The sequence below is a fragment of the Mauremys reevesii genome, linkage group 1, assembly GCF_016161935.1.
Source record: "Mauremys reevesii isolate NIE-2019 linkage group 1, ASM1616193v1, whole genome shotgun sequence".
In the NCBI taxonomy this organism is placed as follows: Eukaryota; Metazoa; Chordata; order Testudines; family Geoemydidae; genus Mauremys; species Mauremys reevesii.
Window position 1 is genome coordinate 218,900,595 of NC_052623.1, and position 143,406 is coordinate 219,044,000.

The 143,406-nt window shown below is 49.0% G+C and overlaps 2 protein-coding genes, 1 long non-coding RNA gene and 1 other non-coding gene across 4 annotated transcripts; 2 read left to right on the plus strand and 2 right to left on the minus strand.

Moving 5' to 3' along the window:
* Window positions 1-48,872: 48,872 nt before the first annotated feature.
* LOC120370495 (zinc finger protein 383-like) lies at window positions 48,873-78,317 on the minus strand. Its single transcript, XM_039485343.1, has 4 exons — window positions 78,264-78,317; window positions 74,817-74,930; window positions 73,773-74,448; window positions 48,873-48,882 (listed from the first exon to the last, which is right to left on the minus strand). Exons 1-4 carry the CDS (start codon window positions 78,295-78,297, stop codon window positions 48,873-48,875), a joined length of 834 nt encoding a protein of 277 aa, XP_039341277.1. The 5' UTR covers window positions 78,298-78,317.
* Window positions 64,306-64,377, plus strand: TRNAG-UCC. The gene has a single exon. It is a non-coding gene; the product is annotated as a tRNA-Gly (tRNA).
* A 2,682-nt stretch (window positions 78,318-80,999) lies between the features above and the next one.
* Window positions 81,000-87,604, minus strand: LOC120403049. Its single transcript, XR_005597444.1, has 3 exons — window positions 87,423-87,604; window positions 85,885-86,064; window positions 81,000-81,056 (listed from the first exon to the last, which is right to left on the minus strand). It is a non-coding gene; the product is annotated as an uncharacterized LOC120403049 (long non-coding RNA).
* A 137-nt stretch (window positions 87,605-87,741) lies between these two features.
* On the plus strand, window positions 87,742-96,934 carry LOC120403023 (zinc finger protein 891-like). The gene is made up of 4 exons (XM_039533678.1): window positions 87,742-87,890; window positions 90,581-90,669; window positions 91,324-91,450; window positions 96,679-96,934. The coding sequence occupies exons 2-4, from the start codon at window positions 90,589-90,591 to the stop codon at window positions 96,717-96,719; spliced, it is 249 nt and encodes an 82-aa protein (XP_039389612.1). The 5' UTR covers window positions 87,742-87,890; window positions 90,581-90,588; the 3' UTR covers window positions 96,720-96,934.
* Window positions 96,935-143,406: the final 46,472 nt, after the last annotated feature.

The following is a 143,406-nucleotide window of genomic DNA, read 5'->3' on the forward strand; positions in this document are numbered from 1 at the left end:
TTATATCTTCGTGCGGGTACTGTAGTTTTGAGAATGCTTGGTGGACATATTGTAGGTGTTGGTCTCTGTCTGAGGGGTTAGAGCAGATGCAGTTGTACCTCAGTGCTTGGCAGTAGACAATGGATCGTGTGGTGTGCCCGGGATGGAAGCTAGAGGCATGAAGGTAGGCATAGTGGTCGGTAGGTTTTCAGTATAGGGTGGTGGTAACGTGACCATCACTTATTTGCACCATGGTGTCTAGGAAGTGGACCTCCCGTGTAGATTGGTCCAGGCTGAGGTTGATGGTGGGGTGGAAGCTGTTGAAATCGTGGTGGAATTTTTCCAGAGTCTCCTTCCCATGGGTCCAGATGATGAAGATGTCATCAATGTAGCGTAGGTAGAGAAGGGGCGTGAGTGGACGAGAGCTGAGGAAGCGTTGTTCCAGGACAGCCATAAAAATATTGGCATATTGTGGGGCCATGCGGGTGCCCCTAGCGGTGCCACTGATCTGGAGATATATATTGTCATCAAATTTGAAATAGTTGTGTGTGAGGATAAAGGCACAGAGCTCAGCAACCAGTTGTGCTGTGGCATCATCAGGGATACTGTTCCTGACAGCTTGTATTCCATCAGTGTTTGGGATGTTTGTGTAGAGAGCCTCTACATCCTTGGTGGCTAGGATGGTGTTTTCTGGAAGGTCACCAATGCATTGTAGTTTTCTCAGGAAATCAGTGGTGTCACGTAGATAGCTGGGAGTGCTGGTGGCATAGGGTCTGAGTAGAGAGTCCACATATCCAGACAGTCCTTCAGTGAGAGTTCCAATGCCCGAGATGATGGGGCGTCCAGGATTTCCGGGTTTGTGGATCTTGGGTAGTAGATAGAATAACCCTGGTCGGGGCTCTAAGGGTATGTTGATATGATCTGGTGTTAGTGTAGGGAGTGTCCTGAGTAGATGGTGCAGTTTCTTAGTGTATTCCTCAGTGGGATCTGAGGGAAGTGGCCTGTAGAATTTGGTATTGGAGAGTTGTCTGGCGGCCTCCTTTTGGTAGTCAGACCTGTTCATGATGACAACAGCACCTCCTTTATCAGCCTCTTTGTTTATAATGTCAGGATGGTTTCTGAGGCTGTGGATGGCATTGCGTTCTGCGCGACTTAGGTCGTTCAGAACGGTTCATTCACCTGCACGTCCACCAATGTAATATACGCCATCATATGCCAGCAATGCCCCTCTGCTATGTACATCGGCCAAACTGGACAGTCTCTAAGGAAAAGGATAAATGGACACAAATCAGATATTAGGAATGGCAATATACAAAAACCTGTAGGAGAACACTTCAACCTCCCTGGCCACACAATAGCAGATCTTAAGGTGGCCATCCTGCAGCAAAAAAACTTCAGGACCAGACTTCAGAGATAAACTGCTGAGCTTCAGTTCATCTGCAAATTTGACACCATCAGCTCAGGATTAAACAAAGACTGTGATTAAACCTGACCTGGATGCACAAAGCAGCTGGCGTTGCTGCTCGCTCCTCCACTGGAGTGCTGCTCCTCCGGCCCACGCAGTCCTGGGGGGCTGGGAGAGGGGAGCAAGGAGCGACATCAGCAGGCTGCATAAGGGGAGGGCAGGAGAGCAGCAGCTCCTGATGCCTCAGCACAGCCCACGTGGGGAAGTGACCTGGATGCAGGGAGCCCTGGTGTGTGTTGGGAGGACTGTGTGTGTGTGTGTGTGTTGTGGGGGGGAGGATATGAAGGAGTGTGTGTGTTGGTGGGAGGATGTGAAGGACTGTGTGTGTGTGCCTGAGTGAGTGAGTGCACTGTCTCTTTAAGAAAGCTCTCAGGGTCAGGAGCCTGAACTAGGCTTGTTCAGACACAAGCAGCTGCCAGCAGCTCCGGCCCCAGAGAGGCAGCAGCACACGGAGATCTTAAGGTGGCCATCCTGCAGCAAAAAAACTTCAGGACCAGACTTCAGAGAGAAACTGCTGAGCTTCAGTTCATCTGCAAATTTGACACCATCAGCTCAGGATTAAACAAAGACTGTGACTGGCTTGCCAACTACAAAACCAGTTTCTCCTCCCTTGGTTTTCACTCCTCAACTGCTAGAACAGGGCCTCATCCTCCCTGATTGAACTAACCTTGTTATCTCTAGCTTGCTTCTTGCTTGCATATATATACCTGCCCCTGGAAATTTCCACTACTTGCATCCGAAGAACTGGGTATTCACCCACGAAAGCTCATGCTCTAAAATGTCTGTTAGTCTATAAGGTGCCACAGGATTTTTTGCTGCTTTTACTAATCTATTAGAGTTCTTTGAAGGGGCCAACAAACATGTGGACCGGTGGATCCAGTGGACATACTGTACTTAGATTTCCAGAAAGCCTTTGACAAGGTCCCTCACCAAAGGCTCTTACATAAATTAAGCTGTCATGGGATAAAAGGGAAGGTCCTTTCATCAGGGCCGCCCAGAGGGCGGGGCAAAGGGGGCAATTTGCCCCGGGCCCCGGGCTCCGCAGGGGCCCCCAAGCAGGGCCGGCTCCAGACCCCAGCGCGCCAAGCGCATGCGTGGGGCAGCATTTTGCCAGCAGGGCAGCAGGCGGCTCCGGCGGACCTTCCGCAGTCATGCCTGCGGGAGGTTCACCGGAGCCGCGGGACCAGTGGACCTCCCGCAGGCATGACTGCGGAGGGTGTGCCAGAGCAGCGGGACCAGCGCACTCTCCGCAGGCACGTCTGCAAGAGGTCCCCCAGAGCCGCGGGACCGGTGACCGGCAGCACGCTCCCTGCGGCGTGCTGCCCTGCTTGGGGCGGCGGAATTGCTAGAGCCGCCCCTGCCCCCAAGAGAACAGCTGAGGATCCCGCCTCCGCCCCTCTCCTGGAGCCTTAGCACATCAAGCGGTATGTCTCCGGCGGGGCCCCTGAGCCCCGCCCTGCTCAGAGCCGCGTGGTGAGGGGGCGGGGCTGCGAGCTCCAGGCAGAGCTCAGCTCCCTCCGCTCGGCGTGAGCTCACAGCCCTGTCCCTCACCATGCGGCTCTGAGCGGGGCGGAGCTCAGGCCCGGCCAGAGACACGCTGCAGCTGTTCAGCGAGGTGCTGAGGCTCCGGGTGAGGAGGGAGCCGGGAGTAAGAGGCTGGGGCCGGGGGGGTTGGCTAAGGGGCAGGGCGTCCTTGGGACAGTCAGGACACAGGGAGGGGCAGACAGGGAGCAGGGGTGGGGTCCCAGGGTAGTGGTTGGGGGGTGGGGTCTCTGGGGGACGGTGAGGGGACAAGGAGCAGGATGGGTCAGGGATTCTGAGAGGGGCAGTTGGGGGCAGGAAGTCTGTGGGGGTCGGATAGGGGGCAGGGCCAGGCTGTTTGGGAGGCACAGCCTTCCCTACCCTGAAGCTCATTCAGCAGTTTGAGGCTTGCAGAAGAGCCAAGCTGTTAGCTTTTCCACTAGGGCTCCCATCCCTTTCACTTCTCAAATGCCAAGTTATAGTCTATATGTAATTTCAGTGCCATAGGGAGATTCATGTCAGGGGAGGGTAGCTTCATTTAAAATTAGCCACTAGGGGGAAGGATCACATGAGAAGAGCAATATCCTTCCCAAACCTACCAAGGGAGACTCCCCCTCCCCTGCATTCCCTGAGGCTTCAGAGGGGTTAATTCAGTGGTTCTCAAACTTTTGTCCTGGTGACCCTTTCACATAGTAAACCTCTGATGCGACCCCCCCTTTATAAATTGAAAACACTTTTTTATATATTTAACACTATTATAAATGCTGGAGGCAAAGCGGGGGTTGAGGTGGAGGCTGACAGCTCACAAACCCCAGTAATAACCTCGTGACCCCCTGAGGGGTCCTGACCTCCAGTTTGAGAACCCCTGGGTTAATTTAATTTTAGCACCCTGTGTCCATTCACATGCATGTGCTATTTTGAGCATTTCAGTTTTGACAACATAGGCTCATCCCAGATTCTGGAACAAGCTCAAATGCTCAGTTTGTGGAGTATGTACATAAGCTATAGTAAAGAAAAACCCACAGTAACCGTCTCCAGTTTGTGAGGGACCACATGGAGCCAGTCTCTAGGAAACAGATAAATGCATGGAGATTAAGTCCATTAATGGCTATTAGCCAGGATGGGTAAGGAATGGTGTCCCTAGCCTCTGTTTCTCAGAGAGTCGAGATGGATGGCAGGAGCGAGATCACTTGATCATTACCTGATAGGTTCACTCCCTCTGGGGCACTTGGCATTGGCAATTGTCAGTAGACAGGATACAGGGCAGGATGGCCTTGGTTTGACCCAGTATGGCTGTTCTTATGTTCTAACCTAAATGAACCCAAAGTTATGGAGACAGATATGAGTCAAGGAAGCCAGCAGAGTATCAGAAACCTGGAAAAATCTCTGCCTGGATGGGCTCAGGTGTTCGGTTACAAGCTGAGGTGGTTCAAAAGTTTTGGATTTTTTTTTAAACAGAATTTTTTTATTGTTTCTTTAAACAATCAAATACAGCAAGCAGCAAATATTTGGCCACACACTTCTGAAACCTCAAACCATATTCAGGTTTTGGCAGACTAATTTCAGCTTTTCAATTAAAAAAACCACAACAAATTTTGAAGGAAAGCAGACATTGTCCGTGATTTTTTTCTGCTTTTTAAAAAGCCCTAGTTTTCGATCCAGAAAAAGTTTTGATGGAAAATATTTGTCTAACCCTTTTAATGAGCTTTATGCCTTTTAGCAGTAGCTGATGCTGAGAACCAGTGAAACCTTGTAAAGAAGTTTTCTCAAAACTGGGTTTGTGCCGAAATGCGGAAGGTTTATTTTTCCCGGGGGCGCCTGTGGAGGGGAGCAAGTGGGGCAATTTGCCATGGGCCCCACAAGGGCCCCCAGGAGAATATAGTATTGCAATTTTTTTATAGACGGGGCCCCCAAAATTTCTTTGCCCCAGCCCCCCTGAATTCTCTAGACGGCCCTGCCTTTCATGGACAGAGAACTGGTTAAAAGACAGGGAACAAAGGGTAGGAATTAATGGTAAATTCTCAGAATGGAGAGGGGTAACTAGTGGTGTTCCCCAAGGGTCAGTCCTAGGACCAATCCTATTCAAATTTATTCATAAATGATCTGGAGAAAGGGGTAAACAGTGAGGTGGCAAAGTTTGCAGATGATACTAAACTGCTCAAGATAGTTAAGACCAAAGCAGATTGTGAAGAACTTCAAAAAGATCTCACAAAACTAAGTGATTGGGCAAAAAAAGGGCAAATGAAATTTAATGTGGATAAATGTAAAGTAATGCACATTGGAAAAAATAACCCTAACTATACATACAATATGATGGGGGCTAATTTAGCTACAACGAGTCAGGAAAAGATCTTGGAGTCATCGTGGATAGTTCTCTGAAAATGTCCATGCAGTGTGCAGAGGCGGTCAAAAAAGCAAACAGGACGTTAGGAATCATTAAAAAGAGGATAGAGAATAAGACTGAGCATGTATTATTGCCCTTATATAAATCCATGGTACGCCCACATCTCGAATACTGTGTACAGATGTGGTCTCCTCACCTCAAAAAAGATATTCCAGCACTAGAATAGGTTCAGAAAAGGGCAACTAAAATGATTAGGGGTTTGGAGAGGGTCCCATAGGAGGAAAGATTAAAGAGGCTAGGACTCTACAGCTTGGAAAAGAGGAGACTAAGGGGGGATATGATAGAGGTATATAAAATCATGAGTGATGTTGAGAAAGTGGATAAGGAAAAGTTATTTATTTATTCCCATAATACAAGAACTAGGGGTCACCAAATGAAATTAATAGGCAGCAGGTTTAAAACAAATAAAAGGAAGTTCTTCTTCACGCAGCACACAGTCAACTTGTGGAACTCCTTACCTGAGGAGGTTGTGAAGGCTAAGACTATAACAGTGTTTAAAAGGGAAATGGATAAATTCATGGTGGTTAAGTCCATAAATGGCTATTAGCCAGGATGGGTAAGAATGGTGTCCCTAGCCTCTGTTCATCAGAGGATGGAGATGGATGGCAGGAGAGAGATCACTTGATCCCTCTGGGGCACCTGGCATTGGCTACTGTCGGTAGACAGATACTGGGCTAGATGGACCTTTGGTCTGACTCAGTACGGCCGTTCTTATGTTCTTATGGGTGCAGGAGGATGCAAGTGTTAGAGGCAAAGGGGGCATAGTGCAGGGGTTAGCGGTTCAGGAAGGTGCAGGTGTTGAGGTGTGAGGGGGCAGAGGTTGGTGTGAAAGGGGTATGCACCATGCAGGGGCCAGGGTGCAGGAGGAGGTGCAGGGGGTATGAGTGAAGGGGGCACAGTGCAGGGATTGGGAGCTCAGGAGGGGGGAGGTGTTGAGGTGCAGGGGTTGGGGTGAAGGGGGTATGCACCATGCAGGGGTTCAGGGTGCAGGAGGGAGGTGCAGGGGGTACGAGTGAAGAGGGCACAGTGCAAGGATTGGGGCACAGGAGGAGGCAGGTGTTGGGAAGGGCAGAAGAGGAGGGGCAGGAGGGAGCAGAAGTTAGGAGTGAAGGGTTGCAGGAGGGGGAGCAGGTATTTGGAGCGAATGAGGCACAGTGCAGGGGCTGGGGGGAAGGGAGGGTGAGGAGCGTGGGGAGCCCATTGGGGACAGAGGGAATGGGGGGAGGTGCCATGCCCAAGGTGGCATTTTCCCAAGGCCAGCCCTGCCCACATCCCATCCAAACACTCAGTAGGGAGGGAGCTCCTACCAAAGTGTCAGTCAAAATCTGTAGGAAGCCAGGAGTGAGATCTGCTGGGAACTATCCTGAGCTCACAAAGTCTTTGTGGGAAATCCCAGGTGGTTCTCTCAGGCGCTTGCAGTTTCTAGGTTGATTTGATGTTTCCTCACCTGTGTAGGAACATCTCAGGATCTCACTTTCCTCTGAACCAGGGAGATCCAGGACCCACAGCTCTTCCCCTCCTTCCAGCTGGGAGATCACAGAGGGTTTGGAAACTAGAAACCCTGCTCAAGGGAAAGAAAACAAGGGAGCTCAGGGGAATTCATAGGTCATAAAATAAAACATTCTATTAGTTTAAACCCAGTCCATTTAAAACCAATAAAATTGCAGGGTGCAGAACACTCTGTTTATGAAGGATTTAACTATCCCCATCTTTGCTGGGAACACACATAGCCAGACACTCATTATCAAAGAGGCTCCTAAAACACAGAGAATGCAACTGAATGTCCCAGAAAGTGAAGACTCCAGACAGAGGGCAAGTCTCCCTGGCACTGCTTCTTGCTGACAGAGAGGTCCAGAGACAATGAAAGTCCTGGGGCAGCTGGGAACAGTAAGCATGGGCTGGTGGGATTCAGTGCAATAAGGAACAGGAAGGGCAGGGGTATCACTGAAGGCAGTGGCAGATTAACAAATTTGCCGCCTCTAGGCCCTCAAAAAATTACAACACCCCCTGCCCCCAAGCTCACCTCTGCTCCCCCATGGCAAGCCTGGGAAGGAGGGGGGAAAAAGGGGAGTTGTGGCACGCTCGGAGGATGGCGGAGGTGGAGTGGAGGTGAGCTGGGGTGAGGAGTAGTTCCCGCCCCCCCCGGGTTACTCCCCGCACCTGCAGCTCACCTCTGCTCTGCCTCCTCCGAGCGCACCGCTACTCGCTTCTCCCTTCCTCCCAGCGCTTTCGCACGGCAAACCTGGGAGGGAGGTGGAAGGAGGGAAGTGCGGTGTGCCTGGGAGAGGAGGCAGGCTGAGGATTTGGGGAAGGGGAGGAGTTGGGGAGGGGGCGTGAGCAAATTTGCCGCCCCTGCAAATTTGTTGGCCTAGGCGATAATACGCCGCTGACTGAATGCAGGATCCCAGCAGCATTAGATGTCAGGAAAGCACATCCTGCGGCATTCGGGAATCTAGGGAGTCAGGTGTAAAGGGAGGGAGTATAAAAAACACTGTGTGTGGAGAAAGCTGGCAAATTAGATGGTGTAGTTCAGGAGCCACAGACTAATTCTTCTGCCAAAGGAGAATGTGAAGAATAAGAATCAGGCCGTGTGACTTCAAGGGGGACAAATTCAAAGATCCAAAGAACATGCAGGGAAGAGACGGCAGCTCTTGGAGGTGGGGATGGAAAAGGAAGAGTGTCCATGGTTCATGGAGCCAATTAGTTCATTTTATCATTCACTGATCATAGTTATGGTCATCCCGTATGTTATTTCAAATGTAATCAATGTGTATTAAATACATTTAAGTTGTAGGTATAGATAGAAGTAAGACAGGTGGAGCCCTGCATGGATACAAAATTTATATCCACATCCAAGCTGCGATCTGCAAAAATGGTCCATGGATATCTGCAGATTTGCAGGGCTCTAGGTACAAAATTTATACCCGCAGCTGATCCGCAAACATGATCCACATTCTCCACCGGAGATGTGATCAAAGCGAAGGGCTAAGGCAATGAATCATAAAATCTTCAAATATAAGGCTGGAAGGGACCTCAAGAGGTCATCTACTCCATTCCCATAGCCGTGCGGCAGGATCAGTATAAATATGCCAGAAGTTTGTCTGACCTGTTCTTAAAACCCTCCCGGGACAAGGATTCCACAACCTCTCTTTGTAATCCATTCCAGCACTTCCCTATCCTTATCGCTGGAAAGTTTTTTGTATTACTCACCCTCAACCTCCCTTGCAGCAGATGAAGCCAATTACTTCTCCTACCTTCAGTGAACGTGACGAACAATTAATCACCATCCTCTTATAACAACCCTTGACATATCTGAAGACTGTTCTCAGGTCCCCCCTCACTCTTTTCTCAAAACTAAACATGCCCAGTTCTTTCAACCTTCCCTCCTAGGTCATGTTCGGGGACCAGGAGGTAGCTTTTTCCTTCCGAATGGAGATGTGCAAGGTGAGGTCAGAGAAAAGGATGTTGGCGTAACTGAGACAGGAGAGGATGACAAGAGCTCTAGCTGCACGGATGGATAGGAAAGGCCAGATGTTAGGGAAGTTACGCAAAAAGAAAATGCAAGGTGTAGGCACAGCCTGGATAGGAGGCCCCAGAGGGAGCTCCGTGACAAAGGTATTGCCCGGTTATGGGCCTGAGTGACAGGCAGGACAATGGTGCTGTCTGCGGTGGTAGAAAAAGAAGGTGGGGGAAGGTTTGGGGGAAATATTAAGAGCTTTGCTTCAGCTGTTGATCTTTAGCTGATGGCTGGATATCAGCGAAGAGATGAAAGAGAGGCTGAGATTTCAGTTGGGATAGAAGGAGACAGGTAAGGAGCAGAGAGGTAGAACTGTGAGTTAGGAGCACAGAGATGATAGTTGAATGTGTGTGTGCAGATGAGATTACCCAGAAATAAGGTGCAGAGGAAGAAAAGAAGGGGACCAAGGACAGAGTCCCGTGGAACCCAAACAGAAGGCTGGAATGGGGGTGAGCCGGATCATTATAAGGACACTCTAGTGCAGCGACTGGAGAAGGAGGAGAATGTGACTCATCATGGACCTCTTGATGCCACCTGGCAGAGGGCACAGGGTGCCTAATGTTTTACTGGGATCCCACAGACCAGGTACACACGTATTAGTTCACCTAAAGGTGGCAAGTCAGGTGTCTGTCTAGGAACTAGTTAGGTAGGTCTTAGGTGGCTCTTAAAAGCTTTGCCAGTCCAGCTCTGTTGTTTAAGGCTGTGAAAAAGCGCACACACACATGCGCACACACGCACACCATCCAACATAGCTCTGCTGGCAAAAGCTCAATTACAGACACAGCTATAGTGGCAAAAACGTCCATTTTGTAAAACAGGAAACTAAATGCTCATAAGCTACATTAATGCAGAGTTACGGTTGTCCAGTACTGTCTCCTCCTTGCACCGTATAGATCAGGGGCGGGCAAACTTTTTGGCCTGAGGGCCACATCGGGTTTTGGAAATTGTATGGAGGGCCGGTTAGGGGAGGCTGTGCCTCCCCAAACAGCCAGCCATGGCGTGGCCCGGCCCCTGACCCCTGCTTCTTGCCCCCTGACAGACTCCCCAGGACTCCTGCCCCGTCCAACCTCCCCTGTTTCCTGATGGCCCCCCATGACCCCTGCCCCATGCACACACACCCCTGTCCCCTGAACGCCCCTGGAACACCCACTCCTGACTGCCCCCCACCACCGCATCCAACCCTTCCTTTCATTCCTGAATGCCCACCCTTGGGACCCCATCCAACCACCCCTTCTCCTTGACCGGTCCCAGAACCCCTGCCCCTGACTGCCCCCCACTGACTCATCCAACCCCCTCCTCCTTCTTGACTGCCCTCCAGGACCCCTGCCCCATCCAACCACCCCTCCTTCCTGACTGCCCCCGGGACCCCTGCACAATTTAAGAACATAAGAACATAAGAAAGGCCTTACTGGGTCAGACCAAAGGTCCATCTAGCCCAGTATCTGTCTACCGACAGTGGCCAATGCCAGGTGCCCCTGAGGGAGTGAACCTATCAGGCAATGATCAAGTGATCTCTCTCCTGCCATCCATCTCCATCCTCTGACGAACAGAGGCTAGGGACACCATTCTTACCCATCCTGGCTAATAGCCATTTATGGACTTAGCCACCATGAATGTATCCAGTCCCCTTTTAAACATTGTTATAGTCCTAGCCTTCACAACCTCCTCAGGTAAGGAGTTCCACAAGTTGACTGTGCGCTGCGTGAAGAAGAACTTCCTTTTATTTGTTTTAAACCTGCTGCCTATTAATTTCATTTGGTGACCCCTAGTTCTTGTATTATGGGAATAAGTAAATAACTTTTCTTTATCCACTTTCTCAACATCACTCATGATTTTATATACCTCTATCATGTCCCCCCTTAGTCTTCTCTTTTCCAAACTGAAGAGTCCTAGCCTCTTTAATCTTTCCTCATATGGGACCCTCTCTAAACCCCTAATCATTTTAGTTGCTCTTTTCTGAACCTTTTCTAGTGCTAGAATATCTTTTTTGAGGTGAGGAGACCACATCTGTACACAGTATTCGAGATGTGGGCGTACCATGGATTTACATAAGGGCAATAATATATTCTCAGTCTTATTCTCTATCCCCTTTTTAATGATTCCTAACATCCTGTTTGCTTTTTTGACCGCCTCTGCACACTGCGTGGACATCTTTAGAGAACTATCCACCATAACTCCAAGATCTTTTTCCTGACTCGTTGTAGCTAAATTAGCCCCCATCATGTTGTATGTATAGTTGGGGTTATTTTTTCCAATGTGCATTACTTTACATTTATCCACATTAAATTTCATTTGCCATTTTGTTGCCCAATCACTTAGTTTTGTGAGATCTTTTTGAAGTTCTTCACAATCTGCTTTGGTCTTAACTATCTTGAGTAGTTTAGTGTCATCTGCAAACTTTGCCACCTCACTGTTTACCCCTTTCTCCAGATCATTTATGAATAAATTGAATAGGATTGGTCCCAGGACTGACCCTTGGGAACACCACTAGTTACCCCTCTCCATTCTGAGAATTTACCATTAATTCCTACCCTTTGTTCCCTGTCCTTTAACCAGTTCTCAATCCATGAAAGGACCTTTCCTTTTATCCCATGACAGCTTAATTTACGTAAGAGCCTTTGGTGAGGGACTGTAACAGGGTCGGTACTCACCCCTGCCGCGCCTCCTGCTGGTCGGTCCCGGAATGTCCCTCGGTCCGGCCCTGGAGCGCCCCCGGCAGGCTGGTGACCCGCCTGTTCTCTGGCCCCGGCGTCCCTCCCTGGACCCGGTGCCCGCTATCTAGAATTGGGTCTCCCCCTCCCAGGGGAACCCCACGCTACTATCCCCGCCTTGCCTCAGTAGTGGCTACTGACAGTCATGGTCTAGCCCCACACCCTGGGGCAGACTGCAGTATCAGCCCACTCATCACAGGCAATAGGGGTTTGGGCCTGCTGCTTCGTCCTACCCCTGGGCTGCCCTCTGCAACCCCCAATACCTATGGCCCACTGCTAGGCCGCAGCCTGGGGCTTTCCTGGCTAGAGCTTCCCTAGCTCCTCAGCCTGTCCCCCAGCCCTGCTTCCCTCAGGTATCTGGCCTCAGTCTCTAAGCAGCCAGGCCCATCTCTCTCTGATGCAGAGAGAGACTCTGTCTGGGCTCTGGCTTCCCTGCCTCTTATAAGCCCTGTTCCTCAGTTTGGGGCGTGGCCCCCAGCTGCAGCCACTTTCCCCATCAGTGCAGCCTCCAGCCACAGCTCTCAAGCCCTGCCAGGCTGCTTTCTAACCCCTCAGAGCCGGAGCAGGGTCCCCCTGCTACACACCCTCCCCCTCAAGAACCGCTCCACCGGGGGAGGCAGGGTGCTCTACCGGCCCAGGCTTCTCCTTAGCTGGACCCGCAGGGAGTCTCTTTCTCTCCGCAGGCCCTCTATTTCTCGGAGAAGCCTGTCCACTTCCCTCAGGTTCTGGGTCCTCACCGTAGACCTCCCCGGTCCCCTGTGGGTTTCCCCGCGCGTTTGGGTCCCCATGTCGGCCCTCCCGGCCGTCGTCTGGGTCCCCCACTCACGGCGAGGCTTTACCGGCCCGTCCCCCCTTTTCCCCAGGGGCCCTTGCCCCTTGATAGGGGACGGAGTATGGGAGAGGAAGCATGCTCGCTGCCTCACCCCTGCCTCAGCCCCTGTGTTGTGGGCTTTGGCCCGGGCTTTGGGAGCCTTATGAGGGCACAGTCTCTTTATGTGTCCCTGCTCCCCACACGCCCAACAAGTTCGGAGGCCCCCTGTTAACTTCACAGGGGGCACTCGAGTCTGGTAGGGACACTCCCTTTTCAAGTGTCCCCGTCGCCCACAGGCGAAACAGTCTTTAGGCCCTGGCACTGGCCTCCAGCCCAAGGTGCCTGGCCCCTGTTGAGGTCCATGTGCCCTGGGCCGTTCCGTCCCCCTTTTGGGCGCAGCCAGCCCCTGAGTGCCCGGTCCCGGACTCGGGGCCTGGGCGGCTGGTCCTATAGGGGCCTCAGCCTCCAGAAAGTCCTCCATAAGACTAACGGCCCTTTTCAGTGTCTTTGGGCGGTGCCGCAATACCCACGCCCTCCCAGGAGTCGGGAGGATGTGGACGAACTGTTCGAGGACTAGCTGGTCGATGATGTCCGCCGAGGTTCTATGTTCGGGCTGTAGCCATCGGCCCGCGGTATCCCTCAACTCCTGGGCCACCGCCCGGGGCCGGGCGCCCGGAGGATAAACCTTGCCCCGAAAGCGTCGCCGAAAGGCCTCTGGGGTGACCTCGCAGCGATCGAAGATGGCGGCCTTCACCCGAGCGTAAACCCGGGCCTCCTCGTCGGGGAGGTCCCGGTAGGCCCTCTGAGCAGGCCCTGCCAAATAGGGGGCAAGGATGGTTGCCCACTGGTCCGGTGCCCACCCGGCTACCGCCGCCACCCGTTCAAAGGTCACCAGGTACGCCTCCGGGTCATCGTCGGGCCCCATCTTGGCCAGGCGTACTGGTGGCGCAGGGGGGGTAGGAAAACCGGTTCCCCCCATTGAAGCGTCCCCGGGGCTCGGCCACAGGGCGGCCAGCTGTCGGAAGCATTCCGCCTGTTGGTCCTGGTACTGGGCCTCCACGGTCTGCAGCCACTGCTGCTGGAGGGCCCCCAGCTGCTCTATGAGCCGCTCCTGCTGCTGCCGCTGGCTCTCGGCCAGGAGTTTAATAAGAGTCTCTGTCTCCATTTTTTTTTCCCCAAGGCCGTCGTCCTCTGGGCGACTGTCCCACAGTTCTTGCCCAGGCCCTTTGTATCAGGGGCGGTTCGAACGGTCCCTGGTCAGGTGCCACTGTAACAGGGTCGGTACTCACCCCTGCCGCGCCTCCTGCTGGTCGGTCCCGGAATGTCCCTCGGTCCGGCCCTGGAGCGCCCCCGGCAGGCTGGTGACCCGCCTGTTCTCTGGCCCCGGCGTCCCTCCCTGGACCCGGTGCCCGCTATCTAGAATTGGGTCTCCCCCTCCCAGGGGAACCCCACGCTACTATCCCCGCCTTGCCTCAGTAGTGGCTACTGACAGTCATGGTCTAGCCCCACACCCTGGGGCAGACTGCAGTATCAGCCCACTCATCACAGGCAATAGGGGTTTGGGCCTGCTGTTTCGTCCTACCCCTGGGCTGCCCTCTGCAACCCCCAATACCTATGGCCCACTGCTAGGCCGCAGCCTGGGGCTTTCCTGGCTAGAGCTTCCCTAGCTCCTCAGCCTGTCCCCCAGCCCTGCTTCCCTCAGGTATCTGGCCTCAGTCTCTAAGCAGCCAGGCCCATCTCTCTCTGATGCAGAGAGAGACTCTGTCTGGGCTCTGGCTTCCCTGCCTCTTATAAGCCCTGTTCCTCAGTTTGGGGCGTGGCCCCCAGCTGCAGCCACTTTCCCCATCAGTGCAGCCTCCAGCCACAGCTCTCAAGCCCTGCCAGGCTGCTTTCTAACCCCTCAGAGCCGGAGCAGGGTCCCCCTGCTACAGGGACCTTGTCAAAGGCTTTCTGGAAATCTAAGTACACTATGTCCACCGGATCCCCCTTGTCCACATGTTTGTTGACTCCTTCAAAGAACTCTAATAGATTAGTAAGACACGATTTCCCTTTACAGAAACCATGTTGACTATTGCTCAAGAGTTTATGTTTTTCTATGTGTCTGACAATTTTATTCTTTACTATTGTTTCAACTAATTTGCCCGGTACCGACGTTAGACTTACCGGTCTGTAATTGCCGGGATCACCCCTAGAGCCCTTTTTAAATATTGGCGTTACATTAGCTAACTTCCAGTCATTGGGTACCGAAGCCGATTTAAAGGACAGGTTACAAACCTTAGTTAATAGTTCCGCAACTTCACATTTGAGTTCTTTCAGAACTCTTGGGTGAATGCCATCTGGTCCCGGTGACTTGTTAATGTTGAGTTTATCAATTAATTCCAAAACCTCCTCTAGTGATACTTCAATCTGTGACAGTTCCTCAGATTTGTCACCTACAAAAGCCAGCTCAGGTTTGGGAATCTCCCTAACATCCTCAGCCGTGAAGACTGAAGCAAAGAATCCATTTAGTTTCTCCGCAATGACTTTATCATCTTTAAGCGCTCCTTTTGTATTTTCATCGTCAAGGGGCCCCACTGGTTGTTTAGCAGGCTTCCTGCTTCTGATGTACTTAAAAAACATTTTGTTATTACCTTTGGAGTTTTTGGCTAGCCGTTCTTCAAACTCCTCTTTGGCTTTTCTTATTACACTCTTGCACTTAAGTTGGCAGTATTTGTGCTCCTTTCCATTTGCCTCACTAGGATTTGACTTCCACTTTTTAAAGGAAGTCTTTTTATCTCTCACTGCTTCTTTTACATGGTTGTTAAGCCACGGTGGCTCTTTTTTAGTTCTTTTACTGTTTTTCTTAATTTGGGGTATACATTGAAGTTGGGCCTCTATTATGGTGTCTTTAAAAAGGGCCCACGCAACTTGCAGGGATTTCACTTTAGTCACTGTACCTTGTAACTTTTGTCTAACTAACCCCCTCATTTTTATATAGTTCCCCCTTTTGAAATTAAAGGCCACAGTGTTGGGCAGTTGAGATGTTCTTCCCACCACAGGGATGTTGAATGCTATTGTATTATGGTCACTATTTCCAAGCGGTCCTGCTATAGTTACCTCTTGGACCAGCTCCTGCGCTCCACTCAGGATTAAATCTAGAGTCGCCTCTCCCCTTGTGGGTTCCCGTACCAGCTGCTCCATGAAGCAGTCATGTAAAGTATCGAGAAATTTTATCTCTGCATTTCGTCCTGAAGTGAAATGTTCCCAGTCAATATGGGGATAATTGAAATCCCCCACTATTATTGGGTTCTTAATTTTGATAGCCTCTCTAATTTCCCTTAGCATTTCATCATCACTATTACTGTCCTGGTCAGGTGGTCGATAATAGATCCCTACTGTTATATTTTTACTAGAGCATGAAATTTCTATCCATAGAGACTCTATGGAACCTGTGGATTTGCTTAAGATTTTTACTTCATTTGAATCTACACTTTCTTTAACATATAGTGCCACTCCTCCCCCTGCACGGCCTGTCCTATCCTTCCGATATATTTTGTACCCCGGAATGATGGTGTCCCATTGATTGCTCTCAGTCCACCAGGTTTCTGTGATGCCTATTATATCTATATCCTCCTTTATCACAAGGCACTCTAGTTCACCCATCTTATTATTTAGACTTCTGGCATTTGTGTACAAGCACTTTAAAAACTTGTCCCTGTTTTTTAGCCTGCCTTTTTCTGATGTGCCAGATTCTTTTTTATGTGACTGTTTATCATCTGATCCGGCCCTTACATTATACTTCTCATTTCTCTGATCCTGACTATCTCCTGGAGATTCTCTATCATCAGACTCTCCCCTAAGGCCTTATCTACACTACAAGACTATTTCGAATCTACTTAAGTCGAATTTGTGGATTCGACCTTATGAAGTCGAATTTGTGTATCCACACTAAATACACTAATTCGAACTTCTGAGTCCACATTAACGGGGCCGGCGTCGACTTTTGAAGCGGTGCACTGTGGGAAGCTATCCCACAGTTCCCGCAGTCCCCGCTGCCCATTGGAATGCTGGGTAGAGCTCGCAATGCCTGCTGGGGGAAAAAATGTGTCGAGGGCGGTTTTGGGATACTGTCGTCATTGAACCGTCAATCACGCCCTCCCTCCCTGAAAGCGCCGGCGGGAAATCTGATCGCGTCCTTCTCTGGTCGGTTACAGCGCGGACGCCACAGCACTGCGAGCATGGAGCCCGCTGCGATCATCGCTGCACTTATGGCCGTTGTCAACTCCCCACACCTTATCGTCCACCTCTTCCACAGTCAGATGCTGAGAAATCGGGCGAGGAGGCTCCGGCAGCATGGTGAGGAGAGTGGCGCAGACCTCTCAGAAAGCAGGGTACGCCGCGCCGTGGAGATCATGGTGGCAATGGGTCAAGTTCATGATGTGGAACGGCAATTCTGGGCCCGGGAAACAAGCACGGACTGGTGGTACCGCATAGTGCTGCAGGTCTGGGATGAAACAGAGTGGCTGCATAACTTCAGGATGCGTAAGGGCACTTTCCTTGAACTGTGTGACTTGCTGTCCCCTGCCCTGAAGCGCCAGGACACACGGATGCGAGCAGCCCTGAGTGTGCAGAAGCGAGTGGCCATAGCCCTCTGGAAACTTGCCACGCCAGACAGCTACCGGTCAGTAGCGAACCACTTTGGCGTGGGCAAATCTACCGTGGGGGTTGCTGTGATTCAAGTAGCCCACGCAATCGTTGAGCAACTGCTCTCAAAGGTAGTGACTCTCGGAAACGTCCAGGTCGTCATAGATGGCTTCGCCGCGATGGGATTCCCAAACTGCGGTGGGGCTATAGATGGGACTCACATCCCTATCCTGGCACCAGCCCACCAGGCCAGCGAGTACATTAACCGAAAGGGCTACTTTTCAATGGTGCTGCAAGCACTGGTGGACCATAGGGGACGTTTTACCAACATCTTTGTCGGGTGGGCAGGCAAGGTTCATGACGCGCGTGTGTTCAGGAACTCTGGTCTCTTCAAACGCCTCCAGGCAGGTACTTTCTTCCCGGACCACAAAATAACGGTTGGGGATGTGCAGATGCCTACAGTGATCCTCGGGGACCCGGCCTACCCGCTAATGCCCTGGCTCATGAAGCCCTATACAGGCGCCTTGGACAGTGAGAAGGAACTCTTCAACTACCGGCTGAGCAAGTGCAGAATGGTCGTGGAGTGTGCTTTCGGACGTCTCAAGGGGAGATGGCGGAGCTTACTCACTCGCTCGGACATCAGCGAAAAGAATATCCCCGTAGTTATTGCTGCTTGCTGTGTGCTCCACAATCTGTGTGAGAGCAAGGGCGAGACCTTTTTGGCCGGATGGGAGGTTGAGGCAAATCGCCTGGCTGCTGTTTACGATCAGCCAGACACCCGTGCCGAGAGAATATCCCAGCGGGAAGCGCTGTGCATCCGGGAGGCTTTGAAAGCTAGTTTCCTCGCAGAGCAGGGTAACCTGTGACTGTCCACTTGATTTTAAGAGAGCCTGATCATGGGCCTGTGTCTGTATGTGTCAAGTTAGATCTGAGCTCACAAACCCGGTTCTCCAAGTTTCCCCCACTTCCAAAGCACGTTTTAAAACTAATGACATGTAACAGTAGTTAATAATAAATCTTTCGTTGACTTTGCATTTCTGTTCCTGGGTTGAAACTGTGCTGGGTTCGGTGTGCACTGATGTACAGACCGCTTGTCCAATACAGGACGGACAGCCTCCTGCTCCTACATAGGTCTGTGGGGTGGGGGACGGTTTACAGTGATTGTGCATATAGGGGTGGGTTTGCAGGAATGGGTGGGTTTGCAGGAAGGGGCGAGGGGTGCCGTCTTTGGATAGGGGTTTGCATGATGGCTGTGGGCTGTGGGTTTGGGCGTTGGAAGGGGTGAGGGGTGTGGGGGACGGGTGAGTATCTGTCCCTGGATGAGGGCTCTTTTTGGGGCTCAGGGCAGTGGAGAGCCTCGTGGCTACGGTCGAAGTGCATGGTAAGGGAAGCCTGCCTTTACATTCGGGGATGGCAGGCGCCAGGACCCTGGACAAGCATACACATCAACGAATGACCCGGGGCAGCATACACCACACAGACTGACCCTTGTGCCTAGTTACTGCAGTCTGTGTGTGCCCTGCAGTTGACCCTGCCCCCAAGTCTGTACCCTGGTAATGTGGGCTATGCACTGCAATTAAAAATCCCCCCCCCCTACACACAAAGTCTTCTGACACGAGAAACGTGACGGAAACAGAGAGTAACAGCAAACCGCTTTTAATAATGTTATACACAGTGGGGGGTTGAAACTTGGATTTGGGACTGGGTGATCCTGTAAGGGAAGAACTTCTACAAATTTAGAGCGCGAGAGGTGTCTTGTACATTAGCGCTCTGCTGCGGTGCAGTGACAGTTCTCACGGCCCCTACCGCCCCTCCTTCTTGTAACTTTGGGTGAGGGGGGGACAGGACTTCTTGGCGTTGGAGGGCGGTTGCAGATGCAGTGCAGGGGGGCTCTCTCCTCCTGCCTGCGGTCCTGCAGAACATCTACAAGGCGCCGGAGCGTGTCCGTTTGCTCCCTCATTAGACCAAGCAGCGTTTGAGTCGCCTGCTGGTCTTCCTGCCGCCACCTATCCTCCCGTTCGATGTGTGTGCGATGCTGCTGACACAGGGTCTCCCTCCACTGTCTCTGCTCTGCCACCTCGGCTGTGGAGCAGGCCATCAGTTCCGCGAACATGTCGTCCCTAGTCTTTTTCTTTCGCCGCCTAATGTTAGCCAGCCTCTGCGAGGTGGATGACGGGGCAGTCCGGGAAAGAGCCAAAGCTGTGTGATGGGAAAAAGTAAGTGATTTCCTTGAACAGATACATGTTTGCGAACAGTGAACACAGTCTAGTCAGTTTCTGTGAACAAGACCATACAGGGCACCTAGTCTCACGAGATCTCAGGCCAAGTTCGAGATTTCGGAATACGCTTTCAGTGGTTGCGGTCTTGCACAGGAGAGACGCCAAGCGGGGAGGGACAGCTGAATCCGTCTAGCAGCCAGTCCTGGTAAGCCTTACAGTAGAGTCTGCTTAACAGTTAATGGATAGCTGTGCCCTCCCGCTAAAGGCAATCTGGAAAGCATAAAGTCTGAGCCTTTTCCAGCCCCTCCCGGCAGTGCACGGGAAAGATCACTGTATGCTTTTCCTCTGTGGCCTCCAACACGTGGCTGTTAAGCGAGGGTCATTCTTATGCAAAGTAAAAGTCTACCATTCACAATAGTAACAGTACACTAATTGCCCTAATTAGATGCAGCACTTCCAGAACGACATTACCCTGAGGCGTGTCACTCGGAGTCAGAGAGAGCGGATGCTAAGGGAAGCCCTGCACAGACCAGGACCATATGCAGCAATGCTGGTGGAGGCGATGGTTCCTATGTACATTAGGATGTCCTGGCGCGGAAGAGTGTGCTTCCACGGAGCACCCAATAAGGCACCTCTCCCCAGGAACCTCCTGCGGAGGCTTTTCGAGCTGCTCTCTGAGAGCTTTTTTGAACTGTCCCAAGAGGATTATTGCTCTATTCCTATATGTGTGGACCTACTTTTTGTATAGTTTGAGATTTAAAATTTTTTATATAGTATTTCTATTTTTTATATACCTGTTTTTTAAAAAATAAATGTTTCCATGTTTATAGCACTTACCGCCTGATCCTTCCCCTGATTCTGAGTCCGGGTTAACGGGCGGGGACGGTTGGTAGGGGATCTCTGTGAGGGTGATGAAGAGATCCTGGCTGTCAGGGAAAGCGGGAGTGGGTTGGCTGTCGCCTGCGCCGTCCTCCAAAGACCATTCCTCATCTTCCCCATCGGCGAACATCGAGGAGGAACTGTCCCGGTACACTATTCCGTCCTCGGAGTCCACCGTCACTGGTGGGGCAGTGGTGGCAGACCCACCTAGAATGGCATGCAGTGCCTCGTAGAAGCGGCATGTCTGGGGCTTGGCTCCGGAGCGTCCGTTTGCCGCTCTGACTTTTTGATACCCTTGTCTTAGGTCCTTGACTTTCACGCGGCACTGCATCGCATCCCGGCTGTATCCTTTGTCTTTCATGGCTTTCGAGACCTTCTCGAAGGTCTTTGCATTCCGCTTGCTGGAGCGCAGCTCTGAGAGCACAGACTCCTCGCCCCACACAGCGATCAGATCCATGACTTCCCGGTCTGTCCATGCGGGGGACCTCTTTCTATTCTGGGATTGCCCGGACTCCTCTGCTGGAGAGCTCTGCATCGTTGCAGGTGCTGCGGAGCTCGCCCCGATGTCCAACCAGGACGTCAGATTCAAAGTGCCCAGACAGGAAAATGAATTCAAATTTTCCCGGGTCATTTCCTGTGTGGCTGGCCAGAGAATCCAAGCTCGGACTGCTGTCCAGAGCGTCAACAGAGTGGTGCAGTGTGGGATAGCTCCCGGAGCTACTAAGTTCAATTAGCATCCACACCAAGCCTAATTCGAGCTAGCCATGTCGAATTTAGCGTTACTCCACCTGTCGGGGTGGAGTACCAAATTCGAACTAAAGAGCCCTCTAGTTCGAATTAAATGGCTTCCTGGTGTGGACGGTTGAGCGGTTAGTTCGAATTAACGCTGCTAAATTCGAATTAAAGTCCTAGTGTAGACCAGGCCTAAGAGAAGTCTGTGTCCGATCCACACGCTCCTCTGCAGCAGTCGGCTTTCCCCCATCTCCTAGTTTAAAAACTGCTCTACAACCTTTTTAATGTTTAGTGCCAGCAGTCTGGTTCCACTTTGGTTTAGGTGGAGCCCATCTCTCCTGTATAGGCCCCTCCCATCCCAGAAGTTTCCCCAGTTCCTAATGAACGTGAACCCCTCCTCTCTACACCATCGTCTCATCCACGCATTGAGACTCTGAAGCTCTGCCTGCCTACCTGGCCCTGCGCGTGGAACTGGGAGCATTTCTGAAAATGCCACCATAGAGGTCCTGGATTTCAGTCTCTTCCCTAGCAGCCTAAATTTTGCTTCAAGGACATCTCTCCTACCCTTCCCTATGTCATTGGTACCTACATGTACCACGACCACCGGCTCCTCCCCAGCACTACACATAAGGCTATCTAGATGCCTCGAGAGATCTGCAACCTTCGCACCAGGCAGGCAAGTCACCATACGGTTCTCCCGGTCATCACAGACCCAGCTATCTACATTTCTAATAATCGAATCTCCCATTACTAACACCTGCCTTTTCCTAGAAACTGGAGTTCCCTTCCCCGGAGAGGCAACCTCAGTGCGAGAGGCAACCCCAGCACCATCTGGAAGGAGGGTCCCAACTACGGGAAGGTTTCCCTCTGCTCCCATCGACTGCTCTACTTCCCTGGGCCCTTCTTCCTCCTCAACAGCACAGGAGCTGTCTAAGCGGAGGTGGGACAATTCTACAGTGTCCCGGAAAGCCTCATCAACATACCTCTCTGCCTCTCTCAGCTCTTCCAGTTCCGCCACCCTGGCCTCCAAAGCCAGGTCTCTGAGGGCCAGGAGCTCCTTGCACCGACTGCACACATACGCCACCCGCCCACAGGGCAGGTAATCATACATGTGACAGTCAGTGCAATAAACTGGATAGCCCCCACTCTGCTGCTGGGCTTCTGCCTGCATTGTCTCCTAGTTAGTGAAAGGGTGGTTTACGGAAAGTAGTTTTGGACTGTGGTTCGGTTTATAGATTTTAATGGGGGGGGCCCACAGGGACGGGCTTAGGGCTGGCGAGGGGCTCCCACTCCCTTCCCACTCCCCTTCTAAACTCCCTTGCGAAACTCCCTGTTAGCAGCCCCTGTTCACAAAGCTCCCTGGTCGCTTGTGTGCGGCTTTATAAAGCCCTGGCCTGAGTGAATGCCCCACCCACTTTCAATCCCCCATTCCCTGCCCTCTGACTTCCCTGACCCCTATCCACACCCCCACCCCCTGACCACCACCCTGAAATCCCCTGCCCTCTATCCAACCCACCCTGCCCCCTGCTCCCTTACCGTGCTGCCTGGAGCACCGGTGGCTGGTGGCACGGCTGTGGCTGGAGCCAGCCGCGCCACCGCGCCACCGAGAGCACCGAGTCAGGCCCCAGCTCTGCAGCTGCACTGTCCGGCCATCCAGAGCATTGTGCCACTGGTGCAGCGTGTTGAGGCTGCGGGGCAGGGGGAACAGCGGAGACGGGTCGGGGGCTAGCCTCCCAGGCCAGGAGCTCAGGGGCCGGGCAGGAGGGTCCCACGGGCTGGATGTGGCCCATGGGCCGTAGTTTGCCCACCTCCGGTATAGATGGTGACTAAATTTAAACCTCTGCAAACCAGGAAATGAGAAGTTAATGTAAATGCCACCCCTCCAATGCAACCTTAACTTTGCCCCCAACCCTTAACCCTGCAGCTGGCAAGAACCACTGAGGATGGCTCTGTGTGGGCCGTGCAAAGGTTAACAAACTGCCACAGGAACTCAGGTATTCAGCTCAATGCAGCAGTAACGGGATGAAATTCTATGGTCTGTGGTATAAAGGACGTCAGAGTACATGACCTAATAGTCACATCTGGCCTTCAAGGCTATGAACCTATAATCAATATGAGGAAAGACTAAGACAACGTGCCATTGTCTGTGTTGTGTTCACAGATGGGAACCCCAGCATCTATCCGCATGCCCTCCAGCTGTGTGCAGTGGGTCAGCTGTAGCTGTAACTGGCTGATGGAGGGATTGGTTGAAGCAGCTGGGCAGAGCTCTGCCTGTGCTACGCAGAGAGGTGCATGTGAAACTTGGGGGGCCAATTCTGCCTCATTTCTGTGCTGAGTGTTGCAGGCTTTGTCAGCAAAGGTGCCCACGGGTGTGTTCTTGTCATGAGGGTTGTCAGCACCCTGGTGACGTATGTTTGAGTGATCTGTGAGGCTTAGTGAGGGGTAAGTGAAGGCAGTGACTCAAAAGAAAACCTCAGGTTGAGGGCAAAGGGGTGGTAACACTGTGCAAGTCTCAGATGGTCTGTGTGCAGGAGGTTCAGTACTGGAGAGCAGGCCAGGGGGAGGAAGCTTCTCTTTGCTATGATGGAGATGAACCTGAATATTATCTTAGCAAGAAGAAGTTGTGAGACTTTCTGCTGTACTGCTCTGTTCCCAGAGCGCTCTGTAACAGGGGAGGGGAGAGGGCTAGTACATGTGTCACTGACATGTTGGGGTGATGCTGAAACAGGGCAGAGCAGAGGTGGCATTGTGGGGCTGGCGTGAACCTTAACTCTTCATTTCCCCTTCCAAGAACCGAGGGGACAGGAATCCTTACCCAGCGAGGTCACAGTCTCATAGTTCGCCTGCATGACATCCCTGTAAAGGACTCGCAGAGAGGAGTCCAGCAGAGCCCCCTCTTCCCTGGTGAAATACACAGCCACCTCCTCGAAGGTCATCGGCCCCTGGAAGAGCAGGATTCCAACACTCAGGACCTGCTGCCCCACTCACAACCCCACTATTCATGGGGGAAAGGAGCCAGTCAAATAGAAGCTCTGAGAGAGAGACAGTCAGCAGAGTCCTATCTCCACACCGCTGAAAGCAGCCAGGCGACATCTGGGTGAGGGGACAGAGTGAGAGTCCTTTGTCTCTGCCAGCAGATCCATCACATACCTACTAGTCAGAGGCTGAAACAGCCCCATGGTAGGAATCCCAACACCTTCCCCACTGCCAGCAGCTGGATGTGAGGGGCTGGGACATCTTCCCTACACCTCCCTGGTGGGTGGCCACTTTCCATGTCACACCAGCCTCTGGCTAGCAGGCTGAGGGTTCAGCATTGGAAGTCTGGTCAGTTTTCCCAGCCCTGCCCAGGGGGTTACTTTGTCTGTTTCCTGTTTCACAAATTAGGGAATTTTCTCCCCCAAGACCCAAGCGTTTGTTCTGAGGATCTAGGCCCACGTTAAACAAGTCCCAGCAGGTTTGTCACACTCTGTCCCCCTCCGTTTCCTCAGCCAGGGTATTCCCTGCCCCCTCCAGACCTAACTCCCCAGAAGTTGCCACCTCTTCAGTATTTACAGCCCCTCCCCCTCCAGCAGGAACCCACCAGCAACCCCGCAATAACCCCTACCTGAGCTGGCTCCACTACAGCCAGAGAAGCCACCCCCGGCTGGGCGCGGAGGGGTTAATACCGGGCTCCCACCCCGCACAGACCCCGCTGGGGAAGCAGCAGCTGCTCAGCTCCCGATGGAGGCAGCAGCGTCTGGTCTCTCAGGAGCTGCCCGAGGGCTGACGCTCCTGGTTCTCCCGGCTCCTTCCTCCCGGCACCCCCCAGCTGTTCCAGCCCCTTCCTGTGCCCTGCAACATGCCCCCTCCCTGCTGGGCTGCAGCGCTAGGCGAGGCTGGCTGCAGCGGCTGGGACAGCCGGGGGCTCCTTAGTCTGATGGTTCAGCAGCACCAGCCCCTGCTTTTCTCCTGGGGAGACCCAGCCCCTCTCCTGCCCCCCTCCGGCTGAGGCGGGTCCCCGCTTCCCTGCGAGTCCCAACCCCCCTGCGAGGGGCCCGGGGGCAGGGTGTGACGACACATTGCGCAACCCTCCCGTTTTGCAACTAGTTGCAGTTTCTGCCAGGCAACGTGACCATCTGGGCTCCTGCTCAGGACTTGCTGCCGCCTGGTCCATGGGGTTGCGAATCAGGAGGGACAGGGTTTGTGCTTGAGTCGAAAACACTCACATTCTGCTTCCTCCTGGCTAATGTGCCAAATTGACCTATTGCAGGAGTCTGGGGGGTTCTGCATTTTAATTTAATTTTAAATGAAGCTTCTTAAGCATTTTAAAAACCTTATTTACATTATATACAACAATAGTTTAGTTATATGTTATAGCCATAAAAAGAGACCTTCTAAAATATTAAAATGTATTACTGGCATGCGAAACCTTAAATCAGAGAGACTAAATGAAGACTCGGCACAGCTCTTCTGAAAGGTTGCCGAACCCTGATCTTTTGGATGATTGAGGCGCGTGCTTTCCCTTGTTTGTGTGTGAATATGTGAAAAGGGAGGTGAGGTTTGGGGGTATGGAGAACGCCCATGATGAGACCACTTTCTTCTTTTAAATTTACTTTTATAATTTGCATTATATATATGGACACAAATACAGAGAATAATTTTTTCAAGTAAAAAACATGTTTTATTAGAATCTGATTATACATAAAACTATATTTCTTTGGGTTGCATTATGTTTTGAACAAGAGGCATTTAAACTGTGGGTTTTTTTATTGTTTTTGGGGGGGGGTAATGAAGTGAACTATGCACATTTCTTGCAGTTGTACTCTTTCTTCTCATCTGTCAGGTTTTCTTGTTTGGTTCCTTCTGTAATGCAGGGTATATGTGCCCACCTCTTGCAAGAATCACACTGGACCTTTGATAAGTAACAATTAAGAAATGAAATCACAGAAGTTATAATGTTACACATACTTTGCATTCACTCATGCTATTCTTTACACATGGGAGCGTTACCTAATATATGACTATCAGCATGAAGAAAATGATTACAGTTGTGGAATTTTTACAGGAATCATGATACTTAGCCAGTTTATGGCATATATTTCTCATTCAAACCTATGTTTCTTACCATCGTGCAATCCTCAATTTCTTTTTCACAGTTGATAAAGTTGCAGTATATGCAGTAGTCCTCCACACTTTCTTAAAAATAAATATAGCGTTATGAAATGATGAATATGGTATGACCGACACTGAAAATGCAAATCTTGATTTATTAATTGTCAATATTTTAATCCAGTCAATGGTTTGAACCTTTTTTTTCTTTTTTTGGAATCATATTTTCTCAAATTTTTACTTTACTGCACCTGTATCTAAAAATGCAAATTTCATTCAACTGGTCGATCAATAGCAATCATTCACCCCATTCAAAATTTTGTGTACTTAAAGATATTATTGATTCATAGTCACCATTAGAGAACCAAACCTGTGAGATATCCCACTTTAGGGGTATTAAGATAACTGTCTACTATGTGACAAAGTTCCACTCTTCATGTTATCTTCACATGTGCCTAATGAGTCCACAGTACATGGAAGAAAGTAATTACCTGACTCCTTCATTAGAAGAATTGCTATATATGTCTTCTAAACGCAGTATTAGCTTTTTGTGTTGTTTCTACCGCACTGATGTCTTTGTGCTGCAAATACGTTTCTGCAAACTAACACAGATATTTAGAATACACATTATAATTACCAGAGGTGAAAGTGGGCTGGTCCAGTGTACCGGGTAAGAACTGGCCACTGGTTCCGGCCCGTACATGGCTGACATTACACTTCCGCTGTGGCAGTGCTTTATGCTTTAATGGTGCTGCCCCCTTTATCCCATCGCCCCCGCATCAGCGGCCCAGCCATAGGGTCCAGCAATGCTGTTGAATGCTCCTGGCAGGGCTGCCTACAGTGGGGGAGCGAAAGGAGCTCTGGGTTACAGTGATTTACAAGCACCTGGTGCTCCTGGCTACTGCAGCAGCAGCTGTCAGGAAGGGCTGGCTGGTAGAATCTGGTCCCCCCAGCACTGCACCTTCCACTGGAGACCCCATCCCTTCTTGGGGCCAGAAGCGCACCCCGTACACCCTGGCAAGGACACCGGTGCAGTGCCCACTGGTAATCTCTGGCATTTACTTTCAACATGGATACGTAAACGTACATAACCAATATTAGTGGCAATTTGGTATTCAATACCTTTAAGATGAGTGGTCCGCAGTTGTGGCCATCCCTTTGTCTGGGTTGCTGAACAATTTTACTGTTCTAGTCAGATGAGGATTTACTAGTTAATCGTTTGATGAAGTTTCTGAAATTTTTAGAGAGTACATTAGCAGACTGCATAAATGAGCTTTGCTTTCCTTCCCCCCCCCCCCCCCTCTGGTTTCTGGACATAGATAAAAATCCATTATCTCTCTTTTTAATTAGTAATTGAAATGACTTATTGCTCACATATATACACACTTGTTTTCATATTATTGTCTCACACTTACACAATGTATCACGTGATTTGCTGTGCCCCATGTTGATAATAACACATTCTCAAACATGCAACATGCTACTGTTTCGTGTCCACATTCTGTGAAGTCTTTCCCCAGAGTCAAATCACACAAGTTCACTCTAAGTCCATTATTAAGCATATTCAGTAGAAGTACATGCTGTTTCAATGTTTACCTTGTAGCTAACAGGAAGATATTAGTCTCACTATTGTTACATTCCCTTTAAAAAAAATTTCAATGGAACAGTTAATGTCCAATGTAAAAGTAAGTATCTAATAAATCACCTCCAATTCCTCAGGCATGTTCTTTCATATCTGATCTCATCACACAAGGGGTCAATTATTAACAATTCCTTTTTTTTTTTTTCAATCAAGGCTATCTGTAAGTTTCAATATATTCACAAATTTTATTGGTAATGAGATTTTTTCAAAAACTTTATACTGATTTATCAAGAATCATTATGCAACTAACATATTGTCGTTTGTAATGTCTCAGTAACACACAAGATATAAGCATATTGTGAAATCAATCAATTCTTTATGGAATGTATTCTTCCAGGATACATGAACAATGTAAAGTGACAGTAGCAATTTTTTATAACGTTCAGATTCCTCTTTCCTTTGCATGCACTGAACTCACTGAAAACCCGCAACAAGGGAAATTTTAGTACAATACAAAACATCTTACCGCAATAACCCAATGACCTGGTGTGTGGTAAGGAAGCAATAATATATCATTTTGAAGTAATTCACTCTGTGTTTATTTAAAAAATTAGAAATTCAATTATAGTTTCCAGTAAAGCAAACCATGAAATATACATTATACTGTATTTCCCAAATTCATTACATGTATTATTATTAGACTACTCCTCCACATCAAACATACCACTGCATTTGCTGTTTCACACTGTGTTCAACTCACTGAATGAAATTGTGCTTTTCTCATGCTATGTATGAAAGTGTGTTAGCATTTACCTTTACTTTCATTTGAGTAGCTCTGCCTGAGAGAATGACAGTGGAAACTACTGATGAGATGGCTTGTACCTGTTGACAGTCAACAAAGTTATTAATGCATTAATAATTGTGGCACGTCAAGAACATAATGAATTTAATATAGACAGACATGCAAGGGATCCTTCATTTTACAAATCAGATACGTATATGTAAGAGTGTCCTATAAAAACAAAATGATTTGTAATCAATGTGCTCTGTCTTACTTAATTTAAAAATGTGACTAAGCTGTTCACATACTTGTGTACAATTAATGGACCCACTGAACTGTACTGCAAAACTAATGTGGCCCTCTATTGTATGTCCGATACGCACCTCCAAATACATTTTACTAAATTTTTGGCAGCAGTAAATACACAGAAATGTTGCGATATCAGGTGTCTGTTGATATTTCAAGGATATTTGGACTAAAATATGCCCTGGCCCCTTACCCCAAGCCAATTACCCCTGGCGCCCCACTCACCCAGAGCCATATCCAAAAGTGTCCCTGAATAGCTGCAGCATGGCTCCTGAGTTCCGCCACGCTCAGAGCCACGTGGTAAAGGGAGGGGATGGGAGTGCAGGCCCCGCTGGAGCTCACAGCCCCGCCCCATTACCACATGGCTCTGAGCAGGGAGGGGGTCAGGCCACACCAGAGTCAGGCTGCAGCTGTTCAGGGACACTGCTGGATCTGCTGAGGCTCCAGGAGAGGGGCAGAGGCGGGGTCAGGCTGGGGCGGGAGCCTCACACGTTCTCTTGGGGGCCCCTGCAGAGCCCGAGGCCTGGGGCAAATTGCCCCACTTGCACTCCACCTCTGGGCAGCCCTGCCTCATTCTCATCAATACCTTTAATCAATCATTTTAATATAATTTAACTAATCAACCGTAACATAATGTTACTTGATTATCTTACCAATTAGATCCCACCATCTAAATTGTTTTAAACCAAGCAAAATTATTTATATGTCAGCCAAAGACATTTAAAAAAACAGACACCGCACAGATAAACAATATAGAAATTGGGAGCAATAAAGAAATCACCATGATTACAGGCATGCAAACCATTTAAGAAATGACTATATTGTGAAGATTCTTTATTATTCATGCAGTTAGCCAGGAAGACCCTTAGTATTTGGGTACTTTTAACAGATTTGCCTATTAATTGGGATATGCTCATTTATTGTGGTTACTTGTCTTGGTTTTCCCCGATATTTCTACTCTTCTGGGGGGGGAGGGTTGTGTAAGTCTATCAATGTACTGGTTGTGTGCCCAATGGAATGAGTCAAACAGCACTTTCAAGCTGACACCCTTATTTGTCCCAGATTTAGCATGTCCCTATCATCACCCTTACATCACAACGAGAGCCTAAACAAAACAAGTTACATTCTTAAAGATTAATACCTGAGGTAGAAAAGGAAACAGAGAGATAAAATGAGGGAACTCACCCACTCCAGGAAGCGTGAACTCGTGAGTCTTCATTGATGATCTTAACTCAGAATCTTGATTCTGTCAGGAGTAGATGTGGTTACCTAGGGAAGTGGTGGAATCTCCATCCTTAGAGATTTTTAAACTCAGGCTTCAGAAAGCCCTGGCTGGGATGATTTAATTGGGGATTGGTCCTGCTTTGAGCAGGGGGTTGGACTAGATGACCTCCTGTGGTCCCTTCCAAACCTGAGATTCTATGATTCTATTCTATGATTCTAAATCAGGCATATTTTGGGTCTATTCATGCATAAGAATTCTTACTTGAGAGTGAGGAAATGGTTTGGTAGAGAAAATATGCAATTGGTTGAATTGGTTGAAGGGAGAACACTAGATTTGTTTATGGGTAAACCGAGGACTGAAGGAATTTCTTTAGGCTAGATAATAATTCTTACTATGGGTGATGTTCCTTCAGGGGGCTGACAATTAATTTGTCTGCTTTGGTATTTTGGATATCAATCAGATATCAATCAGAGTTTCACTACTAGAAGTCTGTCCAACTGCTAAGGTGGGTGTGAATGAGGATAGGAGTGTTGCCTAAAGCTTGTCACCAGGGATGTAGGTATGTCTCGCACCTCCATTAACTACTTTATGCAAGTTTTTTCTCAGATCAGTTTTGGTTGTGCGGGGGTGGGGGAAAAGACTGGATAATGTGCCCTGGTTTCCAAAGAAGACAGTTATTATCTGTGACTGCTGAGTTCTTAACAGGATATTGATCATAAAATATTTAACCATATGTTGTGACTACTTACATTAAAGAAATCCATTCACCTTAGTTTAGGAGAGAGACCACTGATTGACCAAAAGTAATCTGGTGTTGCAGATCCCCATAGTGCAATTGTTTTTTCTTCTCCACTGTCAGTGCAGCTTTCATTTTGGCGAGTTTTGCACAAAGATGCATCCAAAAATTCTGCAGCCACTGCTCATCAGCCCAAGCCTTCATTGTTGCAGAAGATTTTTGCCCTTGGGAACGATGTAGGGTGAGACCATATAATACACTTACTGAATATTTGTGAATCAGCTTCTACACACAAGCAACGACGTGTGAACATGGGACTGTAAGAGCTGGATTCACAGGCAAGAGTAATGCAGCAAAAGGCAATCCTAAAATTTGTGAACTGTTCTGATACTTTACATAGACAAATAGTTATGAGAGACTCTTTTAAATACTCAAGAGGTGTGATGCAGAGTTTGATGGAATATAGGGAAATTATTTCATTGCATCAAGTCTCCTGTAGCAGTAAATTAGCACCGGGGCAGCAGATATTTATATTTTTTAGTGGCATCCAGAAAAGGTCCAAGGGAGTTTTCCTGTGGGAGGGGGATTAGAGTCAATACCGACTTTTACCAGGCCCACCCTGCATCTCACTGCAGACACAGTGCTCAGAATTAAGCAATGTTCTCAGGGCTATTGTACGCTATACTAGTTTTCAGTTGCCAGCTACATGCTTCAGCCATGCCACTTTCTCACTAGGCTATATCCTGAATAGTGTGGAAGCCAGTAAATAATTAACAAGGTTTTGAAGAGATCTTAATGAATGTTAGTTAGCATGAGTTAGGTTAACTGTGACCCTGGTGACGTGAGGAAGCAAGATAATGTAAGACAGAGTGAATTGTGTGAAAGTTATTACGACCTTGCAATGTGCAGTCTTGCAGTCTTGTTTTTCTAGTGAGATAGCAGGAAAACTTATGTATAAACAAAATGTATTTGTTGTTTTTTACTGTCTGTATTATTGCTAGAAATTGTCTGTAAAAGGTATAAAGGCTTGCTGTGATTGTTTTACCAGTTGAGAGACCTGTCCAGGACCCTGTGTCCTATGGCACTCTCTCCCTCCATGGTAATTACTGGAGAAATAATAAAGTATTTGATTTTGCTGCATCCAAACAAAAAGTGAGAACTGAGTTTTTCTTCGACAATTGTGTGACTGGGAATGAGGCGGGGGCAGGGAGTGTAGCAGATGCCAATTCGAGGTGAATATTGTCTTGTCCATACTGTCCTGGGTTTATGGTGCTTTATGCCATGGACTGAAGCAAAGTGGCTGGTGAATAACCAAGAATCTGGTTAATAATTGTTCTCTAAATTCAGCTTTCTTCTTTCTCTCTCTGTGAATTATCACTAATTCAAAATAGTAGTGTGCAAGTTGACTGAATAATGGTAATAGCATAATCTCTTGTTATAACATTGTAAACCATACTACCTTGTTTTTATATTAAACACCTACATACATAATACAATAAATCTGACAGAAATAAAACCTAGGAAAAGTTTATTCTTTCTGCGTCTTATTTAAAGTTTTACAGTAATCTCTTGCTTCAGAATGCCTCATGGGTCACCCATACTGTTTGCAATAGGATTCAACTTGTGGCTTGGCAGCTGACTCTTTACTGATTCCTGAACAGCTGGTAGCTCAATATTAATCTGAGATAGATACTATATGCAGAAGCACAACTCTATATATATGGGGAGGGGGGGATTATTGACCTTTGTGCATATGTAATAGTTTTTGGTGTTTGTAAGACAAGGTATAATAATGAACTGTGGAAAAGTTCCTGTTTGGTGTGAGAGATGTTACTAATACCTAAATGCACTCCCCTTCCCCACTCCCAGCCCTATGCATGCTGGCTTGGGAATATCACTACTATAGTGTCAGCTTTTAAGAGAGCTTCACATGCAGAGCCGTAACTAGGGATTTTTGCACACAAGGCAAGGAACAGAGGCAGCATGTCCGTCTCTTCCCTATTGGAAGGAAGGATCCACCAACGAATTTCTGCAAAAGAGCCGTATGTGCCGCCCCTCTCCATTACTGATGACCAGCGGCAATTCGGCAACGGGTCCCCCAGTCCCTCTCAGAGGGAAGACTTGCTGCTGAATTGCCGCTGAAGAAGAGACTTTCTGAGCCCCTCACTTTCCGTGCCCGAGGCAAGTGCCTCACTCACCTTGCCCTCGTTACGGCAATGTTCACATGCACCACTTCTAGCATTACGGTAAGTTAAAACAAGCTACAGTACATTGGGACATTAATACTCTATTACAGTGTTTGCATTAGCATATTAAAAGCTATAACACTTAACAGACTAGTTAGGGCCGGCTTTAGGAAATTTGGGGCCCACCCAATTCAAACATTTTCGGCAGGGCCCCAGCAGGGATGACTTTAAAAAAAAGAAAAACAAGGTTAAAAAAAAAGCCTTTCCTTTCTTAGCAACCGGTTCCCTATAAAAAGTTCTGATTTAAGGGATGTGCCAGAGTATGTATTTTTGGTACCAATAGGGTTACCATATGTCCATATTTAAAAATTCCTCCCAAAGAGGAAGAACCAAAAAGTCTGACATGTCCAGGAAAATACGGCTGTATGTTAACCCTAACTACAGTTCTTTTTTAAAAAGATGGGCCTGAAGTAGAAATGAACTCCGTTTCACATGTGTGGGTCCCCGCCACTCCCTCGGAGTGTGCTAGGGTGACCACGTGTCCCGATTTTATAGAGAGAGTCCCAATTTTGGGGTCTCTTTCTTATATAGGATCCTATTGACCTCCACCCCATCCCGATTTTTCACACTTGTTGTCTGGTCACCCTAGGGTGTGCACATGTGTGGGTACCAGCTGCTCTCTTCTCCCATCATTGCAGCAGGTATGCAGGGTTACTGCCCAGGGAATTGCAGGGCACCCGTGGACATGGAGCTGGCTGCAGGCAGGGCAAGGGGTGCAGCAATGGCTGGAGACAGGGGTGTGTGGGGTGGGGTGGGCTGGCTGGCTTCAAGCAGGGCCATAGGGGGGTGCGGCATAGATTGGCAGTGCTGAAGACAGAGAAGTGCAGGAATGGCTGGCTTCAGGTAGGGGGGGTGCGGCAGGGGTTGGCTGGAGACAGGGCAGGGGGTGCGGGTACAGGGGGTACATTGAAGAACAATGTGGAACTAGCTGTTTTACGGGATGTCTCAATTTCATTCCTGTAGTAACATAACTGGTGATAGGAAAGCAGGGAGAGAGACAGGTGTGTGCTCAGCAAGGCTGCTGGCCACGGGGCCAGTGGATGTGGGTGGGCTGGGTAGGATCTCAGGAGTCACGTCTCAGGGATCTGCCCCACTCCCCAGCACTGCTCCAGCTCTGAGCTGTCTCCACTGCCTGGGACCTGTGTGGCCCCACCTGCCTCCCTGGGGGAAGAGCCACCTGGGACTGGTGCAGAGGCTGGGCCAGTCTCAGCCACTCACAGGGAACAGTCGGGGCAGGGGGAGGCTCAGCTGGGTCCTGAGAGAGCCTGGCCCGGGTAGGCTGTGCTCCAGCCTGGCTGATTGCACCACTCCCAAGAGGCCAGAGTTATCCTGCCCCAGGACCAGCTCTGGATGCACTACCAGCTCAGCCTGGCAGACATAGTCACCTCCCATCAGGGCCGGCTACTGTGGCTGGGGGTTAGGGTGTGGGAGAGTAGGTCTCTAGTGGGTCTGGGTAGGTGCTGGGCACTGGGGGGTGGGGAGATCTGTGTGTTCGGGGGCTGTCAGTGGGGGAGATCTGTGTGTGTGTGGGCGCTGGGAAGTGTGGGGGTCTACATGGGGCGCTGTGGAGTTGTGGTGGTGGGGGGCACTGGGCAGTGAGGGGATCTGTAGGGGGCTCTGGGTGGGAAGGTGCGGGGCACTGTGCAGTTGTGGGAGGGCTGTGGGGGGTCTTCAGCTGGCGGGCACTGGTCAGTGAGAGGATCTGTGGGGGGGTTCTGAGTGGGTGGGGGAGTGATCTGGGAGGGTACTGGGCAGGGGGGTTTGTGGGGGTCTCTGGATGGTGCGGCACTGGGCGAAGGGAGTCAGAGGGGTGCTGGGCAGGGGGTTTGTGGGGGTCTCTGGGTGGTGTGGCACTGGGCATAGGGAGCCAGAGGGGTGCTGGGCAGGGGGTAGCATGGTTCAGCATGGGCCCACCCACAAGGGGAAGAAGCACAATGGCAGTGCTGGGATGGGCTGGACAGCGTGGGTCTGGCAGCTTCCGGTTTGTAAACAGTGCCCTTGTACTGGGCTGGGTGGAGTGGGGCTGTCCCTGCCGTACCATGACCCATCTCCCGTTGCCCCCGGCCAGCCCCTCGCTCTGAGGACTCTGCCTCCCTGCCCCATGTCCCCATTTCCCCCATGGGGACCCACAAATATGTTTAGCACCGGGCCCATGAAAGGTTAATCCGGCCCTGTTTGGGGTGCAGGCTCTGGGATGGAGTTGGGGGTGCAGGAGGGTTGCAGGCTATGGAGAGTTTGACTGACAGGTGCAGGCTCTGACCTGGAGCAGGGGATTGGGGTACAGGAGGGGGTGCGGACATGCGGGTTCTGGGAGGGAGTTAGCAACTCAGCACGCTATATAAGAGAAAGGAGCTGCAGTGATTTCATATAGACATAGAAAATGACAGAAGACACTTTTACATAGTCAAAATGTGAGAGGCAGAGTTTGAGGGAGGGAGGGGGCGTCTGTACAATATTTCACCACATTCAGTCTCCTGGCTGGAGCAGTAACAGCCCCGCAGCACTTGTATAGATAGAGAGGAGCTGCGGTGTCTACACTTTGACAGTCTAGGAATCGGGCTGCCGGTGCCTTTAAGACCCAGCCCCAGGAACCCGCCCCCTGCTCCGGGGCTGACATGCAGCTGTCCTGGGAGCGGAACGAAAACAGCCTCTGACCCCCCACCCCCGACACCCCCAGATTTGGGAGCACGGCAGGTGGCTCATCCCGAGGAGCCACTGTTCCCCCCCACCCCCTCCCTAAACGGGGGTTTTGTCCCCGCACAGGGTCTCGCAGCGTCTCCCCTCCCCACACACACACCCCACCGGGCTTAACCCCGGCTCCCACCCCCGATTTTTCCCCTTCAGCCCCTCTCCTGCCGCTACCTACAGCAGCTTAACCCCCCCGGCCAGTACATTTCTGCCCCCAGCTCAGACCCTGGCTGCCCCCCCCCCTGCGATTTGCCCCCTTGGGGCTTTTAAACCCCCCCAAAGAGGAGGCGGCAAATCGTCAATAGAAGTGAGGGCAGAGAGAGGGCAGCGGCGACAGCGAAGGTCACTGGGCATGCGCAGTCCGGGTGAGCTCCGTGCAGCCAAAGTAGCGAATCGGAGCGGGAGCTGTTTGCGTCCTTACACCGGCCCCGCCCCCGTGTGCGGCAGCGGGGCCATGGCCGGGGCCGGGAGCGCCGCGCGGAGGCTGCTCCAGCCCTGCAGCCCGCGGGCAGCGCGGTGGGGCCGGGGACACGCGCGGGGCGGGCAGGGCCCGGGGGGCGGAGACACGCGTGGGGCGGACACGCTCCTGCCGGGAGGGGCCGGGCCCGGCTGCCTGGTTCGCCCCCCGAGCTCCCCGCGGCCGGAGCGGCGCTGCGGGTGGCGAGTGTCCCGGGCGGGGCGGAGCAGCCCCTGCTGCGGGGCCGGGAGCTGCAGGAGGGGCCCGGAGCGCGGCTCGGCTGCAGAGCTCGGAGCCCAGGCTGGGCCCAGGAGCGGGGGCGGAGGGGATCTGGGGTGTCAGAGCCAGGCTGTGGGGGAGCCGGTGGGATGGGGACTGTGGGGCTGCTGGGAGTTTGGGGTGTGCGGGGGGGGGTTAGGGCTGGGGGGGACTGTGTGGGAGCTGGGAGTTTGGGGTGTGCTGGGGGTTGGGGGATGTTTGGGGGGCTCCATGTTCAGATCTGACCCTGCAGGAGCTTTGGGGGCTGGAGTTGGGGAAAGTGGGGGACTGTCTGAAGTTGGCTGCTTGGGATGTGGGTGAGGCCCTGTGGAGCTGGGGGTTGGGCTGCACCCCTGTCACTGCAGCCTGGGGCCCTGCGTTTTCTCTGGAAAAGCTGCTCCCCGTTTCATCAGCTCCTCTCAGTCTGAGTCCCAGCGACTCTTCACAGGCATCTGCAGGGCAGGACGGGCCCTGAAATCTGGCAGCTGGGAGGTTTGCAGCAGTTTCTAACCCTCCCTCCCCTGCTTCTTCCAGGAGGCACCACAAAAGCATCTGGCCCCTCTGGGAAAAGAGAGAGAAGCAGCCAAAGCCGAGGAGGAGCAGCAAAGCGAGGAGCTGCTGGTAGGTGCCCAGAGCCCCTCACCACTTAGGTTTGCCTGGCATAAGAATGACCTGGTGAATGCAGGGCCCACCCTGCCCGCCCGCCCGCCTCAGCCAGGGACCCATCCCCACTGGAGCCCAGGGAGCCTGCAGGGTCAGACACATGGGTGACATGATGCCCTTAGGATGCAGGAGAGGGTCAGTGCGTGTTAGTCCAGAGTCCCTACCCATGGGCTGTCTGGATGTCACAGTGACCAGGGATCCTTTCTAGCTCCTGGGGGGGATGGGGAGGAAGGAGATGAAATGTGGGCTGCAGCCAGGGGTGAAAGTAACTTACAGGACTTACCAGTACTGCCGGAGTCCTGAGGGGGCGTGGCCTCATCTGGAAGGGGCATGGCCTCTCAAGATTTAAAGGCCCTGGGGAACCGGCTGTGGCTGGGAGACCCAGGGCCTTTAAATCAACCAGGGCCTCCCAGCTGCAGAGGTAGCGGGAGGCCCCCAGAGCTCAGGGGCAAATTAAAGGGCCCGGGGCTCTGGCTGCCACAGGGAACCCTGAGCTTTGCGGGGCTGGGGTAAGTATTTAAAGGGCCAAGAGCTCCTGCCGCTGAGGGGAGCTCCAAGCCCTTTAAATCCTGGCCCCAGCCTGGCCACCGGAGCTGCGGCTGGGATTCAAAGGGCTCTGGGCTGCCTGCAGTGGCGGGGAGCTCTGAGCCCTTTAAATCTCAGCTGCGGCGGGGGGTTTAAAGGGCTCTGGGCTGACCGCAGCCGCGGCAGCCCAGAGCCCTTTAAATCCGGCCCCAGCCTAGCCACTGAAGCCGTGGGCGGGGGGTTTAAAGGGCTCTGGGCTGCCAGCTGCGGCGGGGTGCCCAGAGCCCTTTAAACCCCCCGCCGCAGCTGAGATTTAAAGGGCTCAGAGCTCCCCGCCGCTGCGGTCAGCCCAGAGCCCTTTGAATCCCCGCAGCGAAAGCCGGTGCAGTCCAGCACGCCGTACTGGCTCTTGCCAGTACCGTACCGCTTGTACCGGCTTACTTTCACCTCTGACTGCAGCGATGGATGATTTGGCTCAGTGCAAGTTCATGAGATTTCGGGGAGAAGTGTCCCTCCTGCTGGTGATGTACAGTTCACCACGGCCCTGATCCCTCCTCCCTTCCTGGGATAAATGAACTTCCCATCACTCACCGCAAGAGATCTTGTGTTCTGCCCCGAGATGCATTTATAATTTTCCCCAGTTACCGAGCAGGTGAATTTCAATGTTGATAAATGCAAAATAATGCACGTTGGAAAAGTTGGAAAAGAGGGGAGGGATAGCTCAGTGGTTTGAGCATTGGCCTGCTAAACCCAGGGTTGTGAGTTCAATCCTTGAGGAGGCCACTTAGGGATCTGGGGCAAAAATTGGTCCTGCTAGTGAAGGCAGGGGGCTGGACTAGATGACCTTTCAAGGTCCCTTCCAGTTCTAGGAGACTGGTATATCTCTAATTATTTTATTATTATTATTATTATATCAAATGCATATAAAATGATGGGGTCTAAATTAGCTGTTACTACTCAAGAAAGAGATTTTGAAGTCACTGTGGATAGTTCTCTGGAAACATCCACTCAGTGTGCAACAGTTGTCAAAAAAGCAAACAGAATGTTGGGAATCATTAGGAAAGGGATAGATAATAGAACAGAAAATATCATATTGCCTCTATATAAATCCATGGTACGTCCACATCTTGAATACTGCCTGCAGATCTTGTCGCCCCATCTCAAAAAAGATATTTGAATTGGAAAAGGTTCAGAAAAGGGCAACAAAATGCTGAAGGGTGCAGAACAGCTGCCGTATGAGGAGAGATGAATAAGACTGAGGCTATGGCTACTCTCCGCAGCTTTTAGTGACACTGTTGTGCCATTACAGCCGTGCTGCTAACAGGAGCACAGGGTAGCTGCTCTTTGTTGGCAGGAGAGAGGTCTTCTTCCAACAAAAATCTTCCACCCCCCCCACGAGCGGCAGCAGCTTTGTCAGTACGAGAGCGCTCCTGCCAACAAAGTGCTGTGCACCCTGGCGCTTTTCATCGGTAAAAATTTGTCATTCGGTCGGGTGATTTTTTTAACACCCCTGAATGACAAGTTTTGCCAGCAAAGTGCCAGTGTAGACAAAGCCTGAGACTGTTCACCTTGGAGAAAAGACGACTAAGGGGGAATATGGTGCAGGTTTATAAAATCATGACTTGTGTGGCAAAAGTAAATAAGGAAGTGTTATTTACTCCTTGTAACACAAAAACTAGGGGTGACCCAGTGAAATGAACAGGCAGCAGGTTTAAAACAAACAAAAGGAAGTATTTCTTCACACAACAAACAGTCAACTTGTGGACCCCCTTGCCAGAGGATGTTGTGAAGGCCAAGACAGGAACAGGGTTCTAAAAAGAACTAGAGAAGTGCATGGAGGATAGGTCCATTAGTGGCTATTAGCCAGGATGGGCAGGGATGGTGTCCCTAGCCTGTGTTTGCCAGAAGCTGGTAATGGGCAACAGGGGATGAATCACTTGATGATTGCCTGTTCTGTTCATTCCCTCTGGGGCACCTGGCATTGGCCACTGTCAGAAGACAGGATACTGGGCTAGATGGACCTTTGGTCTGACTCAGTCTGGCCGTTCTTATGTTCTGTGTTCCCTGTTACTGAGCCGCCCTCTCCCTGTTGCAGAAACAGACGGCAGCTGAAAGGCAGAAGATTGTCTGGGAGTGGCAGGAGCAGCGGCGGTTTCTGGAGAAGCAGGAGCAGCGGCTGCTGTCCCGTCTGGAAGAGCTAGAGAGAGCCATTGTCCAGAGAAGGGATGAGGACGACTGCAGCCTGTCCTGGGAGATTTCCCTGCTCAGCGAGAGGGGAGGAGAGAAGGGGCAGCAGCTGCTGAGCCAACCCCTGCAGGTCAGGCTGTCATTGCAATGATCATACACAGCGTTCTATAGGTGCTTTTGAGCCCTAGATCCCAAAGCACTTTACAGAGTGGGGTTGGGGCATTATCCCTCTGGGACAAATGGGGAAAGTGAGGCAGAGGGAGGAGCAGAGCCCTGCCCAAGGTCACACAGTGAGTCTGTGTCAGTGCCAGGGATGGGTCCTGGGAGTCCTGGATGCTGCAGCCCCAAGACCGTCTCTCCTAGAAATGACTCTCTGTATTTGCACTTGGAGGGTGAAATCCCCTCCCCAACCATGCTGAGGTCCCGAGCCAGGCCTAAGGCCCTTCTCACGGCAGGTTAATGGGTTTAGTGGGGCCAGGGGCCTTCTGGGCCTCTCAGCACTGGAGGGAATTTGATTCTCAATGCAGAGAAATATCTTCTGCCTGTAAAGTGCCGGGGAGAAGATTTCCGCAGTGGCGACCTGCCCACAGGGATTGCTGGGGCTGCGTAGGGGAAAGTCCCTGGTGGGGGTGGCAGCTGCTCTGGGAATGTAAACCTGAAATTCCCCTACTGCCCGAGGCCTCAATGGTGACCTCTGCAGAGCAGGAGGCCTCCCCACCCAGGGACACTCCCCCTGATGGCCTCCTCTTTCTCTCCCTCTTTAGGGTGCTGGGAGCACTGGGGGCAGGTAAGTCCTGGCCTCCATTTCCCTCCCCCTCATGGACCATTTGATAACTGCACTGAATAGGAAGCTGCCCTCTGCCCTTGGAGCATGTGATTCTGTCTCCCCTAGTGGCTGACTCAGGTAGAAGAAGAGCCGGTTACTGTCTGATCACTAATGAGGTCACAGCAGGGCTGCTAGACACAGGGCCGATGGGACAGACCAGGCCTGTCTCCTGGACTGATGTGGCCGTGTCACGTATTCAGAGGGCGCAGAATCTCAGCTTTCACATTTGTTAAAGTGAGTTGCTGGCCCTCAGCACCTCCCCAGTGCAAACGGAGACAGTGTTGCCTTGCTGGGGCTGCCAGCAGACTGAAGCCGTAGCTCTGAGACCCTGAACTCTCCTGTCCCCTGTTAGTGTCATCGGGGTGTCAACTGAAATGGCAACACTTTGATGTTAACATTCAACGTTCCCTGGCTGATCACTCGAGCAGGTGGAACGGGGAGGGGGCAAGAGTGAAGCTTTTGTGGGGTGGGAATAGCGGGTTGCTGTAGGGAGGGAAGAACAGAGGAGAGACACAACAACAAGGAAGCAAGAGAGAAATGGAGAAAGGGTGGGAAAGGAAGGGAAACACAGGGAATAACCAGCAGGGCCCTACAGGGTGCCCAGGAAGGGGCTGTTTTCCTCCTGAGTGACACTGAGTGTGACAGACAAAGACTTGGCAAAATACTAAGAATTAAAATTTTATTTCCGATACGAAGGGCAGATTCTCCCCTTGTTCTTTGTATGTGGGTGTCCCATGGAGAGCAGTGGGTGTTCTGCTGTGAATGGAGCAGGGCCCAGAATCCAAAACTGATGCCCTGGGCCACTGACCATAACGGACAGGGCAATGTGTCCCTCTCTGCCAAATGAGCTGGACACCCCAGGGTTACTGTTTCAGCTGAAGGGCTTGAGGGTTTTGGTGTTTAAGGGCCCACGTTCATTCCCTGTTGGAGACCTGGGCTCTGTCTGTGGCCACTGTCAGCATGTAGGACCTGCCCACTCTGTGGTCTGTGTCTCCTCCCTTTCCACATAATCCCAGTGCTGGTGCCCCTTGTTATTGCAGTAAACCAGCGTAGGGGGTGGCTCTGCCCCCCACAGAACCAGAGCGTCCCTGAGAAAGCTCCTGAACAATGTCTCCGTTCCTTGCTCTAATGTCTCCCCACTTCCCATCTCGTTGGGGAGCACAGGGCTGAGGTGACTCACCATGATAATGACCATCTCAGGCTACAAAGCTCAGATACAGGTTTCCCAGAGTTTGGGGGTTGCTGGGCTCAGGGTCTGGGGCTCAGGCCTATTTCTCACCCCTCCTTTCCCCAGCAGGGAGGACGGGATGTTTCGGAAGCCAGAGCCGGTGTTTGCGGGGCTGGAGAAGAGACTCAGCGATTTCTCTCTGAAAAGTGCCATGCTGCAGGAGGTGCTGCTGGGATTCAAAGGTGAATTGGAGACTGGGGGTGGCGTCTCCTCTGGTTAGAGCGACCCTCGCCCTGGGGAGGAGTCGGGGACTCTAGTGATGTCACTGATCCTTGCTCCATCTCACAGCCCAGCTCAGCGAGTCGCCCTTCCCCATGAAGCAGCCCTGTGGGGCTGGCTCTGTCTGCAGCCGCTGCGTTATCAGCCTCTGATCTCTGTCACCATCTTGTAGTTAGCAGCAGTTCCATTAATAAGCAATGGGGATTTCTCCATGAATGCGAGGGCCTGAATTCTCACCTCTCCCATCTTCTCCTTCCCGTAGAGACGCTGCGACAGGGGCTGGGGAGCGACACAGGTACGTGTCTGTCTCTGACTGGCCATGGGGAGATTTCAGACCAATAACCATGTTAACGACAGGGGATCGCAGCCTCTAGTACCTGGAAGCTGTGTAACAATGAGAAGGGATGTTGCTTTGTTCTTGCACCACTACATTTGCAACTGACTTGTCTCTAAAATATTTTAGCTCATCAATATAATGTAAGCATTTAAAGTGTTTTGCAGTTTTTTACTATTCATTAATTTTTTTGCCTTTACTTTCTTTAATTATTGCATTTTTTACTGACTACATTAATTTTAAGAATTTTATTTTGCCGTTTTAATTGCAGTAACAGTAATAGTGTTTTTAATTAAGTTTGCATAGTCTGATTTTAAAGCTTTTTTTAAAGACCACTGAGGTCTTTGACAACTTTTCCTGTATTTGAGTGGCTGCTTGATACTTGAAAAAAAAAATACAAAGTCTGAGCTTTTTTTAAAACATATTTATTTGAAAGTTTGTTAGTAAAGTTAGAGTTTTTTGGCTTTTTTTAAAGAAAATGTAGACACTTTTTTTTTGTTGTGACTCTTTAAATTGGTAATGTATTCACATTTTTAATGTAATGTGTAATTATTTTAGTGCACTATTTACCTCTTGTGACACAGGTTGTAGCTGATTTTTACACTTTAAATAAATAGAACAGCTAATAGCATCTAATTTGGTTAAAACAGCAATTCAATATGTATATCTATTTTTTCATAACTTGCACTTCTTTAAGAACGCAGCGTCTGTTTGGTTCTTTTAATTAACTTTTTGCTCTAAACTTTTCTTTTATGCTTACATTATGCCTTAAATTCATTTATATTTCTTGGAATGATTTTATTCATTTAAGATAGAATCTTAATTTTTTTCCCCCCAATACATTCCTAGGCATCCCGATGATGATTAATTTCTGGGAAACATCCTCAGCAGAATTATTTGAAGGTGTTGCACCGGAGAGTAAAGGCACAGAGGCAGTGGCTTGTGGGAACGAGGGTAAGTCTCATTACTAATCCTGCTCTTAAAAAGAGGGGTCTTTTTAGAAAACTAGTTTAACGTACAAGCACTGAGAGACTTTGAGAAAGTCACTAATCACGGGAGCAATGGGTCTCTTTGGAACATATTTTAACCAGGGCCGCTCAGAGAATTCAGGGGGCCTGGGGCAAAGAAATTTTGGGGGCCCCTTCTATAAAAAAAATTGCAATACTATATTCTCCTGGGGGCCCTTGCAGGGCCCACGGCAAATTGACCCATTCGCTCCCCCCCACGGGCGCCCCTGGGAAAAATAAACCTTCTGCATTTCGGCACAAACCCAGTTTTGAGAAAACTTCTTTACAAGGTATCACTGGTTCTCAGCATCAGCTACTGCTAAAAGGCATAAAGCTCATTAAAAGGGTTGGACAAATATTTTCCATCAAAACTTTTTCTGGATCGAAAACTAGGGCTTTTTAAAAAGCAGAAAAAATCACGGACTATGTCTGCCTTCCTTCAAAATTTGTTGTGGTTTTTTTAATTGAAAAGCTGAAATTAGTCTGCCAAAACCTGAACATGGTTTGAGGTTTCAGAAGTGTGTGGCCAAATATTTGCTGCTTGCTGTGTTTGATTATTTAAAGACACTAAAAAAATTCTGCTTAAAAAAAATCCAAAACTTTTGAACCACCTCAGCTTGTAACCAAACACCTGAGCCCATCCAGGCAGAGATTTTTCCAGGTTTCTGATGCTCTGCTGGCTTCCTTGACTCATATCTGTCTCCATAACTTTGGGTTCATTTAGGTTAGAACATAAGAACAGCCATACTGGGTCAAACCAAAGGCCATCCTGCCCAGTATCCTGTCTACTGACAATGGCCAATGCCAAGTGCCCCAGAGGGAGTGAACCTATCAGGTAATGATCAAGTGATCTCGCTCCTGCCATCCATCTCCACCCTTTGACAAACAGAGGCTAGGACACCATTCCTTACCCATCCTGGCTAACAGCCATTAATGGACTTAATCTCCATGCGTTTACCTGTTTCCTAGAGACTGGCTCCATGTGGTCCCTCACAAACTGGAGACGGTTACTGTGGGTTTGTCTTTAGTATAGCTTATGTACATACTCCACCAACTGAGCATTTGAGCTTGTTCCAGAATCTGGGATGAGCCTATGTTGTCAAAACTGAAATGCTCAAAATAGCACATGCATGTGAATGGATACAGGGTGCTAAAATTAAATTAATCCAGGGGTTCTCAAACTGGAGGTCAGGACCCCTCAGGGGGTCACGAGGTTATTACTGGGGGTCGTGAGCTGTCAGCCTCCACCTCAAACCCCGCTTTGCTTCCAGCACTTATAATAGTGTTAAATATATAAAAAAGTGTTTTCAATTTATAAGGGGGAGGGTCGCACTCAGAGGTTTGCTATGTCAAAGGGTCACCAGGACAAAAGTTTGAGAACCATTGAATTAACCCCTCTGGAGCCTCAGGGAATGCAGAGGAGGGGGGTCTCCCTTCGTAGGGTTGGGAAGGATATTGCTCTTCTCATGTGATCCCTCTCCCAGCGGCTAATTTTAAATGAAGCTACCCTCCCCTGACATGAATCTCCCTATGGCACTGAAATTTAAATATAGACTATAACTTGGCATTTGAGAAGTGAAAGGGATGGTAGCCCTAATGGAAAAGCTAACAGCTTGGCTCTTCTGCAAGCCTCAAACTGCTGAATGAGCTTTAGGGTAGGGAAGGCTGTGCCTCCCAGACAGCCTGGCCCTGCCCCCTATCCGACCCCCACCCACTTCCTGCCCCCTGACTGCCCCCCTCAGAATCCCCAACCCATCCTGCTCCTTGTCCCCTCACTGTCCCCCAGAGACCCCCCCCCCACCACCACCCCGGGACCCCACCCCTGCTCCCTGTCTGCCCCAACTCCTATCCACCCCCTCAGAACGCCCACAATCCAACCCCCGTTCCCTGTCCCCTGACCGCCCCCCCAACCTCCGCCCCCTCCCTGTGCCCTGACTGTCCCCGGGACTCCCTGCCTCTTAGCCAACCCCCCCGGCCCCTTACCCCCGGCTCCCTCCTCACCCAGAGCCTCAGCCCCTCACTGAACAGCTGCAGCGTGTCTCCAGTGGGGCCTGAGCCCCGCCCCACTCAGAGCCGCCTGGTCAGGGGGCTGCGAACTCCGGGCCGAGCGGAGGGAGCTGAGCTCAGCCTGGAGCTCACAGTCCCGCCCCCTCCCCATGCGGCTCTGAGGGGGCGGGGCTCAGGGGCCCCACCGGAGACATGCTGTGGCGCTGTCTGAGGACGCTGCTTGATGTGCTAAGGCTCCAGGAGAGGGGCGGAGGCGGGGGTAAGGGGCCGGGGCGGGAGCCTCAGCTGTTCTCTTTGGGGCCCCTGCGGGGCCTGGGGCAAATTGCCCCACTTGCCCCCCCCCCTCTGGGCGGCCCTGATTTTAACTGACAAGCCCTTAGAGCCTTTCTGAGAAACAGGATACAACTATGGTCAAAATGAAGTGCAAATTAATGATTGTGCATCATGAGGGGAAAGAGGAGGGAATACAAGTTAAAATATAATGAAAACAAAGCCTCTCAGAAAGGAAATATATCAGTTTAGTAGCAGTGTTGCCATGTCAGGGGTGAGGTGGGAGATGATTTCCCCCCCCCCCCGCCCCATCTCTTTTTAAAAGTCCCAAAAGGAATAAAAGTGGTTGGCATCGTTTATTTTTTTATTATTTTGTTTACTAATTAAATCCATGTCCCTAAGGCCAAATTTGGCCCTAGGTAACTTTGTTCCCACGTTTTCTTGTTCACCAAACATAGAGCTTAGCACTCGCCCTGAACAACATCATTAGCCCCCTTTTGTTTGGACTAATTGAATTTTCTGTTGTTGGTTTTTTTGCACCTGTGCATGGCCTTCATGGCTGAAAATAATTGTCAGAGAAAAACTCAGTTCTCGCTTTTTGTTTGGGTGCAGCAAAATCAAATACTTTATTATTTCTCCAGTAATTACAATGGAGGGAGAGAGTGCCATAGGACACAGGGTCACCCCAGTCCCGGACAGGTCTCTCAACTGGTAAACAATTACATCAAGCCTTTATACCTTTGTTACAGACAATAGCTAGCAATCCTGGAGACAGTAAAAAGAAAACATTTGCATTTGTTTATGCATAAGCCTCTTTGCTATCTTATTTATCTCACTACTAAGAAAAAAACAAGACTGCACATTGCAAGGTCGTAATAACTTTCACACAGTTCACTCTGTCTTACATTATCTTGCTTCTACAAATCTCACGTCATTAGGGTCACAGTATGGCCTGACTCTTGCTAACTGACTAACATGCATTAAAATCCCCTTCAAATCCTTATTAATTCTTTCCTTGCTTCCACATAATGTAACCTACTTTTCATCAACTTGTTGCTATAGGATATTGTAAGATCTTATGAACTTTCGTCTTCTTAAAACTCCCCATGTAAAAAGGAAGAGAGTTCAAAATGTGAGTGTTATTGGAATTAACAGTTCCCAGGGTTGGTCCATACATGCCATTGCACTGGGCTCATTCAGGCTTTGTACGGGTCCAATGTAGCACTCGCTTCCCATGCATAGTCAATGCCGATACAAAAGAATGGTCTAGGCTGGTGTTTCTCAGCTGGTGGTTTGCGACCCCCAGGGGCTCAGGAAAGGCAGTCAGGAGCAGGAGGCTGTGAGATGTTGAGTGTTTCATTATGATCTAAAGCAAAGAAAATCTCACTCCCCCACTCCTGCACTTCCCTGTTCATTGTGGTCAAGTATTCTCTGTCTGCCTCTTGAAATGGACAAGTTATATCTAGATTCAGCACGGATACATGTTTTATTCTTTCTTTTTTACTAAATGTTCGGAGATCGGAAAAAATTTGCTTCCAATAAGTGGTACTTGCTTACTTATCTCAGCTCTGAAATTAGGCAGTTTGCAGCTGTGCACAGTAACCCTTTCATTGCCTGTATCCCAGCCAGCGAGACTGAAACCCCTGCGGTGGTTAGTAGAGATTGGGACGAGGCAGAAAGTTTGGATCCAAACCGGCATTGAGTGCTGTCAGCGATCGCAAGAGAGCAAAGGAACCCAGGGATCGTTGGTCACTAAGTCTCCCAGGCGGGGAGAGGGGGGAACAGAAGACAGAAAATGAAGGAGAAATAAGTGGGTGTGAGGGGAGGTCACAAGCTCCCAAACCTGCCCACATCCAGTCACAGAGTCATAAAGTCTAAGGCCAGAAGGCATCACTGGATCATCTGGTCTGACCTCCTGTCTAGCATTGACTGCCAACACTCCCCAGAGCCTTTTGTCCTATCCCTGCCTTCGCCTGGCCCCCACAGGGTTTTAAAATTAGCATAGCAGGTTGAGTGCTGGTGGGAAAGGCTGGGTCTGGGCTGTGATAAAGTGATGGAATATTTTCCTAGCATGTGAGTCAGAAACATCTTGTGCAGGGAAAGGGCCGGGGAAGATCATGATGTGACAGGAGCTAAAAGCCCTTCTGAAATCTTCCCTGTCACCCTTCTCACCCTGACAGGTGGCAGAGTAACACCCACCTTTGGCTCCAGATTGTCCCAGCCTCCCACAGGGCAGGGAAGGGAACTGGCTGTAGTGGAGCCAGTCCAGGTAGGGATTATTGCGGGGTTGCTAGTGGGTTCCTGCTGGAGGGAGAGGGGCAGGAAATACTGAGGGCCTGGGATCTTTGGGGGAGCTCAGTCTGGAGGTGGGATGGGGGCAGGAAATACCCAGGGTGGAGAAAGGGAGGGGGACAAGGCGTGTGACAAACTTGCTAGGAATTGTTTAACCCAAATCCTGGATTTGGGGGAGGCAATTACCCTATTTGTAGAACGGGGCTGGTGGGGGAACCCTGGACAGCGCAGGGAAAACGTATCAAATTCCCAGTGCAAGAACATGAACCTACTTGCCAGAGGCTGCTAGGAGATTCGAAGGAGCGGGTGGGAGGTTACCCACCAGTGGGGCCTAGAGTAGATAACCCCTCCCCTTCCTTCCAGCTGCTGGCAATGGGAAGCCTGTTGGGATTCCTACTGGGGAGCTGACCCTGGAGCCTGCTGGGGCCCCATCCCCCGCATCAGCCTCTGGCTTGTAGGTGTGTGATGGATGAGAAGACCCTTCCCCCTCTGTCTGCTGGGGGGGGGGTGAGGGGATCTCTAGCTCCCCTCCTGTTTTGCCTCCTGGCTGCTCTGAACAGGGTGGGGGTGGGACTCTGCTGACTGTGACCCTTCCAGAGCTTCCCTTTGATCAGCTCCTCTCCCCTATGAATAGTGGGGCTGTGAGTGGGGCAGCAGGTACTGAGTGGGGGGCTCTTGCTCTTTTAGGGGCCGGTGACCTTCGAGGAGGTGGCTGTGTATTTCACCAGGGAAGAGTGGGCTCTGCTGGACCCCCGTCAAAGAGCCCTCTACAGAGACGTCATGCAGGAGAACTATGAGAATGTGACCTTGCTGGGTAAGGATTCCTGTCCCCTCGGTTCTTAGAAGAGGAAATGAAGAGTTAAGGTTCACGCCACCTCCACAATGCCAGCTCGGCTCTGCCCTGTTTCAGCAACAGCCCATTGTGTGCATTGAAATGGGGCAGACTAGGACCCTCAGGGTTCACATGCACCTCCCTTCATATCACAGTCACAGCTCTGCCAAGCTGCTCCAACTCCTCCCTCCACCATCCAGTTACAGCTACAGCTGACCCAGTGCACACAGCTGGAGGCATGCGGCTAAATGCTGCTATTCCCACCTGTGAACACAACACAAACAATGGCACGTTCTTAGTCCTTCATATCTATTGTAGAATCATAGATTTTATGGCCAGAAAGGGCTATTAGGTCATCTAGTCTGACCTCCTGTATAACACTAGTCATAGAATTTCATCCAGTTACTGCTGTACTGAGCTGAATACCTTGTGTTGGACTAAATCCTCCCTCAGAAAGGCATCCACTCCGACTTGAAGACTTCAAAAAATGGAGAAACCTCCACTTCCTTTGTTAGTTTGTTAATCTTTGCACCAGCCTTACTGAGACACTCCCAGCGGCTAGTGCCAGCTGCACGGCCAGGGGCAGAGTTAAGGTTGCATATTAACTCTTCCTCTTCTGGTTTTCAGAGGTTTAAGTTTAGCCATCACCCACCTAGTGTAAAGGCATGCAGTAGAACTGGGCAACCTGTACTCGGTATTTATGTAGGTTATGGGCATTCGATTTCCTTATTTTTTAATAGACTTTTTCAGCACTCTGTGTCTGCATGAGAGATTTTGCCAGCATAATTATGTCAATTAAGGATGTGGTTTTTTGCATCCCTAACAAACAGAGCTATGCTGACAAAATTTTGCAGCTCAGAAGAGGCTAGAGTAGATTTTAAAACATTTTAAAATATTGCTCGCAGCCCTGAAATTTTGGAATCAGGGGAAACATCTAAGAGGAACTCCTTCAGAGTGCAGCAAAACACACAATACACCTAGTCTGAAAGTTAACAGTGGTAAGGCTCCAACTCAGATGAATGGGTGTAGCTCAGAGGCAGTGGCCACAGCATGTCCTCTTGACCCAACCAACCAATGACTGTGAGAGCAGTGTGAGGTTCCTATTCAGGAGTTCTGGCGGGGGGAGGGGAGGTAGGGGGTAAGGAGAGCAGGGAGGAGTGGGAGGGGAGAAGATGATGGGAGAGCTAGTGCTTGTGGGGTGCCACAAGATAGGGCAGACTGAGTGTAGTGGCAGGAAAGGAATAGGTATGTGGAAGATCAGACTAGAGGGAATCAGGAAGGGATGGGTACCATGGAAGGAAGAGGAGGTGAGGAATCGGAGACAGAATCTCCTGGGAACAGGGAGTGTGGTGGGTTGGGGGAGTGGGAGCCTGGGAATGGAGAAAAGGGGGTGGAGGTCCCATCAGTGGTGCTGTTGGAGGGGGAGGATTGGGTAGGAGATCTGGGATGCTTGGAAGTGGAAAAGACTGAGGATAGTGGGAAGGGGATGGGGAGTGGTTGCTCCAAGGAGCAGGAAGGATCTGGTGGCAGTGGGAAGGGAGGGTTTCAGGGAGGCAGATATTTGGGGCCTTACACTGAGAATGCTTTTGCCATAGTCTCTAATGAGTTCTCCCTAAGCAAAGCTCGGAACCAGTGCTCCAGTACTGTGTGAGTGTGTGTGGTCGTCCCTCCTGGTCTGTCTCAGGGCAGAGTTGCAAAGTCTCAAGGCCCTGAGGCAGGGTGGGGCAGCAAACGATTAGGGGCTTTGCCCAGGGCGAGCACCAAACAATCTAGCATCCTAGCTCAGCGGACAGTCAACCAACACAGGCCTCCTGGCCAAAGGTGGGTGGCAGGAGGTAGGGGGATCCTGGCCCACCTGACTCCACTGAGTCCCAGCCCCAGGCCCTAACAGTGGCAGTGTAATCCACCACTGGGTCAGTGGGGATCCGCCCACAACACCCTTACTTAGTGTCAGCCCAACACTCAGCCAGACAATGGTCTAGTTTCCCTGGGCTACTTCCTACAATCCCCAGGGTTTGGTACCTCTGACCTCCATTTCCCCGGCTCAGTGTCTGTGGCAGCCCCATCAGCTCATTGGCACCTCGACTGGCTGGTGACCCTGGGAGGTTTGGCCAGTCCTCTGGCGGCCGCCCCAGCAGGTCCTCGGTGTCCCGCTCCGGCAGCGGATGATAAGCGTCTGTCTCCCTCAGCAGCTTCAGCCCAACTGAGCTGCAGGGCCCCCTCCTTTTGTACTTCTGTTTCCTGTCCCGCCCCTCAGCTTCCGGAGGGGTGGAGGTGGCTTTCCTGGCTTTGTAGCCCAACGGGTGGGTTGTGGTCCCTGCTGGTCTTCCCCTCTACAGGCTGCCATACAGAGGATGGAGAACAGTTCTTCTCTCCTCTCACAGAGGGCAGGACAAGATGCAGTGGGTTCAAACTACAGCACAGCAGATTTAGATTAAATCTCAGGAACAACTTCCAAACTGGAAGAACAGTAGGAGAATGGAACAGACGCCTAGGGCGGTGGTGGAAGGTTATTCACTGGAGGTTTTCAAAAGGAGGCTGGTTAGTCGCAGCAAATGCTGCACCTTGGCAGGGAGTTAGACTAGATGACCTTTGTGGTCCCTTTTAACTCTGTGGTTCTAAGGGGAACCGGGGTTCACCCTTGGAAAATGCTAAAGCGAGTGTGTTGCCCATTAAGGGTATGTCTGCACTGCATCTGGAAGCTGACTCCCAGCCAGAGTCCATGCTGACTCACTACAAATATCGGTGTAGGCAGTTGGGTTGTAGCTTGGGTTCTAAAGCCAGGACTTGAGGGCGGTGGGTGGGCTGGATGGTCTGAACTCCAAGAAGAGCCCTAACATCAAAGCAATGTCTCCACAGCCATTTGTAATGCGCTAGCATGAGACTCAGCCTGGAAGGTGGCCGACTCCCTGTTACACTGTAGGCATACCCTAAAGAGGACAGTCCCAAGGGAGACGGTATGAAGGTTGGGTCATCTAATTCCCTGTAAATCCATGACCCAGCCCCCTCCCTTGGCACCCTGTCACCGTGCCTTAGTGGGTGTCAACTGAGGATGCCAAATTCAGGAAGAACTGCTGAGAAATGGGGCAAACACAACCCCAAACTGGTGGTTATTCTTTTATAAGTTTCAGAGTAGCAACCATATTAGTCTGTATCTGCAAAAAGAACAGGAGTACTTGTGGCACCTAAGAGACTAACAAATGTATTTGAGCATAAGCATGCATCCAATAAAGTGGGCTGTAGCCCACGAAAGCTTATGCTCAAATAAATTTGTTAGTCTCTAAGGTGCCACAAGTACTCCTGTCCTTTTATAAGATAGACCAAACCAGCCACAAAAGTAAACTCCTGTTTCACCACACTGGCTAACAAGAAAACATAAAGGCAGTTTTCTCAGGCATTCCAGTTCTTATATCACCACCAAAAACACTGGATTCAGAGACGAGTGGTTCTTTACAACCAATGTCATTAAATAATAGTTTCTTATGATCCCAAAGGGCCAGTCACTCCCAGATCAATATACAACTTAAATCTTACCCAAAAATCACACTGGTGCCAATCCTTTAGGTTTATTCGTAAAAAGGTTTAGTGCCAATAAAGGTTTATTTGTAAAAAGAAAGAAAGGGGAGAGTTAAAATTGGCTGAGGGAATCATTTACATCCAGTAATGGCAAAGTTCTTGGTTCAGGCTTATAGCAGTGATGGAATAAACTGTTGGCTTAAGTCAAGTCTCTGGAGTACATCTACAGCTTGGATGGGTCATTCAGTCCTTTGTTCAGACCTTCAGTCTGTAGCAAAGTTCATCCAGAGGTAAGAAGCAGGATTGAAGACAAAATGGAGGTGTTTCCAGGGCTTTTTATAGCTTTTGCTGTGTGAAGGGCATCCCGTGGTTCTTACTGTGGAAAATTACAGTAACAGGATGGAGTTTGGAGTCACATGGGCAAATCCCATGTTCATGCCCAATTTCCCTCAGTCATTGCAGGAATCCATTACCTAGATTCCAGACAGCACATTTACATTACAGTCCACTGAGTCTAGATGGGTTTCTCCCATGATCCATTGTCAACCAAGTGTGTCTTGATGAACCACTTAATTTGAACAGTCTCTCCAAGATGTGCTAGCTAGTTGCCTTGTGGGTGTTACCCTCTTATGCTTATAAGAAGCACATGGGATCTTTTTCAGGAGAAAAGGCAATACACTGCATTTATTGAAGATACAACAATTAGCATATGCATTCAATCACACACCAGACACACACACACACTGTCCCGCCAGTCGATGTTAAACTTACCAGTCCAGAGTCTGGATCAACCTAGTGGCCAGCTAGTTTGATCATGGGTAGGAGGAGCCGGGTTCCGTTGGTCATGACATGATGCTCTGGGGAAATCTTGGGAGGATGAACCCAAAGTTTCATGGCAAGACACCCTGTTCATATAGTGATTTTCCTTCATTGGAACCAATGAGTTTTGCACCGTCATGCTGTAATCAATTGTTGTTTGACAAGTGCTTGTTTTCTTAAATTGTCCTTCTCATCCTTTATTTTGTTCTTTCATCAAGTCCCTCAGGGAGTTACCCCATGCTGGTTTTGATCACAGCTATCTTGTCCCCACTGATAGGTGCCTGTCTCATCTTTAGAATCATCAATCTGCCCTCCTCTGACATTTCAATAGGGGCGTATTGCAGCCTCCTGGTGCCCTTGCGTCTTTTTTCAGTTCCTACCTCGTACATCTGGTTCAGCGATGACCTTCACACTTACCTCTTAACACACACATTCCTCATTCACACACAAACCAGAATTAATTTACACACAACATTTGGAACAGAAACATCAAATTGCAATGCAAAAGAAAACAATCGTGGCATTTTTTTACTTATTTTAAAATGCTAAACCTACCTCAAAGAGCTGTTACTGCCTTGAAATCAGTCCAGACACAGATTCTGGCTGATGTATCTCTACTCATTAATAACTATCTGTTATTCAAAAAGGGTGACTGGCAGGATGTGATCAAATCATACACCAATACATTTAATACATGCTACATAATTATTTTTTATCCTTCATTCCAAATTATATAAAATACCAACATAAAATCCTACCACTACATTTGGGGGAAGAGTTTGGGGGAGTTCAGTTCCTGATTTTTATTTCACCTCTCTCCAGCACTTGTTTTGGTTTGGCCTTCCCCTTTCCATCCCTGTTTGAGGTTTCTGTCTCTATCACAGCAGGTGATGCAATGGTGTGTGAGAAAGAGGAGCAGAATTCTCAGCAGGAAAATGTTGAGCAAGAGGATAAACACAGAGCATTATCGCAAAGATCAAAAAGGAATGTGTCCAGGAGTCATGAGTGGGGAAACTCCTGTGAGATTCAGCACAGACCAGAAAGAGAGCAGAGAAACCATACAGGGGAGAAAGTGGGAAAATATATTTCCTGTCGGGGAACTCAGGAGGACCTCAATGAAACTACAACCCAGCAGGAAATCCTCATGGGAAAGAGAAAAAAAACATGCACTGAGGGAGGGAAAAATGTATATCACCACTCAGTCTTCATAAAGCATCGGAGAATCCACACAGGAGAGAGGCCCTTTGAATGCAGTGAGTGTGGGAAAAGCTTCAATCGCAGCTCGCACTTTATTAGGCATCAGAGAATCCATGCAGGGGAGAGGCCCTATGAATGCAGTGAGTGTGGGAAAAGCTTTAATCGCAGCTCGCACCTTATTAGGCATCAGATAATCCACACAGGGGAGAGACCCTATAAATGCAGTGATTGTGGGAAAAGCTTCACTAGCAGCTCAGCCCTTTCTGATCATCAGAAAATCCACACGGGAGACAGGCCCTATGAATGCAGTGAGTGTGGGAAAAACTTCACTCACAGATCAGGCTTTTTTCGCCATCAGAGAATCCACACAGGGGAGAGGCCATATGAATGCAGTGAGTGTGGGAAAAGCTTTAATCGCAGCTCGCACCTTGTTAGGCATCAGATAATCCACAAAGGGGAGAGACCCTATAAATGCAGTGATTGTGGGAAAAGCTTCACTAGCAGCTCAGCCCTTTCTGAACACCACAAAATCCACACAGGGGAGAGGCCCTATCAATGCAGTGACTGTGGGAAAACCTTCAATCGCAGCTCAAACCTTTTTACCCATCAGAGAATTCACACAGGGGAAAGGCCCTATGAATGCAGTGAGTGTGGGAATACCTTCTCTTGGCACTCAGCCCATGTTAGACATCAGAGAATCTGCAAGGGAGATCAATGCCATAAAAACCTCTAGGGCTATCAATTATTTATTTTTCGTTAATAATTTTCCTGATTCCCACTGTGGCAGGGCAGGGGTAAAAACTCTTTAAAGCCCTGCCAAAATGCTGGCTACAGCCTGCTCTCTGGCTGGTAGGCCAGGGGTAGAGATGCAGGTACTCAGCAGGAAGCCCAGCTGCAAGCCCTAATGAGGGCTGGCTCAGAGGAACGTGCTGGGTTAAGTAGTGACAACTGGACTGAGGCAGGAGAAGGCTGTAAAAGCCCTGGGCAAACCTCAGTGGGGAGGTTAGTCTGGGAGGAGACAGGAGGGCAGTATCTCTATCTCCTTGCCAATAAGGAAGCCTCAAGGGCCCGGAGACCCCGGGGAGGGTCTGTGGGGCACTAACTGTTGGGGGATCTGAGCACTGAACGAGCACTGTAAATAAAGACATGGGTGGGTGCAGGCACAAAAGTGGGAGAGCCTGCGCTCACCCTGTGACACCCACATAGTAACTTTTAAAGCTGTTTGAACTGTTTGCAGCACTGTTATCAACTTGACCAGATGAGTGGCCCATTTTTGCCTTTTGCAGTTTGCCCTGTTTTGAGGTGGACCCATTTGTCCTTTCTATCAACTCCATTGTCTCATGAGTAATTCAAAGGTGCCCTTCCTATGAGGAACCAGAGAACATCACATTTATACCATTCCTCCTATTACAAAGTTATTGTTGGAGTCACTAGTGATTCAGATTGTATCATTGCCAGTTGTTCTCACATTTCTCTGGGTTGAGCTGAAGAGCAGTTATATTGGGACCTTTTCAAATTATATGTAAATGAAGAGGAGCAGAGGCAGGAAAAAAAGTGTCATTTTAGCCTCTGTGATACCGGAAGGATATGGGGCGGCTCAGAGATTCGCTCCTTCCCCACCACAGCAGAACTGTTACCGTTTGTCTGAGCCATGTAGAGTTTATCTTCATCACATTCTATCCATCCACTTCTCAAAGTGTCCTGTGATGAAGAATTCTCCATTGTCTGTGCTTGGAGATGATGCTTTGACTTCTTTAATCCTATATCAGAGTTGCTATGACTGGAGAGGAAAGTGTCAAAGACGTGGAAGGGGAATTCAAATGGATCCCAAACACAGTGTGATCCTTGGGAGTTTAAATCCCAGGTCCCATCTATTGGTAAAGTCACTTCGGGCAAATTGGCTGTTTTTTCCCCCATTATGGGGATGCTAGGACACCAAACATGTTATAAATAACATAACTGACTATTGAGACAGTGCTGAATGAAGCAGGTTTGAATGGATCAAAAAAAAATGTGATGGGAGGATCTCTTGTCCTGATTCTGAATAATCAGATGTAACCTGTTCTGGAATTTCACTTGACACTTCCATTGTCATGTATTCTGTCTCTCTGTGATGTGAGTTTCTATCTTTCCTGAAGGCTGTTTGGTCATCCAGTTGGATAATAGTTCAGTTTAATAGGATGTAGCTCAGATTTATTGGAGAAATTAAGACAAATGGCCTTTTGCTAAAGTCATAATTTCTCACTTCAGCTTTGCTTTTTCCCCATCTCTCCATGATAACATGGAGAAAGTTCAAGTGCAGTTCTGTCAACAGGGGAGAACTGTCCAATTTACTGGACATGCTAACAAACAAACAGCAGCAATTTTAAATTTCCAAGGGAAATGGTGAACAACAGCAGAACCCCAACTAACTGAAGGATCACAGTGTAGTTCGATTGTTGAAGTCGATATTGTCTCAGATGATCTGGGGAGAGGATTCCATGGTAAGTGATTTTGAAGTAGGCAAAATGCCCATGTATTTGGTTCCCAAATGATGTGTAGCTCAGGCCCTACAAAAGATCTCTCCTAGCTAATCCTATGTTATGGGGAATGCTGCCCTTCATGCCCTTTCCAGATGTTGAGGAAATAGAAGTGTGTTTTTTGTTGAATTTATTCTTTGTAGGTGTTAAAAGTGTGTATAAAATCAGTGTTGGAAATCTAATGGCTGCAGAAAAATAGCTATTTTTGAATAGAATCTCCAGCTCTGGTAACAAACAAAGATTATGATCCAGCCCTGTATCCAATCCCTTGCCTGGAACTGTGCCACCAAAATAAAGAAAAGCTGGGCATGTTTTGGGAAGCTATTCCTCACTAACACTGCTGAGATTTGGAGTGGTTTTGTAAAGGATTCTACTTCAGAGAAGTGTAAATTTACCCTAATCGAGGCCAAGGATTTGGAAAGAACAGGGGTGGAAAGAGTACATACTCAGTTCTTGGTTTCCACCCCAGTAAAGGAAACTGTGGTGACCAATGACCCAAGGAAAATTGTTTGTAGAACTCCACTTCCTAGTTCAGTGTCACTGATTACAGTTCCAAAGGATGCCAGCGTTAGATTGAGAAAAATCATCCTTCACTTTTGGATCCAAAGAGAGAGTGCTTCATAGGACAGTCCTTCCCTGTGGATCCCAAACTGGTTGCCTGTAGAAATGATGGTAACCAATGAGGCAACGAATGTGTCAGGCTCCAATTTCAGACTTCTAGAAACACGCATGTTGAGCCCTCTTTCTCTGGTTTTGTGTCTGATGCTGTGGCTACACAATAAAGCTGATGTTGATGCATCTGTATAATGTAGCTGCGCTGCTGTAGCACTGCTATTACAGATGCTCTCAGCCAATGGGAGAGATCTCTCCCATCGGACTTTATTAGTATAGCCCCCACAAGCAGCGGTGGCTATGTTGGCAGGAGAAGCTCTCCTGCTGACGTATCGCTTTCTACACAGGGGGTTAGGGATGTGTAACTACGTTGCTCAGCGGTGTGGATCTTTCACACCCCTGAGCAATATAGTTATCCCGATAAATGCCTTTAGACCAGTTAGTTTTCTCTTGTGTTTAATGCATTTACATCACTTCCGTACCTCCCCCTACTTTGAAAGATTAAAAAGTGTGAAAAGAGAGGTATTTTTCCTCGTGATGCGAACACACCCACATAGGCGAGCCCTTCTACCAACACACATGGCAGAAGCACCAGAGATATATGAATTCACAGAAGTGTTGGGACCTACGTTGGGACAAACCACAACTTGAGCAAAGGTTCAGTTGTTGGCAATGGGGATTAAAAGAAAACTAACACATATGACAAGAATTTGTGATCTTTGAATATGTTGTTACCAGTGAAAATGAAATTATAGGTGAAGTTAATGGTTAAAGAAGAAGAGACTAATTGTGTGACAATCTGAATTATTTTGGAAAACTGATAGTTGTCTTGTTTTTTGTTTTGTTAGTCATACAGGAAATGATGGCTAATCTTGAGAAGTTAATTTGATTTAATTTACCCCCTGTAGTGCAAGAAGTTCTGGTAGAAAACCTCACTCCAATGGTTGGGGTGGAAGAATGTGTGTGAGAAAGTGTGTATAAGAGAATATTGGCCCAGTATAGATTTTAACTTTTTGTGTTTCAAATAGAACTTTTTTTGCTTCATTTCAATGTCTATTTCTATTAAAAGGAAAACGATGCGAGGAGACAAGTTGTATCAGTTTTTACCCACTTAGACTGTAAGGGTCATTGACTTCCCCACTTCTCTGATTTGCAAAGGAGCGGCCTGACATATGTCATAGGATGTGTCCAGCAGGTAGGAAAGCTGCAATTGTCAACCATCAGTATGAAGGAAAAAGCTGAAGTCCATTACCTTTCAGATCAATAAGCCATCTAAAGGCTGGTCTATGTTGAAAAGCTGTGTTGGCATAGCCACATTTCTCAGGGGTGTGAAAAGTCCTCTCCACTGAGAGTAGTAGTAGTTGTGACCTGAGCCCCAATGTAGACAGTGTTAGGTTGTCAGAAGAATATTTCCAGTGTTTGACAAATTAATCCCCTTTGGGAAGGGAGTCATGACATCAATTCCAAATTTGACCCATCTCCCTGTATGTGAAAAAGTTACTAGTATGGAGGGCTGAGCCAGCTGTCCGATCGCCTGGTTCCTCAACTGTAACTACACCTCTTAGTGCCCATGAATGCAAAGACTGAGAGAAAAGGAGAGTTCCAACCATTGTTATTTTAGTATTTTATTGTTCCTCTCTCTGTTTTTTGTGCTGGCATTTCTATTCTATCAGGGTATAGCTCAGTGCATGTGTGACAAAAGCTCATTGGTGCTGATTGGCAAAGGGGGTCATTGTTATTCACAAGCAACTCCTGTCTCAGACCTGACAAACTCACTACACCTAATATACTGCTTTTATGTTATTTATCCAGGAAGCATAGTAATGAGATCTCTACTGAAAGCTTGTAAATCATTGATACTCCTACGCACTGCAAGAGGTGTGTATGAGTCATATTTAAGGAATAATGTAAGTACATGGAAAATTATGCCCATATGATATTGTCGTGAAAGTGAGTCACCCCAATCATAGGTCTTGGTGGGGACAGCCCATTCAAGTGGGAGGGAGTTGTCTTCCATCCCTTGCTGACCAGTTATGCGATGTATTGCTCAATTGCTCGATGACCTTTCAAGGTCCCTTCCAGTTCTAGGAGATTGGTATATCTCCAATTATTATTGTCAACCTTTGCACCAACCCAGAAAAAACAATGGAAAACCATCAAAGACTATAGACATTGAAACCCTGTGGAAGTGAAAAGGACAATATGACAACGAGGAGATCGTCCTTTCTGTGGATAAAGACAAAAGACTGATTCGGTTTAAAACGGTGGAGAAAAACACTCTGGGTCCATTCACCAAGGAGATCCCTAATGACCAGTGGTGCTTCATGAAAGGCAGGGCCCTGGCTTCTAGGGACTAGCAATCATGACAATAGAGTGACATGAGGTGAGAATCTCCTCAGATAGGAAAGGTAACTATTAAAAAGTGTAGGTTGCATTTTGACATTTTGTTGGTTATGGTTGGTTTCCATCACTCACATTTGTTTCTGTTAAGTCTCTATCCCTTGTTAAATACATTTCCATTTCTTCGATGACTGTACTCAAGTGCTGTGTGTGATACAGGAGCAGTGATCTACAGTAAAACTGGTAACCTGGGATATACCATTGCTTTGGGAAGGGAGAATCTTGGATTTCTCTGAGTATCTGGTGATCAGGGCTGGACCCCAAATGGGAACACATTGAAGGAACCAGGGGTTAAGGTGCCTCTATTGTCAACTGGCAGGACTGCTGTAGTTCAGAGGTGGGTGCTTGAGTGCCTGACATTCTGGGTGAGTTTGGTCACTAACATCCAACTGCCAAATGCAAAAGTCCCTCTTCCTAGTGGCAGATGGTAACAAGGAAACTCTCAGCCCTCAGCTCCCTGAGAAGGGTCACAATGTGCATCTATGTTGATCCACCTGTCAAATTCACACCAGGAAGGCATCCTATAGTATGGCTTCCTGAATCACAATAGCCCTAAAACTCTCCCCTCTAAAAAAGTACAGAGTTCTGCACTTAGGACGGAAGAATCCCATGCACTGCTACAGGTTGTAGACCAACTGGCTAAGCAGCAATTCTTCAGAAAAGGACCTGGGGACTACAGTGGATGAGAAGCTGGATATGAGTCAACAGTGCGCGCTTGTTGCCAAGAGGGCTAATGGCATATTGGACTGCATTAGTAGGAGTGTTGCCAGCAGATGGAGGGAAGTGATTATTCCCCTCTATTTGGCACTGGTGAGATCACATCTGGAGTACTGCATCGAGTTTTGGGCCCTCCACTACAGAAAGGATGTGGACAAATTAGAAAGAGTCCAGTGGAGAGCAATGAAAATGATTAGGGGACTGGGGCACATGGCTTAGGAGGAGAGGCTGAGGGAATTAGGGTTATTTAGTCTACAGAAGAGAAGAGCGAGGGGGGATTTGATAGCAGCTTTCAACTACCTGAAGGGGGGTTCCAAAGAGGATGGGGCTCAGCTGTTCTCAGTGGTGGCAGATGACAGAACAAGGAGCAATGGTCTCAAGTTGCAGTGGGGGAGAACTGAATTAACTCCACTCACCTGGGTTAAAAACATTTGTTTCTTTTGAGCAGGTAGTGGGAAAGGGGACATTAATTCAGATCCAAGAGGCAAGGAAAAGCCTTCATGACTTTGATCCCCAGGAAGGGAAAGAGGAAAAGCCCAGAGCTGCCTTTAGTCCCAAGCTGGGGGCTCCTGGAAGGTGGAAAAGTCCCTTGATCACTGAGGATCCCATGGGATCTTGCTCCTTCAGATTCTCCAGAGTCCTGGGTGCAGGGAGGGCGCCACTGCACAATGTGAAATGCAAGGGAGGACCTTGGAAGGGAAAGGAGGAGCAGAAAATGGAGAGGAATGAAACGGGGAAAATGCCTCTTCTCTCTCCCCTCCCCCTCCCAGCAAGAAATGTGATCAGTGGGGAAACTCCCCACCATGAAGGGCAGAGACCACAGAGACATTCACCACACACTGAGCAGTGATAGACTTGTTGCCTCCTATCCCAGTGAGAGCAAATTGCTGCCAGAGGTGGAGCTGTGGGCTGCTGTGCTGTCCTTCCCAGATGCTGGAATAATTTGCAGCAGAGACCTGGATCAGGGCTGATGAGGTGGAAGATCTGCTTACCACAGTGGTGGGTGGGGGGGCGTCCTCATGGGAGGAGTCCGAGCAGGGGCAGGGCATAGAGGGCAGAGCACAGGCGGGACCATGGTGAAAGTGCCGGTGGTTCCCCCTCTCCTCGGGAGGGTCTGTCGGTGGCACTCTAAAGGCAGCGGCCCAGCCCCCCTCCAAAGGGAGGTGTGTCACATCCAGCATTTCCTACCCTGTTTGGGAAGGCTCAGCCTCCCGGAGCCCCTTATACCCCCCGTCCAGTCGCCGTGTCACTGGTAAATACGGTCAGAGGAGACTCTCGCGATCTGGGGTGTGAAATACCTGGATGAAACTGGCTGCCTGAGCCCAGCCCCTCTGCACTCAGGGCAGTGGTGAGAGGGGGAGGGGGTTCAGTGAGTAAATCCTCAGAAATCTCACCCCTGGGTTTGTAATGTCAGGCTCCAGCAAACAAATCCCTCTGTGTGTGAAGGGAGGGGCTGTGAGAGGGAGGGGCTGTGAGGGGGGGAGTCCATGGCGGTGTCAGTGTGAGAGGCTGTGTGAGGGAGAGTCCATGGGGGTGGGAGGGGGGGAGGGGCTGTGAGGATATTGTCACCTGCAGGCACCAGGAGCCCCCAACATGGGAGTTGAACTGCTCCCTGCCCCCAGGTGCTGTGGGGGGCCCTAGAGCCCAGCATGGAGCTGCTGTCCCTGTAGGGTCCCTGGGCATCACAAAGGGGTGATGTGAGGTTACTGCCCCATCAGCCCTGGGGTGGGGGACTGGAGCCCCTGGAACAGCCCTGTGGGGACTCAGCCCTGAGGGGAATTCAATGTCTGTGGAAAAGCACATCTAGGAATGGGCATTCCCAGCTGCCTTAAAGCGGCAGAAAGGAGAAGAGAGAGTTATTGCTTTAGAACAGTCTGGGTGTGCTGGGTGTGAAGGAGGGTGCCCAGCTCTCAGTCTGCAGAACGGCTGACCCCAAACGTTCAAAAACCCAGAGTCAGGCTCACCAAAAATCATGAGATTGGCTTTAAAATCATGAGATTATGTAAAATTAATAGATTTGGGGATCTTTTTATTTGCCTTCTGTTTGATGAGCCTTTAGGGTGCACTAGGGTGACATTTTGAAGCTTTCTTCACAGCCACAAGGACTAGAACGGTTCTGTTTCCTTAAGAGCAAAGGCTGAAATCATCACGTCTCCTCTTGACTCCAGGAGCTGGGACTTTAAGGAAAACAATAGCTCTCATGAGACTCAAGGCAAAATCATTGGAGTTGGCAGCACTGAGTCGGATTGAGTCTTTATTCTCTGGGATTCCCTGGAGCAGGGGTTCCCAACCTTTTTCTTTCTGTGGCCCCATCCAACATGGTATAAAAACTCTACAGCCCACCTGTGCCACAACATCTGTTCTTCGGCATGTCCAGTAGGTTAAAAGCCTGGGCTGTCGTTAGGGGGTAGCCAGCAGAGCAGTTGTGCAGGGCCCTCCATGAAGTTAAGTCGCTTTGGCTTATTTGGTTTATTTTGGCGAGCCACCCCCTGAAGCCTCCTCGCTGCCCCCTTGGATGAGAACCACAGCCTTGGAGCTCTGTCTACAAGGAGGGAGCAAAGCTGCTGCCTTTCCTGATGACTAAACTCAGGCCCTCAGAGTGGGATATTCCTGCCTTGCCAGTGCCACCAGGAAAGCTCCCTGAGCAGCTGCCTGGCCTCAGGGACAGTCTAAGCCTGCAGCACCCCAGGGGGCAATGAAGCAGCTGGGTCAGGCTGGGCACCTTCATTCCCAGAGAACTGCCCTGGCTCCCTGCTCAGCAGCAAAGAAGTCAATTCCCCCCACCCCTGATGAATCAGCCTGGAGCTACGTGCACAGCTGGGGGTTTCTCCTTTCACTCCTGCTGGGGAGGGCCAGGGTCCCAGGGGGCATTTCTAGCAGAGCATTCGGAACTGAACTGGGGGAACCAGCCTCTCATTACAGAACGCTCACGTTCAGACCACATCTTTATTTACAGTTTTTTATAATACGATATAATCCTTCAATCTTAGCGTCACCATCAATAACGTGGCTTGTTCAGCCTGGTGGGATACCAAGGGGAAAACTAACCAGCTCTTCAAATCCAAGAGAGTGGAGATAAATCACCTCTCAGAGTCAATACAGGGTAATCAATAGGCAGACAGTGGCCAAATCGCTTTTGAATGGACCTGAAAATCTTTTTATTTACTTATCATTATTTTTTATTATTATTATTTTCTCTGGAGTCTGGACCTTGACTAGACCTTGACCAATAATTTTGGCCCTTGACAAAAAATAATGGATTACCCCTAAGAATGGGGTTGTGTTACATTCCTTATGTCCTTTCTCCATATTGTGGCCATTTCTTTTCCCTCCTTTCAGTGAAAAGCTTTGAGATTTTGTGTAGAAACTTTATTTCCTCAGGCGAGACCCAAGAGCGGGGGCTGCCTGCATGTACCAAGCACCCACTAGATTAGAAGGTGACCGACAAACACCCTTAAGACGAGGCAGCCGTCCCTGTCAAAAAAATCATCTCCCTTCTTCACTTGAGTGACAGCCTGAATGGTTCCTTCTCTGGGCAGAGCCCAAGGATCGGCATCATCAGCAACAAAACCATGTGTATGTAGTAGCAACCAACCGAAAATGTGCTTTAAAAGGAGCCGTCTCCTTCCTTCTGGGGTAAAATTTGCCATTAGGGTCATTTTCATTTCCCTTCTCTGAGGGCAGAGATGGGGTTGGAGCTACCCCAGGCTGGGATGTTGAGCCCATGTCCCCATCTGTCAGTCACTCTGGGAACCTGTCTCTGCTCCCAGCTGACAGGCTGCCTCCAGCCTCTCCCGTCAGCTCCTTAGTGCGGGGGAGGAAGAGGGGGAGGAAGAGGGGGGGGCTGGGCACAGAGTGTCATTTGACAAGCATAAGTGGCAACATAGGAGAGGGACCTTTGCCAGATGCATTGGTGGTATAGCGGTGAGCATAGCTGCCTTCCAAGCAGTTGACCTGGGTTTGAGTCCCAGCCAATGTAGTGATGTGATGTTTTCTCTGCTGGGAATTGGTTTAATTTCAGTCACATTGAATCAGTTTATCAATGGAATGAGAGAATCAAGGTCCCAAATCCCAGCAGGTCATTAAACACACAGTGGAGAAAGAAAGGGGCAGGACTATACAGTGAGCTGTTGGAGTCATCCTGGTATTACAATGTTTGGTTTATATTTAAAAAAAAATTCCTTTACTTCCCTCTCCCTTTTAGACTCAGAGCCTTTAAGGTCAAAAGGGACCAGTGTGATCATCTAGTCCTACCTGCTGCACCTTGCAGGCCAAAAGACCCCACCCACCCACTGCTGTAATAGACCTGGGAGGGGAGGCAGCTCTGTGCTCTGCCTCTACCCCAAGCAGCACATGGAGGCCCTCTGCTCCCCTCCCCCAATGGGTGTGCAGAGATGTGCCAGCAGCACTAAGGTGGTTCCCTGCCCACTCTGCCTCCGTCCCTCCATGCCACTCCCAGAAGTGGCTGGCGTGTCTCAGCTGCCCCTGTCCCGAGTACCAACTCGGCAGATCCCATTGGCCAGGAACTGCAGCCAATGGGAGCTCTGGAGGCAGCACCTGCAGGCAGCAGCACACGGAGACCCCCTGGCCCTGCCCACCTAGGAGCTGCTGCCACAGGTTTGTGTGTACCGGTCACTTTGGGAGCTGCACTGCCCAGGGTAAACGCCACCCCTCCTGCACCCCAACCCCCTCTTCCAGCACAGAGTCTGCACCCCGCACCCAAATTTCCTCCCATAGCTTTGCGTCCTTTCACCCAGAACCATCCTTCTTCTCCTGGGCTGCAAGTAGCCATCCCTGGGAAGCCAAGAGGCAGGCACAGGATTCTTCCTCCCAGCAGCCAACCGCACCCCCCACAGGCTTTGCAGAACGAATGGTGACGCTCTACTAACCTCACTTAGCCGCACTGAGGTGCTTAGCTTCTGCCCTGCCTTCCTCAGCTCAACTTTTTTCTTTTGCCCCATTCCTGCATCACTTCCTCCTTTGGTAAGTCACGAAAAGGAGGACAGCAGGAAGAGCCGGCCTCCACAGGCCAAACTCCCAGGGCAGAGGAGGCCAAGCCACAAGGCTCCAAAAGGTGACTGGCCAAGATCCTCTAGCTTTCCCCTGCTGATGCCAAGGCTTTTTCTCAGCTCATTTCACCAACTGCTGCCATGCAGGGGTTGGGGTTATCACAGGTGTTACCTGAAATTGGGCCAGCTAGTAAGCATAGGGAGGACTAATGACCCACCAGAGTTCAGCAGAAAGCAGCACATTTATTATACTGACAGCTAAGCTCAAAAGAAGCAGGGGGGGAAGGTCACACTCACACTCGCATATTCACGCTCCCAGGACAGGCACAGCACTGGAGATGTCAGGATTCTGCTGTCCCACAGCACCGCGATGGATGGTGTGATGAAGGTAAGTCTTCCTGAGGCACAATGAAATGCAACACAGTGAACCACTGGACAGGTGGTCCGGGCGAAGGGCATTCACTGGAGGTACAAGCTTGTGAGTGCTCTTCTGAGCACAGAGCCCCTTCCCCTTTCAAGGACCTGCTCCTCATGGCCTGCGACTAGAGATGACTTGGCTGCATCTGGTGGGTCACACTCCACCTTGGGCAGTGTCCATGCTCTGGGTGTGTGATCGCTGCCTAATTAGAGTCCCAGACACCTTGTCTACCTGGAAGCTCTTCTGTTCTTCAACCTGCCCATTCATCCCACAAGCATTCCAGGAGGGAGGGGAAGGGGGAAAGTCACTTCACAGGCATTCAGAGACAAAAGTGGGAGGGAGGGAAGTATAACAGACCTTTTGAGCATACAGGTTATATATAGCATGGAAATCACTGCTGCTCCTACAACAGCAGGGACAGGCTAGTAGGAGCTGGGAAAATTAAGCCATCACGTTTCTGCCTGGTTTCGAACCAGGGACCTTGTGCATGTTAAGCAAACGTGATAACCACTCCACTACACTACAGAAACTCTGTCACAGTGCTCTGCCCCTCTCTTCATAAGAACATAAGAATGGCCATACTGGGTCAGACCAAAGGTCCATCCAACCAGTGATTTCCCTACACCCCCCCCTGAATTTCCCCAACACCACCCCCCCCTTTGCAGTTTTGTGAACTAGTTACATGCCAAACCTGGTGGCTGAAGTTTGTGACTTTGTCCTCACCCACAACTACTTCACATTTGTGGACAATATATACCTTCAAGTCAGTGGCACTGCTATGGGTACCCGCATGGCCCCATAGTATGCCAGTACTTTTATGGCTGACTTAGAACGCCTCTTTAGCTCTCATCTCCTAATGCCCCTACTCTACTTGCGCTACATTGATGACATCTTCATCATCTGGACCCGTGAAAAAGAAGCCCTTCAGGAATTCCACCATGATTTCAACAATTTCCATCCCACCATCAACCTCAGCCTAGACCAATCCACACATTTCCTGGACACGACTGTGCTAATAAGCAATGGTCACATAAACACCACCCTATACCGGAAACCTACTGACCTCTATACTTACCTAGATGCCTCCAGCTTCCATCCAGGACACACCACACGATCCATTGTCTTCAGCCAAGCTCTAAGATACAACCATATTTTCTCCAATCCCTCAGACAGAGACAAACACCTATAAGATCTCTATCAAGCATTCTTAAAACTACAATACTCACCTGCTGAAGTGAAAAAACAGATTGACGGAGCCAGAAGAGTGCCCAGAAGTCACCTACTACAAGACAGGCACGACATAGAAAATAACAGAATGCCACTAGCCGTTACCTTCAGCCCCCAAATAAAACCTCTCCAGCGCATCCTCAAAGATCTACAACCTATCCTGAAAGATGATCCCTCACTCTCCTAAATCTTGGGAAATAGGCCTGTCCTTGCTTACAGACAGCCCCCCAAACCTGAAGCAAATACTCACCAGCAACCACACACCACAGAACAAAAACACTAACCCAGGAACCTATCCTTGCAACAAAGCCCGATACCAACTCTATCCACATATCTATTCAAGTGACACCATAAAAGGACCTAATCACATCAGCCATGCCATCAGGGGCTCATTCACCTGCACATCTATCAATGTGATATATGCCATCATGTGCCAGCAATGCCCCTCTGCCTTGTACATTGGCCAAACCAGACAGTCTCTATGCAAAAGAATAAATGGGATGCAAATCAGACATCAAGAATTATAACATTCAAACACCAGTAGGAGAACACTTCAATCTCTCTGGCCATTCAGTAACAGATTTAACGGTGGCAATTTTGCAACAGAAAAGCTTCAAAAACAGACTCCAACGAGAAACAGCTGAACTTGAATTAATATGTAAACTAGATATTATCAATTCAGGCTTAAAGAGAGACTGGGAATGGCTGAGCCATTACACACATTGAATCTATTTCCCATGTTAAGTATTCTCACAGCTTCTTGTCAAACTATCTATCTTGATTATCACTACAAAAGTTGTTTTTTTTCCTCCTGCTGAGAATAGCGCATCTTAATTAATTAGCCTCTTAGAGTTGGTAGGACAACTCCCACCTTTTCATGTTCTCTGTATGTACATATATCTCCTCACTATATTGTATTCTATGCATCCGATGAAGTGGGCTGTAGCCCATAAAAGCTTATGCTCAAATAAATGTGTTAGTCTCTAAGGTGCCACAAGTATGCCTGTTCTTTTTGCAGATACAGACCAACACTGCTGCTACTCTGAAACATGCCAATTTAGTGATTGTTTGGAAATCTGAATTGAAATTGAAACATTAATACACACTTTAAAAACATATACAGTGTGTGATAAAATACATATATCTGAAAAAGTATAATAGATTTCAAAAGTATGAACATAGACTAGCTTCCTTATACAGCTGTTTTTTAAGACGTCAGTGCATTTATTTCGGTGATGTTGGCAAACCTAATAATTTCAAATGATGATTTGTAAGAAAAGTCTAAATGAGCTCTCCCTGACAGCTAGTGATGAGCTGGGGGAAAGGCTTCAGGACCAGATTGTATTTACATTCAACACCTAATCTACCTAGGTATCCAGCAAACAGAGCTGTGTTGCCCAAGTGATAATATTTTGGCTGGGGTTGGGTTACAAATCATTTGAATGTGGGGGGGTGGGAAATGAAATGTTGTTCTTATTGCATGAGTAAAGGTCAGTAGAACTGTACTTAGCCTGTGCTGATTGACCTCTACTGTATCTCCCCTTAGTCATCTCTTTTCTAAGCTGAAAATTCCCAGTCATTTTAATTTCTCCTCCTGTTTCATACCCCTAATCATTTTAGTTGCCCATCTCTGTACCTTTTCCATTTCCAATGTCTCTCTTTTGGGATGGAGTGACCAGATCTGCACGCAGTATTCAAGGTGTGCACGTACCATGGATTTATATAGAGGCAATATGCTATTTTCTGTCTTATTATCTATCCCTTTCTTAATGATTCCCAACATTCTGTTCGCTTTTTTGACTGCCACTGCACATTGAGAGAACTATCCACAATGACTCCAAGATCTCTTTCTTGAGTGGTAACAGCTAATTCAGACTTTCATTTTGTATGTATAGTTGAGATTGTTTTCTAATGTGCATTACTCTGCACTTATCAACATTGAATTTCATCTGCCATTTTGTTGCCCAGTCACCCAGTTTTGTGAGATCCCTTTGTAACTCTTCTCAGTCTGCCTGGGACTTAACTATCTTGAATAGTTTTGTATCATCTGAAAATTTTGTCACCCTCACTGTTTACCCATTTTTCCAGATCATTTATGAGTATGTTGAACAGTAATGGTCCCAGTACCGACCCCTCAGGGATACCACTATTTATCTCTCTCCATTCTGAAAACTGATAATTTATTCCTACCCTTTGTTTCCCATATTTTAACCAGTTACTGATCCATGAGAAGACTTCCTTCTTATCCCATGATGGCTTACTTTTCAAAAGTCAATTTAAATTAAATACATTTTTTAAAAATTGTATATTTTTTAGAAATCTAGGCTTGTTATGTGTAACTTGCATTATCCTTATGCTAAATTTGCATAATCCTAACAAAACATTTACTTTATTCATATCTCTTTTATATATCTCATTGGTCCTGACACCCCCGCTCTAAATTCAAACACCCCCTCTAATTTCAATTCCTGGGGAAACTACTGTTCTCACCAGAGAGCCCAAAGGATGGCCCAGTTCACCAGTGGGGATCACTGCCCGAGCACTATTTCAGTTCCACTTCTTTGGGTGGACCTCCCACAGTGGGAGCTGCAGAGCATTCCCCTGCAAAACACACACACACACACACACACCTCTCTCTCCCTCCCTCTCTCCTGGTGTTGGGAGGGGAACAGGAGAAAGGACAAAAGAAGCAAGAGATGAAGAGAAAGGAGGAAGGGAGAGATGGAGGAAAAGGTGAAACAAAAAGGACAAACCCTAATGTCCCCAGTGATTCTGAGGGACAAAATCCGAGGTGTGCAATAAAATTCTGCCTCCTTAAGCTCGTGTTTTCCATGCCTAGAATTCAACTCTCACCAGATGGATCAGATTGAACAGGTTTCAAACCTGAAGGAGGCTCTTATCTTCTAAACAGGGACATCGGTTTTCTAGTAAAATCGCTAAAACGGAAGGAGAAAACTCGAAAGAGGTTCCTCCTGGAGCTCACGTAGGTGAACCAGAATACTCTCTCAGTCCTCAAAGAGAGACCTGGAGAAGGAGACTTGCTGAAGCAAAGCCACAGGGGTCTCTGAGGTTTCCCTGGTCCCTCGCCCCTGTCCTGCCTGGCTGATGTCAGCATCTCTCTGTGAGGTCACCACCTCCCCACCACCTTTGACCAATAGTCTGAGGTCCTGCAAAAGGCCTTTGTGATGTCACTGCCACACCCCTCCCTTGCTGTGCTAATGTCCTGCCCCTGGCCAGGCACTTTGGAGGTTTGAGCTACTCCCTGTGGATCACCCCACTCAAGGAGCGTTCATTCTAGGCAGCAAAACATCAGATGCTGCTCCCAATGCTACACTCAGTTTTTCAGAAATTAGTCAACTTTACGGCCAGAAGAGACCATTAGAGCATCTAATCTGACCCCCTGCATATCACAGGTCTCCTGTATGACACAATAGCAGGTGAGGGAGGGGGGCTGAGGTGAGCGGGTGGGCAGTGATGGGGGGGCAGGTGAGCTGACGGCTGGCCCCAGCTCACCTCCACTCCGCCTCCTCCCTTGAATGCCCCACCTTGCATCCCCTCCCCTCCCCTCTTCCCGCAAATCAGCTGTTCGCGCAGGAAGCCTTGGAGGGAAGAGAAGCGATGTGGCGGCTTCGCGCTCAGGCCCAGCGAGGTGGAGACGGAGACAAGGTGAGCTGGGGAGAGAAGGGGCAACCTGCACTGCAGCAGGTAACCCGGGGGGTGCACAGGGGAACTGCTCCCCACCCCAGCTCACCTACCTCCTCTCATCCTCCCTGGGGCTGAGCTTCTCAGCCCCCCCAGGCTTCCCACACGAACCGTCAGGGGCAGGGGTTCCAGGGGCGGTCAGAGGACAGGGAGAAGGGGTGGTTGGATGGGGCAAGGGTCCCAGGAGGGCCATCAGGAATGACAGGAGGGGTTGGATGGGGTGACGGAGGCAGTCAGGGGACAGGGAAGGGGGTTGGACGGGGCAGGAGTCCCGGGGGTTGGACGGGGCAGGAGTCCCGGGGGTGGGCCATGACTCCCGTGTGGGATGAGTAGGGAACCGGTTGTTAAGATTTTGGCAGCTCATCACTGGCCAGCGGGGTGGAAGGCTGAGGAGGAGAGCAGAAGGGCAGTGGCAGGGGGTAAGTATGCGAGCCGGGGATGGGGGAGCTGAGGTGAGTGGGGAGGCAGATGAGCCAGGGGAGTGGGGGTCTGAGGCGGCAAGCGGGTGGGCATTGGCAGGGGGTCAGGTGAGCTGGTGGTGGGGGAGGAGAGCTGAGGAGACGAGCAGGCAGGCAGGCGAGCCGTGGGGGACTGAGGAGGCGAGCGGGCAGGCAGTGGGGGCAGGGCTGGTGAGCCGGCGGCGGTGGAGGGGGGTTGAGGAGGTAAGCGGGGGGTGGGGGGCTGAGGAGGCAAGTGGTGAGTCAGTGGCTGATCTGTTCTACTGATCAGGTCTGGCTCCCAGCCCCTCTCCAAGGGTTGCAGCTGTCTAGAGGTGCTGCCTTCCACACCTTCCTCAGTCACACCTCATTCATTCAAGAGGGCAACTGATTACAAAGTGGGGGGAAGATCTTATTCTACTTCTAGCAAAAAAAGACAGTTTTCTTTTACCTTAATTATACTACCTTAGGGGCTCACTATAACATATTACCAAGGTTGAATACCGCTGTTTTGACGGGATGGCACTGGGGGGCTTGTTTCAGGGGGACTGGGCAGCGCTGGGGGGGTTGTTTTCGCAGAGTAGGCAGTGCTGGGGGGGGCTGTGTTTCGGGGGGGCTGGGTGGCGCTCGGGGGGTGTTTCAGCAGCGCAGAGGGGGGTTCGTTGGGGCTGGGGGTTTTCAGCCCTCAGCTGTTTTCTTTGGAGTAATATTGCCCTCGCCACTTTACAAGTTGTGCAGGCCTGGACTAAACCACAGACTCTGGACTCAGCATTCAAGTATCCTGCAGTTTGAGTTTAGAATCTGATACATTCCCTCATTGGCTACCATTCTTTGCCCAGCATGGAAGTGCTTCTTGTCCAACAAGACAGCCAGATTGGGACCCATAGGCATGGAAGGGCTCTGAAGGAATCAGCTTTCTCTCTCTGTGCTTCATGAAACTTTGGATCCAAATGCTGAAAGACAGTTGTTCCCATTTTAACCATGGCGTCCTTTAGGTGTGTGACCAATGCCACTTAACTAGGGAGCAGGGTTCGAAAAATAGGTTACCTGGGCCACAGGTCACCATAGCTTCCATCTCAGGGGTGAAAATCAACCACCACTACCTGCAATTTCTACCCGAGTTCGTGTCAAATCTTTGACCTTACTTGGAGTAATTTTACACTTCTCTGACGTAGAATACTTCACCAACCGCACAACAGATCAGTAGCGATAGTGAGGTATAACTCCCCCTTTTATTTCTTTAATCTGGTACCACAGATTTAAATTAGGGACTAAATTCAGGTGCGTTTTATAATCCCTGTAAGACACCAAATGTCAGGTCTCTCTTAAAAATAGGTATCTTTCTGCAGCTATATCACATTCAACACAGATTCCATTTTCTACACATTTGCAGCATCTCCCAGGGGTGAGCTGAACTGAAATGTCACTTCCACTTTTCCCATCTCTACCCAGATAGGGATTGCATTTCCCAAATAATAGGCAACATGCAGCTAATGAGGAAGGAGATATCTTCAGGAGCGACCTCCTGCAGGACCTGGGCCACAACTGCTTTAGAAGGCAAATGCATGGGTATTTTGCTTAGTTACAAATCATTTACTAGGGAATCCTCTTCCCAGCCCTTTAGAAAAAATACTGACCTAACCAACTGAACAACAGGGGGATTGGGATGGTGATGGGGAATAAGGGAATCCCTCTGACTTACCCCATCTTCTTCTGTTGTTACAGATGGTAAAATGACATTTTTCCCTATCCCTGCCCTGTTCCTGCTCTTTGTTATAGTTCAATATATTTTAGTTGAGGAAAATGGAAGTAAAAATATCTGCTCTGCAGCACAACTTGAAGCAACATCAGAGCAACTGGGAATGAAACAATTTGTTCCCAAAGGGAGAACTTGATGACTAACAATTGCTTTGAAATGGGGGAACAGTATAACTGCTCAGGGTTATTTAGACTAGGAAGTGATGGAGTTTAGGTCAGGTCAAGGGGAAAGCTAATGCCAACCACTGCACCTGGGCTGCATCTGCTCTACAACTATAATTGTCTTTTTACACCAAGATCACTAACTTGAGCAGCCAACACCATGTACAGTCCTAGTGGATGGAAGGAACAGGTAGTTTTTGCCTCAGTGTAGTTTGTTGGGATCAAACCTCTCTCCCACCTGGAGCTGATGAACATTCCTGGCAGGAGGGACACACGCTCCTATGACTCAAAAGGAAAGGAGTTGATAGAAAAGATCACAGGACTGACCCCAAAGGAGGGCAAGCTGCAAAAGGCAGAAGCAGGCAACTGATCTGGTGGAGCTGAGGTGCCACGGTGAAGATGGTGCAAAAATCACTATGTGGGAATTAGTAAATGTGATTTTAAAAAAAAATATATATTTGGCCATCCCTAGTCAAGGCACATCTTACAGTTCTCTCCCATGTGGATTTTCTGATGTCTAATAAGAACTGAGCGGTAACTGAAGTTTTTCCCGCACTCAGAGCATGTGTAGGGTCTCTCTCCTGTGTGGATCCTCTGATGTCTGCTCAGGGTAGAGCTCTGTTTGAAGCTTTTCCCGCACTCAGAGCATGTGTAGGGCGTCTCTCCTGTGTGGATTCTCTGATGGCTGACCAGGGCAGAGCGCTGATTGAAGCTTTTCCCGCACTCAGAGCATGTGTAGGGCGTCTCTCCCGTGTGGATTCGCTGATGTGAGATGAGGGCTGAACTAGCACTGAAGCGTTTCTCACACTGAGAGCATGCATAAGGTTTCTCACCCGTGTGGATTCTCCTATGACTGATAAGGTGTGAGCTCCAATTGAAGCGTTTTCCACACTCAGAGCATCCATAAGGTTTCTCATCCGTATGAATAATCTGATGTGCAATCAGGGCAGAGCTCTGATTGAAGCTTTTCCCGCACTCAGAGCATGCGTAGGGCTTCTCTCCTGCATGGATTCGCTGATGTAAGATGAGAGCTGAACTACCAATGAAGCTTTTCCCACACTCATGGCATGTGTAGCGTGTCTTTTTCAAGTTGATTCTCTCGCATGTTATAAGGTCTGAGTGGCTACTGAAGTTTTCCTCTGGCCTATGTCGATTCTCACAGGCTTTTGCTTTTTCTGGGAGTGCATAACTCCCAGAATCATTCCCTTTGGATCTTCCTAATAACATCCCATGGTATTCTACTTGCTCCGCATCTTCCTGATGGGGTTTCGCCTTGTTCTCACACACCATCCCAACATCTGATGGGATACAGAGAGAATCCAGATATAGGTCACTCCCTGCGCCAGAGAGAAAGGAAATCTCAGAATGAGGAAAGGAAAAAGGGATGAACAAACCAAGATGTGTGGGAGAGATCAACCCTATCAGGAGCTGATTATCCCCAAACCTTTCCCCAGAGGAGAAAGAGGAAGGGATCAGTTCCGGGTCTGCATCTCACCAGAATTCTCAGAGGTAAGCAAGATTGGGAGGGACCTGTTGCCAGTTGTCACTCATGGCTTCCCACCTACCCTGACTGACATCTGCCTAATGATTCCACATCTACAGGGAACAATCCTGAAGTTGGAGAGCTCACAAGGTCTTTGTAGGGCCTCCCAAATGTTCCCTCTATTCACGGACAGTTTTTTACTTAGTTTAACCAATTCCTCACCTGTGAAGGCAGCTCCCGGGAGCACTTTTTTCTGAGAGTCGTGGAGGTCTGGAACCCATGGCTCTTCCCCTCGTTCCAGTTGCAAGATCATATCAGGTTTGGAAATTGGAAACCCTGCTCAAAGCAAAGAAAACAAGGAGGTCAGTGGAATTTGTGGGATACTTGTCACAAAGAATATTCCATGGTTTTAACCCCCAGCTCATTGTTAAGCAGTAACATCCCAAGGCCATCTTCCTTGGCTCAAAGTGGCAGGATAGTTATTATTATTATAAATCATATTCATTACCTTAGTGCCTAAGGACCAACTAACACTGGGTCCCCATTGTGCTAGGCAAAGTACAAACAGAGAATAGTAGATGGCTCATGCCCTGAAGAATTTACAATCTAAATAGACAAGACAGACATAGAATGGGGAAAGGGGTAGAACCCACCAGCAGAGTGAACTATGTGAAGGCAGAGTGACAGATCTGATGAACACAGGCATACAGGTATTTAATGTTATGACTAGGGCCACTGTTTTCAGAAATTGCCACTATTACTGCATTTTTTCCTGAAATTACTCTTCATTTCTGGAATCACCCTTCATATCTGGAATTGCTGAACAGAGGGTGGGTGGGGATGCAGGGTCACAACCCCCCAGATTTCTGCCCAGATACACCCGACTCATCCCAAGGGTGCAAGCAGAGGTCATGTGTGGGCAGAGCACACAGGCTCATGCCCCCTGTCCCCCCAGATTTCTGCCTGGAGACACCTGACTCCTCCCCAGGACACCTCATGTCTCCTGCTCTTTATAATCATAGCAATACCAATCACAGAGGGAAACTGAGGTGTGTATTGGCATCATACAAGTATCACCAAAATTCCTGCCTCTATCACACACACACTGCTCACAGCCCTTAGAGAGAAAGCAAAGCACAGGAATTGGACATTAGTCCAGTGAACACAGTGGAGGACAAGCTGCAATCCTTACACCCTGGTCAAAAAGGAGAGGCATGTGGGTCCCCACCCATAGAGAGAGGCTGGCTAGAGGCCTGATACCTGAGAGGGCATTCCTTGAGCAGACCATGGAGGCAGGTCAAAGGCTTCGCTACCCCAGCACTGTGACATCGCAAAAGCACATTTTGGGGAATTAGGAAATCTAGTGACTCAGGTGTAATGGGAGGGAGAATTAAACTCCTGCAGTGTGTGGAGACGGCTGCACTAATTAAACACTAACATTCAGGAACAACAGCCTCTAATTCTTCCGGAAAAGGAGAAGGTAAAAAACAAGAACTGGGCCACGCAACCTCAGGAAGGACAGGCTCAAGGATCCAAGGAGCCTGGAGGGAAGACAGATTGTGGCCTCTGCGGATGCAGGGGGCGGGAAGACTCTCTCCAAACTCTCACTTGAGTTGACCCTGACCTGATTTTATGATCTATAACCTAGTCACACGTCTTGTGGGCAATTTTATACTCGCTAGAGGTAAAATGTCATGGTCAGAGTATTGCTTATTAGCTTGGAACATGCATGGAGGGGCAAGGAGGTGAACATAAATAAATGGGTTATTAAGCTTGGTACAGTTAAGGGCCTTATATTAGGTGGAGAGAAATTATGCTGAAGTCTGGGATTTACCTGAATAGGTCTAAGGAGAGAATCCCAGGTCAGATATTTTGCACCCTCATTTTGAGAGACTAATGAGGAACCACAAACAGGTGCAACATGCCACAGGATTCTGAAAACAGGAAGTTTGGGGTGGGCTTCAGCAATTAGATTGCTATGCAGTATCTCAGCAGTTGGACACATTCATATATTGGAATTATTAATAAATAAGTGATGTAAATAATGAGTATTAAGGCTTGATGCTTAATTATGGACTTCCCAAAGGCCACATATGGGTTGGGGCAATTATTGATATTATTTTAATCAGAGTAAAGGAGCAGATATGGTATATAGCCATCCTATTACCATAAGGAAGCGGATAAAATACCTCTCCTAGTGACCATTTTTTACATTTTGTCAGTTCCCTAAGTAAACTGAAGCAGGCCCTCCCTTCTGATGGTCTCCCTTGCCCCTTGATCTTTGTTTCCAATGGTGTCCATAACTTGTAAGTATGCACAGTGCAAAACCCTCTTTACTATACTTATCTTAGTCTAATCATTATGTGTATTGATCCTTGCCTATGATTTTAATTATAACTGTCTGTATTAAATCAAATTTCTGTGTTTCACCAAATTCCATCGTCTCAATTAACTTTGAGTAGCCATATACAAGGGCAAGTTGTGCTCCAATATTTAATCTTACAGATGTAAAAATTGTACAGGCTACACTACCACCCTGTGACATCATCAACAAAGTGCCCATTTGTGCCTGGGTAGTGGCCCTGCTATGGGAGGGAGGAATGCAGCAAGGACTTTTTTTTTTTTTTTAAACGGAGATATACCTATCTCCTAGAACTGGAAGGGACCCCGAAGGGTCATTGAGTCCAGCCCCTTGCCTTCACTAGCAGGACCAAGTACTGATTTTGCCCCAGATCCCTAAGTGGCTCCCTCAAGGATTGAGCTCACAACCCTGGGTTTAGCAGGCCAATGCTGAAACCACTGAGCTATCCCTCCCATCTCAGGATTAGTGGCCAGGGTCGCTGTGCATAGAGATGGGAAGGGGGTAATGAGTGAGAAAGGGAGGTCAAGAGTTAAAATAATAATATTTGGGGGAAAATGTAAGAACTGAAACAACAGAAATAAAACTGGACTGCAGGCTCTAAAGCAACAAGGCTTGGCTAGGGATTCGGGGTTAAAGGTCTGGCATCCCCCACAGCAGTAGATCCCCAAAATTCTCCTCCTTCCCACTGACCGACGCAGCCCAATTCCTGGGTGCCCTTCCTCCACACTGCCCTCCCTTATTTCCCATTTACTCTCCTTCCGGATCCTTGGGAGCTTCTTGTGTTCCCTCCTCGTCTCGCACAACCTCCTCCCTCCCTGCTGCTTCTTAGCTCTAATCCTGCACACACTCATCCTATGTCATGGCACCCCAGAATTATCTACTCCCCCTTTCTCCTCCCCTCCCATGGCTCTGTTCTCCCTTCCCCTACGGGGTCCTCAATGGCAACATTACACGCTCTCCTATCAAAAGAAGAGCTCATCTGACTGTCACACAAGCCATGCATCAGTCATACACCTATTTACTCAATTTAGAATTCTACAGGCAGCCTATTTTCTTCTTAAAATGAGGAAAAGGAATGAAAGCTACAGTTATTAATGTAGCCAATAAGGATACATTAAATACAATTTTAAAATGACTGACGGCACCAAAAAGGCACATGTCCAAAAATGATACTAGTGGGTGGGAGATAAGGAAAAAAAGGAAGGCAAGGAAACTTGTCAAAACTTATATGACAAATAAAGTTATAACTACTCAGGTTCCTTAGAGACCCCACAGTTTCTAATAACCCAGGGGACAGGACTCCTTACCCAGCAAGACCACCGTCTCATAGTTCTCCTGCATGACATCCCTGTAGAGGGCTCTCTGAGTGGGGTCCAGCAGAACCCCCTGTTCCTTGGTGAAATACACAGCCACCTCCTCGAAGGTCACCAGCTCCTGAAAGAGTCCAACACTCAGTACCTGCTGCCCCACTCACAGCCCCATAATTCACAGAACAGCAGCACCGGTAAATGGAAGCTCCGGGAGGCACATGTTAACAGAGCCCCACCCCACCTTGCTTAGAGCAGCCAGGAGGCTGCTTTGTCTCTCCCAGCTGACAGATGGAGGCAGGGTCATGACATTTATCACATATCTACTAGCCAGAGCTTGATATAGGAGATGGGGCTGTCTCTGGACCCTGCTGGTGGCTCCCTGGTAGGAATCCCAACACTCTCCAAATAAAATATATGGAAGAAAGGGGAAGTCAATAGTAAAGAATAGAAGTTGGAAAATCAGAATTGTAGAAAATTGGTAAGGGAAGCTATCAGAAATCAATGACCAATTAATGAAAATAAGAAGGAAGTTTTTAAAAAGTATATTAAGTTATACAAAATTAATCCCTAACAATGGTAGTGGTAAATTACTAGATCGAAATGGCAGAATTATCAAAAGTAATGCAGAAGAGGTAAAAGTGTTCAATAAATATTTCACTCCTGGATTTGGAGAAAAACAGATGATGTAATCATATAAGATGTTGACGACGACAGTCTTTCCATCCCAACAATAACTCATGAAGATGTTAAACAGCAGCTATTACAGTTAGACGTTTAAATAAGCAGGTCCAGATAACTTGTATCCAAGAGTTTTGAAAGACCCGGTGGAGGAGTGTGGAGGACTGTTAATGTTGATTTTAATTAGGACTTGGAACACTGGGGAAATTCTAGAAGACTGGAATAAAGCTAATGCTCTGCCAATATTTAAAAAGTGTTAAAGAGATGACCCAGCTAATTACAAAATTGTTAGTCCGATACTGGGCAAGATAATGGAGCAGCGAATATGGATTTAATTAATCAAGAATTAAAGGAGGGTAATATAATTAGTACCAATTAACAAAGGTTCAGAGACAACAGAGCCAGTCAAACTAACTGGATATCCTTACTGGATGAGATAAAAAGTTTGGTTGCAACTAATAGTATTGATGTAATATACCAACACCTCTGTAAGGCATATGACTTGGTTCAGCACAACATTTTGACTAGAAAACTAGAAAGATACAAAATAAACACAGCATACATTAAATAGATTAAAGACTATTATTGTAAATGGGGAACCATGCTTGAGTAGATTTCTTTCTAGGGGGTTCCCACAAGGATTGGTTCTTGGCCATGGAAGAGAATATAAAATCATCACTGATAAAGTTTGCAGTTGCCACAAAGATTGGGGGTGGTGGTAACTAATGAAGTGTCAGTAGGTTCAGGTTTCAGCACTGGGAGTCTGGGAAGTTTTCCCAGACCTGGCTAGAGGGTTATTTACTGTTCCACAAAGAGGGGAAGTTCCATTCCCAACTTCTGTGCCTTGAAATTAGGCTCTATCTGACACTACACCCCATATTCAGCATAGTGGTATGAGTATAAAATGATTAGGACATAATTATGATGCATTCTGTGCAGGATGCATCATGTTCAGTGTCATAGGAAAAGTTATGATTTGCTGAATATGATTGTCCTATGTCTGTGCATGTATCACGTTCATATCTGATGTTATGGATATTAACTATGTATCTGTCTTTCAAATGTGCTTACTCTGGATAACACTCACAATGACCCTTTCAGGTACAACAAAGAAGCCAGACAGTGTTGATGGCTCATCAACAAAGACAATGGACTGTGGAACAGCTTAGCCTTCCTGTGACTGTTTCAGACAGCCTATGAATCATGGCTACTATGACTCAGCAGGCCATGCTAGGGCATGTGACCAGATCACATGACACTAAACTCCATTTTGGTACCTGTATTTTTCCACAAACTGGACTGGGAACTGAGTTTGGAACAAAGGGTTCCTGCCATGTGGAAAAGCTACATAAGGTGGGGTGTGAGGTCATCTCTTGGCCTCATTCCACACACAAGAAAACTCATGGAAACACCTCAGGAACAAAGACTGAACTGGGGGAAAATGTTGGTCCCAGGGTAAAGGGATTTCTAGCTTGTGTATGGAAACTTGGTGGACTGCTTGTATCATCAGTCAGGGTGAGAAACTGCTAATTCAAATTCTATCCAGATAGTATGTTAGGCTTAGTTTGAGTTTTTGGTTATTTGTTAAGTAATCTGCTTTGATCTGTTTGCTATCACTTATCGCTGGGAAATTGGCTGTTGTCATCTATCTGCCCTTGAGTGGCTTAGGTAACACACTCAGGTAGCTTAGTTGGATGCATAGCACCACCTGCTGTCGTGTTGGGTGATAACAGGGCCTGGAGAGGCTCGCTGAATCTCCAGCAAAGCAGTGTGAGAAGAGCCAGCCCAGCTTGAAAGTTAGAGGGCACAATGGTTCCCAGAAGCCCCCCAGACTGCACTCCGGGGTGACAACCCATCACATCCTAGAGTACACAAGTCTCAGCAGGTTTGTCACATCCTGTCCCCTCCCTTTCTCCACCCTAGATATTTCCTGCTTTCCACCACCTCTAGCAGCTCCCATCCTCCTATACATTTACTTCTCCTCTCCCTCCAGGCAGAAACCACCACCAGCTCCCTGATAATCCCTTACCTGATCCAGCTCCAATGTAGCCATTTCCTTCCCCCAGGGAGGAGGGGATGATTTGGAGCAAAACATGGACGTTGTTCTGTAGCCTGCCAGGGCGAGAAGGGCAACGTGAGAGAATTCAGACAGGGTTTCTGTCCTTTCCACATGTCAATTCCCCCCAGGATTTTTCCCTGGTAATGGACATTCTAGGTTCTGCCACACTGTGAAGCATAAAGTGACCGTATTCCAGTACAGGCCTAGCCTCCTCCCACCCTCTGAGACATGGTGAAATCCTCCCAGTAGCAGAGTCTCTCTGTTACACTTATAAAGTTTGTGAACAATACCAAGCTGAGAAGGGTTGCAAGTGCTTTGGAGGATAGAATTAAAATTCAAAATTATCTGGACAAACTGGAGAAATGGTCTGAAGTATATAGGATGAAATTCAATATGGACAAATCCAAAGTACTCCACTTAGGAAGGAACAATCAGCTGCACACATACAAGACAGGAAATGATGGCCTAGGAAGGAGTGCTGCGGAAACAGATCTGGGAGTCATAGCGGATCACAAGCTAAATATGAGTCAACAGTGTTACACTGTTGCAAAAAAAGCAAGTATAATTCTGAGATGTATTAGCAGCAGTACTGTAAGCAAGACACAAGAAGTAATTCTTCCGCTCTACTCCACACTGATTAGGCCTCAACTGGACTAGTGTGTCCAGTTCTAGGACCCACATTTCAGGAAAGATGTGGAAAAATTGAAGGAAGTCCAGAGAAGAGCAACAAAAATGATTAAAGATCTAGAAAACATGACCTATGAGGGAAGATTGAAAACATTGTGTTTGTTTAATCTGGAGAAGATATGATCAGCTGTCAAGCACATAAAAGTTTGTTTCAAGGAGGAGGGAGAAACATTGTTCTTCTTAACCTCTGCAGATGGGACAAAAAAATCAATGGGCTTAAATTGCAGCAGGGAAGGTTTAGGTTGGACCTTAGGAAAAACTCCCTAACTGTCAGGGTGGTTAAGCGCTGGAATAAATTGCCTAGGGAGGTTGTGGAATCTCCATCATTGGGGATTTTTAAGAGCAGGCTGGACAAATACCTCTCAGGGATGGTCTAGATCAGGGGTGGCCAACATGTGGCTCTTCAGAATTTAATATGTGGCTCCTTGTATAGGTACCAACTCCGGGGCTGGAGCTACAGGCACCAACTTTCCAATGTGCTGGGTGTGTTCACAACTCAGCTACAGGCCCTGCCCCCACTCCACCCATTCCCACCCACTTCCCTGAGCCTGCAGTGCCCTCGCTCCATTCCCCACCCCCAGTGTCTTGCATAGCGTGAACAGCTGATCGGGAGGTGCGAGGAGGGAGGGGAAGGTGCTGATTACTCTGGCTTCCCATGGATGGGAGCTGATGTGGGGCTGCTGACGTATTACTGTGATTCCTTGGCAATGTACATTGGTAAATTCTGGCTCCTTCTCAGGCTCAGTTTGGCCACTCCTGATCTAGATAATACTTCATCCTGCCTTGAGTGCAGGGGACTGGACTAGCTACCTCTCGAGGTCCCTTCCAGTTCTGTGATTCTATGAACCAAAGGCCAGAGACGAGCAGAATCAAAGGAGTCACTCTGGGGATTCTCCCTGTCATTGTCCCCAAGGCAGCTGTCTCAGGTTAACTAAGTTATTTGATGCTCCAGCCTTTATACAGTCTCTCCTGGGAGTGCCCCTTTCATGGGCTGGGCCTAGTTTTAGCTTTTGGGAAGCGTGACCCCTGGGGCTCTGAGACTGGGTTTTCTTGCCTCAGCACATCTTGTTTCTTTCTGTGGTTCCCCAGTGAGTCCAAATGAGTAGATACTCCTCATACAGACTGTGAACATAAGAATGTGTTTAGACTTTATTGAATGCTTGTGAGTTGCTGCCTGGGTTAACATCTGACTAGTTGCATTGTGAGCCTCTCTAGCTCTGTAAATCACCAGACAGGACAGAGACTTTACCTAGGTGAAGTGCTGATTGGCAACAGAATGCATTACACCCTGCCTGGCAGGAAAGGTCCATCAACACCAGAGAGACTATTATGGGACGTTAACAAAGACACAAGACTGTTGTTGTGCTCTTGACTTCCGATTAGCTGAGTTTCCAGCTCAGAGCACATGGCAGGAAGGGGATGAAAAACCCCATACAGAAGGAACTGATTCATGGGGTAAGGCAGTGGTTCTCAACCGGGGTCTGGGGCCCCCTGGGGGGCTGCGAGCAGCTTTCAGGGGGCTGCCAAGCAAGGCTGGCATTAGACTCACTGAGACCCAGGGCAAAAAGTCCCAGCGCATGGGGCTGAAGTCCAGGGCCCTGAGCTCCACCACCAGGGCTGAAGCCAAAGCCTGAGCAATGTAGCTTTGTGGGGGCCGCAGGCAGTTGCTCTGCTTGCTGCCCCCTAACGCCAGCCCTGGCTTTTATATGCAGAAAAACAGTTATTGTGGCCCACGTGGGCAGTGGAGTTTTTATTGTGTGTATGTGTGTGTGTGTGTCTGTGTGTGTGTCTGTGTGTTGGGGGGCGCTCAGAAAGAAAAAGGTTGAGAACCCCTGGTGTAAGGGACCATCTGTCACAAAGGTAAGCTCACGTGCATGGTGAGATATATGGGATCACCCACGACGACGGTCTGTGATTCCATGTTAATGGTGCTACAGAGCCTGAAGCGTTTACACTGGATACTTGGTTGGTGAAATCTCCATACAGACCTCACAACCAATTTGGGGTTTGTTCCCTGCTTCTCACCAGTCTGCCTGAGGCTGATGCTCATGCTCTCGAGTCACTGAAGACAATGTTACAGAGAGAGGGACTGTGACTTCCCCAAGGTCACTAAACAGGTCTGTGACAGAGCCAGAAACAGACCCTGTTAACTCCAGAGCCCTGTCACCCGCAGCTTGGAAAGGTCCCCAGAGCACACTGTGGGGCTGCAGGAAGAGGGGTGCAGGGACTGCAGGTGAGCTGCCCTGCCAAGACAGCCTGTGCATCCATGGACAAACCACCTCGCTGGGTTTGTCCCCTGGGTCAGGAGAAGTCAGTGTGCAGTCCTGTGGGGCTGTGCTCCTAGCTCACACCTCCACCACTCACTGCTGCCCCCCCCTTACCAGCTGCACTGTTCAGCCAGCCCCAAGCCTCTGTGAGTTCACTTCCCCCCACCAGCTCAAACCTTCAAACTGGGACATGGTGCACCGGTACCAATCACAGTGCACTAGTGTAAATTCTGTCTACACTAAGGGTTTGCACAAGTGCCTAAAACATCAGTGTGGCAGAGACCTTCAGAAACAGCAGTATGGTGGCACTAGAACGGGAATCTATTTCTAGCTTGGTCACAGACAGCCTGGGTGACCTGGGACACGTCAATGTTTCTCCTCCCAACTTTAGTCTCTTTACCCAGCTGCCCACCACTGGGGTCTCCTCTCTCTCCAGAGCTGCTCACCACTAAAATCTGTGTGGGTGTCACCAGAGCTGAGGTAGTTCAGCTCTGGAATAGTCTTACAAGGGGGCTCTGGAGTCTCTTTCCCTGGAAGTTTAAGGACAGGTAGGACAAAGCTCTGTCAGAGATAATCTACATAGACTTGGTCCTGCCTCAGCAGAGAGAGCTGGACTTGATGACAGCTTGAGGTCCTATCTGGCCGTACATTTCTAGGATGCAATGTAATATATACATATAAAAACACAACATACAGAATAAAACCCACCACAACATAATGTCAGGCAAGTCAGGGGGAAAAAAAAACAACCTACACTCCACAGCATAAAATGACAATACAAAGGAAAAGAAAACACCACGATGCTAACTACGACATCCTAGGACAAAAGTACACAATGGAAAATAGCTCAACTCAAACCAACACAGCACAGGCACCAAACACGCTGAGGCAAAACAATGCACCATAAAACTGCTTCACAACATGGTATGATTACAGTTTCAAACGGCATCATGCAGAACAGCTCAGCATAGAACAGGGCACAGCACAAAAGAGAATTATTTCATTGTAGGCCTGGAAGGGATCTTCAGAGGTCGTCTACTTCAGCCCCCTGTGCTGAGGCAGAACCAAGTATCTCTAGACATTCCCAGACTGGTGTATCTGTAACCTGGTCTTAAAAACCTCCAGTGAAGGAAATTCCACAGCCTCCCTTGGAAGCCAATGCAAGGCAAACACAGACCAAAAGAATGCTGTACACACATAAGCTGGGCTTGGGGTTAAGGGGAGAGGCAAGAATTCAAACAATCTGGGGTCGGTTCCCAGTTTTGCCCCAAATTCTCTATGCAAACTTGTTAGACATCGGCGGCTGGCCCATGCCCGCTGACTTGGGCTCACACAGCTCAGGCTGCAGGGCTGTTTAATTGTGGTGTCCATGTTCCAGCTGGGGCTGCAGCCCAAGGTCTGGCACCTCCCACCTTCCAGGGTCCTACAGCCTGGCTCCAGCCCGAACCCAGACACCTACACTGCAATTAAACAGCCCCTTCGCCTGAGCCCCGTGAGCCTGAGTCACCTGGCATGGGCCAGCTGGGGTATTTTAATGGCAGGGTCGAGATACCCTTGGTGTCTGTGCAGCACCAGTCACAATGGGAACCCTGATCTCGGTGTCTGTGCAGAGCCCTGCATAACAGGGGCCTGATCTCAGTTGAGGGCTCTGCAACTCCCAGCATTACAGTATCCCTGATTTTGTTTGGAGTCCCTGCAGCATCTGGCAAAATGTGGGGGCAGGATCTCTGTCAGGGTCTGTGCAGTGCCCTGTGCAGACGTGGGGCATGATCTGGGTCGGGGTCAGTGCAGGGCCAGGCCCAACAGGGACACAGATCTCAGTCGAGGTCTCTGATGTGCCCAGCACAATGGAGGCAGGAATCTGTGCCACAGTCGTGCGCTGCCCGACACAAGGAGGCTGTGATCTTGGTCCATGTCTCAGTTTTACCTGGCACAATAGGAGGCCTGATGTCAGATGGGGTCTCTACAGTGTCCAGCACAACAGGGGTGCAGATCTCTGTTGGGGTCTCCACAACACCTGTCACAACAGTGGGGTCTGACCTCTGTTAGGGTCTCTGCAGCGCCTGGCAGAACAGGACCCAGATCTCACTTGGGGTCTCTGCAGCACCTGGAAGAACAAGGTCCATGATTTTGTTTGCTGTCTCTGCAGCACCTGGTACAATGGGAGCCTGATTTCACTTGGAGTTGATTCAGGGCCTGGCACAACAGGGGCCCGGAGCTCAGTCAGGGTCACTGTAGTACCCAGCACAACAAAGTCCCTGCTCTCTGTAGGGTCTGTGCAGTTCCTGGCACAACCATTGCCCCAAACTCTGTCAGGGTTTGTGCAGTGCCCGGCACACTGGGGGACCTGATCTCAGGCAAGGCCTGCACCTCGCTCAGTATAAGAACCCTGATCTCAGTCACACACCTGGAGAGAAAAGCAGGAAGATTTTCAAGAATTCGATATCAGTATTTCACAATGAGGAGAAAATGGGGCACAAACTAAATATTTGCCAATGTAAGAGAGAAGCACCAACATCAGGGAGATTTTATGTCACCATTCAACAGTTCAAGAGCAAAGAGGGGAAATTTGAGGGGATTATACAGGGATATTCAATCAACAACAGAATGGGACGGATTCTTCTTGCCTCACACTCACGTGGCCAGCAGGGAGCCCTGGGTGATGTCACTTTCACAGGGGAAAGGAGTGGGGCTGAAGCCAGAAGGTCACGGGCTGTGGGGAGGGGCTGGCAGTGGGGTCTGGGAATGTGACTAGCAGGTGATGGCAGGGGAGGCTGCTCGGTTGGGCAGGAGGAGGGGGAAGTAGCTGGACTGGGAAACCTGGGGCTGGGCCATCTTCATGGGGGACACTTGCTCCTCCCTCCCCTTCCTGGGCCTTTCCATGCCCTGTTGCCAGCAGAGAGTGACCCCCCACCCCAGCCCAGCGGTGCCCCTGTCTCAGGGCTCCCCCAGCCTCTACCCATTAACCCTCTGCCCAGTTCAGGAATCACTCAGGGGAACCATTTCCCACCTACACAAGGAGAAATCACTGCAGGTGAAAATGGGGGGGAAACACCCCAAACCTGAGATCTGAACTGGCCATTGGCAAAGTGGAGAGAAAATGGGACACAATCGGGGGAGGAGAACAGGGACTTTATCTCGGATGGGGGGGGGGGTCACCCTGGGTGTTGCTCGTTGCTCTCTAGAGAGAAAGGGGGCAGGACGGGAGAGGAGGGGGGGTCCCCACGGGAGGGGGCAGCGGTAAATCCGACGGGATCTCAGCCCCGCCCCATTTCTCTCACCGCTCCTCGGGGGTCACCGGCTCTTCTCCTCCCCCAGCCATGTCCGGGCTGCACAGACATTTTCCACCCGCCCCTCTCCCAGGTCTCCCTCCCAGGGAGCAGATCCCGGCGCTGCGAGATGCCGGGTCCCCCCCACAGACACTGGGGCAGAGTCACCGCCCGGCCCCGGGGCTCGCTGCGGTACCTGGAGGCTGCAGCTCCGCAGCGGGAGCAGGGCCCGGGCCGGGCACGGGGGGTTAATGGGTCTCCCCGGCACAGACCCTCCTGCTCCGCCCGGGCTCCCCGGTCACAATGGAGCAGCAGCCGCGCGGCGCTCACCCAGCAGCTGATCACACTCCGCCCCTCCCCCGATCTGCGCATGCCCAGAGCCGGGAAACGCAACCGGAACTACATCTCCCAGCCTGCCCCGGGGCCTCTTCCGCCCTCTCCAGCCCAGGTGAGGGAGGGGGTCGGTAGGGGAAACTGCGCATGCTCCGTGCGAGCCCCGCTGGGGGGCAGGAGAACAAAGGAGCCGCTGCTGCTCCCTGGTTTGTGCGGGGCGCGCGGAGCATTAACCCCTCCGTGCCCGGCCGGGGGGGGCTTTCTCCAGCTGGGCCCCGCCCCCTGGGCAGCCCAGGGCTCTGCCCGCCCCAGCCCCGGCCCGGAGCCCCCGGTGAGTGAGACCCCGGGGGGGGCGCTGGGGCCGGGCGGGAAAGTGACTCTCTGCCCTGGGGACCTGGGAGAAGCCTCGGAGCCGGGGGGGGGGGAGAAGCCTGGGGCCCGGCGGGGGGGGCGGTGTATTAAATCCCTCCTCGTAGCAATGTGCTGCTCCCGGGCACTGCGCATGCTCAGTAACAGCTGCTGACGCCGCTGCCCTTCCCCCTGCCCGTATCAGCCGTAACGTTCCGCTGGGCGCTAGTGACGGGGGCTGGGAAGGGGTGATGGGCGGAGCAGGGGGGTGCCAGGGTCTGAGCAGGAAATTGATATGGTGGGGGGATCAGGCAGCTGGAGGCAGGATTAAGAGGGGGATAAATGGCAACGTTATCACGTGGCTGGGGAATGCTGGGCAGTGCTTGGTTAGTAGCAGCTCCCAGAGCCTCTATCCAGGAGTCCCCAAAACACTCCCAGTACCCAGACCCCCCAGCCAGGCTCCCACCAGATATTCCCTGGGACCCAACCCCCAGAATCCCTGGCCAGAGACCCCAGATACCCCTCAGAGCCCGACCGGCCAGAGAACTCTCACCAGATCTTCACTGCCTGCCTGAGATTCCCCAGCCACGTGATAACTTTCTATCCACTTATCAAACACTCTGAGGTGAAGTCACAGATTTTGCTTTTCTCCCCTCTTGAAAACCACAGGAACTTCTGGTTTCATAGGGAAAATTCCTGCCCCAATTCCTTGTCCTAGATCTAGGCAGTGAGGAGGTTGGGAAGGGGGTCAGCACTGCCACACTATGGCACTATCTTCCACAGCATTCTGGACTCATTCTTTCTGAAATCTGGATTCATTGAAAGCAATGTTAATAAAGAGCCACTGTATGGAAAGACAAGGAGTGACTCCAGATGGACAGTGGGGGAAAATGAGATTCTCCCTGTGAGGAGGGGCTCTCATTAGCTGCTCTCCCCAGAGAGCTAAAGGAGGGAAGGCTGCTCAAACACTCTGTCCCTCTCTGCTCAGGATATTGGGGTTCAGCTTCCTGGGTCAGATGCTGCAGCCGCCATTGTGATCTGGGAGACCAGGCTTAGCTGCTGCTGCTCCCCCAACAGAGGTTCTGTGTTGGGAAGTGACCTTAGTTAAAGCTTCTTCTCTGCCTGGCCCAGGTGACGACTTTCTCCAGCTGGTACTAGCAGACTTGGGCTTTGTTAATACAAATTCTAAGCCACAGACTCCAAGTAACAGACAGACCTCAGAGAAAGAGCTGGGGACTGGCAAGAAAGTGACTCTGCACAAACAGCCCTCCCCCCATTTCTCCTCCTATTAGTAGTTGGCTGGATTTTCTCCTGGCATGGGAGAGCAAAGAACCAGGAATGGACTTTCCCAGCCAGAGGGACAGGGAGAGAGGACAGGGGAAGGAGAGATTGAAAGAGCCAGTGTGTATACATGAGTTGGGAGAGAGATTTCCAGCTCTCTAATCCACCCAGACACATGTATTGCAGCATCTCTGGGCAGAATCACTTTCCAGTGAAAAAGAAAAGGGTCAGAGGAAAAAACAGTTCCTGACTCCATATTCCCCCTGCTGGGGTGTGGCTGCCATGGGGTCAGTGTCCGAGGGAATCCCCCACAGTGACTCCTTTGGTTCTGCTCTTTCCTAGCATTGTGTTTAGAGACAAAGGGCAGGTCTATGCTACCACCGGATCGGCAGGTAGTGCTCTCCCATCAACTCCAGTACTCCACTGCCTTAAGGGGCGAATGTGGAGTCAATGGGTTAGCAGCAGCAGTCGGATGCTGCAGTAAGTCGATCTAAGTAAGCTGACTTCAGCTACTCTATTCTCATAGCTGAAGTTGCGTATCTTAGATCAGCCTCCACCTCCAGTGTAGACCAGGGTTTTGTTATGGGATCGGGGGAACATAAGAACATAAGAGAGGCCGTACCGGGTCAGACCAAAGGTCCATCTAGCCCAGTATCTGTCTACCGACAGTGGCCAATGCCAGGTGCCCCTGAGGGAGTGAACCTAACAGGCAATGATCAGTGATCTCTCTCCTGCCATCCATCTCCATCCTCTGACGAACAGAGGCTAGGGACACCATTCTTACCCATCCTGGCTAATAGCCATTTATGGACTTAGCCACCATGAATTTATCCAGTCCCCTTTTAAACATTGTTATAGTCCTAGCCTTCACAACCTCCTCAGGTAAGGAGTTCCACAAGTTGACTGTGCGCTGCGTGAAGAAGAACTTCCTTTTATTTGTTTTAAACCTGCTGCCTATTAATTTCATTTGGTGACCCCTAGTTCTTGTATTATGGGAATAAGTAAATAACTTTTCCTTATCCACTTTCTCAACATCACTCATGATTTTATATACCTCTATCATGTCCCCCCTTAGTCTTCTCTTTTCCAAACTGAAGAGTCCTAGCCTCTTTAATCTTTCCTCATATGGGACCCTCTCTAAACCCCTAATCATTCTAGTTGCTCTTTTCTGAACCTTTTCAGAGGGAGGGAGAAGGGAGGTTAAAAATGTGCCTGTGGGCTTAGCCTGGCAGGAGGGGCCAGGTCTACACTGTAATAAAGAGATCAAGCATTTTCCCAGGATGGCCGAATCTAGGATGTCTGTCTGCAGGGAAAGAGCCTGGGGGAATCATGATGTGAAATTAACGAAGGCCTGTTCTGTAACCCCCACAACTGCCCTTCTCATCCAGACAGGCTGCAGAATGACGTCCATATTTCAGTCAACCTCATCCCATCTTCCCATGGGACATAGGAGAGAAATGGGTGCAGAGGAGTCAGTCCAGGTAGGGATTATTGCGGGGTTGCTGGTGGGCTCCTGCTGGAGGGAGAGGGACAGCAAATACACCAGAGATGGGAAGGTTTGCGTAGTCTGGTTTGGAGGTTGGAGCGGGGCAGGAAATGCACAGGTTGGGAAAGGGAGAAGGACAGGTTGTGGCAAACCTGCTTGGAGTTGTTTAATAAATGGCCTAGACTCTAGGAGCCAGACCCATGAGATTAGGAAGTTGAAATGCCCTCATTTCTGGAACAGAAAATAACCCACCTACATGGGGCTAGGAAAACTGACCAGACTCCCGGTGCTGGAGTCTGACCAGCTGTGAGATATGAAGGGGGCACCCACCAGTCATACTTAGGGGAGATTCCTCTCCCTTCATATCCAGCTCCTCACAATGAGGAGGGTGTTGGGCTTCCTATCAGGAAGCTCTCCCTGGACCCTGCTAGAGGCTCCATCTCCTGTATCAGTCTGTGGCTAGTAGGTGTGTGATGGATCTGCTGGGAGAGACAAGGGGCTTTTGCTTCATCCCCTCACCCTGGTGTTTCCAGGATTCTTTGAGTGGGCTGGGGTGGGACTCTGTTGACTGCGATCCACCAGAGCTTCCATTTGATTGAAAGTGTGAGTGGTGCAGTAGGTACTGAGTGTTGGACTCTTGCTCTTTCAGGGGCCGGTGACCTTCGAGGAGGTGTCTGTGTATTTCACCAGGGAAGAGTGGACTCTGCTGGACCATGCTCAGAGAGTTCTCTGCAGAGACGTCATGCAGGAGACCTATGAGAATGTGACCTCGCTGGGTAAGGATTCCCATCCCCTCAGTTCTTGGAAGGGGAAATGAAGAGAGATGGTTCATGCCAACCCCCAATGCCATCCGTACTCTGCCCTGTTTCTGCATCACTGCAATATGCCAGTGACACACACACTACCAGAGACCCTTCCCTGCTGCAGAACACTTTGGGAACAGCACACAGGAGCAGTATCACACAGTGTCAAATATGTCCTGTTTGCTCAAGTAAAACTGGGGCGTAGGTCCAGCATAACATAAGAACATAAGAATGTCCGTACTGGGTCAGAGCAAAGGTCCATCTAGCCCAGTATCCTGTCCACTGAGAGTGGCCAACTCCAGGTTCCCCGGAGTGAGTGAACCCAACAGGCGATCACCAAGTGATCTCTCTCCTGCCATCCATCACCCCCTTCTGACAAACAGAGCTAAGGATACCATTCCTTACCCATCCTGGCTAATAGCTATTAATGGAGTTAACCTCCATGAATTTATCCAGTTCTCTTTTAAACCCTATAACATTCCTAGCCTTCACGACCTCCTCAGGCAAGGAGTCCCACAGGTTGACACTGCCTTGTGTGAAGAAGTACTTCCTTTTGTTTGTTCTAAACCTGCTTCCTATTATTTCATTTTGTGATTCCTAGTCCTTGTGTTATGAGCAGTAAATAACACTTCCTTGTTCACTTTCTCCATGCCAGTCATGATTTTATAGACCTCTCTCATATGCCCCCTTTGTCTCTTTTCCAAGCTGAGAAGTCCCAGTCTTTTTAATCTCACCTCATACAGAAGTTGTTCCATACCCCTAATCATTTTTTGTCCTTTTCTGAACTTTTTCCCATTCCAATATTTCTTTAAGATGAGGAGACCACATCTGCATGCAGTATTCAAGATGTGGGTGTACCATGGATTTATAGAGAGGCAATATGATATTTTCTGTCTTATTATCTATCCCTTTCTTAATGATTCCCAAGTTTTTGTTTGCTTTTTGACAGCCACTGCATGTTGAGTGGATGTTTTCAGAGAACTATCCACAGTGACTCCAAAATCTCTCTTGAGTGGAAACAGATAATTTAGACCCCATAATTTTGTATGTATAGTTGGGATTATGTTTTCCAATGGTCTGCACTATGTGTTATCCTGACATCTAGTACTGCTGAGCTCCTGCATTCAGTAATATCCCTGCCCTTCCTGTTCCCTTTCTCCACTGAACCCCACCAGCCCATGGTTACTGTTCCCAGCTTCCCCAGGACTCTCTCATTGTCTCTGGACCTCTCTGTCAGCAAGAAGCAGTTCCAGGGACACTTGCCCTCTCTCTGGAGTCTTCGATTTCTGGGACATGGATTTACTTTTTCTGTGTTTTAGGAGACTCTTTGAAATTGAAATATTAACCACAGTGCAACCTGGACTGTTGAACAGCTGTGTGACTCGGTTCCCAAGCTGGGGTACCTTTTACACTGCTTTACTGAGAGAACAGCCACTCCTGGGCAGTTAACACACAGTCTCTAGCATGTAACTCACTCCCAGCTACACAGTATTGAGTGCTGCTAGTCAGCGACTCACGAGTTACAGTGCAGCACAGGAGAACCTCAGAAAATTCTCTGGTCCTAGACTTTCCCCCAGAAATGTGCATCTTGCCCTGTCCAGCGCACTACTGAACAATGCAAGCTTATATGAAGTCTGTCATTTCATCAGTGGAAAATGACATGCACCAGCCTTGTTATCCCAAATGGAGTTTGCAACACACTTTAATCCAAACACACTGGTTGGATAAAACAAGATTGTTACTTACCAAGTTAAGTGACTATGGGTAATGAGGCATAAAAGTCAGAATTGTTTACAAAAGAAATGCAAGATAAAACACAAACTAACGTGTAAGTCAGGGGTGGGCAAACTACGGCCCACAGGCCACATCCGGCCCGGGGGTCCATCCTGGCCGGCCTCTGAGCAACCCAGCCGGGGAGGCTCCCCACTCCCCGCCCCTGCTGTCCCCTCACCCCCGCTGTCTCCCTGCAGCCTCATCACGCCGCGCCGCCAGTGCTCTGGCCCGCCGCTCCTGGGCAGTGCTGCAGTGGTGGGGCTGCAAGCTCCTACCGCTCTGAGCGGCATGGTAAGGGGGCCAGTTGGCGCGCTCCTGAGGGACCTCATGTCTAGCTCTGGCGGACCATGCGGCTGTGGTAAGGGGGCCGGGGGGTTGGGTAAGGGGCAGGGAGTCCCGGGGGGCAGTCAGGGGACAGGGAGAAGGGGGCAGTTGTGGGGGCAGTCAGGGTACAGGGGGTTGGATAAGCATGGGAATCCAGGGTTCTGTCAGGGGGCGGGATTGTGGATATGGGTTGGGGCAGTCAGGGGACAGGGAGCAGGAGGGGTTGGGTGTTGTCATGGGATCTCACCCCCACTTTGAGCTTGTGGGTTCAAAGATGGGGACCCGCATGTATTCCCCCACCCTAAAATCCTAGGGTAGGTCCCCTTTTCTGCCACCACCCGGTCAATTTCGTGGGCCGGGACACCCCTGTTTCCCCCCTGTCTCCCTTCAAAGACACTCCCTGGGAACACAGATCAATTCACAGAGGAGGAACCTTCCCTCTCCCCCCTCTTCCCTCTCTCCAGCCTGCTCCGGAGACAGAGATGCCTTGATTCAAACTCCTTGAATCTCACACACACAGGGAAGCAGCCCACTTCCCCCTCCCCTTCCCCTGAATTTCCCCAAGGGAAGGAATTAACCAAGTCCAAAGAAAATAAAAGAATTTATTAAGAGAGCAAAAAGAAAATACAGAATCTCTATGAGTCCAAGCTGGACACTCATAGGGTATAACCTTGCTAAGTTCTGGAGAGAATCCTCTCTCTTTCTCAGTACAACCAGTACAAGCAGAATTAAGAATAATCAATAACAAACACACAGAATTGCAAACATAGGATTATTAGATAAGGACACAAAGTATCTTTCTAATACTCACTATCTTGACTAGAAGAAATTAGTTCAGAAAGGTGGAACTTGTAGGGACTTGATTAACTCGTCTGGTCTCTTGAACTCCAAACGGCCAAAGACAAAGACCCCCCCAAACAGAGAGAAAAAGTTCCCTCCTAGGAGTTTCAAATTCTCTTCCCTGATTGGTCCTCAGGTCAGGTGCCCACCAGGTACTATGCTTTAACCCTTTACTAACTATTTATGACAGGTGTGGTCCTGGGTCAGGGGGCAGTCAGGGGACAAGGAGTGGGGGACTTAGGGAGTGGGGTTCCAGGGGGGTCCTGGTGGCTGGTTAGGGGAAGGGGGGGGTCTCTGGAGGGGGTGGTTGGATGGGTTGGCGGTTCTGAGGGGGGCAATCAGGGGGAAGGAAGTGGGTGGGGGGCGGATAGGGGGCGGGGCCAGGCTGTTTGGGGAGGCACAGCTTTCCCTACCCGGCCCCCATACAATTTTGCAACCCTGATGTGGCCCTCTGACCAAAAAGTTTGCCCATGCCTGATCTAAGTTAACAAGCTGAAACAGATTGAAAGCAAATGTTTCTCTCACCCTATGCTGAGACAGGCTGGTTTTCCTTTCAGCCAGCACTCCCCCTAACCCGCCCCTGCTGCCCAAGTTCAGCTCTTCAGGAGTTATCATGAGCAGAGGGAAAGGGGAGAGAGAGTCTCAAGGGTTTTCCTCACCTCTTTTTATAATTCAGTCCTTTGTACTAGAAACAACTTCAGTTCTCAGCTGAGTCATGTGACAGGCTGTGTGTTGGAGATATGAGCTTCAAGTGTCCCTGTGATGGAATGTAAATGTCTTCTTCACACCTTCCCCCCTGCCAGAGAATGGCTATTTAACCAGCTGTTTGCCTTGCTGTCTCTGAGGAACTAGTCTGTGGGTGTTCCCCAGAATAGTAACTTTTTCAGTAATATCATACAGATATTATCATATCATCAAACTCTCATAACTTTACGTACAGTGTTGCTACACATTTTAACAGGAAGATAATATTCAGTAGATTGTTTTCAAAATGCCATACTGTGTACAAAATTCATCATAATTTTCTAGAAGAGTGAACATAGGGGTACAGACTGACAGTGTCTGTCTGTGTGTGTGTTCCCAGCAGATATGTGGGTATTTCAATACGTCATAAGCAGAGTGTTCAGCATCTTCAAGGACATGGGGAGCTGGTCCTGGGAATTCACTCCTTAACCAAGTGTGACACTGTATGGAATTGTGAGACATTTTATATATATATGTTTTTTATATTATTAATACTAATTTGATAACATGAAATGACTCGTGCTAGATATGCCATGTAAGGTGTCAGTGAAAATGTCATGCTTTTCCAAGTATGATAATTCTGTTTCTATGTTTGTATCACCTTTGTATTGTGAGTTATAGATGTGTAGAGTATGTCCGTATTTCCAGACTTGTGCAGTCTTTCTGGGTGAGACATATTGGCGTCAGCACTGCCTAAGCTGTTTGATGGCCCATCAGCTGTACAAAGAGACCACGGAAAGGATCAAGGGCAGGGGTGGGCAAACTTTTTAGCCTGAGGGCCACATTGGGGTCCCCAAACAGCCTGACCCCGTCCCCTATCTACCTCTCCCACTTACTGCCCCCCTCAGAATCCCCGACCCATCTAACCCCCCCTGCTCCTTGTCCCCTGACCGCCCCCTCCAGAGACCCCCCCAACTGCCCTCCCAGGACCCCACCTCCTACCCAACCTCCCTGTCCCCTGACTGCCCTGACCTCTATCCACCCCCTTGCCCACTGACAGACCCCCGGGACTCCCACACCTATCCAACCCCCCGTCCCCACAGAACCTCCACCCCCATCTGACTGCCCCCTGGGACTCCCTGCCCCTTATCCAACCCCCTCACCCCCTTACCATGCTGCTCAGAGTAGCGTGTCTGGCAGCCACGTGGACCGCACAGAGCCAGACACACTGCCCTGCAGGAGCGCGCAGCCCCACCCCACAGAGTGCTGCCCGCGCAGTGGCGTGGGTGCGGGAAAGGGGGGACAGCAGGGGAGAGCTCAGGGACGGGGCAGGATGATCCTTTGGGCCGGATGTGGCCTGTGGGCCGTAGTTTGCCCACCCGTGATCAAGGGAATAAACCTATTGAGTCAGCAAGACATGCAGGGGTGTGTCTGTGTACTGAGACCTCCAAGGCTCTTCCATGCCATGTGCTGTGAAGCTTGTGTTTGTGACATAGGACGTACAAGCCACATGGCAAAAGGAATATAAAGGGCAGCTGCATCATCTGCATTTTGTCTTCAATCCCTCTTCCTACCTCTAGAGCAACTTCTTTACAAATTGAACCCTGGAACAAAGGACTGAATGACCCATCCAAACTGTGGATGTGTTCCAGACGGACTTTCAAGCCAGCAACTCACCAGTACTGCTAAGAACCTGATATATAGATTTCTGAAGGTATCTCACTGCTTTCCAATTTAACAACTTTTTTCATGTTGTGTATTGTCTTTCCATGCTAAAGGATTGGCTGGCACTGTGGTATTTTGGGTAAGATCCAAACCTATAGTGATCTTTTAATGTGGCTGACCCTTTGGGGTCAGAAGATCATTTTGTTTATGTGAGCAGAGTTTTTAAATAACCTCTCACTGTACTGGACTTAGGTGATAATTGGGAGTCAGAGAAGTGGACTGCAATAAAGAGGGCCGTGTGATTTCTTTTTTCAGCTTCTCGATAAGTGTGGGGGATCAGAAGCACAGTTTGTGACTGGTCGGTGAGTTTAACTTCAGTGTTAACCACAAGTTTTGAGAGCATCTGCTCTCCCTTTTTCAGCCTGCCCTGACCTTGGGATTTTCAGTGTGGACTGCCCCAGGCACACCAGGTCACACTAAGCACTGAAGTTAAATTAATGGAATGTTTTTTATGACGAAGTCTTATGAAATCAACTGAACTCCTTTGTGTTCTTTCATCTGAGCAGGGTTTCCAGTTTCCAAACCTCATATAATCTCCCAGCTGGAACAAGGGGAAGAGCCATGGGTCCTAGACCTCCAGGGTTCAGAGGAAAGATGGATCCTGAGAGCTCCCCGCACAGGTTAGGAAACATTAAACCAACTCAGAATCTGTAAGTGCCTGAAGGAAACATCTGGGATGCCCTACAAAGCCCTTGGGAGCTCTCTCGGTTCATTATTGTCCCTAGCAGGGGTCGCATCCTCAGGGTAAGTATAGCGCATGACTTCCTATAGATCCTAGCGGACACCAGGCAGAAGCTTCCTCCCTTCCCCCTGTGAATTTGGATGGGATGTGAAGGCTGAATTGATCCCCTCCTCTCTCCTATTTGGGGGAGGAGTTGGGGGGAGTTCAGTTCCTGAATTTTATTTGATCTCTCTCCAGTACTTTCTTTGGTTTGGCCTTCCCCTTTCCATCCCTGTTTGAGGTTTCTGTTTGTATCACAGCAGGTGATGCAATGGTGTGTGAGAATGAGCCGAATTCTCAGCAGGAAGATGTTGGGCATGTGGATAAATATGGAGCATTATCACAAAGACCGAAAAGGAATGTGTTCAGGAGTCATGAGCAGGGAAAATCCAGTGAGATTCAGCACAGACGAGAGAGAGAGAGCAGGGAAGCCACTCGGGAGAAATTGGGTAAATATATTTACTCTCAGGGAACTCAGAAGAACCTCAAGGAAACCACAACCCAGCAGGAAATCCTCATGGGAAAGAGAAAAAATACATGCAGTGACGGTGGGAAAAACATAAGTGACTACTCACCCCTTTTAAAGCATCAGAGAATCCACACAGGGGAGAGGCCCTTTGAATGCACTGAGGGTGGGAAAACCTCTTGCCGCTCAGCCCATGTTAGGCATCAGAGAATCTGCATGGGAGATCAACACCATAAAAGCCTCTAGGTCTATCAAGACTTCTTTTTTTCGTTAATACTTTGGCTGATTCCCAAACAGTAACTTTTGAAGCTGTTTGAACTGTTTGCAGCACCGTTATCCCTCAGCTTGACCAGATGAGTGGCCCATTTTGGCCTTTTATAGGTTGCCCTGTTTCAAGGTGGACCCATTTGTCCTTTCTATCAACTCCATTGTCCCATGAGTAATTCGCGTGTGCCCTTCCTATCCGGAACCAGGGAACATCACATTTATACCATTCCTCCTATTGCAAACTTATTGTTAGTCACCACTGATTCAGATTGTATCATTGCCAGTTGTTCTCACGTTGCTCTGGGTTGTGCTGAAGAACAGTTATATTGGGAACTTTTCAAATTGTATTTAAATGAAGCAGGGGCAGGAAAAAAAGTGTCATTTCAGCCTCTCTGACACTGGAAGGGGATGGGGTGACTCAGATTCCCTCCTTCCCCATCACTCTAGAACTGTTAGCTCCTGTCTAAGCCATACAGCGTTACTCTTTGTCACATTCTATCCTGCCACTTCTCAGAGTGTCATGTGAGGAAGAGTTCTCAGCTGTCTGTGCTTGGAGATTGCTTTGAGTCCTTTAATCCTATATCAGAGTCGCTATGATGGGAGATGAAAGTGTCAAAGACCTGGAAGGGGAATTCAAATGGATCACAAATGCAGTGTGATTATTGGGAGTTTAAATCCCATTTTCCATCTATTGGTAAAGCCACTTCTGGCAAAGTGGCTGTTTTGTCCCCCATTATGGGGATGCAAAGATACTAAAAATTTTTATAAAGAACATAACTGACTAGTGAGACAGTGCTGAGTGAAGCAGGTTTGAATGGATCAAAGCAGAATGGAGGGAGGAGGGATAGCTCAGTCCTTTGAGCATTGGTCTGCTAAACCCAGGGTTATAAGTTCAGTTTTTGAGAGGGCCATTTAGGGATCTGGGGCCAAAAAACCCCAAAACCTTGGGGATTGGTCCTGCTTTGAGCATGGGATTGGACTAGATGACCTCATGAGGTCCCTTTCTACCCTGATAGTCTATGATTCTATGAATACAGTGGGAGAATCTCTTGTCCTGATTCTGAATAATCAGATGTAACCTGCTCCAGAATTTCACTTGACACTTTCATTGTCATGTATACTATATCTCTCTGATGTGGGCTGTTTAGTCACCCCATTGGATATTAGCTCAGTTTGATAGGATGTAGCTCAGATATATTGGGGAACTTAAGACAAATGGCTTTTTGCTAAAGACGTCATTTCTCACTTCAGATTTGCTTTTTCCCCATCCCTCCATGATAACATGGAGAAAGTGCAAGTGCAGTTCTGTCAACAGGAGAGAACTCTCCAATTTACTGGATATGTTAACAAACAAACAGCAGTGATTTAAAATCTTCACTCAGAAATAGTGAACAACAGCAGAACCCCAACTAACCGAGGGAAGTGCATATGAGCACAGTGTAGTTCAATTATTTAAGGCAATATTGTCTCAGATAATCTGGGGAGAGAATTCCAAGGTAAGTGATTTTGAACTAGGCAAAATGCCCATGTGTTTGGTTCCCAAAGCATTTGTAACCCAGGCCCTACAGATGATCTCTCCTAGCTAATCCTATGGTATGGGAAATGCTGCCCTTCGTGACACAGATGTTGAGGAAATAGAAGTGGGTTTTTTGTTGAATTTATCCTTTGTAGGTGCTAAAAATGCATATAAAATGAAATCATTGTTGAAAATGTAATAGCTTCAGAAAAATAGCCATTTTTGAATACAGACTCCAGCTCTGGTAACTCACAGACATTCTGATCCAGCCCTCTATCCAGTCCCTTACCTGGACCTGTGCCAAGGAATTTAAAAAAAAAGCTTGGTATGTTTTGGGAAGCCATTCCTCACTAACACTGCAGAGATTTGGAGTGGTTTTGTAAAGGATTCTACTTCAGAGAAGTGTAAATTTACCCTAACCAAGGCCAAGGATTTGGAAAGAACTGGGGTGGAAAGAGTCCACACTCAGTTCTTGGTTTCCACCCCAGTAAAGGAAGCTATGGTGACCAATGACCCAAGGAAAATTGTTTGTACAACTCCATTTCCTAGTTCAGTGTCACTGATTACACTTCCAAAGTATGCCAGGGTTAGACTGAGAACAATCATCCTTCACTGTTTGGATCCAAAGAGAGAGTGCTTCGTAGGACATTCCTTCCCTGTGGATCCCAAACTGGCTGCCTGATAGGGTAACAAGGACTTTCAGGCTGTAGAAACTATGTTAACCAATGAGGCAACGAATGTGTCAGGCTCCAATTTCAGACTTCCAGCTACACGCATGTCGAGTCCTGATTCTATGGTTTTGTGTCTGACCAATCACCTGGTTCCTCAGCTGTAGCTACAGCTCTTAGTGCCCATCAGTCCAAAGACCGAGAGAAATGTTGAGTTCCAACCATTGTCATTTTAGTATCTTATTGTTCCTCTCTCTGTTTTTTGTGCTGGCCTTTCTGTTATATCAGGGTGTGACTGTATAGGTCAGTGCATGTGTGACAAAAGCTCACTGGTGCCAATTGGCAAAGGGGTCACGGTTATTCACAAGCAACTCCTGCCTCAGACCTGACAAACTCACCACACCTAATACACTGATTTTATTATATTTATCTAGGAAGCATAGCAGTGAGATCTCTACTGAAAGCTTGTAAATTATTGATACTCCTAATCACTGCAAGAGGTGTGTACGACTCATATTTAAGGAGTAATTTAAGTACATGGAAAATTATGTCCATATGTATTGTTGTGAAAGTGAGTCACCCCAATCAAAGGTCTTGGTGGGGACAGCCCATTCAAGTGGGAGGGAATTGGCACCTGTCCCTTGCTAGCCAGTTATGTGATGTATTGCTGCATTGTCAATCTTTACACCAACCCAGAAAAGCCAAGGGAAAACCATCAAAGACAAAACCCTGTGGAAGTGACAAGGACAATATGAGAATGAGGAGATCGTGCTTTCTGTGAATAAAAACAAAAGACTGATTCAGTTCATAACAGGGTGGAGGAAAACACTCTGGGTCCATTCACCAAGGAGATTCCTAATGACCACTGGTACTTCATGAAAGGCAGGGCCCTGGCTCCTAGGAACTAGCAATCAGTGAAATTGACTGAAGTGTGAGGTGAGAATCTACTTAGGAAAGGTAACTATTAAAAAGGGTAGGTTGCATTTTCTGATTTTGTTTAGTTGGTAACAGTTGGTTTCCATCACTTACATTTGTTTGTTTAAATCTCTATCCCTTGTTAAATAAATGTTTGCTTGTTCAATAACTATACTCCAGTGCTTTGTGAGATACAGTAGCAGTGGTCCACAGTAAAACTAGTAACCTGGGATACTTCGGGAAGAGCGGATCTGGGATTTCTCTGAGTATCTGGGGATCAGGGCTGGACCCCAGAGGGGGACACACTGAAGGAACTCAGGGGTTAGGGTGGCTGCTGTAGCTCAGAGAAGGGTCCTTGCGTTCCAGCAGGCTGGGTGAGTTTGGTCACTAACATCCAGCTGCCAAATGCAAAACTCCCTCTTCAGAGTGGCAGGTGGCAACAAGAAGACTCACAGTCCTCAGCAGCCTGAGAAGGGTCACAGTGTGTCTCTGTATTGATCCACCTGTCAAATTCACACAGGGAAAGCTCCCTATAGCATAGTTCCCTGACTCAAAATAGCCTTAAAACTCTGCCCTATGAAATCATGGAACATGTGCTCTTCCCTCTGTGAAAGCAGGTAAAGAATCCAAGCGCTGGAGGACAGGGTTTGGGTCCAGAATGACCTAGACAAATTGGAAGATTGGGCCAAAAGAAATCTGAGGAGGTTCAACAAGGAGAAGTACAGAGTTCTACACCTAGGAGGGAAGAATCCCATGCACTGCTACAGACTGGGGACCGACTGAGTGAGGGGGGATTTGATAGCAGCCTTCAGCTACCTGAAAGGGGATTCCAAAAAGGATGGAGCTAGGCTGTTCTCAGTAGTGGCAGATGACAGAACAAGGAGCAATGGTCTCAAGTTGCAGTGGGGGATGTCTAGGTTGGATATTAGGAAAAACTATTTCACTAGGAGGATGGAGAAGCATTGGAATGGCTTAGCTAGGGTGGTGGTGGAATCTCCATCCTTAGCAGTTTTTAAGGCCCGGCTTGACAAAGCCCTGGCTGGGATGATTAAGTTGGTGTTGGTTCTGCTTTGAGCAGGTGGTTGGACTAGATGACCTCCTGAGATCCCTTCCCATCCTGATATTCTATTATTCCAATTTTTCTTCCCTCTCCTGTTTATAGAGTAATATTCTCAGCTATACCTTAACCAATCATTGTGCTGAAAGAATTCGTTAGTTACATAACATATTGTAACATGATTCTCTAACCAATTGTATCAAACTACCCTAATTAACTTACATCTAGCAAAATTAATTATACAGCAGACAGAAACAATTAGAGAACCAGACTGATTAACAATGGTGATTAACAATTAACAGTGGTGGCCATAAAGATAAAACAATACAGAAATGAGGGTTTCACAACCACAACCAGGGGATGGATCACTTGATGATTACCTCTTCTGTTCATTCCCTCTGAAGCACCTGGCATTGACCACTATTGCAAGACAGGACACTGGGCTAGAAGGACCATTCATCTCACCCAGTATGGCTGTTCTTAAGTTTTATGTATAGGAATGAGGCTCTTACAAAGCAGAAATGGGGGGAGGGGCTCTAAATTTAAATCAGATTTAGAGAAAGGTGTTCAAACACAGTGAGACTCGATCTGTGGAAGAAATAACAAGTGATCCCCAGCTCCTTCCCCCAAGCCTCAGGTGGGGATTAGCTGCCAACAGCTGTGGCTGCTGCTCTGAGGGGACCTGGTATAAGCTGTCTGCCTGTGGATGCAGCCCACCACCTGGTTCACCTGGGGCAGATGGGGAGTTGGGCAGGGATGCTGCACCGGCTGGGGTATGTGAACTCACATCCACAGCTGTATTTCCCCCTGCACGAGCCACTGTAGCTGCTTCTTAGACAAACTTGGGAAGTAGGCAGTTACCTATGTCTGTGATTAACAACTTTGGCTGCTAAGTGAAAGGCTGATAGTTCAAACCCAGCAGAAGATGGTGTGTGGTTTGTTTATTTATTATTATTAGCAATGAGACTCCAGTACATTTTAACATGCAGAAAATCTCTTCTATTCTGGTCTAGCTCCATTTGACTCCTTCTGCCCATCTTCCTTTCCCCTCAGTGTCTTTCCTTCCATGCTGGGGACATGCAGAGATGAATCCCAGTCAGTCTGTGTCACAGAGAGTCTGTATCTCCTAAGGAATGTGGGTGAAGGATTCCAGCTGAATTAACTCCACTCACCTGGGTTAGAAACGTTTCCTTCTTTCGAGCAGATAGTGGGAAATCAGACGTTAATTCAGACCCAGGAGGCAAGGCAGAGGCTTCATGACCTTGATCTCCAGGAAGGAAGAGAGCATCCCCAGGAAGGAAGGAAGCTTCCTTTAGTCTCAAGCTGGGGTCTCCTGGAAGTTGGAAAAGACCCTTGGTCACTGAGGATCTCATGGGATCGTGCTGCTGCAGAGGCTCCAGAGTCCTATGTGTGGGGAGGGAGTCACTGCACCGTCTGAAATGGAAGGGAGGGCCCTGGAAGGGAAGGGAGGAACAGAAAATGGAGAGGAATGAAACAGAGCAAACCCCTCCTCTCTCTCCCCTCCCCGACCCAGCAAGCAATGTTATCAATGGGGAAACTCCTCACCATGAACAGCAGAAAACACCGAGACAGTTGCCTCACACTGAACAGTAGGGTGACCAGATAGCAAGTGTGAAAAATCAGGATGGGGGTGGGGGGTAATTGGTGCCTATATAAGACAGAGCCCCAAATATCAGGACTGTCCCTACAAAATCTGGACACCTGGTCACCCTACTGAACAGTGATAAACTTGTTGCCTCCTATCCTAGTGAGAGCAAAGAGCTGCCAGCGCTGGAGCTGTGGGCTGCTGTGCTGTCCTTCCCAGATGCTGGAATAATTTGCAGCATGGAGACCTGGCTTGGGGCTGATCGAGTGGAAGATCTGCTTGCCCCTGTGGGTGGGGGGGTCCTTGGGGGAAGAGTCTGAGCAGGGGCAGGGCATGGGGGGCAGAGCACAGGCGGGGCCATGGGCTGAGTGCTGGTGGCTCCCCCACTGCTCAGGAGGTTCTGTCAGTGGCACTCCAAAGGCAGCAGCCCAGCCCCCCTCCAAAGGGAGGGTGCATCACATCCAGCATTTCTTGCCCTGTTTGGGGAGGCTCAGCTTCCCCGAGCCCCTTATACCTGCTGCCCATGCACAGTGTCACTGGTAAATATGGTCAGAGGAGATGCTGGGGGTCTGGGGTGTGAAATAACTGGATGAAACTGGCTGCCTGAGCCCAGCCCCCCTGCACTCAGGGCAGCGGTGACAGGGAGAGGGCTCAGTGAATAAATCCTCAGAAATCTCACCCCTGGGTTTGTAATGTCAGGCTCCAGCAAACAAGTCCCTCAGTGTGTGAGGGGAGGGACTGTGGGGGGGAGGGGCTATGGAACATCTGTGAGGGGGAGGGGCTGTGAGGGGGAGAGTCCATGAGGGCATCAGTGTGAGGTGAAGGGGCTGTGAGGGAGGGGGTCCATGGAGTGTCTCTGTGAGGGGAGGGACTGTGAGGGAGAGAGTCTATGGGGGGGGGTCAGTGTGAAGGGAGGGGCTGTGAGGGGGAGGGTCCGTGAGGGTGTCAGAGTGAAGAGAGGGACTGTGAGGATATTGTCACCTCCAGGCACCAAGAGCCCCCTGACACAGAGTTGAACTGCCCCCTCCACCCAGGTGCTGTGGGGGGCCCTAGAGCCCAGCATGGAGCTGCTGTCCCTGTAGGGTCCCTGGGCATCGCAAAGGGGTGATGTGAGGTTACTGCCCCATCAGCCCTGGGGTGGGGGACTGGAGCCCCTGGAACAGCCCTGTGGGGACTCAGCCCTGAGGGGAATTCAGTGTCTGTGGAAAAGCACGTCTAGGAATGGGGATTCCCAGCTGCATTAAAGTGGCATGAAGGAGAAGAAAGAGTTAAAGTTTTAGGGAATTCTAGGTGCACTGGATGTGAAGGAGGGTGCCCAGCTCTCAGTCTGAAGAACGGCCAACCCCAAACATTCAAAAAATCCTAATTCAGGCTCACCAAAAATCACGCGATTGGCTTTAAAATCATGAGATTATGTAAAACTAATAGATTTGAGGATCTTTTCATTTGCATTCTGCTTGATGAGCCTTTAGGGTGCACTGGGGTGACATTTTGAATTTTTCTCCACAGCCACAAGGACTAGAAAGGTTCTGTTTCCTTAAGAGCAAAGGCTGAAATCATCACATCTCCACTTGACTCCAGGAGCTGAGACTTTAAGGAAAACAATAGCTCTCATGAGACTCAAGGCAAAATCATTGGAGTTGGCAGCAGAGTCGGATTGAGTCTTTATTCTCTGGGATTCTTTCTGTGCCCCCCCCCCCCACCCAAAATGATATAACATGTCCACAGCCCACCCATGTGACAAAAACTGTTTTTATGCACGTCCAGTAGATTAAAAGCCAGGGCTGTTGTTAGGGGGTAGCCAGCAGAGCAATTGCACAGGGCCCCACAACACAGGGGCCCCCATGAAGTTAAGTTGCTTTGGCTACAGTCCCAGGCGGTAGGGCTCAGATTTCAGAATTCTGCCCCAAGCACCAGTGAGTCTAACGCTGGCCCTGCTTTCTGGTATATTTCTCCTGCCCCCCCCCCGAAACCAGCTTGCTGCCCCCTAGGCAGCTCCAGACCCCTGGTTGAGAACCATGGCCTTGGAACTCTCTTTAGAAGAAGGGAGAAAAGCTGCTGCCTTTCCCGATGGCTGAACTGAGGCCCTCAGAGTGGGATATTCCTGCCCTGCCAGTGACACCAGGAAAGCTCTCTGAGCAGCTGCCTGGCCTCAGGGACAGTCTAAGCCTGCAGCGCCCCAGGGGCAATGAAGCAGCTGGGTCAGGCTGGGCACCTTCATTCCCAGAGAACTGCCCTGGCTCCCTTTTCAGCAGCAAAGAAGTCAATTCCCCCACCCCTGATGAATCAGCCTGGAGCTATGTGCAGAGCTGGGGGTTTCCCCTTTCACTCCTGCTGGGGAGTGCCGGGGGTCCCAGGGGGCATTTCTAGCAGAGCACTCAGAACTGAACTGGGGGAACCAGCCTCTCATTACAGAACGCTCACGTTCAGACCACAACTTTATTTACAGTTTTTTTATAATACGATATAATCCTCCAATCCTAGTGTCACCATCAGTAACATGGCTTGTTCAGCCTGGTGGGATACAAAGGGTAAAACTAACCAGCTCTTCAAATCCAAGAGAGTGGAGATAAATCACCCCTCAGAGTCAATGCGGGGTAATCAATAGGCTGACAGTGGCCAAATCCCTTCTGAATGGACTCCAAAATCTTTTTATTTACTTATTATTGTTGTTATTTTATTATTATTAGTTACGCTGGAGTCTCGACCTTGACTAGACCTTGACCAAAAATTTTGGACCTTGACAAAAAATAATGGATTACCCCTAAGAACGGGGTTGTGTTACATTCCTTATGTCCTCACTCCATATTGTGGCCATTTCCTTTCCCTCCTTTCAGTGAAAAGCTTTGGGATTTTGTGTAGAAACTTTATTTCCTCGGGAGAGACCCCAGAGCGGGGGCTGCTTGAATGTAGCAAGCACTCACTAGATTAGAAGGTGACACATAAACACCTTTAAGATGAGGCAGCCGTTCCTGTCAAAAAAAATCATCTCCCGTCCTCCGTTGAGTGACAGCCTGAATCGTTCCTTCTCTGGGCAGAGCCCAAGGATTGGCATCATCAGCAACAAAACCATGTGTACGTAGCAGGAACCAACCCAAAATGTGATTTAAAAGGAGCTGTCTCCTTCCTTATGGGTAAAATTGCCATTAGAGTCATCAATTTTCATTTCCCTTCTCTGAGGGCAGAGATGGTTTGGAGCCATCTCAGGCTGGGATGTCAAGCCCATGTCCCCATCTGTCAGTCACTCTGGGAACTTGTCTTTGCTCCCAGCTGACAGGCTGCCTCCAGCATCTCCAGCCAGCTCCTTAGTGCTTGGCGGGTGGGTGTGTGTGTCATTTGACAAGCATAAGTGGCACATAGGAGAGATATCTTTGCCAGATGCATTGCTGGTACAGTGGTGAGCATAGCTGCCTTCCAAGCAGTTGATCTGGGTTTGATTCCTAGCCAATGCAAGGATGTGATGTTTTCTCCACTGGGAATTGGTTTAATTTCAGTCACATTGTATCAGTTTATCAATGGAATGAGAGAATCAATGTCCCAAATCCCAGCAGGTCATTAACCACAGTGGAGGAAGAAAGCAGCAGGACTATACAGTGAGCTGTTGGAGTCATCCTGGTATTACAATGTTTTATTGATTTTTAATATTTTTTCCTTTACTTCCCTCTCCCTTTTAGACTCAGAACATTTAAGGTCAGAAGGGGCCAGTGTGATCATCTAGCCCAACCTGCTGCACCTTGCAGGCCAAAACACCCCACCCACCCACTGCTGTAATAGACCCGGGGAAGGGGAGCCTGGCTGCCAGCAGAGGCTGCCCTGCTGCAGCAGGAGCTGGCAGCATCAAGCTTCTGCCCCCACAGAAGAGAGCAGGGGGCAGAGAAGAGCAGGCTGGGTACCCTCTGGACCATGGGCCCAACGCCATGGCGCCAGTTGCACCATGGTAAATCCAGTACTGGTGGGAGGGAGGCAGCTCTGTGCACTGCCCCTTACCCAGGCAGCACATGGACGACCTCTGCTCCCCTCCCCCAATGGGTGTGCAGAGATGTGCCAGCAGCACTAAGGTGACTCCCTGCCCACTCTGCCTCCGTCCATCCGTGCCACTCCCAGAAGTGGCTGGCATGTCCCAGCATCCCCTGGGGTGGGAGGAGTGTCTCCACACACTGCCCCTACCCCGAGTACCAACGCCACAGCTCCCATTGGCCAGGAACTGCAGCCAAGGGGAGCTCGGGGGTCAGCGCCTGCAGGTAGCGGTGCACAGAGACCCCCCTGGCCCCACCTACCTAGGCGCTGCTGCTGGAGGGTTGTGTGTACCAGTCACTTTGGGAGCTGAAGTGCCCGGGGTAAGTGCCACCCCTCCTCCACCCGAACCCCCCCCCAGCTCAGAGCCCGCATCCTGCACCCACATTTCCTCCCAGAGCTTTGCTTGTCTTCCTTTCACCCAGAACCATCCTTCCTCTCCTAGGCTCCAAGTAGCCATCCCTGGGAAGCCAAGAGGCAAGCACAGGATTCTACCTCCCAGCAGCCAACCGCACCTCCCCAGGCTTTGCAGAACGAATGGTGACGCTCTACTAACCTCACTTAGCCACACTGAGGTGCTTAGCTTCTGCCCTGCCTTCCTCAGCTCGACTTTTTTCTTTTGCCCCATTCCTGCATCACTTCCTCCTTTGGTAAGTCACGAAAAGGAGGACAGCAGGAAGAGCCGGCCTCCACAGGCCAAACTCCCAGGGCAGAGGAGGCCAAGCCACAAGGCTCCAAAAGGTGACTGGCCAAGATCCTCTAGCTTTCCCCTGCTGATGCCAAGGCTTTTTCTCAGCTCATTTCGCCACCCTCTGCCATGAAGGGGTTGGGGTTATTGCAGGTGTTACCTGAAATTGGGCCAGCTATTAAGCGTAGGGAGCACTAATGACCCACCAGAGTCCGGCAGAAAGCAGCACATTTATTATACGGACAACTAAGCTCAAAAGAAGCAGGGGGAGGGGAAGGTCACACTCACACTCGCATACTCACGCTCCCAGGACTGGCTCGGCACTGGAGATGTCAGGATTCTGCTGTCCCATAGCACCGCGATGGACGGTGTGATAAAGGTAAGTCTTCCTGAGGCACAATGAAATGCAACACAGTGAACCACTGGCCAGGTGGTCCAGGCGAAGGGCATTCACTGGAGGTACAAGCTTGTGAGTGCTCTCCTGAGCACAAGGCCTCTTCCCCTTTTAAGGACCTGCACCTCAGGGCCTGCGACTAGAGATGAGCTGCCAAAATATTAACAACCGGTTCCCTCCTCCTCACCCCACGAGGGGTCATGCCCCATCCAACCCGCCACGTTCCTTGACAGCCCCCTCCAGGACTCCTGCCCCATCCACACCCCTTCTCTGTCAGCTGACTGCCCCCTGCCACCCCATCCAACCCTTTCTCTCATTCCTGATGGCACTCCAGGACCCCTGGAATCCCTACCCCTGACTGCCCCCCACCGCCCCATCCAACCCCTGCTCCTTCCTGACTGCCCCGCCAGGACCCTTGCCCCCGTTCAATCCCCCTGTTCCCTGCCCTCTGACCGCCCCGACACTAATCCACCCCCCCAACTCCCCTGCCCTCTATCCAACACCCCCTCCCTACTCCCTGCCCCCTTACCATGCTGCCTGGAGGTGGGGGCTGGACCGGGCTGGGACCGGAGCTGCTCGTCCGGAGTCAGGGAGCTCGGCCGGGCCCAGGCCCAGGGGCTAGAGCCGCACCGCCCGGCCGGCCGGGGTTGGCGTCAGGGGCCAGGCCAGAGCCATGCGGCGCCTGAAGACCTCCTCCCACTCGCGTCCCTGCGTCCCTGCCCCAGCTCACCTGGGGGAAGCCGCTGCTTCCTTCTCAGCCCTCCCAGGCTTCCCGCACGAACAACTGATTCACAGGAAGCTGGGGAGGGGGAGGAGAAGCTGGAGGAGCATTCAGAAGAGGAGGCAGAGGCGGAGTGAGATGAGCTGGGGCTGGGGGAAGGGCAGGGAGCTGCTAGAGCTTTTGTTAAATTTAAAAGCCTTTTTCAAACCAGTTGTCCCTCACGGGACAACCGGTTCTAAACGGGCTTCTAAATTTAACAACCGGTTCCCGCGAACTGGTGGGAACCGGCTCCAGCTCACCACTGCCTGCGACTAGAGATGACTTGGCTGCATCTGGTTGGTCACACTCCACCTTGGGCAGTGTCCATGCTCTGGGTGTGTGATCGCTGCCTAATTAGAGTCTCAGACACCTTGTCTACCCGGGAGCTCTTCTGCTCTTCAACCAGCCCATTCATTCCACAAGCATTCCAGGAGGGAGAGGGAGGGGGAAAGCCACTTCACAGGCACTCAGAGAGGGAGAGGAGACAAAAGCGGGAGGAAGGGAAGTATAACAGACCTATTGAGCATACAGGTTATACATAGCATAGAAATCACTGCTGCTCCTACAACAGCAGGGACAGGCCAGTAGGAGCTGGGAAAAGGAAGCCACCACATTTCTGCCTGGTTTTGAACCAGGGACCTTCTGCGTGTTAAGCAAACGTGCTAACCACTACACTACAGAAACATTGTCACAGGGCTCTGCCCCTCCCTTCATAAGAACATAAGTTTGGCCATACTGGGTCAGACCAAAGGTCCATCCAACCCTGCATCCTATCTGCCAACAGTGGCCAATGCCAGGTGCCCCAGAGGGAGTGAACCTAACAGGTAATGATCAAGTGATCTCTCTCCTGCTATCCATCTCCAACCTCTGACAAACAGAAGCTAGAGATACCATTCCTTACCCATCCTGCCTAATAGCCATTAATGGACTTAATCTCCATGAATTTATCTGCAAAAAGAATAAGGAGTACTTGTGGCACCTTAGAGACTAACAAATTTCTTTGAGCATAAGCTTTCATGGGCTAAAACCCATTTCATTGGATTCATACAGTGGAAAATACAGCAGGAAGATAGTGTGCGTATACACACACACACAGAACATGAAAAAATTTTCAAAAGGGCTAACTTTACTAAATTGAGGCGACTAGTTAGGGAAGTGGATTGGACTAACATATTTAGGGATCTAAAGGCGGATGACGCCTGGGGTTATTTCAGGTTGAAGTTGCAGGAGCTGTCAGAGGCATGTATCCCGAGAAAGGGAAAATGGTTCGTAGGTAGCAGTTTTAGACCGAGCTGGATGAGCAAGCGTCTTAGAGGAGTGATTAAGAAAAAACAGAAAGCGTACAAGGAGTGGAAAATGGGAGGGATCAGCAAAGAAACCTACCTTATTGAGGTCAGAGGGTGTAGGGAAGCGGTGAGAAAGGCAAAGAGCCGGGTGGAGATGGACCTAGCGAAGGGGATTAAAACGAATAGCAAAAGGTTTTTTAGCCATATAAATAGGAAGAAAACCAAGAAGGAAGAAGTGGGACCGCTTAAAACTTTAAACGGAGTGGAGATTAGGGATAATCTTGGCATGGCACAATATCTGAACGAATATTTTGCCTCGGTCTTTAATGAGGCTAATGAAGGGCTAAGGAATAGTGATAGAGGGACTGATGGGAATGAAGATATGGGGGTAGACATTATGGTATCTGAGGTGGAAGCCAAACTTGAACAGCTTAACGGAAGTAAATCGGGGGGCCCGGATAATCTTCATCCTAGAATATTAAAGGAATTGGCGAGTGAAATTGCAAGCCCGTTAGCGATGATTTTTCATAAATCTCTAAACTCGGGGGTTGTACCGTTTGACTGGAGATTAGCTAATATAGTTCCTATATTCAAGAAGGGGAAAAAAAGTGACCCAGGTAACTACAGGCCTGTTAGTTTAACATCTGTAGTATGCAAAGTCATGGAAAAAATTTTAAAGGAGAGAGTGGTTACGGACCTTGAGGCCGATGGCAACTGGGACAAATTACAGCATGGTTTTACGAAAGGTAGATCGTGCCAAACCAACCTGATCTCCTTCTTTGAGAAAGTAACAGATTTTTTAGACAAGGGAAATGCGGTGGATCTAATATATCTTGATTTCAGTAAGGCATTTGATACGGTACCGCATGAGGAATTACTGGTTAAATTGGAAAAGATGGGGATCGAAAGGAAAATCCAGAGGTGGATAAGGAGCTGGTTAAAGGGGAGACTGCAGACGGTCATATTGAAGGGTGATCTGTTGGGTTGGAGGGGGGTTACCAGTGGAGTTCCTCAAGGTTCGGTTTTGGGTCCGATTTTATTCAATCTATTTATCGCTGACCTCGGAACCAAAAGTAGGAGTGGGCTGATAAAGTTTGCGGATGACACAAAGTTGGGAGGTATTGCCAATTCGGAAAAGGATCGGGATATCCTCCAGGGAGATTTGGATGACCTTGTAAACTGGAGTATTAGTAACAGGATGAAATACAATAGTGAGAAGTGTAAGGTTATGCATTTAGGGATGACTAACAATAATTTTAGTTATAAGCTGGGGACGCACCAGTAACGGAGGAGGAGAAGGACCTAGGAGTCCTGGTTGATTGTAGGATGACTATGAGTAGGCAATGTGATGTGGCCGCTAAAAAAGCTAATGCAGTCTTGGGATGCATTAGGCGAGGTATTTCTAGTAGAGATAAGGAGGTGCTAGTCCCGTTATATAAGGCATTGGTGAGACCTCATTTGGAGTATTGTGTGCAGTTTTGGTCTCCCATGTTTAAGAAGGATGAATTCAAACTGGAACGGGTACAAAGAAGGGCCACTAGAATGATCCGAGGAATGGAATGCCTGTCGTATGAAAGGAGACTTGAGGAGCTCGGTTTGTTTTCCTTAACCAAAAGAAGGATAAGAGGAGATATGATTGCACTCTTTAAATATATCAGAGGGATAAATACCAGGGAAGGAGAGGAATTATTTCAGCTCAGTGCTAATGTGGACACGAGGACAAACGGATATAAATTGTCAGTCAGGAAATTTAGGCTTGAAATTAGACGAAGGTTTCTAACCATCAGAGGAGTGCAATTCTGGAACAGCCTACCGAGGGAAACAGTGGGGGCGAAGGACCTCCATGACTTTAAGATTAAGCTAGATAAGTTTATGGAGGGGATGGTATGATAGGATAATGGGTTTAGTCAATAGGTCAATAACGTGACACAATGGTAATTAGTACAAAGGGTCAATGATAGGATATTGTTAGCCTTTTTCCAGAGGGTCTGGCTGGAGAGTCTTGCCCGCATGCTCGGGGTTCAGCTGATCGCCATATTTGGGGTCGGGAAGGAATTTTCCTCCAGGGTAGATTGGCAGTGGCCCTGGAGGTTTTTCGCCTTCCTCCGAAGCATGGGGCAGGGGTCGCTTGCTAGTGGATTATCTGCTACTAGAAGTCTTTAAATCATGATTTCGAGCATTCAACAGTAGAGTCAAGGGAGAGAAATTATTTCAGGAGTGGGTGGATTGGCTTATGTGGCCTGCATCTTGCAGGAGGTCAGACTAGATGATCATAATGGTCCCTTATGATCTTGAATTCTATGATTCTATGAGTGTTGCCATACACACTATAATGAGAGTGATCAGTTAAGGTGAGCTATTATCAGCAGGAGAAAAAAACCTTTTGTAGTGATAATCAGGATGGCCCATTTCAAACAGTTGACAAGAAGGTGTGAGTAACAGTAGGGGGACAAATAATCACGGGGAAATAGTTTTACTTTGTGTAATGACCCATCCACTCCCAGTCTTTATTCAAGCCTAATTTAATGGTGTCCAGTTTGCAAATTATTTCCTATTCAGCAGTCTCTCGTTGGAGTCTGTTGTTGAATGTTTTTTGTTGTAATATTGCAACTTTTAGGTCTGTAATCGAGGGACCAGGGAGATTGAAGTGTTCTCTGACTGGTTTTTGAATGTTATAATTCTTGATGTCTGATTTGTGTCCATTTATTCTTTTATGTAGAGACTGTCTGGTTTGGCCAATGTACATGGCAGAGGGGCACTGCTGGCACATGATAGCATATATCACATTGGTAGATGTGCAGGTGAATGAGCCTCTGATAATGTGGCTGATGTGATTAGGTCCTATGATGGTGTCCTCTGAATAGACATGTGGACAGAGTTGGCAACGGGCTTTGTTACAAGGATAGATTCCTGGGTTAGTGTTTTTGTTGTTTTGTGGTTGCTGGTAAGTATTTGCTTCAGGTTGGGGGGCTGTCTGTAAGCTAGTACTGCCCTGTCTCCCAAGATCTGTGAGAGCGGGGGATCGTCCTTCAGGATAGGTTGTAGATCCTTGATGATGCGCTGGAGAGGTTTTAGTTGGGGGCTGAAGGTGATGGCTAGTGGGGTTCTGTTACTTTCTTTGTTGGGCCTGTCCTCTAGTAGGTGACATCTGGGTACTCTTCTGGCTCTGTCAATCTGTTTCTTCACTTCAGCAGGTGGATACTGTACTTGTAAGAATGCTTGATAGAGAACTTGTAGGTGTTTGTCTCTGTCTGAGGGGTTGGAGCATATGTGGTTGTATCTTGGAGCTTGGCTGTAGACAATGGATTGTGTGATGTGGTCTGGGTGAAAGCTGGAGGCATGTAGGTAAGTATAGTGGTCAGTAGGTTTTCAATATAGGGTGGTGTTTATGTGACCATCACTTATTAACACTGTAGTGTCCAGTAAGTGGATCTCTTGTGTGGACTGGTCCAGGCTGAGGTTGATGGTGGGATGGAAATTGTTGAAATCATGATGGAATTCCTCAAGGGCTTCTTTTCCATGGGTCCAGATAATGAAGATGTCATCAGTGTTGCACAAGTCGAGTAGGGGCGTTAGGGGACAAGAGCTGAGGAAGCGTTGTTCTAAGTCAGCTATAAAAATGTTGGCATACTGTGGGGCCATGAGAGTACCCATAGCAGTGCCGAAGGTCCCCAATTGTGAAATAGTTATGGGTGAGGACAAAGTCACAAAGTTCAGCCACCAGGTTTTCCGTGACATTATCGGGGACGCTGTTCCTGAGGGCTTGTAGTCCATCTTTGTGTGGAACATTGGTGTAGAGGGCTTCTACCTCCATAGTGGCCAGGATGGTGTTTTCTGGAAGATCACCAATGGATTGTAGTTTCCTCAGGAAGTCAGTGGTGTCTCAAAGATAGCTAGGAGTGCTGGTAGCTTAGGGCCTGAGGAGGGAGTCTACATAGCCAGACAATCCTGCTGTCAGGGTGCCAACGCCTGAGATGATGGGGCATCCAGGATTTCCAGGTTTATGGATCTTGGGTAGCAGATAGAATAACCCTGGTTGGGGTTCTAGACTGTCTTATTGCCAAGGACAGAGAAAGGCGTCCAGCAGCAGGGGGTGCAGAATGTCCCTTCTTGCGCTCAAGTCACAACAGCTAGTGGGTAAAAGACAGGCTCCTATGTCATTTGAGAAAGCAAGATAGAGCCTTGGAAGACCCAGCAGGGTTAGGTGGCACAGGAATTGTCCTTGCATCCCACCGAGACTTCAACTCAGCTTGAAGGATTCGAAGTCCTGAGTGCTGCTCTTACACCATGGGACCAATATGTATTCTCCATAGAGCAAAATAAAACAAAAACATGCAAGTCTAAGCCTAATACAGTGTGAAACTCAATACAGAGAAAATCTCACCCTCTGAGATCTTCCAATAAGCTTCGTTTGCAGACTAGATTTATTTCTAGTCTTGGCCCAATCTTTTCACCTGGTATAGGCCTTGTTCCAGCTCAGATGGTATCTAGGGGATTTCTCATGACTGCAGTCACTTTTGTTCTGTTCCACCCCCTTATGCAGCTTTGATACAAGGCAGGAATCTTGTCTCTCTCCTGGGGAAAAGGCCCAGGTTTAAGATGGATTCCTGTGCCAGGTGACATGGTCACATGTCCCATGAGACCCCCAAGCCTTCATTCTTCCTGACCTGACTCACAGATGGTGCAGGACAGAGCCATCTACAGTCAATTGTCCTGGTTAATGGGAGCCATCAAGATTCCAAACCACTATTAATGGCCCACACCTTGCATCATTACAACAGGATCTCAGAGTTATATTTCATATTTCTAGTTTCAGATACAAGAATGATCAGTTCATACAAATAGGATGAACACACACCGTAGATTATAAATTTTGTAATGATACCTTACAAGAGACCTTTTGCATGAAGCATATTCCAGTTACACTATATTCACACTCATTAGCATATTTTCATAAAATCCTATGGAGTGCAACGTCACAGCAGGGAAAGAATTTAACTGCGGCACCTGGGAGCAGTTGAGATTCATGTTCAGGCTGTGGTATGAGTTCCTCCAAGTTTCTCGTGAGCGCACACACGTCCTGGTGTTGGGAGGGGAACAGGAAAAAGGACAAAAGAAGCAAGAGAAGAAGAGAAAGGAGGTAGGGATGGATGGATGGATGGAGGAAAAGGTGAAATGAAAAGGACAAACCCTAATGTCCCCAGTGATTCTAAGGGACAAAATCCCAGGTGCGGAATAAAATTCTGCCTCCTTAAGCTCGTGTTTTCCATGCCTAGAATTCAATTGTCACCAGATGGATCAGACTGAACAGGTTTCAAACCTCGAGGAGGCTCTTACCTTCTAAACAGGGATGGCTGTTTTTTAATAAAATCACTAAAAGGGAAGGAGAAAACTCGAAAGAGGTTCCTCCTGGAGCTCACGTAGGTGAACTGGAATACTCTCTCAGTCCTCAAAGAGAGACCTGGAGAAGGAGACTTGCTGAAGCAAAGTTATAGGGATCTCTGGAGGTTTCCCTGGTCCCTCGCCCCTGTCCTGGCTGGCTGATGTCAGTATCTCTCTGTGAGGTCACCACCTCCCCACCATCTTTGACCAATAGTCTGAGGTCCTGCAAAAGGCCTTTGTGATGTCACAATTAGCCGACTTTATGTCCAGAAGAGACCATTAGAGCATCTAATCTGACCCCCTGCATATCACAGGCCTCCTCTATGACACAAGAGCCACTTTGGGGGAAAACACATTCCAGAAAGGCATCTAGTCTTCATTAAATGACACGAAGAGATGGAGAATCTACCACTTTCCTTGGTAGCTTGTTCCTGTGGTGAATCATCCTCGTTGTTGAATATTTGTGCCTTAGTTGTAATATGAATTTGTCTCTTTACAGCTTCCAGCCATTGGGTCTTGTTATGCCTTTCTCTGCTAGATTCAATAACCCTTTAATACCCAATAGTTTTTCTCCATTAAGGCACTTCAACACTTCAATGAAGTCACCTTTCAATCTTCGTTTGATAAGCTAAACAGGTTGAGCTCTTTCAATAGCTCACTAGAAGGCATTTTTCTCCAGTCCTCAGAACATCTGGTGGCTCTTTGCTGCCCCAGCTCCAATTTCACATCTTTTTCAAATGAGGACACCAAAACTGGAGGCTATTCCAATATCAGTCTCACTGATGCTGTGTCACCTCCTGTGATGTTATTGACATAAACTGTAACTGTATAGATCACCATTGCGACCACTGTTCTATATTTGCAGCCAATATTGTAGAAAGCTTGTTGCGTAAGGGGTGTATGGAGAGGTTCTGATAGCATAATTCTAATCAGCCAATCTCTAGATGTGTATCATTTTTGTAGTTGACATTATGAATATTGGTTCTATGCTGTCCGTATTTCAAACCTGTGCTATGCTTCCGTGAAACACCACACACAAGTTGGTGTCAGTTCTGCCTAGCTTGCTTGATGGCCCATTAAGGACCATCAGCTATACAATCGACCCATTGAGAGAAGGCAGATACACCTCGTGACTCAGCAAGGTATGCAGGTACCTGCCTATGGACAGAACTCTAAGGTTTTTCTAAGCCACATGCTGGATAGAGTGTCCTTGGGACAAAGAAAGCAAAGACCATATGGCAAGATACTATAAAAGGCTGATACCTCGTCTCCATCCCTGCTTCATACCTCTGGAGGGATTTTGCTACAAACTGAAGCTCTGTAGAAAGGACTGAATGACCCATCCCAGCTCTGGATGGACTCCAGAGACTTGATTTGAACCTGCAGTTTATTCCATCACTGCTACAAGCCTGAACCAAGAACTTTGCCATTACTGTATGTGAAGGGTTAAAATCCATGTGCATTTTATATAACAACCTGGTATATGGATTGTGCCAGCTCTTTTCCAGACCCAAAGTCCAGAGTATGGTCTAGCCCAGTATGTTTGTTTTTATGGTTTAAATTACACTCTCAGGAACTGATAATAGAGTTGCTGAAAGTTTGGGAGTTAGCCCCTCGTAGATGACCCCCTCCCTCTGGGACAGGGACAGGTCTTCGGGCAGCAGGAATGGATCCAGCACTGTTGACCAATAACACATCATGAGTAGCAGTGGAGTTATTCCTTAAACTACAAAGGCAAGAGGAGTTTGACATTGATCTCACCAAGCGTAGTAGCTATAACACGAGAGTGCTTGTGGCATTCATGGAGGTGCTGACCACAGCAGAACGCCACTTTTGGGCTCAGAAAACAACCACTGAGTGGTGGGATCACATCATCATGCACATCTGGGATGACGAGCAGGGGCTGCAGAGCTTTTGGATGAGGAAAGCCATATTCATGGGACTGTGTGATCAGCTCGCCCCAGCCCTGCAGCAGAGGGACACGAGAATGAGAGCTGCCCTGTTGTTGGAGAAGCACATGGCAATTGTACGGTGGAAGCTGGCTACTCCAGACTGCTACCAATCAGTTGCTAACCAGTTTGGAGTGGGAAAGTCAACAGTGGGATGCAAGTTAACAAAAATTGCATCCTGCTCTGAAAGATCCTGATTCTGGGCAACGTCGTGGCCATTGTGGATGGGTTTGCACAAATGGGCTTCCCTAATTGCGTCGGGTGATTGATCGCACATATATTCTAATTCTGGCACCAGACTACCTAGCCAGCAAGTACATTAATCACAAAGGGTATTTTTCAATGGTTCTCCAGGCACTTGTGGATCAACACGAGCTTTTTACAGACATTAATGTAGGCTGGTCCAAAAAGGGGCATGACGCACGCACCTTTCAGAACACTGGCCTGTTCAGGAAGCTACAAGCAGGGACTTTCTTCCCGGAGCAGAAGATCACAATAGGGGAAGTTGAAATGCCCATTATGATCCTGGGAGACCCTGCCTACCCCTTAATGCTGTGACTTATGAAGCCATACACGGGGCACCTTGACAGCAGCAAAGAGAGGTTCAACACCAGGCTGAACAAGTGCAGGATGACAGTTGAGTGTGCTTTTGGCCATTTAAAAGCCCGCTAGCGCTACCTAGATGGAAGGCTGGACCTGGCCGATGACAATATTCCTATGCTTATAGCCACGTGCTGTACGCTCCATAACATTTGTGAAGGGAAAGGTGAAAGCTTCACTCAGGGCTGGACCACTGAGGCTCAGCACCTGGATGCTGAATTTGAACAGCCACAGACCAGGGCTATTAGAGGGGTGCAGAACAGGGATATAAGGATCAGGGTTGCCTTAAGGCAGCAATCTGAAGCTGAAAGCTACTAATATTTGTTGCTATGCATGGGAGTGCAGTGCTTATAATGCTAGGAGGTGATTGTGATTGGTGCAGACAATGCACTATGAAGGCTTAAGAAAACTGCCTGCTGCTTGGCTGGGTTCTGTTTGCTTTCAATTAATGGAATCAAGATTGCTTTCAAACCAAAACTATTATTTTATTAAAAAGCAACCACCAGAGGAGAGAGAAACAAACAAAAAAGAAAAACACATCAGCACTGTGGGGGATGGCGAAAGGGAGGGTCCCATGAGGAGGTGAGGTCCTGGGACGGTTGAAGATTTGTGTATGTCCAGGTATCATATCCAATCTTATCCTTTGGAGTACAGTGCAGCAGGTACTGTACTTCAGCAGGAATAAACTGCAGAGGGACGGGTGTGGAGTGCAGTGGGTACTGGGAGACCACAGGGCTGGACTGTGATGGGGCAGGAGTGGAATGCAGTGGGTACAGACTGGAGCCAGGAGGTTGATAAGAGTGTGTTTGGCGGTGTTGGGGGGGGGGCGTATGAAAGAGTTTTGTGACAGCAGCTGCAGGGGAGGGTGGGCACGGAGCCACTTGGTTTGCAGTGCTAGCAGCGCCTGGACCGTGTCTGCTTGGCGCTCCATAATGTTTAAGAGCCGCTACGTGGCTTCGTTCTGGCGCACCACACTCTCCTTTCAGTCCCACTTCTCGCTGTCCCACCACTCCTTCAGTTCTTGTCTTTTGGCCATGGAGTGCCTCATGACATCATGCAGAAAGTTCTCTTTAGTTCTTCATAGCCACTTTCTAATTCTGAATAGCCGCCAATAACAAAGAGGGAGGCTGGGCTCTCAAGGTCGTATCTGTGAGGCCAAAATGTAATGTTACAGAAGCAGTGTTGTTTGCAGCACACAGACCACTGATACAGTGATTTAAACACAGCCACTGTTCACATACCTGTCACTAACTGGCTGTCCCCAGCCAAGCACACGAGAGCCACAAGACCCTCAAAATGGTAACAGCAGGGGCAGGGGAAATCACTGTCCAGGACTGTACTGTACAGTGGGCATGTGGCTCTTGGGGAGAGACAGCACTGTAGAGAGGGGGGCATATCATTTGTGTGCCCATATTTTCCACAGCCTGTTGTCATTATGGAAGATATCTCGCTGCTGAGGGTGAGCAGGGAATCAAGAGAGGGTCTTCTCCAAAACTGCAGTGTTCGCCCTGGCCCTAATGCGGCTCACCTGTGTGCAGCAATGGTCTCCGCCCTCTGTTCCCCCAGTGACGCCAGAGTGGCATGGGAAAATTACCCTTAAGGGGCAAGAAACAAAGCAACTCTGCCAAAGATCCTGCAGCAGCGGATTGCCCAGTATCTCCATGAGAGTTTCATGGAGATCTCGGGGGCAGATTCCCATGAAGTGAGGGAGTCAATCAACACCCTGTTCCACTGCTCAGACTAGGCATGTGGTGGTACGCACATCATACAGACACAAGCCTGCTTTCTGCCACCCTCCTGCCCCCAACAACTGTGGGAATATATCACCCCTATGCTGACATGATAAACAGGAATGTGGAAAGTTACAGCTTCAGGCCGCTTGGGAAGAGAGGTTAAGCTAGGTTGTGTGCCAGGCGGCTGTAACCGGTTCGACGCGGCCTTGTCTGGTCTTTTGATATGGGGAAGGCCGTAAACAAGATAATAAATCAGGAAGGTATGCAGCATGACAGCTCACCAATGAATAGAAAGCAGGGGACGTACAAACTTCTGGAAGCCAATTAATAATTGTGTAGTAATGATATAATCATAGTGTAATAATTGCAATAAAGGTATATAAAGAGAGTGCTTGGAATAATAAAATGATTCAGCTTGCAATCATATTGGTTGTTGTGCTTTATCCGGCCCACATGAGACCCGACAAATGGTGACCCCGACGTGATGCGATTCGCACAGTTTGGATCGTTCGCCGGGAAGTGAAAAGAAATGCAGGGATTACAGCCGCGGCAGGAGGTACTGCAATAGAGGCAGCTCCTGGACGTCCGAGAGAGGCGTGTTTGAGCTCACAGGTGAGCGGCTGATAAGTTATAATGGGTACCGCTGCATCAGCTGAGGAGAGGACTGTACATGAGTTTTTAATGCGCATCGCGGAGAAACAGGGGGAGAAGATCCCCCCCGATGCGCTGTCTCAACTGTTACAGTGGGGACAAAGAAGGGGCTTTTTTGTTAAGCCAAGTACTGTGTTCGATAAAACTGTTTGAGAGCGTCTGGGCTCCGAACTGTGGGCATCAGTAACCCATGGTAGCAAGGAAGCTTTCGCTTTAAGCCAGACCTGGAATATAACGAAAAAGGTGGTAGAGACCCTTGCACAGTCCCGCTGCCTCCTGAGCAGTCCGAGCCAATGGACACCGTTGATCAGGGGGCACAGGCAGCGGCTCCCCCTGTGTCCCGGCTGTATCCTGACCTCAGCACACTGACTAACGCTGAGGGCTTTTATAAGGAAATGCATCAGCAGGGTGAAACCCTTCAGAAGATGCTTGATGTAATGGATCGCTGGGAGGGCAAGGCCCCAGGAACCTCCCGTTCTCATCTTCTGACTGAGACTAAGAAACTCGGAACCCAGCTACGTGGGGCCCCAGGGAAATCGGCTACACTGTGTCGTTGTGGGCTATGGGAATGCTTAACTGAAGTTATGTATAAAGAGAGGAAAACCGCTTGTATCTGTGTGCAGGATTTGAGATTGCTATGTCTCCCTTGCACCTTATTTGGGCTCAAATAAACTTGGTGTTGCTTCTCCACGCTGGTGTGTTAATTAGTGCGGTGCACACCAGGCAACGAACCCCTGTTGCTGTCCTCGGGCCTCTGTGCCGGCAACAGTTTTGGCGTCCCTGGGTGGGCTCGAGGCAAAATTGTGCCTTGCCCGGACTCCTCCAATGGCGGCGGACGATGGTCACAGCCGACACCCAGCGCGCACCGGTGCCTTTACCGGGGGCCTCGGCAGAGACGCGTCAGGCCGACCTTGGAAGACACAACGGTGCAACGCACTCAGATAGTGGAGAAGCAGCTGCGGGCGACGGTGAGGAACCGGTCCTGCGGATAAGGTAGGAACAGTCCAGTGCTGTTAACCTTTTGTTTGCCTGTTAAGATCTGGGGACGCCCAGTGTCTTCCCATAGGTATGGGGCAGGAACAGAGTATAGGCAGGGCACGGTGTACACCATTAGAATGCATTCTGATGAATTGGAGAGTGTTTGAATCAGATCCATTGACTAAAAGTAAACCGAAAAGATTCTGTACAGTAGACTGGCCTCAGTATCAGCTAGAGAGCCAGGAAAGGTGGCCACCGGAAGGATCACTTAATTACAACATGATCCTTCAATTACTCCTGTTTTGTTAGCGAACAGGTAGCTTCTGAAGCTGTTTGTATGGAGAGCTTTTGTAAAAATCCCCCATCATATGCCCCAGAGCTGTACTGGGAGGAAGACTGTCCGTGGGGACGTCTGTCTCTGTTGGGCTCACGCCATCTGAATTTATTGACTGTGCAGCAAGATAAAATGCATCGTGGTAATAGGAAATAATGGCCTTGGTGTGTGTGGAAAATGGGTAAGGGACAGTTTAAATATTCTACCTCACCCCCTAAGGGTACCCCAGCATATTACATGTACGTACATTATGGTCCTAAAACCTGCAGGTATTTAGAGAATTGGAATCTTTACACGCGTGAAAATCCATGTAAACAATGCCCATTAGAAGGTACCTTCAATCTAGATAAGATCATATATCTCAGAGGAGCTTTTAATCACCAAAGAAGAGCTTCTGACACAGTGTAAGCAATTTGTCTAGGAACGGGTTAATTTGAAATTCAGCTTGGCTTGGTGAAACTGGAGAAGCCACAGGCTGGAATCTGAACTGGAATTTCTGAGAGAGACACCGCAGAAGATTCCAGGGTGTAAAAGAACAACCCTCCCAAGAGTGAAAGCACGTTGGAAATTCTGGACAAGCTGTATACAGGATAATTCCCCGTTCACCTATTCCCCTTCTCTGAATGTTATATACAGACGTGAACAGTCTGGACATGTGTAAGTATTAAAGTGGCTTAAGGCTTGGGGCATTTATGTTTTTCCTGAGTGATGTGGGAGCATTCCCAACACTCTCCATTGTTATTTTATTATTTTTAATGAAGTTTTAAAATTTGGTTATATGGTGTGTTTTCTCTACCCTCCCCCACCGTCCTGCAGTGTCAGTTTGATCACCTGACATGAGGGATTAATTGGCAACAGACAAATGTTTTAGGGAAAAGACCAGAAGGGTAGGGGCTAGTTGAGAAGCCCACCCTCCTAGCTAAACTGGTAGTGGAACAAGTTGGTACCCACGGAAGGGACGGGTCAGCGAGAAAAGCAGGATCGGGCCCAGGCGGGCAGGCAACAGAGAGAGAGACTGGAAAACAGGTTGGAACAAGTAAGTGATTTACGGCAGAGTGCAAAGTTAACTCTGTCGTTGCTGGAGGGAACAGAAGTTGAACCTTGTAAAATGCTAAAGAGAAAAGTTCTTGGTGTCTTTAAAATGTTTGTAAATAGACTCAGGCAAAGAAATTATTAGATTGTAATCATTTGGCTATGAACAATTTCGTTGAATTATCTAGAGAATGTATATAGTGTTATGTAATTGGAATTGTATTAGGCTCTAAGGCACTACAAGTGGTGGTGTTTTCTTTCAGTGTTTAAAAGCAGGAGTTAAAAGTAAAAAGCAAGCCAGAAAGCATCGTATTAATGCAAATTATCTAACTGATAAGGAGGAAGCCACTGAAACCTGGGTTGCCTGTAAAACACATACGAGAAAATATGGGGTAATTCCCCTGTTTTGCCTGGAATCAACAAGAGTATTTGTATATTTTAAGCAATGATTGACTGCCCAGAAGGGGCAGACCTCTGTTTTTGTCTTTCAGATAATTAAAGAAAACTAATGCCAGCTGAACAGTGTTCAACATACCATGCATTTACTGACAGAGTAAAAATTATGTTTTGTGTTCTGTGTTGTGGTGTTTGTCTTGTGGCCAGAATTGATGTGTTTAATATTTTTATGGGATGGTCTGATTTAAAATCAAGCAGCAGCATTGGATTGAAATGCAGATATTTGTTTTGTTCAACTTAGAATACAAACTGTTTGAATACATCAGAAAAATGTGATATACTAAAGTCTAGTACATTTCCTTAAGAGAAAGAAACTTTATTGGCCAAATCTTTTAATTAAAAATTGTTATTAAAATTTGCATACTAACAGTCTTTGGAAGCAAGGACATGAAGAGTTAACCCACTCCCCATATTGTGCATGGGATTCTTCTGGCTACCTCAGACTTCTAGCCAGCGGGCTGGGGATGGTGGGAAGCTATTGGACTAGAGTTTGTATTGAATGAACTCCTCAAAGTGGGTGTGCTTGTCCTGGCTTGCTGTTCCAAAGCTCTGTAATAAGGTTATTTTAGTAGAAGGATATATGTGGCATACATTAACTATAAGATTAATGTACTGTATAACGGCAATGTGTATGTGTTCATTGTTAACAAAAGGTGTATAAGTAAAAAGTAAAAGTTTCCTTTGTAGTTTAAAAGGGAAGCCAAAAAGGGGAAAAGGAAAAAGAACGAGTTAACTGAAAAAAAAAATAGTTAACATGCTCAGTCTAAGGATAAGGCGCTGACTCCGTTCAAGGACACTGCTCACAGCTAAGACTTGGCTAACAACCAAGAAAAGGGGGGGCTTGAATATACCCAAGCAGATGTAAAATCTGCAAAGACACTAATGCAATGTGTTAGGTTTCTTTTCTCACAGGTAAAGAAGCACTATCTGAAGACCCTAGCAGCCCTGCTACTCCTTGGAACCAGAAGACCGGATCAATGTAAAAGTCCACCAGCGAAAGACTGCTTTGGCTCCATGCTGGAAAGGCCCTTATTGAGTCCTGTTGACTACCAGCACCGCTGTGAAGTGCCAAAGACTGACTGCCTGGACCCAGGATTCTCACTGCAAAAAGACCCCTCCACCTCAGAAGAATTCTCCTACTGATGATTAGCCTATTTTTTTTTATTTAGTTTTACTGTGTTTTCTGGACAGCAGGGAAAAAAAAAAGGACAAGGTGACGTGCTGGTTAAACCTCTCCCTTGTCCACGGACAAATCTCCTGTGCCTTTGAATTTTTCTAAAAGAAGCAAAACCATTACAGGGTGATGTACTTGTAATCTTTCCCCTGTAGAATGCTGAACTACATCTGTTTTGGGAAAGACCAAGAAACACTTACTCCACTGACATTGCCAAAGTCCAGGAATTCCTGACCAAAAAGGACATTGAGAACTGACCCTGGTGAAGAAACAAAGAATTATACACTGGCAGAAAATTTGTGGGACCCATGCTTGGCAATGTGATATTAATTGGATTTTGGGGTTTATTCTACAGGCTGCGCCCTGTGTTTTGGATAAATCCTTTAGCATGTATTGCCCTCCCTAATTGGATTTTAAATAACATTGTTTTTATTTAGTTTTTAGATCGCTTTTATATACCCAGATTGCTCACAAGGGGCTGCCATTAGATTAGTATAATAGAGAGCCTGGGCTATTTCCTCTGGAAAAAAGAGGGACCTGAAAGCCAAGAACATGATGAGAAATTGGGCCAACTAGAAAAGGCCACTAGACTTATTTTTGAAGCTCAGCTATTTTAAGTACAGGCTGGAGTTGGTGAGTTACATGTCATTTCCACCCTTAATTCTATGTCCCAGAAGTTACTGACAGAGATGGTGCTGAATATTACTGAGGCTGGGAAGGCATTGCAGTGGGATCTAGACCAGACTTGGCCCACTGCCCTTACAGACGCATCAGGAGTACCATCTGATCTGTGGTCATGAAGACATACTTGGACACTTTTTGGGTGGAAGTGTGGGCATTCACAGTGCTCCTTCCAAGCATTTGGACCGGTTAGGGTGGGTGTGGGCTTCCACATACCGAATCCTGCCGGGTCCATGGGGAGGATGAATGTGGAACTGAATACCCCCTCATTACTAACCCCAGCTCCCTAGAGCTTAATTGCTTTTGTCCTCAACGTATGAGAAAACTCAGCCAAAAGGTTTGTTGAGTATTCTCAAAGGGGGGAGTTGTTGGTGTCACTAGGCATAACCCTAGGTAACTCAGGAGGGTGGAAAGCCATAAGTGTCAATAAAGCCTTCTGTAGTAGGCCTGAATGAACTAAAGTCATTCCATGTCTGACCAAAGCGCTTCCATGTTTATGTTTGAACTTTAATCAACCTAGCAGGCCAGTAACCGAGAATGGAATGTACAACAGCTAGCTCAACCGTGGTACTGCCAGGAGATAATGATGGGGCCTGCTTACACCTGGCTATGGGGGGGGGGGGGGTCAGAATAACAGATCAAAGAAATAAAATAAGATAACTGTTCACAGAAGAGTTACTAACGAGCTAAAGTGGTTTTTGCCAAGTATGACTTAACTGATTAATGTAATTGCTATTGCAAAGTGTATTTGCTGCTTGGGAATGAAAGGTGGGGGGAGAGGAGAAGTGTGGGGGTGATAGGACTGGCTTAACAGCTTTGGTTGGCCCTCTTGGCTTGTTTCAATATTACATATGGGAATTATTATTGTAGGTGTTTTGTTGCTTTTTTTAAATTTTTGCTCCTTGCATTGTGCGCCTTCTCCAAGGTAGCCTGGAGCGCTTTGTTGAGGCTCTTTTTAAGAAAAAGGGGGGAGATGTGGGAATATATCACCCCTATGCTGACATGATAAACAGGAATGTGGAAAGTTACAGCTTCAGGCCGCTTGGGAAGAGAGGTTAAGCTAGGTTGTGTGCCAGGCGGCTGTAACCGGTTCGACGCGGCCTTGTCTGGTCTTTTGATACGGGGAAGGCCGTAAACAAGATAATAAATCAGGAAGGTATGCAGCATGACAGCTCACCAATGAATAGAAAGCAGGGGACGTACAAACTTCTGGAAGCCAATTAATAATTGTGTAGTAATGATATAATCATAGTGTAATAATTGCAATAAAGGTATATAAAGAGAGTGCTTGGAATAATAAAATGATTCAGCTTGCAATCATATTGGTTGTTGTGCTTTATCCGGCCCGCATGAGACCCGACAAACAACTCGCTTCATTGATTTCCCCAGATCAAGGCCACTTACCATGGGCCTCCTATCCTGTTTGCGCTTTGCCAAGCTCCGACACCTGTGACTGGCTACTCTCCTCCGGAGTAGATAAGAACGCCAGGCTGCGTGTATCTCTGATCTGAGTTGTCCTCTGCCTCTGGGTCCTCCTCCACCTTCACATCATCGTCCAAGATTTACTCCTCCTGGCTCTGTCCACTCTCAACCAGCATGTGAGCCACTGAAGTACTCACAGTGGCCTTACCAGCGGAGGTGGGATCACCATGGAATATCACGTCCAGCTCTTTGTAGAAATGGGAGCTTGTGAGTGCAGCACCAGAGTGGCGTTTTGCCTCCCACGCCTTGTGGTAGGCGTTCCACAGCTCCTTCACTTTGACCCTACACTGCAGTCATGGCCCCTTTCTCTCATGCACCATGAAATCTGTCTGTAGGTATCATAATTCCTACAGCTGGAGCACAGCTGAGACTGGACAGGCTCCTCTCCCCAAATGCTGATGAGGTTCAGCAGCTCAGCATTGCTCCAAGCGGGGTATCACCTGGTGCATGGAGCAGGCATGGTCACCTCGAAACACGCACTTAGACCACTGCATGCGTCACTGAGCAAACAGGAAGGGAATTTTCAAAATTCCCAAGTAATTTAAGGGGTAGGGTTCACGGGTGGTCACCTGAGGGCAGTGCAGTAGAGTTCAAACCAATAACCAGAGAAATGAGAACAGAGATTGTGGGACACCTCCCGGAGGCCAATCACAGCGCTGTAATCCACCAGAGTGTCTACGCTGGCACCGTGGAGCTGTAGCCCCGGCGCAGAAAGATGTACAACTCTCGTCGGGGTGTTTTTTTGGTTTTTTTTTTTTAAAAGAGACCTACAACTGTGCAGATTCTGCACACTAAGTGGCTTGGCAGTGTGCACACCTCGGGAGTTACATAACAGAAAGCTGCTTTCCTGAGCAGAAACTTGACAGTGTGGACAAGGCTTTAGATGGCTTAACTAAGAACCCAAGACTGTCATACTGGGTCAGACCAATGGTCCATCTAGCCCAGTGTGCTGCCTGAGAGTGACCAGTGCTAGATGCGTCAAAGGGATGAACAGAACAGGCTTGTTGACCTGCACAGTGAGGGTCTTTCACCCTTACCTTTAACTTCATTGTTGTCGATTCCTACTTATCCTATTACTGGGCAAATCAGGTGTGAACCACTCCTTTGACAGACATGTCCCAATCCAGCTGAATTGAGGCAGACTTTGGGCCAATGTCAGTTTGGAAAAGGCTTGCTTAACCCAGCAGGTTTCTCAAAGTATCTGTTGCTGTGAACCGCATGTAGTCTGGATGTGTGAACCCCAAAGATGCCAAACATGGAAGAAACACAAGGCCAGTTCTGAGGAGGTTTCATCAGAGATCATGGGAGACAGACCAGTCCTCGCTTACAGATAGCCCCCAACCTGAAGCAAATACTCACCAGCAACCACACACCACACAACAAAAACACTAACCCAGGAACCTATCCTTGCAACAAAGCCCAGTGCCAATTCTTTCCACAGATCTATTCAAGTGACACCATAAAAGGACCTAATTACATCAGCCACGCCATCAGGGGCTCGTTCACCTGCACATCTACCAATGTGAGATATGCCATCATGTGCCAGCAATGCCCCTCTGCCATGAACATTGGCCAAACTGGACAGTCTCTACGCAAAAGAATAAATGGACACAAATCTGACGTCAGGAATGATAACTTTCAAATCCAGTAAGAGAACATTTCAGCCTCTCTTGTCTCTCAGTAACAGACTTAAAGGTGGCAATTTTGCAACAGAAAAGCTTCAAAAACAGACTCCAGTGAGAAACTGCTGAACTTGAATTAATATGCAAACTAGATACCATTAATTTAGGTTTGAACAGAGACTGGGAATGGCTGAGTCATTATACAGATTGAATCTATTTCCCCATGTTAAGTATCCTCACACCTCTTGTCAACTGTATGCAATGGCCCATCTTGATTATCACCACAGAAGTGTGTTTTTCTCCAGCTGCTTATAGCTCATCTTAATTAATTAGCCTCTTAGAGTTGATATCACTACTTCCACCTTTTCATGTTCTGTATGTACATATATCTCCTTGCTATATGTTCCATTCAATGCATCTGAAGAAGTGGGCTGTAGCCCATGAAAGCTTATGCTCAAATAAATATTTGTTAGTCTCTAAGGTGCCACAAGTACTCCTGTTCTTAGAGCCAGGCCTGAGGGTTAAACAGCTGTGCTCAAACAGAAAAGGGGCCTCCGCGCCTATAAAAATAACTGGTTGCAAAAACAAAACAAAAATTAAATTAAAAAAAAACAAACCAAACCAACCAACCAACCCACAAAAGCTCCCATCACACATCCATCACCATTTTAGATTTTGACATCTCCTGCCTGATGTGACATCTTAGCTTTGCAAACGAGACCTGGGGAACTCTGTGGCTGTTACCCTTACCCTCTAACTGGGTAAAAGGTTACATCTCTTGTCAAGTAATTTTCCTCTTAACAGAAGATTTATTTGAAAATTGATCAAAATAAACTCCATTTGAACTAGAAATAATTACAGTCTATCCTGGGTCTCTATTCTCGTACATGCTATTTCTCTCACATATTCCCCCACTCTAATTCCTTTCGAGTGAGGTTTTAATTTCAGGATTAGCCACCATTTCCTAGATAGTAGGAGGGGGCAAGGAGAGAACTAGAAGAAAATCAGAATTATATTGGAACATTGATTGTGTGATAACTTTCAGTCTCTTATGTTACACTAATTCATGTTTAATTTCATTGTCGCTGGTAACAACTTATTCAAAGATTACAAAATATAAACCTATAGGGCACTTTTCTCTTAATTCCCATTTCCACCCAGACAGCTTTGTGTGAAATCACATTCTACAATAACCTAGGAGCCTTCCATTTCTGGGAGTTCATTTCTCCCTGGGTATTCTCCCATGAGTGTGGGTGGAAGGGGTCTCACACTACGTGGGAAGGCTGCATCATGAGAAAAACCACCTGTGCTCTATTTTCACACTTTCGAATCTTTTAGAGTAGCAGGAGGTGGAGAAATGGTACAAATACATAAGACTTAATAGCAAAATTAAGAGACCAAACCACAGACTCTGGACTCAGCATTCATGTATCCTGCAGTCTGAACTTGCAATCTGATACATTCCCTCATTGGCTACCATCATTTGCCCAGCATGGAAGTGCTTCTTGTCCAACAAGGCAGCCAGATTGGGACCCATAGACATGGAATGGCTCTGAAGGAATCAGCTGTTTCTCTCTGTGCTTCATCTAATTTTGGAGCCAAATGGTAAAAGACAGTTGTTCCCAATTTAATCATGGCGCCCTTTAGGAGTGTGATCAATGCCACTTAACTAGGGAGCAGGGTTCGAAAAATAGTTTACCTGGGCCACAGGTCACCATAGCTTCCATCTCAGGGGTGAAAATCAACCACTAAGTACCTGCAATTTCTACCTGAGTCCTTGTCAAATCTTTGACCTTAAGTATAAAATTACTGCAAGTCTCTGGCGTAGAATACTTCACCAACCACACAACATAGCAGTAGCGACAGTGAAGTATAACTCCCCCAAATATGCCCTTTGATTTCTTTAATCTGGTACCACAGATTTAAACTAGGGACTAAATTCAGGTGCGGTTTCGTATCCCTTTAAGACAACAAATGTCAGGTCTCTATTAAAAATAGGTATCTTTCTGCAGCTATATCACATTCAACACAGATTCCATTTTCTACACATTTGCAGTATCTCCCAGGGTGAGCTGAACAGAAATGTCACTTCCATTTTTCCCATCTCTACCTAGAAAGGGATTGCATTTCCCAAATAGGCAACATGAAGCTGATTAGGAAAGAGATACCTTCAGGAGCGACGACCTGCAGGACCTGGGCCACAACTGCTTTGGGAGCCCAATGCATGGGTATTTTGCTGAGTTACAAGTCATTTACTAGGGAATCCTCTTCACAGCCCTTTAGAAAAAATACTGATCTAACCAATTGAACAACAGGGGGATTGGGATGGTGATGGGGAATAACTACGTCTGTTGTTACAGATGGTGAAATGACATTTTTCCCTATCCCTGCCCTGTTCCTGCTCTTTGTTATAGTTCAATATATTTTAAGTGAGGAAATAGTAGCAAAAATATCTGCTCTGCAGCACAACCTGAAGCAACATCAGAGAAACTGGGAATGAAACAATTTGTTCCCTAAGGGAGAACTTGATGACTAACAATTGCTTTGAAATGGGGGAACAGTATAACTGTGATGCTCAGGGTTTAGACTAGGAAAATTGATGGAGTTTAGGTCAGGTCAAGGGGAAAGCTAATGCCAACCACTGCACCTGGGCTGCATCCGCACTACAACTATAATTGTCTTTTACACCAAGATCACTAACTTGAGCAGCCAACGCCATGTACAGTCCTAGTGGATAGAAGGAACAGGTAGTTTTTGCCTCAGCGTAGCTTGTTGGGAATCAAACCTCTCTCCCACCTGGAGCTGATGAACATTCCTGGCTGGAGGGACATACGCTCCTATGACTCAAAAGGAAAGGAGTTGATAGAAAAGATCATAGGACTGACCCCAAAGAAGGGTGAGCTGCAAAAGGCAGAAGCAGGCAACTGATCTGGTGGAGCTGAGGTGCCACGGTGAAGATGGTGCAAAAATCACTATGTGGGAATTAGCAAATGTGATTTAAAAAAAAAAAAAAATCTTTGGCCAGCTCTAGTCAAGTGATTTATAACAGTTCTCTCGTATGTGGATTTTGTGATGTCTAATAAGGCTTGGGCTCTGCTTGAAGCTTTTCCCGCACTCGGAGCATGTGTAGAGTTTCTCTCCTATGTGGATTCTCGTATGTGTGCTCAGGGCAGAGCTCTGACTGAAGCTTTTCCCACACTCAGAGCATGTGTAGGGCGTCTCTGCTGTGTGGATTCTATGATGTGTGATAAGGTGTGAGCGCCGATTGAAGCTTTTCCCACACTCAGAGCATGTGTAGGGCATCTCCTCTGTATGGATTCTCTGATGTCTGATAAGGTCTGAGCTCTGACTGAAGCTTTTCCCACAATCACAGCATCCATACGGTTTCTCACAGGTGTGGATTCTCCTATGTGCGATAAGGTTTGAGCTCTGATTGAAGCTTTTCCCACACTCAGCGCATCCATATGGTTTCTCACCTGTGTGGATTCTCCTGTGTGTGCTCAGGGCAGAGCTCTGACTGAACCTTTTCCCACACTCAGAGCACGTGTAGGGCGTCTCCCCTGTATGGATTCTCTGATGTCTGATAAGGTCTGAGCTCTGATTGAAGCTTTTCCCACACTCAGAGCAGCCATACGGTTTCTCACCTGTGTGGATTCTCTTGTGTGTGCTCAGGGCAGAGCTCTGATTGAAGCTTTTCCCGCACTCAGCACATGTGAAGGGCAGCTCCCCAGTGTGGATTCTCTGATGTCTGAGAAGGTGTGAGCTCCGATTGAAGCTTTTCCCACACTCATGGCATGTGTAGCGTGTCTCTTCCAAGTTGATTCTGTCATGTGGAATAAGGTCTGAGTGGCTACTGTAGTTTTCCTCTGGCCTCTGCTGAGTCTCACAGGCTTTTGTGTTTTCTGAGAGTGCACAACTCCTGGAAACATTCCCTTTGGATCTTCCTGATAATGTTCCACGTGGTTCTACTTGCACAGCGTCTTCCTGCTGGGGTTTCTCCTCCTCGTTCTCACTCACCCTCCCAACACCTGATGGGAGACAGGGAGAATCCAGACATAGGTCACTCTCTGCACCAGAAAGAAAGGAAATCTCAGAGAGAGGAATGGAAAAAGGGATGAACAAACCAAAACATATGTGGGAGAGATGAAACCCATCAGGAGCTTATTTTCCCCAAACCCTTCCACAGAGAAGAGAGGAAGGGATCAGTTCTGGGTCCTCATTGCACCATAACTCTCAGGGGAAAGCGAGATTGGGGAGGGACCTGCTGACAGCTGTCAGTCAGAATAGGAGGGAAGCCATGAGTGACATCTGCCTTAATGACTCCACATCTGCAGGGAAGAATCCTGAACTTGAAGAGCTCACAGGGTGTTTGTAGGGCATCTCAAATGTTTCCTGCATTCCTAAACAGTTGCTGAGTTGTTTAACCAATTCCTCACCTGTGAAGGCAGCTCTCGGGAGCACTTCTTTCTCAGAGCCCTGGAGGTCCAGGACCCATGGCTCTTCCCCTCGTTCCAGCTGTGAGATCACATCAGGTTTGGAAATTGGAAACCCTACTGCAGGCAAAGAAAACAAGGGAGGTCAATGGAAGTTGTGGGATACATGTCACAAAGAATATTCCATGGTTTTAACCCCATCTCATTTTGAAGCAGTAACATCTGTAGCCCTCAGGATTAATCTGCTTGCCTGCATAAATATATCTTTTCTTATAAGTACTGTATTGTGATAGCTTTATTAATTCATATTAAAAATAAATTTGGCTGTAATGCAAGAAACCCACAGGCCAAAAACCTGCATTTTAAGCTAAAGCAAAGTTAGCATATCTATATCCTGTGCCCTTTTACTCAGAAACGCAAAGATGACCTTTTTAACTTGTTTTTTCCTATACCCAAATAAAGTGCCTATGCTTAGGTCTAAGACCCTTTACCTAGACCAATAGACAATGAAGAATGGCATAGAGGATTTTTCGAAGTTGTACCCACAGACTTAACAAGTACACCACAAGTGCGCAGATACCTGTCATCCATACGCACATACATATTAGCCTATGGAGAAAGCGTACCCTAACATTTCTATGGGGGAAGAGTGAAATTTGGGCATAAGAGGAAGGATTTCCGGCATTTATTTCTATAACCTACCTCACTATGGTACCACACCCCCACCTCGACCTCCTCCTCCTTCACTACACTTCACTATCTTCAACTACGTATTCATGCTATCCATCTACAACAGCTATTAGTTTCCTCTGCAAGAGCTGTGAAACCGGAACCGCCAGAGGCGAGGCCAACATCAGTTTATCAAAACAGGGTTGAATATTAACCAAAGTTTGCAACACGTAATATTGTATTATCATATGTATCTCTTGAATAACAGTAATACAATTGTAACTCTGTAACTCTGTTTTACAATTTACTTACTGTTTCATTGATTTTAATAAAAAATCTTTATGACTCTATCTGTCTCAGTGTGAGCTTCCTGTCATACCCCTGAAAGTGCCTTTATAAATTCTGTGGAACCTGATTTGAAACACGAACTTTTATCTTCTGATCAAACAAATTTGTGAGCCTAAACCCACATTAATTAATATAAATGATTAAGTATTATTATTAATTAAAATTAATTACAAAACAAAATAAATCAAGTTGATAAATCAAATCAACATTACTAACACACCCCAAATTAGGCTACGCATCCCAAGGCCATCTTCCTTGGCTCAAAGTGGCAGGATAGTTATTATTATTATAAATCATATTCATTACCTTAGTGCCTAAGGACCAACTAACACTGGGTCCCCATTGTGCTAGGCAAAGTGCAAACAGAGAATAGTAGATGGCCCATTCCCTGAAGAATTTACAGTCTAAATAGACAAGACAGACAAAAAATGGGGGAAGGGGTAGAACCCACTGTTAGAATAGAGATATTCAGGCCTGCCTGTAAAGCCTATGCTTTAAGAACTTAGGTGTATTTTTATCACTTTGTCTTTATAATCAAAATCTCGGTTCGCCTGTGTATGGGCTTTCTCTCACTAGGATTGTCTGAGCCCTTGTTCTTAGGCTAAGGCCTTTGACTAAGCAGCAGGGGCAGCCATAAAAGACGGTTACTCACCGTTGTAACTGTTGTTCTTCGAGATGTGTTGCTCATATCCATTCCATGTAGGTGTGCGTGCGCCGCGTGCACATTCGGAGACTTTTACCCTAGCAACTCAGTGCGTCGGCTGGGCGCCTCCTGGAGTGGCGCCACTATGGCCACGGATATATACCCCAGCCGACCCACCCACTCCTCAGTTCCTTCTTTCTGGCTACTCCGACAGTGGGGAAGGAGGGTGGGTATGGAATGGATATAAGCAACACATCTCGAAGAACAACAGTTACAATGGTGAGTAACCATCTTTTCTTCTTCGAGTGATTGCTCATATCCATTCCATGTAGGTGATTCCCAAGCCTTACCTAGGCGGTGGGGTCGGAGTGAGTCGTGGCCGAGTGTAAAACTGCCGAGCCGAAGGCGGCATCGTCTCTAGACTGCTGCACCAAAGCGTAGTGCGAGGTAAACGTGTGTACCGAGGACCAGGTTGCTGCCCTGCAGATCTCCTGGACCGTCACGTGCGCCAGGAAGGCGGTTGAGGAAGCCTGAGCTCTTCTGGAATGGGCAGTGAGGTGGCCCACCGGAACATGGGCCAAGTCATAGCACGTGCGGATGCATGCCATCAGCCACGAGGAAATCCTCTGAGTGGATATAGGGAGGCCTTTCATACGGTCCGCTACTGCCACAAAAAGCTAAGGGGACTTACGAAAGGGCCTTGTGCGATCGATGTAGAAGGCAAGTGCCCTGCGGACATCTAGGGAATGTAAGCATTGCTCCCGGGGAGATGAGTGAGGCTTTGGGAAGAAGACCGGGAGGAAGATGTCCTGATTGGTATGAAAGGCTGAAACCACCTTAGGCAGAAAAGCGGGATGCGGCCTTAGCTGCACTTTGTCTTTATGAAAGACCGTGTAAGGAGGGTCTACAGTCAGGGCCCGTAGCTCGGAGACCCTCCGGGACGAAGTAATGGCCACCAGAAAAAACGTCTTCCATGAAAGGTAGAGAAGAGAACAGGTTGCCAGCGGCTCAAAGGGCGGACCCATGAGCCTGTTCAGTACCAGATTGAGGTCCCAGGTAGGGGCGAGGCGACGGACCTGAGGGTAGAGGCGTTCCAGCCCCCTGCGGAACATAATGACCACCGGGTGAGAGAACACCTAGTGTCCACCTTCGCCAGGGTGGAAAGCGGATATGACCGCTAAGTTCACCTTCAGGGAAGATATAGCAAGGCCTTGTTGCTTAAGATACCATAGGTAGTCCAGAATGACTGGAACGGGAACCTCAGTGGGTACCAGAGTCCGTGACTCACACCATAACGAGAAGCGCTTCCACTTGGCCAAGTACGTCGACCGAGTGGAAGGTTTCCTGCTGCTGAGCAAGATGTGCTGCACAGGGGTGGAGCAGCGTAGCTCAGAGGCATCTAGCCACGCAGGAACCACGCAGTGAGGTGGAGAGCCGGGAGGTCCGGGTGGCGAAGAGTCCCGTGCTCCTGTGTTATAAGGTCTGGGCAGAGGGGGAGGGTGATCGGTGGGGATACCGAGAGGCTGAGCAACGTGGAGTACCACGGTTGCCTGGGCCATGCTGGGGCAATCAGGATCAGATGAGCCCTGTCCTGCCGGAGCTTCAACAAAACTCTGTGGACTAGAGGGAAAGGGGGGGGGAACGCGTAAAGCAGGTGGTGCGTCCACTGGATGAGGAACGCGTCCGAGATCGACCCCGGCGAGTGGCCCCAGAACGAGCAGAATGCTTGGCACTTCCTGTTCACACGAGTCGCAAAGAGGTCCAGCTGGGGAAAGCCCCACCTGCGGAAGATCGAGTGGATAATGTCCGGTCTTATGGACCACTCGTGGCACAGGAAGGACCCCCTCAACCAATCCGTGAGAGTGTTCCGAACTCCCAGGAGAAAGGATGCCACCAGGTCGATCGTATGAGTTATGCAAAATTCCCACAACTGGATGGCCTCTGTGCAAAGAGGGGAGAAGCGAGTCCCGCCCTGCTTGTTTATGTAGTACATGGCTGTTGTGTTGTTCGTAAAGACGGAGACACAACGGCCGGACAGAGGCCTGCAGAACGCCTGGCAGGCTAGGCGAACCGCTCTGAGCTCCCGCACATTTATGTGGAGGGAGAGCTCCTCTGGTGACCACCGGCCCTGGGTGCGCAGATGGCCTAGGTGGGCCCCCCAGCCGAGAGAAGATGCGTCTGTCATCAAGGACAGCGTGGGTTGGGGCGGGTGAAAGGGCAACCCCGCACAGACCGTGGAGGGGTTCAGCCACCAGTCGAGGGAACGAAGCGCACTCGATGGAACGGTGACCAGGGTGTCCATTGAGTCTCTGGCTGGATGGTACACCGAATGTAACCACGTTTGAAAAAGGGCGGAGCCGAAGCCTGGCGTACTTGGTGACGTACGTACACGCCACCATGTGTCCTAGCAGAGCGAGGCAAGTGCGGACCGAGGTTGTGGGGAAGGCCTGAAGGCTGCGAACGACGGACGTCAACACCAGGAACCTTGGCTGAGGGAGACAGGCCTTGGCCAGAGTGGAGTCCAAGGTCGCTCCTATGAAGTACAGCCTCTGCGTGGGAACCAGGGTGGTTTTGTCCACATTGAGCAGCAGGCCGAGGCTCGTGAACAGGTCCGATGCTACTCGCACGTGCTCCGCGATCTGTTCCCGGGAGGCCCCCTTGAGGAGCCAATCGTCCAGGTAGGGGAACACGTGGAGCCCTTGGCGACGGAGGTGGGCAGCCACCACTGCCATGCACTTCGTGAATACTCGAGGTGCTGTGGAGAGGCCAAAGGGAAGGACCACAAACTGGAAATGGCGATGGCCCGCCACGAAGCGGAGGTATCGTCTGTGTGGAGGAAAGATGGCTATATGAAAGTAAGCGTCTTTCATGTCGAGGGCAGCATACCAGTCCCCGGGATCCAAGGAAGGAATAATGGTCCCTAGGGAGACCATGCGGAACTTTAACTTTACTAGGAATTTGTTGAGGCCGCGTAGGTCCAGGATCGGCCTGAGACCCCCTTTTGACTTTGGAATCAGAAAGTAACGGGAGTAAAACCCTTTGCCCAAGTCATTCCCTGGTACCTCCTCTATCGCTCCGATATTGAGGAGCGTCCGGACCTCCTGTAAGAGGAGGTGCTCGTGAGAGGGGGTCCCTGAAGAGGGACTGGGAGGGAGGGCGGAAAGACGGGGTTGAAGCAAACTGGAGGTGGTATCCGTGCTTCACGGTGCGTAGAACCCAGACATCTGAGGTCAAGAGGGACCACGCCGGGAAAAAATAAGAGAGGCGGTTGGAGAACGGGGGGGAAGGATCTGAGACAGGAAAAGGTATGCTGTCCCCGGGCGCACCTTCAAAAGGACGACTTCGGGTCCGACTGCGGCTTAGAGGAGCCGCGATTCTGGCCAGACTGAGGGCCCGAATATCACCTGCGGCCTCCGCGCCCTTGGTGTCTATTAAAATCCTGCCCTCGCCAAGGGACAGAGTACGGACGGAAATGCTGAGGGCGGTAGGTGCGCCGCTGGGTTACGGGAGTGTGCATACCCAGGTTGCGCATAGTGACCCTATTATCTTTTAAGTTCTGGAGTCTAGAGTCAGTTTTCTCCGAGAACAAGGCTTTTCCCTCGAAGGGCAAGTCCTGTATGATGTATTGAAGCTCGGGCGGAAGGTTGGAGGCTTGTAGCCAGGAGATGCACCGCATGGTAACGCCGGCCGCTAAGGTCCTGGCCGCAGCATCCGCCGCGTCAAGGGAGGCCTGCAAGGAGGTTCTTGCCACCTTTTTCCCCTCTGTCAGGAAGGCTTTGTACTCCTGGCGGGAATCCGGGGGAAGCAAGTCCTGAAACTTGTCCATTTCCGCCCAGGTGTTGAAGTCGTTTTCAACTTCAACACCTGGGCGGAAATGGACAAGTTTAAGGACTTGCTTCCCCCGGATTCCCCTACCTGGACGACTCAGCAGGGCATGCTGATTTGCTAAGCACAGCTGCAGGGTAGACCTTACAGCCCAGAAGGTCCATGCGTCTGGCCTCTTTAGATTTTGGGGCGGGGGCCAGCTGACCATGACGCTCCTTGTCGTTGACCGACTGAACGACCAGAGAGGAGGGAGGCGGATGCATATAAAGGTTCTCATACCCGCAGGATGGCACCATGTATTTCCGCTCGACTCCCTTCACCGTCGGCAGAATAGAAGCTGGCATTTGCCACAGCGTATCTGCCTTCCCCTGGATGGTCTTGATAAAGGGCAAAGCTATTCTGGTGGGCGCGTCTGCCGACAGAATGCTGCAGACCGGGTCCTCGACCTCTGCGACCTCCTCCACCTGGAGGTTAATGTTAAGCGCAACTCGCCTGAGGAGGTCCTGATGCGCAGCAAGGTCCACTGGTGGTGGGCTCGTCGACGATGCGCCCGCCACTGCCTCATCCGGTGAGGAAGAGGATGAAACGCTGGGGGCGAGGACATCCTGGATGAGCTCCTCCTGTTGAGGCTCCTGCTCCAGCTGCACGGGTGAGGTGGTGGTAGGAGGCAGCTGTGCATCCGTACCAGGTGGCGGAGGGCGACTTACGCTTGCCTCAGGGGCCCGACGTTCGGAAGGGACGGTCTGCGATGGAACTATGGGAGCACCTTGGGCCTGGTGATAAGCCCAAGGTGTCCAAAAGGGCCACTGCTGAACTTCTTGCGATTCAGAGTGGGAGTCCTGGAATAAACCCTCCGGCACATCTGCTTCTCGGTCTTGGGAGTAGTGGCTACCCACCTGGGATGAAGCCGAGGGGTGCCGAGAAGGCCATGGTGGAGCAGATAGGCCTTGGGCCGACGTCCCCACTGACCTGGTGCTTTTCCGCACCAGGGAGCGGTGCCGTGAGGGACTCCGGTGCCGAGAACGGGTCCAGGACCTGCGACCGGGACGGTGCCGGGAGGTCGACTGCGACCGAGAGCCTCGGCGTTGAGAGCGGCTCCGGGTGGAGCGGTGCCGGTATCGGTGCCGGGACCTCGAACGGTGCCGTGAGTAATACGACGGCGAACGGGAACGGTGCCGCGAGTCCGACCGGCGTCTTGTCAAGGAGCGGTGCCGGGACTGCGAGCGGTGGGACGAACGCGAACGGTGCCGGGATCTGGAACGCCAATGGGACCGCGATCGGGAGCGGAGCCGGTCGGGGGCACTGACTGAAGGTGGATGGATCAGGGCCGGTTTCCCAATTGATTGGATGACCCGCACCGGCGGTGCCAGGGGTGGCGGCGGTGCCGCATCCAAGATCGCGATCAAGTCCCTCGCCACTTCACAGACCTCCGGCGTGGATGGGACGATCAACTCCACCGCGGCAGGTGCCAGGGAGATAGGGGCCAGACTTGACGGCCCTTGGCGGACCGGAGTCGATGGCAACGGCTCAGCAGGCACTGCCGTGGCTGCAGGCACCGGCCACTGCGGTGGAGCCGTGCCCTCATGCCGCACCGCGGGCGGTGCCGGGGCGGCAGGGGTCTTAGATTTCCTCGCTTGAGGTGAGAGCGAACGGCTCTGGCCTGACTTGGAAGCAGACGCCCGGTGCCGAGGTGTAGTGGGCGCACCGGTGCGGCCCGGTGCCGAAGAGGCGCTCCTCGATTCCAAAGGGGGTGCGCTCGGTGCCGAAGACGGAGGGGTTAGAGCCGCCTCCATGAGGAGTTGCTTAAGTCTAATGTCCCTCTCTTTCTTTGTACGAGGCTTGAAAGACTTACAAATCGAGCACTTACGATACTACCAAGCAACTGTCTGGAAAGTTCAGCAAGCCAGAACGTCCCGTTAAAGACAAGCAGGGAAAGTCTATAACAGGAATAGAACTACAGATGAACAGATGGGCGGAGCACTTTGAGGAACTCCTGAACAGACCAGCACCACCAAATCCACCAGACATCGACCCAGCCAACGAGGACCTCCCAATCAATTGCGATAAACCAACCAGAGACGAGATCAGAAAAGCCATCACCATTGGCTTCATCCATGATGAAGAACAGGAAGGCGGCTGGACCTGACGATATCCCAGCAGAGGCCCTGAAAGCAGACCTGGATGCCTCAGTGGAAATGCTGTACCCCCTCTTTGAGAAAATATGGGAAGAAGAAGTGATTCTGGCTGACTGGAAAGAGGGATATCTCATCAAAATCCCCAAGAAAGGAGACCTCAGCAACTGTGCCAACTATAGAGGAATCACACTCCTGTCGGTGCCAGGGAAGGTCTTCAACCGAGTCCTCTTAGAGAGAATGAAGGATGCCGTCGATCCACAGCTACGAGATGAACAGGCAGGTTTCCGGCAGAACAGATCATGCACGGACCAGATAGCAACGCTCCGCATCATAGTCGAGCAGTCTATGGAGTGGAACTCCTCGTTGTACATCAACTTTGTTGACTATGAGAAAGCATTCGATAGCGTGGATCGAGAGACCCTCTGGAAGCTCCTTCGGCACTATGGCATCCCAGCAAAGGTGGTCAACCTGATCAAGAATTCATACGACGGCATACACTGTAGAGTGATCCATGGAGGGCAGCTCACAAACAGCTTCCAGGTGCGAACCGGAGTCAGACAAGGATGCTTGTTGTCACCACTTCTCTTTCTTCTCGTCATCGATTGGATTATGAAGACATCCACTTACAAGCGTAGGAATGGAATCCAATGGTCATTGTGGACCCAGCTTGATGACCTGGACTTTGCCGACGACCTTGCACTCCTTTCGCACAGTAAACAGCAGATGGAAGAGAAGACCAACGTAGTGGCAGCCACGTCATCACAGGTTGGCCTCAACATCCACAAGGACAAGACCAAGATCCTTAGGATCAATTCCATCAGCAACGACCCAGTCACACTGAATGGAAGCCCCCTGGAAGAAGTGCAGTCCTTCACCTACCTAGGTAGCATCATCGACCAGCAGGGTGGCACAGACGCAGACATCAAAGTAAGGATTGGTAAGGCAAGAGCAGCCTTCTTACAGCTCAAGAACATCTGGAGCTCCAGAGAGCTGTCTTTGGCAATAAAGATTCAACTGTTCAACTCCAACGTGAAATCAGTCTTACTGTATGGAGCTGAAACCTGGAGGACAACCAAAACAACCACCAGGAAGATCCAGACCTTCATTAATAGCTGCCTCAGAAGGATTCTCCAGATCCGCTGGCCAGACACCATCAGTAACATCCACCTCTTGGAGAGGACCCATCAACTCCCAGCAGAGGAAGAAATTAGAAGGAGAAGGTGGGGCTGGATAGGACATACACTACGCAAGCAGCCAACCAACATCACCAGACAGGCACTGCAGTGGAACCCCCAAGGCAAGCGGAAAAGAGGCCACCCAAGAAATACCTGGCGACGCGACCTTCAGGTTGATAGCAAAAAAATGGGCTATACCTGGAACCAGCTAGAGCGAATGGCCCAGGATAGAAGACTATGGAGATCTGTTGTTGGCGGCCCATACCCCGGTTGGGGTGACGGGCATGAATGAATGATGTACGCATCGGGCGATGGCAAGCCGAGCACGGCTTGAATCCTGGGGAGCCGGGCATGAGCTCCGGCCCCGGTGCGGGGGGGGCCTAAGCCCAGAACCCGACTAACTCACTAAACTGTAACTAAACAACTAAAAGCTAACTATCTTATCTAAATTTAACAAATTTGAGAACTATGTACACAACAAGAATAAGGACTATAAGAGAATGCTAGGGAGGTGGAGGTCAGCTACGCTGCACTCCACAGTTCCAACGACCGACACGGGCGGTAAGAAGGAACTGAGGAGTGGATGGGTCGGCTGGGGTATATATCCGCGGCCATAGTGGCGCCACTCCAGGAGGCGCCCAGCCGACCCACTGAGTTGCTAGGGTAAAAGTCTCCGACGAACGTGCACGCAGCGCGCGCACACCTACATGGAATGGATATGAGCAATCACTCGAAGAAGAAGCTGGGAAGCGAAGGGTCACATCCTCACATCCCAAACCAGTCACACTGACATAAGGTGCTATTGGGCTGTTAGGAAGCCGATCCTGTCCTGATAGTGCCCATCACCACCAGATAACGGAACGGACCTTAAGATGGTTAAAGAAAACTTAGTTTGATAGCATCCTGTCTGGCAAGAAATTACT

Coding starts and splice junctions, on each gene's coding strand:
- LOC120370495 (XM_039485343.1), bottom strand. CDS start 78,297: ATGCAGGAGAACTATGAGACGGTGGTCTTGCTGG. Junction 74,931..78,263: donor TGAGACGGTGGTCTTGCTGG/GTAAGGAGTCCT, acceptor TGCTTTGAGCAG/GGTTTCCAATTTCCAAACCT. Junction 74,449..74,816: donor CCCGGGAGCTGCCTTCACAG/GTGAGGAATTGG, acceptor TCTCTGGCGCAG/GGAGTGACCTATATCTGGAT.
- LOC120403023 (XM_039533678.1), top strand. CDS start 90,589: ATGACGTCCATATTTCAGTCAACCTCATCCCATCTTCCCATGGGACAT. Junction 90,670..91,323: donor GTGCAGAGGAGTCAGTCCAG/GTAGGGATTATT, acceptor TTGCTCTTTCAG/GGGCCGGTGACCTTCGAGGA. Junction 91,451..96,678: donor TGAGAATGTGACCTCGCTGG/GTAAGGATTCCC, acceptor TCCTACCTCTAG/AGCAACTTCTTTACAAATTG.